Source organism: Nicotiana tabacum, chromosome 1, assembly GCF_000715075.1.
Source record: "Nicotiana tabacum cultivar K326 chromosome 1, ASM71507v2, whole genome shotgun sequence".
NCBI lineage: Eukaryota > Viridiplantae > Streptophyta > Magnoliopsida > Solanales > Solanaceae > Nicotiana > Nicotiana tabacum.
This window is the reverse complement of record NC_134080.1, coordinates 216,535,891-216,680,069: the sequence shown is the minus strand read 5'-3', so window position 1 is coordinate 216,680,069 and position 144,179 is coordinate 216,535,891. Positions and strand designations below refer to the sequence as shown.

Sequence of the window (144,179 nt, the reverse complement as noted above, 5' to 3'; positions counted from 1 at the left end):
ACATATATTTTTCTTAAAAATTATGCAATGCATTATAATTTTTAATACACCACACCAAACAATAGATAAGAAATAATATCTGCATAACTAATGCTTGCATTACTAACCCATGCATTACTAATCATTGCATTACTAATACACCTTATCTCGCACTGTCTTATACACCCTACCAAACGACCCTTTAAGGGCCAAATATACCCTTCTACGAGAAAAGGTTTAAATATAGGGGAAAAGGCAATTATTGTCCCTGTACTATTGGAAATAATGCACGTTTGTCCCCCGTTTTACTTTACATTCAATTCCCACCCTACCGTTAACAAAGTTGATGTAATTGCCCCTAACCCTAACAGATGGTCAATGTGGTAGCTGACCCCCTCTATTTTTTCCAAGTCAACTACAAAGTCAGCTCCCAAGTCAGCTTTCCATTAAGTTAAAATCCCCAAATTGACTCCCAAATTAGATTGACCCAATTTCACTCCCAAAATTTTGACCTGTATCTCGTAACTGTTTGCCCACTAAACAAATAGAAATACCTGAGTAAAAATAGTAGAGACCTTCATTTGGTCGAACCTTCTGGTACTTGAAAGAAAATGAGAGAACCAAACCGGTCAGAATCCTTGCGTCCGACGCCAATTTCAAGCAAAGGTAAGAAATTATTCCCAAAAACTTGATGTGTCTGTTAGTTTTATCTCTTTCTTGAATGTAACTGAAGTGAAGTATTACTGGGGTTTCGAATCCCTTTCAGATTTGTTCTTGGTAGGTTAGGAATTCCAGTTCCCTTTTCTTTATCGATTATTTGAAGATGATAGGTATGTGTAACCGAAGTGTAGTTGTCATAGGGTTTCTACTTTGTTGTTTATTGGAGTTAGGGTCTACAGAGTAGTTCTTGGTTGGTTGGGATTTTCACTTCTCCCTTTCTTTGTCAATAATTTCAAGCTGGTAAGTGTGTGTTTTGCTTTTGTATTCACTTGCATGTCGTTTTACATTATTAAACCCTAATTTTGTTCTTTTTGTTTGCATGTGACTCATCTGGTATTGAAAAGTCATTTGGTGTTTTAGGGTTTCAATTTTAATATTTTGTGGTACAAATTTCCTTTGTTTTTTTATGGAAAATAAGTGAATCAGATTTTTTCTATTGGCTTTCATTTGTTCTTTTCTGTGTTGTTTATTGGAGGGTGGGGCTTGGGACACTTTATTTTTTACTGTTAATACTTTAATGTATGGTCCCCCATATCCATGGCTGCATCTATTAGTTTATTGAGGTTGACTGACTTCTTCAATGTGCGGCTGATTCTATTTCAGTCTGCCTTTATCTTCCTATATCTCTGTTGTAAGCACGTGATTTTTGCCCTATATGAGAATCACTCCCCAAAAATTCCAAAAATAAAATAATTTTTTGTTTGTTTGCAATTATTGTGAATTTTGTGTTATTTTTCTTGTATTGTTTGCATTTGTCTGTGCATGTTTATTTGCTAAATTAATAAAAAATACAAAAATATGTTGCATTTGCATTTAGGATTTAAGTTTGCAATTATGAGTAATTAAGTTTGTTTTACACTGACGAGGAGGAGAAAAGAGAGAACAGTCAAAGGTATAAGGTAGCTAGAAAGGAGGCGAAGATGGCAGTGACGGAGGCTAAGACGACAACTTTTGCTCATCTGTATGAGGAACTAAGGAACAAAGGTGGGGAGAAGAAGTTATTCCGACTCGCTAAGGCGAAAGAGAGGACAACTCGGGATCTGGACCAAGTGAGGTGCATAAAAGATGAGGACGGCAAAGTTTTGATGGGAGATGACCAGATTAAGAGGAGGTGACAGACTTACTTTCATAAACTTCTAAGTGAAGAAGGGGATCAGGATATTATACTTGGGGAATTGAGGAATGCCGGCAGTCACCATGAATTAAGTAATTGTAGGGACATTGTGATCGACGAAGTCATGGAGGCAATGCGTAAGATGAGAAGGGGCAGAGCTACCAGGCCAGACGAAATTCCGGTTGAACTGTGGAAGTGTGTGAGTAGAGCAGGCTTGGAATGGCTTACTGCATTGTTTAGTGTTATATTCAAGACTAATAGGATGCCTGAAGAGTGGAGGTGGAGTACAATGGTCCCGTTGTATAAGAACAAAGGTGATGTCCAGAGCTGTAACAACTATAGGGGCATCAAATTACTAAGTCATACCATGAAAGTTTGGGAGAGAGTGGTAGAAATGAGAGTGCGAAGGACGGTGTCTATTTCAGACAACCAGTTCGGGTTCATGCCGGGGCGATCTACCACAGAAGCTATCTACCTTATTAGGAGGATGGTGGAACAGTACAGGGATAGGAAGAAGGATCTCCACATGGTGTTTATTGATCTGGAGAAAGCGTACGATAGGGTTCCTAGGGAGGTCTTATGGAGCTGCTTAGAGGATAAAGGGGTCCCGGTTGACTATATCAGGGTGATTAAAGACATGTATGCTGGAGCTAAGACTCGGGTTAGGACAGTAGGAGGCGACTCTGAACACTTTTCAGTTATTACGGGGTTGCACCAAGGGTCTGCGCTCAGCCCATTCCTATTTGCCCTGGTGATGGATGCACTGACTCATCATATTCAAGAGGAGGTGCCATGGTGCATGCTATTTGTTGATGACATTATTCTAATTGATGAGACACGAGGCGGCGTCAACGAGAGGCTAGAGATTTGGAGACATGCTCTTGAGTCTAAAGGTTTCAAGTTGAGCAGGACGAAGACGGAATACCTCGAATGCAAATTTGGAGTTGAGCCGTCGGAAGCGGGAGTTGAAGTGAGGCTTGACTCTCAAGTCATTCCCAATAGGGGTAGATTCAAGTACCTTGGATCGATTATTCAGGGGATCGGGGAGATTAACGAGGATGTCACACACCGTATAGGGGTGGGGTGGATGAAGTGGAGGTTAGCGTCGGGAGTCTTGTGTGACAAGAAAGTGCCACCGTTACTAAAAGGTAAGTTTTATAGAGCAGTGGTTAGGCCTGCCATGTTATATGGAACTGAATGTTGGCCGGTAAAGAACTCACACATCCAGAAGATGAAAGTAGCAGAGATGAGGATGTTGAGGTGGATGTGCGGGCATACAAGGATGGATAAGATTAGGAATGAAGATATTCGAGAGAAGGTGGGCGTGGCCCCCATGGAGGACAAGATGCGGGAAGTAAGACTCAGATGGTTCGGGCACATTCAGAGGAGGAGCACTGATGCACCGGTGAGGAGGTGTGAGCGACTGGCTGTAGTGGGCACGCGGAGAGGTAGAGGGCGACCTAAGAAGTATTGGGGAGAGGTGATCAGACAGGACATGGCGCGACTTAGGATTACTGAGGACATGGCCCTTGACAGGGAATTTTGGAGGTCGAGCATTAAGGTTGTAGGTTAGGGGAAAGTGTGAATATTTCTACAGCACAATAGAGTGAGACTAGCCAGTTAGGAGTTAGACTAGGAATGTCATTGGTAGTCTATTGATGCAGGGCTTTACCTGCTAGTTTTACTATACCAGCCATCTATTTCGTATTTCATATTCTGTATTTCATATCTCTTATATTGTTGTTATTTTATTATGCATTTTTATGGTACTAATATATCGGCTCTTGTTGCCTTTTTTTTAGCCGAGGGTCTCCTGGAAACAGCCTCTCTACCCTTCGGGGTAGGGGTAAGGTCTGCGTACATATTACCCTCCCCAGACCCCACTTGTGGGATTATACTGGGTTGTTGTTGTTGTTGTTGTAAGTTTGTTTTACAAAAATGAAAATTACAAAAATAGGCATCTTTTGCATTTTTAGCCTTTAATGTCCAAATTGTGTGATTGTATTTTAATTGTCATTTTTCATTTTATATGATAATTGTTGCTAGGAATTAATTAGTATTTTTAATAAGTTAATTTAGTTTGTAACTTAATTTAAAAAAATTTAGTTTTAGAAAGTAAAAGAAAAGAAGCAATAAAAGAGGAAGAAAATCGGATTGGGCCACCTTCTAATTTAAATCAACCATGGCCCAAACCAAATAAACTTCTACCGGGTCGACCCGACCCAGTCTGCCCCATAATCCAAACTAATCCCAACCCACCCCTATTTTCATTTTTTCATTTTTCCAACCCTAAAAAGCCCTAAACTGTCCCCCTCCCTCTTCTTCTCTTTCTCCAAACCAAGCTCCCTCCCATGGCTACCCTTTCCCCTTCACGTCCCAACAGCCCTCTCACCCCCATGGCAGCTGCTGCCCAAGCTCCTTCGTCTTCTTCCCCTCCCCCCTCGTCGACCTCCAGCCATGCAACCACCACCAGTTTCGTCCAAACGACCACCTCCCTTCACACAGCCCAGCCTCACCGTCGACCCATCTCCAGCAGCCATTGTTGTTGCTTCATCTTCTCTTCGCCCTCTCCAGTTGCGAAGCTCCATGTCCAGCAGCCACTGCTGCTGCTTCACCTCAACACACACACACACAGCCTCACGTCCAAACAACCATAAAACCGAACGCAGCTACTTCTTCTTCAGCCCATCGCACGAGCAAATAACCAGTTCGCCTCCCGTCTCCATGACAGTTTTGATTTATGTCTCATCATGGAGTTCGTGTGTGCTTTCATTGGTTCGAGCCTGACTAAGAGCTGCCATCCGCTCAAGGGCTCGTTTGGTTTTGTTTGAGTCCATCGTTGTTCGTCGTTCACTGAGGTCCAGTCGAGTTCGTCGTTGATCCGATCCGGTTAGTTGGTTTAAGTTTCAGTTTTGTCCGTATCTTGTTTGATATTTTCGGATTTGAAATCAGTATATGTTTGATTCATTTCTTGATTATTTCTTCAGTTTGTTTTTATTCATTTGTTCTTGTTTAGTTTAATATAAAAGTGTGTTGGTTATAATGTTGTTAGATTTAATTTGAAGTTCAATTGATTTTTTGAGTTTAATGATTTGAATCTATTTGTTTGTTATTGTTGTTGAATCTGAAAGTAGTTTTGTTGTTAAAAGAAAAAATAAAATAAAAATATTGTTCAGTCAAAATAATTCCAGTTGTTTCTTTGTTGTTCATCATTTAGTTTGAATTTGTTGTTTGAATTTGTTTAGGAATTGGTTATAGCTGTTGTATTTTGGTTAGAATTGATTAGGCGAATTGGTTATAGCTGATGGGGTAGAATGGTAAATTGTAGTATTTTTAGGGGTAAAATGGTAATTTCAGTAAGTTCGGAGGGGTATTTTTGGAATTGAAAATTTGAACAATTATTTAATCTGAGTGCTCCGTCCACTAGGCATTAATAATATTACAATAGTACATGGTGATGGACAAGACATAATGGAGTGGGAATAATGCATTTGTTTAATATAGTGGGGGACAAAACATAATGGAGTGAGAATAATGTATTTGTTTAATATAGTGGGGGACAAAACATGTAGGCATGGGGAACAAGGGAATTAAATAAGAAAAACATTAAGTAGTGGGGGCAAGGCATGCAATTATGGGAATATTTCGGGTTAGTGGTTCAAGACAAGAGTCTTGGTTATAAATAGAGTCATTTTTACACAGCGTAAGAGGAGGATAGAGGAGAAAGTTGAGAGAATTGACTGAATTTTGAGAAATCAGAATTTGAGAGCAAAAAGAGAAAAACAAGCTGAACTTTTACTTGAATAATTTCAGGCTGCTTTTCCTTGAGTGTTATTCAAAAAATCAGTAAACTAGTGCGTCTTGTATCCGTCTCTCTTCTGCTTTAACTGCGATTGCATTCTGGTATTGCTGGTTTTCAATTTGTTACTCGGTTATTCTACTGGTCGTTACTGGTTTTGCTATTGCTGAACCTGTTGTTGCTGTGTATTTACGCTATTGCTGCTTCTACTGATCTTCCTCTTCTTTTACTTCCAATACCAGGTACATGGCCGTAACCTTATCGATATTGTAAGCTGAAATGTGAAAGCATGAATACATATGAAGAATGGAACTTTGAAGTTTTAATTTAGCTTTTTTTTTCTTTGTCTCTTTTACTGATTGTGTTTAGGTTATCTCATGTATTATTATTCTGTAAATTTCGGTTGCTTTGCATAACTAGGCATCTTGTAGTGATGTATTAAATAATACTCTGTTTTAGTTTGGTTATTAGGTAGTATATGTTTAAGCATGCTCATTACTGTCAAACTGTTTAACAATTGGAGTAAGAGGAAAATAACATAAGTTGGTCTTTAGTGAATCGGCTTGGTAAAACTGGTTAGTTCACTAGCTTGAAGGTTTTAATATTGTCAACAGTAGGTTAATCGTGAACATGTAGCTAAATTTAGTTAAAGCATGAATTTAAATTAATTTCGTGAATTAGGCATTATGGCATGATTTGAGTTCAAACAAGACGAGTTAACGTTTGAATTTAATAAACTTTCGAATATGCATTAGTAATTAAGATTGATTCTAGTTTCAAATAGTCGTAAATAATTAATTCCAACGGTTCAAGTCATCTAACAATGCGAGTTTAATCTAGTTATAGGATAATTAGTTTCTTTTGAACATATTATTTGTCGATTCCGTAGTTTATTTATAATTTCAATTTTAGTAATATTCCTTTCCGTTAACATTTGTCTTAATCTAGCATTTAATATGTTACGCCCCTTTTTTAAGCATGTAACTAATTAGGATTTTTTCTCTTTTATTTTAGAAATGAATTTAATAGAAATGTAGTCACTTTAAGATATCTTTAAAATAAATGAGGCGAGCCTCGCCAAACAAAGACGCACAAACTGCGGGGCCCTCAATAGATGTTAATAATTACTTAGATTTCGGGAGTGGCCATTTAGCGAACTTCACGGCTTAACGTGTTAGACTCTTTAGACGCGATTTTGATTAAATTACATGCCTAAATTCGGGTGCGCATTTATGTGACCCAAATCCAAATCTCAATAGAGTCGGAACGTATTAACAACCACGGGTGCATTGATTGTGACGTGGTTCGAGATGCATTTTCACAACGTTGCAATTCTATTAAAAATAATAATAAAAGCGGTTTAAACTTAATAAAAGCACACAAGTCATAACATGTATCAGATATTTAGCCATTACAACAATTTAAGCGACCGTGCTAGAACCGCGGGATTCGGGGGTGCCTAAACCTTCCCTCGGGTCAACAGAATTCCTTACTTAGAATTTCTGGTTCGCAGACTTCATTTGGAAAGTCGAATATTTTCCTCGAATTGGGATTCAAGATAAACCGGTGACTTGGGACACCAAAAGCCAAACCTTTCCCAAGTGGCGACTCTGAATTAAATAAATAATCTCATTTCGAATATTGTCACTTAAATTGGAAAACTCCCTCACGCATTTATCCTTCGGGGTAGGCGCGCAAAAAGGAGGTGTGACATTTGTACCTTCTATTACTCCATTTTAATCAGCCTTCCATTAGTCTTTGTTTGTTTATGTTGAATGGTTTTAGTGTGCATGTTATAACGTTTCTATATTTTTTACATTATGTGATTTTAGTTTGTCTTAAATAGGTATATTCTTTATTCTGCAGTTTACTAATAGTGGTCCTGCTGGATTTTGGTCTTTCATCACTGTGGAGAGTGGGTCAAGAAACCACTCGTGGCATACTCAAGAAAAATTTTGCACACCAAAAAAGGTTTTGACTCTGACTTGCTTTCCTATAATGATTTAGTGGATGAATATGTTTTTAACCTGGGGTATATAGGAGTACAAAAATTGATAGTTAATGGTCTTTCTAGTACATACTATGAAATAGAAGGTGATTATGGAATTAGAACTTTATTGGACTTCATGAACAACCAGTTTAATGTTATTAGCATATTTGTTGTAGAGGAATGTGAGCCAAGTATTAATTTACCTAATATAATCCATCACAATGAGCATGATGAACCGGATGAACTTGAAGCTGCCACTGATTGTGATGAAAGTGATAATTGTGATGACAATGAATATGTTGTTTCTTCAGATGATGATTCTAATAGACTAGAGAAACATTTTACACAAAAGAAGAGGGACATTAATGATAAATTGACTGGCTATAAAGAGTTGGATAGGTCCATAATATTTAAAGATATTGCTGAAGCTAGGAAAGTGATAAATATGTATGCACTTGCAAATGGTTATGGGTTAGAGCAACTTAAAAGTGACCCAACTAGGCTTAGGTACATTTGTGAAGTTGGCTGCCCTTTTGTATGTCACATATCTAGGAATTCTTCAGGGTGGTGGGGTTGAATTCAGGACCTTAAATTCTGAGTACACTTGTGAACCTACATATGAGAATCATAGAGTTAATGCCAAGACCATTGCTGCATACTTCAAGAGAGGGTTTCAAGATGATCCAAAAATTAAGGTTAGAGAGATGAGGGCAAGCTTGAAGGCTACATATAATGTAAATTTTAGTGAGGCAAAGTGTAAGAGAGAAAGAAATTGATTTTGGAGAGTCTGGAAGGGAGTTTTACTGATGAATATAAAAAGTTGGTGGCATATGTTAATGAATTGAAGTTTAGTAATCTTGGAAGTGATGTGGTAGCTAACTTATCATAGGATGCTCTTGCTCTGAAGGCAAGAGAAGGTTCCGAAGGATGTACATATGTTTTCATGCAATGAAGATGGGGTTTATGAGTGGGGTGAGGCCCTTTATAGGGTTGGATGGAACTTCTTTGAAAGGAAAAGTTAAGGGTCAGCTTTTGGTGGCAGTTGGTCAAGACTCTGCAAATCATTTTTATCCATTAGCTTGGGCTATTGTGGTAAAAGAAACAAAAGTCACATGGAACTAGTTTTTAAGTCATCTAAAAATGTCACTGAACCTTAAGATGGGTGAAGGAATCACTTTTATCTCAGATATGCAAAAGGTATGTACACTTTACTTCATTATTTTATTATTTTACCAATCTGTATATATAGATAATAATTTTTCTTCTTTCTTTTATATGTAAGGGCTGATTGATTCAATCTCAAGAGTTTCTCCTGAGGCATACCATAGATTTTGTATAAGATACATAGAAGCAAACTGGTGCAAGAGATGGGGGTCTGGGGAATACAAGAAATATCTTTGGTGGGCAGCTTAGAGTACCTATGAAGAGGACTTCCAAGATCAAGTAAAAGAGTATGAGTCAAGTGGATCATGATGGTAAAGTTGTTGTTGAAGTTCTGTTAAAGTATCCACCTACCAACTGGAGTAGGACATTCTTTGATACTACCTGCAAGAACCAGTCAGTGGATAATAACCTGACTGAGTCCTTCAATGCATGGATATTGCAAGCCAGACACAAGCCAATTATAAAGATGTTAGAGGAGATCAGAATCAAGGTTATGAATATGTTGACTGATAATGAAGCTGAAGTGATGGGGTGGGGAAGTGAATACAATTCCAAGACTCTAAATTTGTATAACCAATTCATGAGGATTGCATAAAAGTGTCATGTGAATGGCAATGCTGGCCAAGGTTATGAAGTGACAGAAGGTAGTGATAGGCACATTGTCAATCTGGGGTAAAAAATAATGCACTTGCATGATATGGGACCTTTGTGGAATCCCATGTCCTCATGCAATATGTGCCCTACTATAAAAGAAGGTTGACCATTTAAGTGAGATTCACTGGTACCTTTCCAAAGAGGCATGTCTCCAAACTTATTCTCATAAGTTACAACCTGTGAGAAGAGAAAAGTTCTGGAAGATAGAACCCACAAAAAATATAGAACCACCTAAATTTGTAATGCAGGCTGGTAGGCCAAAAGTATAAAGAACAAGAGAGACAAATGAGTCCCTTAATAGGCAAGGGCAATGGTGTCAATCCAGAAAAAGGAGAGTAATGACATGTAATTACTGTGGAGAACCTGGACATAATGCTTGGGGATGTGCCAAGGTAATCTATCTCTTGAACAACAAATGTATGCTTCTATTTTATTCTGTCTTGTTCTAACATATAATATTGTATGCTGATAATAACACTCTAAAGGAAAATAGCCAATGGGTGGCAAAACAAGGGGAAAACAGGAAAAAAAACAAAGAACTTTGGTTGATGAACCTGATGATGAATAACCTATATCCCCAGCTACTGCAGATATCCCAACTGAAGATGACTTCCATTTATCAGCACCCCAACCAAGTCAAAATAGTCAATCCAGCAACTTTGTGTTTATGCCAACCCCTGTAGTTCAAAGGCAGCTTCCAACTAGCAATGAATGTCCAGATTTTGAGATCTCTAGCTTTGAACCTGAGCCTGACATAGTTATAAGACCAAAGAGTATCTCAGAAGGAAGGACAAGACTCCAGTTGTGGTAGCAAAGTGTACCAACTGCAACCAGGCAAATTGGATTTATTGGTGATTCAAGCGGTGCAAGTCAGACATCAAAGCTTACTTTCTCAGCAAAAGGTCTAACATGACTGGGAAATTCTGCCATCACTGGAAATCAGTTGAACAAACAAAGGTTAACCAAGTTGCAATCAAGAAAGAGTAGTGGTAAGGAGCAAAAGTGATGGAATTTGCTTCTAGTGAACTTTTATGTTGTAAATTTTTGGAAGTGTTGTAATTACTTTCATGACAGTAAACTTTATATTATGGTTGTGGTTCTTTAGTTGTAATAGTTGGATGCCATGTTATAACTAGGTGTTTACATATTTTTGGGGTTATAATATGGTATCCAGTTATTTTATTAAACGCACTTTATGAATATTGATAGTTGGTGAATGTTCAGTTAATTCTTGTCCATTTTGTTCCCTTTTCAATTTTTGTTTTCTAGTTATCTAGTTATCTATTTTATGACTAGAATGTAAATTTTTCAGCTTTACACTTGTTGTTGTCTTTTATGTCAAATGAATTGGATTGAAAGCAATTAAATGACTTAGTTATTCAACATGATATTTGGAACAATCAAATATGCATAACATATACTAGTAAGGGAAAGCAACAAATACTACTACACCAACATCATCATTCGCTAAGGGAAAAAACTGACCAAGAAATACTACTACAATATCGTCATCAAATCTGCAGAACATGGCTGGAAAGCAACAAATTCCACTATAGCATCAAATACTACTACAACATGGCTTAATTGACCTAAAAGTCATCTACACATATATAACTCAAAATCAGCAACCTTAATATTCTAAAAAAGTCACTTAATCATCGCGGCGGCAAAAAAACCAAGAAACAGTTCCCAAGAAATCATAAGTAGCATCCTTGTCTTTGCAAGTTATCTTCCAACTTGTTGACTTTATTCACTTCATATTGGTGTATAGCCTTCATGGAAATTACTTCTTCCTTCAATTTGTCCCTTTGCATCTTAATCTCATCCATCGACGATGTTACATCTTTGATACTAGTCCAATCACTTTGCGGGAAGATCTCATCTTCCCATTCCCAAAACCCAGTTTTATTGTCCTAAGACGCCAAAAAATGAATAACCGTCAAGGCGAGCCGGTGAGTATGGTTCTTTAGGTCATTTTTGATGAGCCGGAAAATTTTTAAGCGATCCAGGTCTTGTGCCTGGACCCATGTTGGAGGCCTGGGCTTATATATGAGAATCAAACAGGATTCTAGTTTTATAGCCCTAAAACGCCACTAAATAAGTAACGATCATGGTGAGACGGTGACTATTGTTCCTTAGGTAATTTTTGATGGGCCGATAAATTTTTGGTGATCCGGGTTCAGGCGCATGGGCTTATATTGGAGGCATGGTCTATAGCATACGAAAATCTGGTAATCGAGCAAAATTCTATTTTTATGGCCCAAAAATGCTAAAATACAAGTAATTGTAGTGACGAGGCTTTGACTATTTTCTTTAGGTCATTTTTTATGGGTCAACAAAATTTTAGGTGACGCGGGTCTTGGTGCCCGGGCCTATGAAGGAGGCATGGGCTATAACACACAAAAATCTAGGAATCGGACAAAATTAATATTTTATGGCCCTAAAACACGAAAAATGAGTAACGATCATAGCAAAATGGTGACTATTATTCCTTAGGTCGTTTTTGATGGGCCGTCAGAATTTTAGACGATTTAGGTTCGGTCGCCCGGGTCCATGCAGGAGGCGTGTAGCACACAAAAATCTGAAAATCGGGCAGAATTCTAGTTTTATTGCCCTAAAACACCAAAAAATGAGTAACGATCGTGGCGAGGTGGTGACTATTGTTCCTTGTGTCATTTTTATGGGCCAAAAACATTTAAGGCGATCCCGATCTGAGTCCTAGCGCCCAAACCCGTGTAGGAGGCGTGGCACATGAAAATCTGTGAATCGGGTAGAATTTCAGTTTTATGCCCCTAAAATGTTAAATAATAAATAACATCATGGCGAGGTGGTGGCAATTGTTCCTTTGGTCATTTTTTATGGGCCGACAAAATATTAGGCGATCCGATTTGGTCGCCCAGGCCCATGTAGGAGGCTTGGGCGATAACACATGAAAATCTGATAATCGGGCAAAATTTCAGTTTTATGGCCCTAAAATAAGAGTAATGGTCATGGAGAGGCGGTGACTATTATTCCTTAGGTCATTTTTGATGAGCCGACAAACTTTTAGACAATTCATGTCCGGTCTCCCGGGCCCATGTAGGAGGTCGCCCGGGCCTATGTAAGAGGCGTAGGCTATAACACGCGAAAATCTCGAAATTGAACGGAATTCCAGTTATATGGCTTTAAAGTGCCAAAAAATGAGTAACGGTCATAGAGAGGCAGTAACTATTGTTCCTTAGATCGTTTTTAATGGGCCGACAATATTTTAAGCGATCCGGGTATCGTCCCCCAGGCCCATGCAGGAGGCATAGGCTATAGTATACAAAAATTATAGAATCGTACGGAATTCTAATTTTATGGCCCTAAAAGGTCAAAAACGGGTAACAGTCATGGCGAGGCAGTGACTATTGTTTCTTAGGTCGTTTTTGAGAATTAGCGGAATTACAGTTTTATGGCCCTAAAACGCCGAAAATAAGTAACGATCATCGTGAGGCGGTGACTATTGTTTCGTAGGTTATTTTTGATGGACCGTCAAAATTTTAAGAGATTCGGGCCCGGTCTCCCACGCCCATGCAAGAGGCGTAGGCTACAGCATACGAAAATATAGGCATCAGGCAGAATTTCAGTTTTATGGCACTAAAATAACAAAAATGAGTAACGGTCATGGCGAGGTGGTGATTATTATTTTGTATGTCATTCATGATGGGCCATACAAATGTCAATCGATCCAAGTCCGGTCGCCCAAGCCTATGTAGGAGGCGTGGGCTATAGCACACGAAAATCTAGGAATTGGGCGGATCTCTAGTTTTATGCCCCTAAAAAGTCAAAAATGAGTAACGGTCATGGTAAGGCGGTGACTATTATTTCTTAGGTCATTTTGATAGATCGACAAAATTTAGGCGATCCGTGTCCGTTCACCCGTTCCCATGTACGAGGCGTGGGCTATTACATACGAAAATCTGAGAATTGACCGAAATTTCAATTTTATGACCCTAAAATGCTAAAAAGGAGTAAAGGTCATGGCGATGCTGTAAATATTATTTTGTAGGTTATTTTTGATAGGCCGTCAAAATTTTGAGGGATCCGAGTCCAGTCGAACAGACTCATGCAGGAGGCGAGGGCTATAACATACGAAAATCTAGGAATCGGGTGGAGTTTTAGTTTTACGGCCCTATAAAGCTAAAAATGAATAACAGTCATAAAGAGGCGGTGACTATTGTTCTTTACATCATTTTTGATGGGCAAATATATTTTTAGGCGATCTGGGTTCGGTCACTCGGTCCCATGTAGGAGGTGTGGGCTATAACACACGAAAATTTGGGAATCGTGCAAAATTTAATTTTATAGCCCTAAAATGCCAAAAAACGAATAATGGTCATAGCAAGGCGGTGACTATTGTTCTATACGTCATTTTTTATGGGCTGACAAAATTTTAGGCGATCTAGGTCCGTTCGCCCGAGCCCATGCACGAAGCATGGGCTATTGCACCCGAAAATTTGGGAACTAGGTGGAATTTCAATTTTATGGCCCTAAAATGCCAAAAATGAGTAACAGTCATGACGAGGCGATGACTATTATTCAATAGATCATTTTTATGGGCCTTCAAAATTTTAAGCGAATCTGGTCCTGTCGCGCAGGGCCATGCAAGAGGGGTGGGCTATAGCACACGAAAAAAATGAGTAACAGTCATGGCTAGGCGGTGATTATTATTCTTTAGGTTATTTTTGATGGGCCGGCAAAAATTTAAGTGATTCGGGTCCGGTCACCCGAGGCCATGCAGGAGGCGTGGGTTATAGCACGTGATAATTTGGAAATCGGGCAAAATTCCAGTTTTATGGCCCTAAAATGCCAAAAAAGAGTAACGATCATGGCAAGGTGGTGACTATTGTTCTGTAGGTCATTTTTTATAGGCAGACAAAAATTTAGGCGATCAAGGTTTGTTCGCCCAAGCCCATGCACGAGGCGTGGGCTACTGCACACAATTTTTGGGGAATCGGGCAATATTCTAGTTTTATGGCCCTAAAATATCAAAAAACAAGTAATAGTCATGGAGAGGCGGTGACTATTGTTCTGTAGGTCATTTTTGTGAGCTGTCAAAATTTGAAGTGATTCGGGTTTGGTCGCCCATGCCCATGCATGAGGCGTGGGTTATAGCACATGAAAATTTGGGAATCGAGCAAAATTCCAGTTTTATGGCCCTAAAATGCCAAAAATTGAGTAACCGTAATGGAAAAGCAGTGACTATTGTTTCTTAGGTGGATTTTGATGGGCCGGCAAAATTTTAGGGGATCCGAGTCCAGTTGCTTGGGCCCATGCATGCGACATGTGTTATAGCACATAAAAATCTAGAAATCGAGCTGAATTTTAGTTTGGTAGTCCGAAAATGCCAAAAAGGAGTAATAGAAATGGAGAGCGGTGACTATTGTTCCTTAGGTCATTTTTTATGGGTCGGTAAAATTTTAAGTGATTTAGGTCCGGTCGTTCGGGCCCATGCAGGAGGCATGGGCTATAGCACACGAAAATTTAGGAATCGAACGAAATTTCAGTTTCATGGCCCTAAAATGCCAAAAAAACAAGTAACGCTCATGACAAGGCAGTGGCTATTGTTCCTTAGTCATTATTGATAGGACGGTAAAATTTTAGGCAATCCAGGTCCAGTCTCCCGGGATCATGAAGGAGGCGTGGGCTATAACACACGAAAATTGGGGAATTGGGCGTAATTCCAATTTTATGGTCCTAAAATGCCAAAATATGAGTAACGGTTATGGCGGGGCAGTTACTATTGTTCCTTAGGTCATTTTTTATGGGACGACAAAATTTTAGGCGACCCGGGTCCGTTCGCCTATGTCCATGCACGAGGCGTGGGCTATTACATACGAAAATCTAGGAATTAAGCATCATGGCGATACGATGAATATTGTTTTGTAGGTCATTTTGGATGGCCGTCAAAATTCTAAGCGATCTGAGTCCGGTCAGCCAGGCCCATGCAGGGTGTGTGGGCTATAGCACACGAAATTCTGGGAATCGGGTGGAATTTTAGTATTACGGTCCTATAATGCTAAATTCGAATAACAGTCATAGAGAGGTAGTGACTATTGATCTTTAGATCATTTTTGATGGGCCGACAAAAGTTTAGGCGATTCGGGTCTATTTGTCCATGCCCATGCAGGAGGCGTGTGCTATAGCACATAAAAATTTACAAATCGGGCAGAATTTCAGTTTGATGGCTCTAAAATACCAAAAAATGAGTAATGGTCATGGCAAGGCGGTGATTATTGTTCCTTAGGTCATTTTTGATGGGTCGGTAAAATTTTAGGCAATCCAAGTCCGGTCGCTCGGGCCTATGCAGTAGTCGTGGGCTATAGAACATGAAATCTAGGAATCAGCGAAATTCTAGTTTTATAACCCTAAAATATCAAAAAATGAGTAACGGTCATGGCGATGCGGTTATTATATTGGCCAGTAAACTTTTAGACGGTGACTATTTTTTCTTAGGTCATTTTTGATGAGTCGGTAAACGTTTAGGCGATCCAGGTCCGGTCCCTCGGGTTCATGCAAGAGGCATGGGATATAGCACACGAAATCTAGGAATCAAGCGGAATTCTAGTTTTATGACCCTAAAATACCAAAAAATGAGTAACGGTCATGACGAGGCGGCTATTTTATTGGCCAGTAAAATTTAGGTGGTCCGTGTCCGATTTCTCAGGCCCATGAAGGAAGAGAGGGATATGGCACACAAAAATTATGGAATTGGGCAGAATTCCAACTTTATGGCCCTAAAATGTCAAAATACGAGTAACGGTCATGGCGAAGCGGTGACTATTGTTCATTATGTCATTTTTATGACCCTAAAATGCCAAAAACGAGTAATGATCATCGCGAGGCGGTGACTATTGTTCCTTAGGTCATTTTTTATGGGTCAACAACATTTTAGGCGATTCGTGTGTGGTCGCCTGAGCAATGTAGGAGGCGTGGGCTATAGCACACGAAAATCTAGGAATTTGGAGGAATTTCAATTTTATGGCCGTAAAATTCTAAAAAATGAGTAATGGTCATGGCGGAGCGGTAACTATTGTTCCTTCAATCGTTTTTTATGGATCGGTAAAAGTTTAGGCAATCCGGGTCCGATTGCCCTGGCCCATAAAGGAGGTGTGGGCTATAGCACACGAAAATATGGTAATGGGGCGAAATTCTAGTTTTATGGCCCTAAAATGCCAAAAAATGAGTAACGGTCATGGTGAGGCGGATCTATTGTTCCTTAGGTCATTTTTTATGGGCTGGTAAAATTTTAGAAGATCTAGGTCTGAGCGCCCAGGCCCATGCAGGAGGCGAGGGCTATAACATATGAAAAATTGGGAATCGGACAGAATTATAGTTTTATGATCCTAAAATGCCAAAGTACGAGTAACAGCATGGAGAGGCGGTGAATATTATTCCTAGGACTTTTTGGTTGGGCCAGAAAAATCTTAGGCCTACATAGGTCCAGGCGCCCGAACCTATGTAGGAGGCCTGGCCAAAGCCACACATGAATCTAGTAATCGAGCGAAATTTCAGCTTTATGGCCCTAAAATGCCAAAATACGAGTAACGGTCAAGGCGATGCAGTGACTATTATTCCTTAGGTCATTTTTGATACGCCAGCAAAATTTGAGACGATCCGGGTCCGATCACCCGGTCACATGCACGAGGCGTGGGCTATAACAAAGAAAAATCTAAATATCATGCGGAATTCCAGTTTGATGGCCCTTAAGCGCCAAAGAACGAGCAACGATCATGGCGAGGTGGTAAATATTATTCTTTAGGCCATTTTTGATGGACCGATAAAATTTTAGGCGATCCGGTTCTTGGCTTCCGGGCCCATGCAGGAAGCATGGGCTATAACACACGAATATTTGGGAATTGGATGGAAATCCAGTTTTATGGCCCTAAAATGCCAAAAAATAAGTAACAAGCATGGCGAGGCAGTACTATTGTTCCTTAAGTCATTTTTGATGGGCCAGCAAAATTTTAGGTGATCGGAGTCCGGTCGCGTAGGCCCATACGGAAGGCGTATGTTATAGAACACGAAAATCAAGGAATTAGGCGGAATTCCAGCTTTATGGTCTTAAAACGGCAAAATACGAGTAACGGTCATAGTGAAACGATGACTATTATTACTTAGGTCATTATTTATAACCTAACAAAATTTTAGGTGATCCAGGTCCGGTTGCCCGGACCCATGCATGAGTCGTGGGCCATAGCACACGAAAATTTAGAAATCAGGTGGAATTTCAGTTTTATGGCCCAAAACGTAGAAAATGAGCAACAGTCATGGAGAAGAGGTGACTATTGTTCCTAAGATCATTTTTTATGGTTGGAAAATTTTAAGTGATTCGAGTCCGGTCGCTCGGGCCTATGCAAGTAGTGTGGGCTATAGCACACGAAAATCTGGAATAAGGCGGAATTCCAGTTTTATGACCCTAAAACGTCAAAAACGAGTAAAGGTCTTGGCGAGGCGGTGACTATTGGTCCTTAGGTTGTTTTGGATGGGCCGGAAAAACTTTAGGTGATTTGGGTCCGCACGTCCGAGCCCATGTCAGAGGCATGGGCTATATAGCACACAAAAATCTGGGAGTCGGGTAGAATTCCTGTTTATGGCCCTAAAATGGCAAAAATGGGTAGCGATCATGGCGAGGCAGTGACTATTGTTTCTTAGATCATTTTTGATGGGCCAACTAAATTTTAAGTGATCCTGGTTGGGGCGTTCAGGCCCATGTAGGAGGAATGGGCTATAGTACACAAAAATCTGGGAATCAGGCGGAATTCCAATTTTATAGCCATAGAACACCAAAAATGAGTAATTGTCATGGCAAGACGGTGACTATTGTTCCTTAGGTCATTTTTGATGTGCCAGCAAAATTTTAGGCGATCCGGGTCTGGTCGCCCGGTCCCATGCAGGAGGCGTGGTCTATAGCACACGAAAATTTGGATATCATGCGGAATTCCAATTTTATGGCCCTAAAACGCCAAAAAATGAGTAACGTTCATGGAGAGGCAGTAACTATTGTTCCTTAGGTCATTCTTGATGGGCCAATAAATATTTAGTCACTTCGGGTCTAGGCTCCCAGGCCCATGCAAGAGGCGTGGGCCATAGCACACGAAAATCAGGGAATCTGACGAAATTCCAGTTTTATTTCCTTAAAATGCCAAACAACAAGTGACGATCATAGAGAGGCGGTGACTATGGTTCCTTAAGTAATTTTTGATGGGCTAGAAAAGTTTTAGGCGTTCCGAGCCTAGTCGCCTAGGCACATAGAAGGCGTGTAGCACCCGAAAATCAAGGAATCAAGCGGAATTCTAGCTTTATAGTCCTAAAACGGCAAAATACGAGTAACGGTCATGGTGAGACGATGAATATTGTTACTTAGGTCATTTTTGATAATTCGGATAAATTTAAGGTGATCCAGGTCCAATTGCCCGGGCTATGCAGGAGGCATGGGCTATAGCACACGAAAATTCTGGGAATCGGGTAGAATTCCAGTTTTATGGCCCAAAACGCAAAAATAAATGAGTAAAACTCATGGCGAGGCAGTGACTATTGTTCCTAAGATCGTTTTTTATGGGCCAACAAAATTTTAAGCAATTCGAGTCTGGTCGCCTGGGCCTATGCAAGTGGCGTGGATTATAGCATACGAAAATCTGAGAATCGGGAGGAATTTCCGATTTTATGACCCTAAAACACCATAAAATGAGTAAAGGTCATGGAGTGACATTGACTATTGTTCCTTAGGTTATTTTGGATGGGCCGACAAAATTTTAGGTGATCCGGATCCGGGCGCCCGGGCCCATGCCAAAGGCATGGACTATGTAGCACACGAAAATCTAGAAGTCGGGCGAAATTCTAATTTTATGGCTATAAAATACCAAAAAACGAATAATTGTCATGGAGAAATGGTGACTATTGTTCCTTAGGTCATATTTGATGGGTCGACAAAATTTTAGGCGATCCGAGTCCTATCGCTCGGGCCAATGCAACAGACGTGGGCTATAGTATACGAAAATCTGGGATCCGGCGGAATTCCAGTTTTATTACCCTAAAACATCAAAAAATGAGTAAAGATTGTGGTGCGGTGGTGACTATTGTTCCTTAGGTTATTTTTGAAGGGCCGGCAAAATTTTAGGTGATTCGGATCCGGGCGCCCACCCAGGCCCATGCCAAAGGCATGGGCTATATAGCACACGAAAATCTAGGAGTCGGGCAGAATTCCGGTTTTATGGCCCTAAAATGCAAAAAACAGGTACGGCCATAGTGAAGCGGTGAATATTGTTCCTTAGATTGTTTTTGATGGGCTAACTAAATTTTAGGTGATCCGAGTCGAGGCGTTTGGGCCCATACAGGAGGCATGGGATATAGGACACGAAAATCTGAGAATCAGGCGGAATTCCAGTTTTATGGCCATAAAACTCCAAAAAAACAAGTAATTGTCGTGACAAGACGATGACTATTATTCGTTAGGTCATTTTTGATGGGTCGGCAAAATTAGAGGCGTGAGCTATAGTACACGAAAATTTGGGAATGCGGCGGGATTCCGGTTTTATGGCCCTAAAACCTCAAAAAATGAGTAATGATCATGGTGAGGCGGTCACTATTATTCCTTAGGTTGTTTCTTATGTGCCGACAAAATTTTAGGCGATCCGTGTCCAGTTGTCCGGGCCCATACAAGAGGCGTGGGCTATAGCACATGTAAATCTAGTAATTGAGCAAAATTCCGATTTTTTGACCCTAAAATGCCAAAAATCGAGTAATGATCATGGAGAGATGGTTACTATTGTTCCTTAGGTCGTTTTTGATGGGTCGGCAAAATTTTAGGCGATCAGGGTCCGGTGGCTCGGGCCCAGGCAGGAGGTGTGGGCTATGCACACGAAAATCTAGGAATTTGGCGGAATTCTAGTTTTATGGCTCTAATACTTTAAACAATGAGTAACGGTCATGGCGAGGAGGTGAATATTGTTCTGTAGGTTGTTTTTGACACGCGAGCAAAAATTTTGGCGATCCTGGTCTGGTCTTTCGGGCCCATGCAAGAGGTGTGGGATATAGCACACGAAAATTTAAAAATTGGGCGAAATTCCAATTTTATGGCCCTAAAACGCGTAATGATCATGACGAGACGGTGGCTATTGTTTCTTAGGTTGTTTTTTATTGGGCGGCAAAATTTTAGGCGATCTGGGTCCGGGCGCCCGGGTCCATGCAAGAGGTCTGGGTTCTAGCACACGAAAATCTGGTAATCAAACGGAATTCTAGTTTTATGACCTTAAGACACCAAAAAACGAGTTATGTTCATGAAGAGGCCGTGACTTTTATTCTTTAGGTTGTATTTGATGGGCCAGCAAAATTTTAGATGATCCCGTTCCGGGCGCCCATGCCCATGTATGAGACGTGGGCTATAATAGTATACGAAAATATGGGAGTCGGGCGAAATTTCAGTTTTATGGTCTTAAAATACCAAAAAACAAGTAACCGGTCGTGGAGAGGCGGTGATTATTGTTACTTAGGTCATTTTTGAAGGGCCGGCAAAATTTTATGCGATCTAGGTCCAGGCGTCCAGGCCCATGCAGGCGTCATTGGCGTTTCAGGGTCATGCAATACAAATTTATGATTATATTCATTTTCCATGTGTATTAGTAATTTTGTAAAAAAAAAATTGACACTCTGATTGTCCTTATACATTATAGGTCTAGAGGAAATCCCTATCTTTCTTGATTCCAAAAATAAAAATTAAGGGAAAATAATATTTAAACCAATTTTTAATTAGTGTTTTGATAGTATCCAATCAATTTAAAAACAAAGATGTATTGAACACTAGAAACTCAACATGTATTCTGCGTGGGGGTAGTAGCTTTCAATGGAGTTAGGTTTGAAGATATTTCCTTTCTTGGCAATGATATGACGGAGCTGAATAATCACTATCTGAAATTGGGAATTTTGGTTATTAAATTTTTTCTTATTTGAACTAATTAATAAGTTCTAAAATTGAAGACTTTAAATTCAAATAAAATTTGTCTTACATAAGTTATTTCTTTATTTGAACTATACAACGTAATTATATTTCTTCTCATATTACTTTTGCTAATATTTAAAGTTTTGAAAAATTGCACGATGAGTTTGCTTGACCATTTAACCATGAATTTTATATGCCATATTTAACAAATATTAGTTTGAATTCACTAGCAGCCACGTGTTTGCAGATATTGGAGTTCAAGTTTCCTTATTAAAAATAAAAAGTCAAGTTTGGAGGAAATAATATATTCTCTTTTCTTTGCGTAATGTAGAGCTTTAAATAATTTGAACTTACATATAATTTAGTACAGAAAATCTCCAAAAAGATCTTACATAAGTGCACAAACACACCATGTAAATAAATGAACCATATCGTACAAAGAATAATTAAATTATATTTTTATTTCATAAATATTTTTAAAATATTTGTTAGAATTGTAATTATTATACTATGAACGTTGGTATTATTAAAGTGTCCACAAAATATATGCCTAAGCATATAAATAATATGATATATAGGACCACGATTTTCATAGCAAATTTGTAAATATTGAACTTATGAAAAATGCATATATTTGGACGCAAATTTCATCTAGTTAGTCAATCTATAAATATTTAATTGATTTATGTTATTTTTAGAAAATTGATTCTCATTAATACGGAATACACACGCGATGTGTGTACACTAAAACTTGCTATAATAAAATATTTCTTAGAATTGATATATCTGTCAGTGGATCGTGCATCTCCTGTCTCTTTATATGGGTCCTTTTTTTATAGTAGTTTGTTGATTGATAGTAATACCCATTCGTTCTTAGATCTAATTCGATCAATCATAGAGTTCCCGCGATATTTTCGTATGAAGCTTTGTTATACAATTGAATTAATGGTTAATCAAGCAATCACCGTGATAAAAAATGATTCAATGCACTTTTTCATCAAATAATAGTAAAAATACTTTAAAATTATTGTATCTCCTAAATATTGTGTTTGAAAATTTTCTCCGTGTCACTGACATCGTTCGAGTATTTATGACCATGGAAACCCACATGCGCTTCTTTTTGTGTGTATGCGCATGTGTGTCTTCAAGCTACCGATAAAGGTAGTGAACATATCGAGCCTTACGCTATCACTCTATCATCTTAATACTCGTCCGGCGAAATCATTGTCCTGATATGAGTTGTTGGCCTAAGCCAACAAAAGATACTTTTAATATGATTGATATTATCTGTTTTAGACCGAAGATCGCATGATTTTATCCAGAAAAACTCACACCAATAAATTAAAAATATCGCTACATGACCTTACATGTATTTATCAATGTCACAACAACCGTGGTCAATAATGTCCCCTCTAAATGATTATTCACTACTCACAAGCTAGCTACGTGCATCAATTTTTCTCCATTTATATCTCATGCAAGCTATATTAATTTACACCCAATATTATATCCATTTCACCGAACAGATATATAATACATTTATGTATATCCATCTAACACCATACTGTAATATAATAAATAAATATCTTATCCAATCCAAATTTCAGTAGATTTGATTTTGATAGGATACTCTAAACCAAAAATATCATTTTTTTATTTTTATTTTCTTATAATACATACGTCATCGACGGATACCCCGTTACGATATCGAATTCATATGAGCTCAGTATTTTGGGTGTGAAGCATAATAATAAGTTCAATGCTAAAAACCTTAAACGTTGAACTTATGATAGAGTCTAAATCTTAGATCCGCCTCTGTTTCGGAGGAGCATTTGTTTTAAAAAATACTCTAATTTTTATACAGGCAATCAAGGGAAAAAGATGATTTCTCGAGTTTTATTGGGGTTGGAGGAAAATGCTATACTAGTGTGTGTTTTTAATTATCATGGGAGTTAGATTTAAAAGTAATTAAAACTCAGGTGCCAATAAATATATAGGAATTAAGAAATGTTGCCCTAGACTTGAAATATTTTTATTTGATTCGCTTAATGGTGGTATTTTTCAAAGTTGGATCCAGAATTTAAATTTTATGAGTTTAATCTTTAAGATTTTTAGTATTGAATCCATTGTTGTAAACAAATTTTTATGTATAAATTTATGCTCTGCGCCAAAAATACCAGCTTCAGATGAACCCGATGCAAAAGCACTGCATTCTTAAAGGGTTAAGCCCATAAATTTAAATTCTGGATTTGATGTTGAACAATACCACCATTTGCGATTCTTAGTATCAGGGGCGGACCTAGCGTATTACCGACGGGTTCAAGTGAATCCATAACTTTTGACGCGGAATAAAAATTTACATGTAAAAATTTATTAAAATTGCAAAAATTATATATATGAAACGCATAACTTTAAAAACATAATGGGTTCAAAACTAAAAACTTTAAAAGTTGAATCTATAGGGTTTAAATCCTGGATCCGTCTCTGCTTAGTATTGAATCCACTGTTGTAATCTTAGTGCAATTTTATGCATATATTTATGTTCCGCACCGAAAATACCAGCTTCAGATGGACCCGATGCGGAAACACTGGATTCGCCCATGATTGTCTTAATGGCTATTTCAACAAGAAATTCAATGTAAAATATGTATATAATTGCTATAAATAGTAGGCATTTGCATGAATTAGAACTCGCAACTTGGACAGAAGCAACAAAACAATATAATGGCTATGAGAAAAACTCTCATTAGATTCTTCTTCTTTCTTTTTATTAATTTGTTTGCTTTAACGAGCTCTGCTGCAATTCCAGCAAAACGATTTTATGGTCCATTTAATAAAACAGCATTTCCTTCTGACTTTGTTTTTGGTGCTTCATCTGCTGCTTACCAGGTATATATATTAGCTTTAATTCACTCTAGGCACACACATGGAACATGGTCTATATCTAAGTTGCTCGAACTCTTGAAAATGGCCATACGATACGTGCCGGATCCTTCAAAAGTAGTGTATTTTTGGAGTATTCGGTTGCGGCAATAGTTTTGGAGAGTCCGAGCAATATAGGTCTATATATAACACATACTCTCTCTGTCCCAACTTATGTGAATGACTTCTCCGGTCGGGAAACACATTAAATATTTACCTAAACCAATAGGTCCTTAAGCGGATCCCATGTTAGCCCCAAGACGTTCGTCTCTAACTAGAAAATCTAACTAGAAAAGTAAATGCTTGAGCTTGAGTTTCATATATCTTTTAAATATTCAAATTGTTAATTATTGTAACTTATAGTACTCTTTATATAGTTTCTAAATATGTAAATTTTATTTCAAAAAAATTGAAATTTTTATGTCCCAATCCATACTGAAAACTAGTCAGTATCAAACTCCGAAAAGGTTCATATAAATTAAAATGGATGAAGTATTTGCTGCAATTTTAATTAAGTTTTACATAAAAATTTATGTTCAGCACTGAAAGTTACTATATTCAGATGAACCCGATATCACAACCCGGCATCTGCCTCTAGACACACACACAATACCTAAAATGCATGGTCTAAACATAACACATATGACTTTTCAAGAAGTAAAAGATTTGACTTTATTTTTTTGTTTAATGAAATTTCAGATAGAAGGAGAAGCTCTTAAAGGAGGCAGAGGACCAAGTATATGGGATACTTTTACTCGCCAACACCCAGGTCTCCAATCTCCTGCATTAAGATAAATTATTTAAATTAAACGGGGCGATAAAGTCATTTAAAATTTTAATTAAAATGGTAAGGTGAATGGCTATTTAAATTAATACTTCAAAATTAAATCACAAACATATAAACGTCCTGATTCCAAACAAAAAGAAAAACATTGCTCCACATGGGCGTTCAAATCCAAGCTCAAACATAATACGACGGAGAGTTGCGTGGTTGTTTAATATCAATCTCTCAGCCTCAATTTATGTTATGGTGTTTTTCTGGACAAAGAATTTAAGAAATAAAGAAAGACTTTTGAAACTTGTGATCTGAAACAAGTCATAAACGTTTTTGTAATTATAAATCATCTTATTAAAGTTAAAATTTAAAAAAAAATAAGTTGTCTTCACTGTTTCGAGGATGGGGAAAAAACTAGTTAGGGCAGCTACATTTTAGAATCCATCAAAAGTTACAGTGGAATGATAAGTATTTCTTTATCCTTAAACAAAGGTTTCAGATTTAAGCTTTGGTTATGCAACCACCTTTGTACTGAGCATTTTAGCGGGCGTATAGATATATGTGAAATTTCAAAAAAAAAAAAGGTAAAAAAAAAGTCAAGTGAAAATAATATTAAAAAATTAGAGTTGTGTTTGGAAATGAGTACAATTTGGAGCTGTTTTTCAATTTTTGTGAGTGATTTGAAGTGCAAATTTTGAAAAACGACCTTTTGGAGTTTTTCAAATTTCCGAAAAGTTTTTGAAATTCAACTTCAAGTGAAATTTGAATTTTTCATGGCCGAACATTAATTTCGGAAAAAAGTAAAATAAATTCAAAAAAAAATTATGGCCAAACGGCCCCTTATCCTCAAAATGAGATTTTCTAGCATGAATTCGAATTAGTTTTTCGAGCTCCAAAATAAATACCGACCACTAAATGAGGGGGGAAAAGCTCCATATTTTAGTATCAGCCATTACTTTATTTAACAAGAAAGTGATTTTCAACGTTTAATTAATGATGATAACTAATGCAAGTAGCTTCATTGATAGAAATATTATAGTTAGTCAATTTTTGACAGGTATTAATTTTGTCTACATTAACTTCCACTTGTCACATTTAATATGGCAGGATACTTTACAATACTATTATCTTTTTTTAAAATATTTTATAATTATTTATGTTTTTTTTTTGTGCAAAATTATTTATGTTGTTTATATTATGATTTATATTATATTTATGTTGTTTTTATGATGAGCAATTTTCTCCCAAAATACAGAAAAGATCTTTGACCGTTCAACTGGAGATGTAGCCGTTGATTTCTATCATCGGTATAAGGTATGAACAACATTTTAGTTTTCCCTTTTTTTTCTTTTCCTTTTTTTACTGTATATATTTTCCTAAATATTGAAATATATTGAGCATTATAATAGGAAGACATTCAATTGCTTAAGGAACTGGGATTTAAAGCTTTCAGGTTATCTATCTCTTGGTCTCGGATTTTACCATGTAAGAAAAAAATACGAGTTTAAATTATATATACTGTCAGTATAAAAAATAATATTTAATGTGCCATCGTGTGGCCTGCTGAAATTTTTTTTATTTTTTATTTTATTTAAGATGGGAAGGTAAGCAAAGGAGTGAATCCAGAAGGCATTAAATTTTACAATAATGTATTCAACGAGCTTATCTCTAATGGTAATTACAGCTATCTCTCATTTTTTTTTTCTTCTGATTTATCCATTTTAAATCATTTAATTTAATTTAATTTTGTTTCTAGTTTTAATTTAATTGCTTTTCCTTATAGGTATTACTCCATTTGTGACTCTATTCCATTGGGACACACCACAAGCCCTTGAAGATGAATATGGAGGGTTTATGAGCTCACAAATTGCGTAAGTCACAATGCAAACAAAATTAATTACTAAGATAAAGAAACTGAGTCAGTATTTAAAGTTTATGAGTTCGGAATTCTTGTTTGTTTTTCTAAATTAATAATTTGTACATATTCAATAAATTTTTAAGACAAATACAGGATTCAGACCAAAGCTACTGATTCAGCCGAACCCGTAACTCGTATTCTAGCTTTGCCCATCAATCCCAATTATTAAAAGATTTTCAGCAGAATATACAGAGGCGGAGCTAGAGTTTGACGTTTATTATGGATTCTGAACTTGCTATCAGACTCATAACTCGTTTTAGTTACTGAGTTCGAATTAAATATTTTTACATATTTTATGAATTTTCTACTACAAATACTTGCTACTACTTCTTTCTTTCCATCTTTCCTTGAGCTGAGGGTCTATCGGAAACAGTCTTTCTGCCTTCTCAAGGTAGGGGTAAGTTTCGCGTATATACTACCCTCCCAAACCCCACTTGTGAGATTACTTTGTTGTTACGTTGTTGTTGTTGTTGTTCTACTATAAATAGAGGATCTAAGTGATTACAGTTATTGAATTCATCCGAACCTGTACCTAATACTCTAACTCTACCCCTGAAAATATATCAGAAAGTTAAGTCGAGATATGTACTCATATTATTGGTGCATGAATTCAGGAAAGACTATGGTGATTTTGTGGACATTTGCTTCAAAGAATTTGGGGATAGAGTGAAGTATTGGATCACTTTGAATGAGCCACTCTCTTATAGTATGAATGGATATGCAAAAGGAACCTTTGCACCAGGAAGATGTTCTAATTTTGTAGGGAATTGTACAAAGGGTAACTCAGGAACTGAGCCATATATTGTGGCTCATAACTTGCTTCTTGCCCATGCAACTGGTGTTAAGGTGTACAAAGATAAATATCAGGTTAGCTTTTTTGATCAATTCTTCTTTTATTTTGATTTTTACTCGGTGTCTAGAATCAGCCGACTTATTCAGATTCATACCAGAAAGTTCCTTTTTGGCCGGATTCATGCCGGGAATAAGTCTCATTTTGGAGGGTAAAGAGCTCTCTATTAAAGGCGACTTCATACCCTAAGATTCTAACTCGAGATCTCTGGTTCAGAAATTACTTTAAAATATTAATATTATTTTCCATACCCAATCTTATATTTTCGTCTTATTTTTTGAAATAATTGCAGAAAATTCAGAAAGGACAGATAGGAGTTACTTTGGTCACTCACTGGTTTGTGCCTAAAACCAACACACCTCAAGGACTCAAGGCTCCAATAAGAGCTCTTGACTTTATGCTTGGGTGGTACGTACATTTTTATTGTGAATCAATTTCTATACACCATATATGTCACGTTTTAAGATAGCGACATATAACTTATGTTGCTCGAATTCTCCGAAAATACTGTCGGGTGCATGTCAGATCCTCCAAAAGTAGTATATTTTTGGAGGATCTGACACGGGCGTGACAGTTTTTTGGAGAGTCCGCGCAACATAGTTACAATAGCATGTAACTGTATTCTAAATTTAGTTTTTTAAATATATTTTAGTGTATTTCTGAATGTAAATACATAGTTTATACTAAAATTATTGAGTTCGACCGAGCTCGTACTAACCGTCTAACTATACCCATAATTTGTAGGTTTTTGGATCCAATAACATATGGTGACTATCCAAGAAGCATGAAAGCTATTGTAGGGCATAGGCTCCCAAAATTCACGCCAGAGCAATCAAAGTTAGTGAAAGGATCAATGGATTTCTTAGGAATAAATTACTATACTACATATTATGCTTCTCCTATGCTTTCCATCAATAGACTTAACCTCAGCTACACCACAGACAATCTTGCTGATCTTTCACGTAAGTCAACACATTCATCTATCATCCTCGCAAGCAAAGGCGGATCAGGATTTGAAATTTATTTGATCTGAATAAAAACTATTGGATTCGTGTGAATATAACCGACTTTATAAATTCACCTTTGCTTGCAAGTTTCCAAAATATTCAAGTTCAGTTTTAATAATTATTTATCTATTTTCTTTCAGCACAAAAGGATGGAAAACCTATTGGCACACCGGTATTTTTTTTTTTCTCTCTTTCTTTCCTGGTATTTGAGTATTTTCTTTTAAACGGTTAATATGGGCTTGGCTCGGCCCACATTCCTCTTAGGACTTGATTGGGCTGGTCATTTAAGGTCCACCAAAATTGGCGGGCTAGACCATTCTAGTCCATCAAATATCAAAGCCCATACGAGCTGAGTTGGGTTGGCCCGGCCCGACCCATAGTGATAGTTCTAATTTTCTTCTAGAGGTACACAAACTTAACTGACATGCTTTTGTTAATACTTGTAGACTGCTCTGGATTGGCTTTTCATTTATCCAAGAGGAATCTATGGTCTCATGCTTCACATCAAGAATAAATACAACAATCCTCCCATCTACATCACTGAAAATGGTAAAATCTTAAAGATTTTTATTATATTTGCCCGCTCGATCAAAAATATTTACAACCTCAGTTAAAAAAGTTAGGAGTCAAAGTTACGATATGAGACATTAAAAACTTTGAAATTAATTAACTTGCAGGAATGGCAGAAGCCAATAATGAAGCACTGTCACTTAAAGAATCTCTTAATGACGATATGAGGATAAAGTATTACGAGGGCCATCTATGGTTTCTATCAAAAGCTATAAAGTAAGTTTTCTTTTTCTCTTCTATATTCTTTTCTATAGAATTTTTTTTAAAGAAAATTCCTGATTTATTTTTTTGGAATTATAAAAGTTAATCCAATTGAAGGGGAACCTTAGAGCAACGGTAAAGTTGTCTCACTGTGACCTATAATTGAAAGGGAACAGTGGAAGCATCCCTAAATACTTGTATTAGGACAGGGTTTTTGCATCATACCCAGTGCAGATTTAGGAGAGCGGGGAAGGGGATTCACCCGAACCCCCTTCACCGGAATATTACATTATACATATAAGGCAAAATCTAGTTTGTACCTCTATATATTATATTTTGAATCCACTTGACACAACCCAAAAGCATAGTTCAATGGTCAAGGGGGTTCAAAATATTTGTTAGGTTGCTGGTTCAATTTCCACTAGCCACAATTTCTTTTAATTTTTTAAATTTTTTCTTTTTTGAAACCTCTTAGCGAAAATCCTGCCTCCGCACTAATCATACCCTTTGGGATATTGCCCTTTCTCGAACTCTTACGTGAATGCGAAATGCTTAGTGTACTGAGTTGTTCTTATAAAAATTAATCTAAGTAAGTTGTATAATTTACAGGGATGGAGCAAATGTAAAAGGACATTTTGTTTGGTCATTCTTAGATGACTATGAATGGGATGCTGGTTTTACTGTCCGATTTGGCCTCACTTTTGTTGATTACAAAACACTCGAGCGATACCATAAGAAATCTGCTTATTGGTACAAGGACTTTCTCTTATATACCGGCAAATAAATAATCTCACTCTTCTAGTGGCTCGAGCTGATGGCGAGGTCGATTTATTGTTCGAAGTTCAAGAAAAAAGAGAGAAACCACTGTCCAATAATAGTGGTTTTACGAATATATGATCACCGGTGGTTAATACCTTCTCGAGACTATCGAACTTTTCAAACTTTCAAATCAACCACTTTACTTTGTGAATGTCATTGTACTTCTAGCAGAGTTTATGTTATTGTTGCATTTTCTGTAGGCCGAAAAATAATGTACGTTACTTTTGTGTGTTCAGAAATAAGATTGGAGCTCCTCCCTATTAGTTATACACTTGTTTGCGTATGGAAAAAAGATTGTGTACTATTTCCTTTTACTCCCTCTGGTCTACTTTAAATGGGTGCACTTGAAATTAACTTTTTTTTTCAAAGTTGTCTTTGGAGTAAAGAGCTTAGGAGTATTTGTTATATTTTAAACGAACACAATGATCAATTTCATTATTAATTAATGCTAAAAGATGAATCTCTTAATATGTTTGAAAACAATCAAAAAAAATAAAACAACTAAAGTGGACCGGAGGGAATAATAAACATGTGTTAATGTGTGGTGGATAGTTTAATCGGTAAGTAGTGAAATAAATAATGGGTAAGTGGATGAAAGAAATAAATGCCAGCATATTTGTAATGATTTGTGGAGGTTAAGTCTATGAGAATTTAGCTTACTTAACAAAAATAAAGTATCACTATTTATAATTAATAATTAAGATGTTGACATGTGCTTTATTAGCCAGCATATTTACGACCTTGTGTTATCTAGATTATCACGAATATTTTCGAGAATAAGCTAAAGGAAATTCTCATAGACTTAACCTCCACAAATCATTACAGGATAAATGTGCACTCATAAGGACCGTCCCATTATTAAGAGATCGTGCGACGGATAGTCCCTTCTCCCAAGTCCCTGAATTGGCCCCTTAAGGCCCTTTTGAGGGACTAGATAAGAATTAGAATCAGGCCCCTTCCAAGCCGCTAAACGACCCCTTAAACATTAATATTGAGAAATTAAATATGATATTTAAGTGAAGAAAATAAAATAATAGATCATTATCTATGAAGTCTTGAAGATGAAAATTTGATTCCTCAATTATATTAAGAACAGTGTAATATATTAGAATAGGAAATTATAGAGGCAGCAAATATGTGTATTATTGATATGAAGAATCCAAATTACACTCAATTGTACAGAAGAATGTAATATGGTAGCTAAACTAAGATCTCTAATCAGCTGCTGCGATGGCGATTTACCTGAAATTAGAGAAGGAAGAAGACGAGTGAGGAAGGCAAGGGAGAGAGAGAGAATTGAGAAGTGAGAAGAGAGAATGAGAGAGGTAGTTAGGAATTTACCATAATCATAACTGCCTTTGGGATTCCTTCAACGATTTATTTAATATGTTGAAATCTAATCTCAGCCCTTGGATTGTAACTATGGCTTTAAATCTCGACCGTTCCTTTTATTGAATGCAACGACACTGTTTCTACTAGTAGTCATGTGTAGCTCATGTGACTTACTCCAGTTAACCCTAATATACACGCCTCTTTTCCATTTCTTCTAGATATTTTCACTCTCCTTTCCTAATTCAGTTGCGTTCATGACAAACAGACGATTTTTGGAAATTTTAACAAGAGTAATATATAGAAAGCCAAAAGAATATCATTCCAATGGAGGTATTTCAATGACCAAAAACCCATAATTTTATAGTCATCCTGAATTTTAGTGGTTTATTGGAAATTTATTTCGATTGGATGTTAAATGCTACTAACTTTTTTTTTTAAAATTTCAAAAGAGAGAAATATTTGGGGGGGGGGGTGAATTAGAAATATCCATACAACTGATAATTGAAAAATAATTACAGTTTCAAAAGTAATCGAATTTTAGCCACTTTTCATATAAAGATAAAATTTGAACAAAAACACTCTTAAAAATCTGAAAATATTTTAGTATAATACGATGTACTTCGAATTTTTTACATATAAGCTTCCAGCATAATATGCTGAAATTTTATAATATGTTGGAGTTCCATCATAATATGCTGGAAGTTTATATGCAGGAGTTCCATAATCTCTAATATTATCTGAAACTTTCCGTGTACTGGAGTTCCAATATAATATGCTAGAAGTTTATACGCAGGAGCTTCATAATCCAACATATTATGCTAGAATTTTTCGTGTTTTAGCAAAATAATGACTATTTTTTAATGACTTTGCAAATGCTGGTTATTTTTTTGGCTAGACCGTGCTATTTTTACAAATATAAGAAGGGAAACTTACACAAATGTCTCAAATAGATCTCAACTTACCAACCTCTAGTCATTAATCATAGACTTACCAAAACTTGCCAACAGAAATTGAAAAACCAAATAATAAGGTTCTTTCTCTCAAAGAATCACATGCTAAAATCACCTTCCATATTTTTAAGTGTGATTAGCAACACTAGATACAAGACGGAAAGGAAATTTTATGGATGAGGTAGCAAATAAGGTGATGAAATACAAAAAACATATACAATATTCCAAAAATCTAAACAAAAAAGGAACTTTTTCAATGGATATAGTTGAAATTCATTGAAGATATATAGATAAGTCAATATACAAAATTTGAGGAAGATTGGAGAACTTTGATACAAAATTTGAGGAAGATTGGAGGTGATTTGGACTGGTTTTGTATCAAAATTCGTAATTAAATCGAGTTCAAAAAAGTCTTTTGCGACATATATCACGCATGTATCTCACACACAAGTATACATGGATATACATGTGATACATAATAGATACAAATATGATACATATGTGATACACAAATGATACACAGTGTGATACACATATCATTTTTTTCATGTTCAGTTTTTACCGAATTTTCAATTCAAACCATCTCAAAACTTCACCAAATCAGTTTTGGAGATTCAAGCTCCTTAAGTTGTGCCCAATCTATTCTAATAATACCCACTCAAAACAAAGCAAAAATTTGATATTTTTTTGTTACAAATAGCTAATTGGCTAATATTAGTAATATTTTATCAATTGGCCAATTTTTGTAATGAACTACCTATAAATGGACATAACTGGTAATTTCCATATGAGAAAGGTGGCGAGTCTCTAGTTCATTGCATTCTTTGGGCTGATGCGGGTTCGGCTAAATCGGGTCAGCCCATCATTATGCAACGACCCGTTGGGTCACTGTCCACCCAGAGACTGACCGGTGATCACTTTACTTTTTACTCTTTTACAATTTTTCTCTCTCTACCCTCCGTTTCGATTTAATCTCTCTCCTTTCCACCTCCGCTCCAACAACCACCGTCGTCCGCCGGCGTCCTCCGCTGCATCAGAAAATTGACTGAGATCGGCGAACATCTGAGTTTGTAGCTGTATTTGACCTAACAGTAACGGAGCAAGAAGAAAATGAGCACAGTTCCGAAAGAGACAATAGAAGTGATAGCACAAAGTATAGGTGTAAGCAATTTATCACCAGATGTCTTGCCTGCTCTCGCCGCCGATGTCGAATACCGTATTCGAGAGATTATGCAGGTGCTTACCTCAATTTACACACAAACACACAGCGTGTATATAAACACACAAAACACACACTCCTATTGGGAAAAAGCTAAAATTTGGATAATTTGCTCTTCGAAATTACTTCTGGAGCATAAGCATGGTGCAATTTTGACTTTTGAGGTTATCGCACATGTAAAAGTTTCCACACACCCAAGCACACAGTGTGTGTGTATATACACACTATACACACACACTTGGAAAAAGCTAAATTATGGATAGTTAGCTCTTTGAGATCACGTTTGAGGTCACGGAGCATGTAATTTGCATAAAATTTTGTTTGATAATTTAGGAAGCTATTAAATGTATGCGTCATTCGAGGAGAACGACCTTATCGACTGATGATGTGGATGCTGCACTCAGCTTGAGAGGCGTAGAGGTACCTCTTCTGTTTTTATACCAGCCAATTTGTGTATTAGTATATGTATTAATAGAGGCGTATCTACACTCTAACCTATGGGTTCATGGGAACTCAGTAACTTTGACTCGGACTGTATGTATTAAGAAATCCACTAAGTATCCACAAAAATTTGATTGTGAACACATAAACATCAAATTTTGGCTCTGTTTAATATATAGGTTATAGCTGATCGATCTTGTTTGACATTGTGGTTTAATTGATTGTTCTTTAATGTATCTGTTGCATTGAGCAGCCAATATATGGTTTAGCTTCAGGAGATCCGTTAAGGTTCAGAAGAGCAGCTGGACACAAGGATTTGTTCTACATTGAAGAGAAGGATGTAGAGTTAAAAGATGTAAAGAACTTTGATACTGGAGGTTTCAGTACCAAACTTAGTTTGTGAATTTATTGAAGTGATGCTCATAGTATAAGTTGATGTGTTTTCTGGTTTAGGTGATCGAAACTCCTTTGCCTAAAGCACCGGTAGACACTGCTGTTGTTGCCCATTGGTTAGCTATAGATGGAGTACAGCCTGCTATTCCTGAAAACCCTCCGCCTGAAGGTCCGGATTTTGTAACAATCTTAGCTGCAGTTAGTTTGTCTGGATGTTTTAACATTTGTTTCACTTTAGTCATATGAAAACAAGTTTGTCATGCGTATTGTTCTTTTCCTACTGATTCTTATGTCTATTCTGCCTCCCGGTTTGAAAGATTTTTCTCTCCCCCGTGACTTCTAAGAAATGAGGTATAAGTACTAGTTAAAATTTGTATCTAATGCTATTTCAATATGCCAGACTAACTTATTAATTTGTCGCAGCCTTTGCTATGCCCTCTGATAATAGAAAGACCGAGTATAAGGAGGATGGAGTTCCTGTTGATATTAAAGTACCTGTTAAGCATGTTCTATCCCGTGAGCTCCAGGTATAACTGTACCAAAATGTTTGTATCCTTTTTGACCATCCAAAAAGATTCAATTCTTATGCCTTGGTGATTTTGTTTGCAGCTCTATTATGACAAAATTACAGAGCTTACTTTGAATAGATCGAATCCTCTTCTCTTTAAAGAAGCTCTAGCAAGCTTAGCAACGGACTCAGGGATTCATCCTTTAGTTCCTTATTTTACATATTTTGTTGCTGATGAGGTAATTGTTAGCCAATTTAAGCCCAGTTCATAACATTAGTGGGTAATGGACAATGATCTAATGATAGTTTGTTACATGTCAGGTTGCTCGGAAATTGAACAATTTTCCTCTCCTTTTCTCTTTGATGCGGCTAGTCTGGAGCCTTCTCCAAAATACACAAATACATATGGAACCATATGTGAGTCTATTGCTGATATCTTGGTTGCCACAACTTACTTGGAAAGCAGGTTTAGGATAATGTTTGAAATTTTGTGTTGATGATTGGACTCGTTAAATTTTAACGTTTATGAAAATGGCTTTAAAATGACAGCAGAAAAGGTAAGTACATGCCCGTTGAGGAAAGAGATAGGGTTTAATTGCACTAATTAATCATTCTAAAAAGAGCGCATTATTATTTCTTTAGTTTGAATAAGCTTTGTTAATTTACTTTGTTCATCAGGGTAGTGTTGTATACATAATGGAAAACTAGGTTGTAGTGTTGTATGCATAATGGAAAACTAGGCTTTGGCCTTAACGATGCAGCTTTGATTCGTTGGGTGTCTAGTTATGTCGTGGTTGATCCGATGATTTTCTCTTTTGTGTCAAATTTTATTCGTTATTTTTTATTTTGGCGAATTCATCTCCAGCTGCACCAGTTGATGCCTTCTATATTGACATGCCTTGTTGCAAAAAGGTTGGGAAACAGAATTTCTGACAATCATTGGGAACTTAGGGACTTCTCAGCAAAGTTGGTTGCTTTAATATGCAAGAGGTAAGGATCACTAAGTTCTCACATTTAGAAGCTACAGAAAGTATACATCTGCGTCCTTGGCTGTTGCTTCGATGTTGATTCTCCCATTTGACTTTTCAAAATCAAGCTGTTATCTCTAACTGAATTCGCCCATTATGTGTTGGGCTTGGAGTTTGTTTTCCCTTTTACTTTTTGCCGCTCCCATGAGAAGGGAGTTGTTAATGGCTGCTAGTGCATGTATCTGTATAGTTGCTGGCAATTGCAACACTATATTTCTGTTTCGTGCTTTATAGACAGTAGCTAATCTTTCAGTTCCGTGGTATTGGTAATCTTTCCATATTTATCAACTGGTGCTATATTGTTCACAAGTGAAAGCTGTGCAGACATGGTCATATGTACCACAATCTCCAGCCACGTGTCACCAGGACTTTGCTGCATGCTTTTCTGGATCCAACTAAGGCGCTGCCTCAACATTATGGAGCAATTCAAGGGCTAGCAGCTCTTGGACCTGGTGTGGTATCTCCTTGTTCTCTCTGTACTTTCTTTCCTTCTAAAATTTTGACGTGTAAGCAATTGGTAATATATTCTAATTTTGTAGGTTCGCCTACTTGTGTTGCCAAATCTTGAGGCTTATTTACAATTGCTGGAGCCAGAAATGCAGCTTGAGAAGCAAAAAAATGAAATGAAGAGGCTTGAAGCTTGGCGAGTATATGGAGCCTTGATGGTTAGTTGTCTTGAATGGTTAATGAGTCTTACCTCATTGTTTTTTCCAATTATTTCTATGTGAAAATGAACATAGCTAAATATGTCTTTTCTAACTTTTATTTTTAGATAGTTTGGCATTACTGCAATTAACTCTTCTAATTATGTGCACAGTGTGCTGCTGGTTTATGCATGTATGAGCGCTTCAAGTTGCTTCCTGCATCAGTATCTCCATCTACTCGCACACTCCTGAAGAGTAAATGGAAAGTCTCAACTACATTGTCGAGTATGTTTAGCTCTTTGTTTTACTTATTCCATTAATTCCCAAAGAGGAATCTATAACTACGAATCTATTGACTACAAATTTTAGTTCTTTTGCCTTCTGTCTGTTAAATATGTCCTACCTCTTGGAGTGTCAATATTGAAATAGTTCCAAGATTGATATGATCGGTATGACAGGTTTGTTCAATTATTCTCATTTTCTTTCTGGGTTATAACTGAGCCATCCCCTTGCAGAATAATGTGGATGCTGATCTATTAGGAATTCAAGAATCCGTCGTATATGTTGAAGTAATTAAGACTCCTGAAGTGATTTAACTCGTTATCTCTGAAGTCCCTACGACCTGGCCTGCTAGTTCTGTCTGGTCGGTCATTTGAAATCAAAGTTGGAAATCCTCTTTTGTGGATGTCTTCTTTGTCCAAGTGCTTTAACTTTAATGTCTCCTGCAATGTTTTCTCTCTTCATCTTTGAATATTTATGCACTTCTATCATTGTCTCTTCTTGATTTTGTCTCGGCAAACACTAACCAAAAAAAAAAAACAATTGTCTAGACAAACGCAAAGCAAGCCTGGATAACATGATGGCGCAGCCTCCACCCAAGAAATTAATGACAGATGGTTCAACAGGTTCAATGACAACAAATTCTTTGCCAGTAAGCACGCAAGGACCAGCTGGTCGATACGCTGCAGCCTTGGGGGTCACGGAAACTGGTCTATCATCAGCACCACAAGGTTTGCACAACGAGAATATGCCGAGAAGCAGCAGCAGAAGGGAGATGACTGGTGTGCAAGGTCAAAGAACGCCGGCTACGCTTGATCAGGCCTGGAAGGAAGATTTGGATGCCGCGCGTTTGTTGCCATCTCTGTTTGAATGTTTTGGTGAAAGGATGTTTCCCTTTACCCCTTCACCGGAGTTGTCTTTCTTTCTCTGATCGATAAGAATGGGAAGGTGGCATGCAAGAGTGAATGCCAACTGCGACTGTTCACTTTTACGGGTAGTACATTTTGCGTTAATGTAATATGTGCCAAATGCACTTTATTGCTATGAAGTATTTTTTTTGTATAATAGACAGTAGATAAGTGGTCAAATCGCTTATGCCTTGTATATTTCAATTGAGTTCAGCCCACCTCTTTTGCAAAATGTCGCTCCACACTGGTAAAGTTTCATCTTTTGTGTTGGCCGAAGTTACCATTGTTACATTGAAGGGTTGAATATGTCCAATATTACTTGCGATCAGTGACGAAGCTATCCGACAAAGAATGTTCAATATATGTTATTTACCTCTAAACTATAATATTTTAGCTGTATATATAGTGTAATTTTTCGACGAAGAGTGATCAATTGACTAAGGAATATTTATTATCTAGTAATAACAAAAAAATAACCCCTAATGGTTAATAGGTCAAAGCATTAGTTTTTGGTATTCAGATAATTGTGATACCACAAATAAGTGCTTAGTGCAGCTGACTTTCCAGAACCAAGTACACCTTCAATATAAGAAAATAACATAGAGCTACTGTGTTTTGAGATCCGTAAAGTATAACACTGATAAAACACACAAGATTTTTGTATGGTCTGTTTCTCTATTTAAATTGTAACACTGATTTCATTTCCTCTAATCTTTTAGCTGTAAATCTTTTCTTGATTCAATTCTGCCACGACGGGACGAGTATTTCAAAGTCCTCTGAAGCTGTCCAACCTCATGTGAAATGTATTGAAGTCTTGTGATGCCCCAAACTCTGTCCATTTTTTAATTTCCTATAAATCAACATTCCCGCTGAAAGAGATAGCTAGCTTACTATGACACCACTTCACGATTAAAATCGGATTACTTGAGATTAAAAAGCTCTTTAACATCCTGATCTATTATGAGAGCCAAATGCCAAGAATTGTGAAACAATCTCTTTCAGTAATCGGAAATATTCAAATACTTCAAAGCCTTGGCACCTGCGCCATAAATAATAAACAGGAGGAGAAAAACGTCACAGGCTCGTGGTCATCACAAATCCAACTTTCATAAACTGAGCAAGGCAACACCAGTTAGAAGAGAGATGGTGAAGTGGAGGAACAAAAGGATATACAACAAAAGTTTCAATCCCCTAGAGAAGATTCAAGGAGCATAGTTGCCTGTGCATTTCTAGCTTATTCTTTATACAAAATAAGCAAAAAGAAGTTTGATAGGATGGAACAAGAAGACACTAGGAAGAGAACCATGACGAACATAAATAGGAAAATCTTCAACACTCCGCAAAGGCATTCTGCTGAAAAATAATTCCAACCAGCCAATGCCTACTCGTTAAGCCACCCTGACGAGTTTTGCTGTGAAAAGGGGTAGTAAGGCCTTGGAGCAAAACCCGATGAGCTACCTGGAAACCCAGGTCGAGCAACTCCACCGCCGTAGATGCCACTTCTGCCTTCAGATCCCATGCTATTCATCCTACCGGGATACAACTCATCATGTGGAGCATACCGTGGCATCGCAAGCGTATTAATCCTCCCATAGGTTGGTTCAGTTGCTGGACTCAACCGCCCGTAGGGGGGATAACCAGTGCTGGCACCCGCTGTGTAGTTGCTTCTGGGACTCGAAAACTCACTACCCAGCTGCCCATAAAGGTTACCCTGAGGCCGTACATCTGACTCCCTTGCATATACCCCCCCATTCATGTGACTGGGGTATGGTCTATAACCAGGCATATCTGCACGCTCTCTCTGGTAACCCACAAACCGTTCATCTGAGGCCCTAAACGCATACTCAGGACCAGGACTAGCAGACTGAGAATATTGGTGATTTAAAGTCGAATAAGGCTCCTGCATCGGCAAGCTGTTCCTTCTTGCCATGTCACCATCCGGATGTGCCCCGTGCCCCACATACTCGGGACCAGGACTAGCAGACTGAGGATATTGGTGAGTCAAACTTGAATAAGGCTCCTCCTTTAGCAAGCTGTGCCTTCTTTCCATATCACTGTCCTGATGCACCCCATACCCTGTCTCTTGCTCTGTCTGTAATGCAGAAGCACTCTGGCCAGCAAATCGTTCATAGCGTTCCTTCTCTTCTGCCTTACAAGATGAAACCGCGTGCTGATCAGCTGACTTATGATTGGTCACGCTGGGGGAGGAATGTCTAGACAGAGATCTTTTCCCAATATATATCTCCTCTGTTGATTTTTCTACCAAATCTCGTGGACGTTTCGCTTTGGACTTGTCCTGTCTTGACTTCTCATCCAAATCTTTTTGATATTTGCTTTTATCCTGACTCTCTTTCATCGACTTCTCATCAAATTTGTTCTTGCTTTTATCCTGATTCCCTTTCATCGACTTCTCAACAGATCTGATCTTCGCATGGCCCAGGTTATCACCACCTTCTTTGCCAATGTTATTCTGCGATCTCTCCCTGTATTCTTGGTCCTGATGTAGCTTCTTATCCTCGAAATCAATATCATCACCGATCCTCGTCGACTCAACATCATCACCATGTTCCACTGAACGAGGGACAGGTGTGTGGCAGCAACTTTCTTTTAATTTATCTTGCATCTTGGACGGGTGGCCATACTGTTGGGCAATTGCTTTATGTTCGGCTGTCCAATCAGGGCGACTCCAAAGATAAAGTGGTGGAGCACTCACATTCCAGTCCTCCATTTGTTTGTTATTTGCATCAACAGATCCAGGCAAATAGAATGACTGGAAAAGAATAAGGATGAGCCATCAGACAGTTACTAGTTTATATTCACAATACCAATACATATTCATTCTTAATACCAATCACAAGAACGGTGAGAAACAGTCTACCTTCCCACTAAGCAACACATCATCCTCCCAAATTAGATCATATGGATACCCTTTTTTTACATCTAACCTGGTTCCAATACAAAAAATTAATCAAAATCAGAAAGAGAAAGGCAAGAAAAGAAGTTCACACAAATAACAGAGATGCAAAATACCGTTCTGTCTCTTTTGGTACAATAAGGATAAGAAGCTTGGGCTTAAACCGAAGTGCTTTATCAATAAATTTGTTAGCAAGAGCAGCATTGACCCCAAAAGGAGGGTTCAGCCCCATGATCTACACCAAGGGATAAAAAAAAATGTAAGTCCACACAATATATGGTGAAAACCAATGAATTTTGGTGCCTGGCATACATCTGTGAATGTTGTGTTCTAAAAAGAATTATTTCCTACCAACTTCGATCCTGCTGGCAATTCATCAGGCCCTACTTTCATCCAATCCCTCTTTTCAAAATTAAAATCATTCTGCAGGAAGGACAAAGAACGGCAATAAGTAATGTAATGTTCCAAACAACCAAAGCATATAGACAGTCACTTGTCAAAGTATCAACGTCTATCATCATTTCTTAAAGCATTCTCCTCCATGCTAAAAAGATTCCGACCTACGTGTTTGTATAACTTCCACCAGAAATGTGCACATACTAAACAAGGAAAAAACATTCACCTTTGGCTTGAATAAATCATAATTCTTATATGAGCAATCCTTCCCCATCTCATCCAGCTTATTTTTCATGAGGCAGCTGAAATCATTGGAACCGCAACAGAAATCCACAATCTGCTCAACAAACAACAAAAACTTTAAATCCATTGCCTGCTAAAACAAAGAAGGTTCCCTGAGCTTAGAAGCTTTAGAAATATCATAAATAACATTATCCTGATTCCTGGCAGATATATAAGTCAAATGTAATTAGAGTTCAACGAATCATTTTCCGAAGTATAACAGAGGCAGACACAGATGATTGTGTTTCTAAACAAGTGAGGTTTCTCATGGATGATGGAGAAAAAAAGGTTTCTCATGGATCACATTAAATGCATGAATAAGGGTCTACATAAATCCAATCCAGATTTCACACTATGTTACATGTTATCCAAATTGTGCATGGATGTTGCCATAACTTCTGGATAAAGGAGGAACCACACATAAAATCAAACGACAACAACAACAACATAACCTTACCCCTACCTTGTGTGAGGTGGAGGGGTGGTTTCCAGTAGACCCTTGGCTCAAGAAAAGCATTTTCAAAACAGGTGGAAAATACAAGAGTAAAAAAGAAAAGCTAAGATGAAAATACTAAAGGAAAAAAAATAATTACATTAAGATGGTAATGATACCCAAAGTAGAAGAAACAAAAGTAGAATACAATTGAATAATAAGATAATGATAGAATAATAATAATAACAACAACAATAATGATGATGATACAGAGAAGAGGGGGTAGATAAAGTGCTCTAAACTAGAATCATATTCTCTCACAAAATAACAGAGAAATCGCTCGATTACCTACTAATCTTCTACCCTAATCCTCGACCTCCATGCTCTCCTATCTAGAGTCATGTTCTCGGTGAGCTGAAGATGTGTCATGTCCTGTCTAATCACATTTCCCCAATTCTTTCTTGGCCTACCTCTACCTCTCCTTAGACTTGTCACTGCCAACCTCTCGCACCTCCTTACTGGGCATCCATGCTCCTCCTCTTCACATTCTCGAATCATATCAGCCTCGCTTCCTGCATCTTGTCCACTACTTCATTATTAATCTTATCTCTCCTAGTATGCCCGCACATCCATCTAAGCATCATCATTTCCGCTACTTCCACGCCATGCATAAAATCAAACATAATAGCAAAAATTCAATCATGCCATTTCCACCATTACTGAGCAAGCCTAACTCTAGCCATATTATGTTCATGCCAAAATAAAAGATCTCCTCTTGCACACATTCCGAAGTACACTGAGAAGTCCTACTTTCAGTTACATCAAATTTCCCAAACATAATGGTTAACTCGAACTGCACTTTTTGTCACTCAAATAGAAGAATAGGTTCAACAAACTTTTAATCCCCAGGGAGGTCTTTAAATTTGACCGTAATGCATTTAAACACTAAGTTACAAGCAATTGAAAACAAGATTCGCTCTAACTTGATCAAATACATCATGTCAATAGCTTTGCGTTGTATAATCTCCATACTGCCACCATCAATGCCAATATCCATTTCAGATTTTGGGATGACATTGTGTCTTTGCCCCCAAAAATAAAAGGATCCACAGAGACTATTTCACAAGAGCTTCAAGAAGAGTGAATTGAATTAGCCGCGGGTGACTGAACTGCAGGCTATTCCTTACATCTAAGAAAATAGAAGAAAGATATGTAAAAAACAGTTGACTAATTGGTCCATGTACCTCACTTTCCTGTCACTTGCCTATAATATACTTTGGACGAACTTCAAAGGAAATTTTTAACTAATCCACGCTAAAGGCGGGCGAAACCATAAGAAAAGAATGACATAAGCCAACAAAGGGAAACAGGAGCCCCAAACAAGCATCAGAAAGATAATCTTTTTCTCTCTTGTCTTTTGACCCCAGCCAAGTGGGGAAAGCCACTTCACCGCACTAAAAATTGCCCCCAAGAGATCATAATAGTAACACCTATCTAACAGATGAATTGAACGCAGATAATATATTACAGGAACTTGAGACACTTCTAACCATGTGTGATGTCATTCTATACAACAAAAAAAAACAACTACGCCCTCAATCCCAAACAAGTTGGGGTCGGCTATATGAATCCTCACTTCTTTCTTTAAGCTTAATTCATATCATCATCATTCCAAATAAAATATTCCCCTATAAAAATGTTATTATAGCAGAATACCAATGAATAAAGTTGGAGGATTATAACCAATCTACATGACAGAAAAAAAATAGGATCCATCTGCTCTTTATCTCACAATTTTTTTGTGAGAAATATATATATATAATTGATGTACTCAAGTTGGTAACTAGATTTCCACTCATAAAGCGTAAGGCCAGTACAGACTCCTACCATATCACCTTCTCGAACATACCAATGAAGCATATCGGCAATCTGCACAATAGAAGCATACTATTAGTTGAGCAAAATATGGAATGTACAGACACCGTGCGGATTAGACATGAAATAAGATTCAGTGAAAAATTATCATAGAGCGCGGTCAAGGGAAAATCACTGCTCAAATGATCCAGCCAGAAGGTGCAGAAGTGGTACAAACCTAGAAAGGGTAATTTTTACTTTATCCTCTCCTTTTTTTGCCTTTTTTCTTTGTCAGCTTTTGCGAGAGGTGAGAAGTAGATAACATCCATTATATAATCCATTGCTATTCCAAATAAAATAGACGGAAGACGCATTCAAAAATGGCTGCAAATACCAAAGCAGTGATGACATTCTACGATCTAATGATTAGACATGCAATACAATGCACTAAAAGAATATCATAGATCATGGTCAGAGAGATCACTGCTCAAAATGATCCAACCAGAAAGCTCAAAATGATTCATGCTTTTTCACTATTGGAAGAGGTGGAAAGGATATCAAATTCCTTATATAATCCACAGCTCGTTCACATAAAGTAGAAGGGAAAAAATGATGCCCTAAACTTTGGTTGCATATTCCAGGATGGTGATGACTTAAGCTCCCCCAAAGACAGACAGACAGCACTTGCAATGATTCTTCCAGAGATAAAAGACACACAAATCTGCCGTACCTAGGCATGCGCACTTTCGGTATTCTGAACACTGAGATTGATTGTATCTCAGTCTCCAGCAGCCAACAAGAGATCCTAAAATTTAAAAAGATTTCAAGTGACAAGAACAAGCAGTTCCTCTTTCCACAAAGTAGAAAGATAAAAGTGAGAACACCAATGACTAAGAGGGTGTTTGGCTAAGCTTATAAGCTAGTCAAACTAGCTTATAAGCACTTTTTGGCTTATCTACGTGTTTGGTAAAGTTAAAAGTACTTATAAGCCAAGTGCTTATAAGTCAAAAATAAGTCATAAGCTAGCCACCCCCAGCTTATGAATTTTTAGCTTATAAGCACTTTGAGTTTGACCAAGATTTTTACTATTTTATCCTTAAAATATTCCTTTTTAGAATGAAACTCCTACATTGATACTCACTGCCTCAAGTATTCAACCTAAACCCCTCCCCCAACCTCTTCAAGTCTGCAATTCTCATTGACTATTTAAGATAAGCAAATTCTCTATTCCTTTGCATATTTATATCTATGTGATTGTGTATTAATCTTTGAACTGTATTTAATAAATGAGGACATATCAAATTTTTGGTGAATTGCTTTCTAAGTGTTGTGGTGATGAAGACAATGTTTGTTTCTCTTCCAATATTTTGTCCTATTTAGGTTTATTTTTTACTGAGAAACTTTTGTCAATTTATTAATTATTATAACTTATGATTAATATGCTTATCATAAAATAAATTATATTTATCATAAAAATTATCTTATCTAAGCACACAGTTAAAAATAAAATAACAAATAGAATATTTTGTATTTGAATCGATCTGGAATCTAAAATTTTAAAGAAATTATGCCCTTACAAGTGTAAACAGTTCTAAGGTTATTTAAGTCATTTTAACAGAAAAAGAACTTATCACAATTTTTTTATCAAATGCTGCAGCAACTTATTATCAATTTTAGCACTTGTACCCAAACACTTAACTGCTTATTTATTAAATCAGTTTCAGCACTTAAAAGTGCTTTTCAGCACCTAATGCTTATCAGCTACTTCAAATCATCTAATCCAAACCGGCTCTAATGTTGTATAAGGCAATTTAAAAATCCATGTTTAAACCTTATATATTTAAGAGAAGTAATCTACCATCCCCCCCCCCCAAAAAAAAGAAAAAACAGAGCTGAATGAGCAGCAATATCGATATGGTACAAAACTCTCACTGAATAATCATCAACTGATAATGCCCTAACAAGCACGTATGTCAATCAAGTACAATTACTCCAAGGAACAACCACTGCTTCTCTACCTTAAGGTATGAATATTTCAAAACAATAAATAAGAAATCGGAAATGGAGCCACCGAGCAATATTAAATGGAGATAAGCTAGCACATAATCAGATTATTTTAAACTACCTTAACAAGGGAATTAGATGGGGAACACCCCCCCCCCCCATCCCCACCCCCAAAAAAAAAAAAATTCAAAAGCCCGTACTTAATCTTCTTTCTGGCTCAATTTCCGATATCACCAGCCGGAGAGGTGAAATCGAACTCACTAGAACAAACAACAAATATATCTTCTGATGACAAAAAAAGCTTTAAGTTCTAGCTCACCTCTCTCAGCTTCTCCACTTTCGTAAAATGGCGACCAAAGGACGTGTAGCGCATTCCGTGTAAAAAGGGAGCAAGATATACTCTCAGCTTGCTCTACAAAAAAAAAAGATTTCGGTATTTATGAGAAATTTGGGGAAACAATAAACAAAAAACAAAGGGAAGAAATAGAAAGCAAAGTGAGGTACAGCTTTTAGCAATCACTAAAATCTAGGTCTGCTAAAAATGCAATATAGAACACTTGAACCCACTTGAACAGCTAATATAAAATGCTTAGACCTAGTTATGCAGAATAGATTAATGCTTCAGCACTACAAACCACCAAACAGCCATCTCAATGTGCCAAAAGAAGCAAGCAACTAAATTGATAGACCAGCAACCAAACTTAACATTGAAAATTTTAAATCACTTAAATGGCAAAAGCAAAGAAACCTAAGTCAATCAAACAATCAGTTCAACATAGTTATCTTGAGGTTTATTGATAGTTCAATATGATTCAGTTGTTGACGGTGCTTATTTATCAGTGTTATGAAATTTGTTTTTGAGAAAATATCTCACTGAAATTAGTTCGGGGAGTGATTGGTAAACTAAAGATTTTTTTTATACCCATAGTGTCCGGGCCAGCTTGCCCACACATTGACTAATTCAATGGGGCACATGCCACCTCCCATCTGTACAAGTTAGGTAACTTTATCCACCAAGGTTTGGGCATATGGAAAGAAATCACCTAGAGTTTTTGTCTTCGCTAGGATATGAACCTGAGACCTCGTGGTTCTCAACCCACTTTATTGACCACCAGGCCACACCTTTGGGTGTTCGTAAACTAAAGATAATTATATAAATGACTATCAAATCAATTAAAACTAACAACTTCATAGAAGAAATGATTGGCCATTAGTTTGAGAAGTGATCTTCACATGAAACAACCAGATACCGAATTATATGGATAAGGCAACCAAAAACCAATTACAAACTAATTTAAGCAAAGGTTGATTCGATGCCTGAAACGATCTAAATCATATAAGTAACTAAGCTTTTTTAAAGGACAGAAGGGAAATATCCGTATGTGTTTATATTGATAGTAGAGAAAGATACAAGATCTGTAGTGAGACATATGTGTCCTTTTGATCTCTCTCTCTACCTTCGCCCATTCCCCCACCCGGGGCTAGTGAGCATATCTTTCACTTTTGGACAGTGTTTTTCAGAGCGAAGCGCAAAAAAGCGACAGGGGCTCACTTCGCTTAAAGCATGAAGCATGCGCTTCTTTGAAGTGAAGAGCAATTTTTAAAAACAATAACAACAACAAACCCATTATATTACCACAAGTGGGGTCTGGGTAGAGCATTTTTATAAAAAAAAAAAAAAAACTTTGCTCAGATTAGTAAAATAACAATAAAAAAGAACTCAACAAAAACATTATATAAGCATATGTTTGACCTCTTCTAAAAGAGATCCCAACCTGGACTCCTTTTTTTAAGATGGTAACAGTGTATTCATCAGCATTAAGGAAATGTTGGCAACCCTATTTAGAGTTCGAGTAAACAGTCTTGTTCATCTTACAAGAACTACTAATAACTCTTTACAATGATCCTAGAAAATCAAGTAAAGATTCAGCACCCTCTACATAATTTTCTTTGCACCAAGAGTACAAGGACAAAATACAATTTGACTTAATTATATGTACAGGACTGCTGATATCTTCAAAGCACCTTGCCTTTCTCTCTGTCCACAGCTGGGATAGATTTCCACCACTTCTTTTGCCTTACATTACCTTGACTTAATTCTTTATATTTAATTTTTTTATTTTTTAAAAAGAGTCCCAAAGTTCCTTTTTACTACTAAAATCGCTGCTTTTTAAAGAATAACTCGCCTCGCTTCACGCATGACGCGGTCGCTTCATTAAGATCGCCTCGCTTCACACCCTTGAAGCGCCATAGGCTCGCTTCATCCCTTTAAGCGATGAAGCGCTCTGCTTTTTTACAACACTGCTTTTGGAGAATGTGTGCTTGGCTCCACAGGGGGAAGGGGAACCAGGATTCGACAAAGATCAAGGTTTGCAGTTGGACACTGGACCACAGGACCAATCTAGGGGTGTAAGCATATTATTTTTTGAGAACGGTAACATTTTATAAAAGAAAACAGCACAAAGTTTGTGCTGGTAGAAGTGACAAAATACATATCCCAAAAAGAGTAAAGAATCCCCCTACTAATAGAACTTACAAGGATTCTATGATATCAAGTATGGAGTCACTATCATTTACAGGTCATTCTTTACACCAATAAGAAAAAAGTACTAAACAGTTTCATTTTGATTATCTGATATTAGGGGTGTAAGCATATTACTATATGCTACAGCGTTCCAGAAATACGCACCCCTCAAAAATATCACTTTCTTTTTTGTCTGAAGAGGGAAGGGGCATTGTTCATCATATCATATTGATGCTGCTTAAGGTCAAAGACAGCATATATTTAAGTTAGCATGGACAACTAAATGTTCAGACCTCAAGGCAATTAGAATAAGCAAATTAAAAAGAAGAATGACAAGTACCCTCCACTTCATTATCTGATCAAGAAGCCCAGGCTCACAGACAGCTTTTGCATCTTCAATTTTGCCCCCTTCATCCAATATTTGCAAGGCCGCACGAATAGCCTGCAAGACATAAAATAGGTCATTTTTATTGGATGTCGCTCCAGGACATCTGGTAAAATAGGTCATACTAAAGATACTTTCAACAAAAATCAGCATAAAAAATAGTTTCTCAAGTACCTCAATGGAACCCTCCACTTTCCCCAAGGTTATAGATTTGTCAAATTTTGACGAGTATGCATGTGTAGTTGGTGATATTTGCTTCACCAGTTTATCCATAGTTATAGAGGATTTGACGTCTTTCATAATAGACAAAATTCTGAAGGAAATCAGAATAGCATCTTATCAGTCACCGAAAACAGAAAGGAATACATGGATCAGACCTCGAGAAAAGCACAAATACAGCATCCTACCATATGCCAGTAGAATAAAGAAAAAGCAGAACTAAAACAACAAAAAATTATATCATGTTAATTCAGTTCATTCAAGAAACTAGCTTTTTTTGTTATGGGGGTCATTTTTTGGGTTTGGGATTCATTAGCAGCCTACATCTGGAGTAATTTTCAAAACCATTTTAAGATGAAACCACATTTCCACCGTGTCAAAATTTATAGCTATGAGTTAAAACATTCATTCTAAGCAAGGAAAAGGAAAAGCTGTTATATCTGTGGAACCTCAAGCGAAAATAGTTATTGACAGAGCTAGAGTGCTTCACCTGCTCTTTGCTATAGCATCTAAAGTCTGTGAACTGCTTGTTTCCTTTTTGTCAGACTTCATGATCTTGGTTTTCCCCTCTTCACTAGACTCAACGGGTTGTGATTCCCTGCTAATGAGTGCATATAACTTTAGACCTAAAGAGGCTTTACCTTCACTATTGACAGTTTTGTTGAGCTTTGCAGATGATGTCTTGTTCAAACTCTTCCTAGTAGCATCAATTACTTTTTGTCTTTTTGAAGAATCCGGTAGAGACAATCTCCTCTCTCTCTTTCTGGAAAAATCATCCTTCACTGCCTTGGACAATTTTTCATCAGTTTTTGGTTTTTTAGCAATCACTCTGCCATTAGTAACTTCTGCAGATTTTCCTTTTAGTTTGTCCAATTCTTCAGATATTTGCTTTCCCCTCCTATGGTCTCCCGGAAATTTGATGTGATTTCTTGAAGGTGTAGCAAGCTCTTCATCAATCTCATGTTTTCTGAAGAATTTGTCAGTTTAAGCCACTTGGAAAAAATTAGAGTAAAGCTCACTTGAAAAATACCAGCTCAGATGAAGTAAACGCAGAAGTGACATGTAAAGAACTCACAAGCAATAAATCAAAATTCGATCTGGTATAAGACCATCCCATGCCCTTGGCATCTCCTCATCCTCGTCCTCGTCATTTTCTTCTTCATCCTTGCTTTTGTCGAAAACAATTTCCCTGGCCATTTACATAAGACTAGTTACACTTGTACACAAAGTACTGTCCAGTGTCCACGAGAATATCAAGGAGCAATAAAGTAAGTACTTAGGCAAGCATTTCCGATGGTATGATGTTGGACACCGTCTACACATGGCAAACTGTAACTCGGTTTTATCTTTATCTTCTCTCTGTTTACAGACGCAGCACTGATGCAGAGGACAAGCGAAAGGTTCACCAGCAGCGATCTTCTTTCTAAGTTCATCAACCTTCAACTGAGCATCAGGATGAAGCAGTCTGGCAACACAATCTGGGTGGTAAAAATGGCCACAAGTTGCATTAACGCAACGGAAGACCTGAAAAACATACCCAAAAGTTTGACTTAACCATATCCATGAAAAAGCTGCAATTTAAAGTACAAACTCGAAAATAACATCAAGAGCACAGATATGCACTACTAATTGTTTTCTTAACGAAATAGAATCATACATGCAATTAAATGCAATAGGCGCTTATGCTAGCCTTTTGTTGCGAAATTTCTTTTCATTTACTGCCACAGGGAGCAGGAGTTAACAATTCCTACCAGAAAGGAAAAATGAGCACCAAGTATGATTAAAGGTGGTATTAGGTAGAAGAAAAAAGAAAAGAAAACACTAAAAGAAAAAAAGGAAGAAGCAAAGCTACCGTCAAAAAGGAGGAAGTAGGTAGAATAAGAAGCAGCAGCAGCACCCCAACAAACCAAAACATAAAAGAGTTTGGAGAAAGAGCAGTGTAATAGAGCTGATGAGTGCGCATGAGGAGCAAGAATGAATATAATGAAAGGACTCCAGTTTTACACAGAAAGAAGTAGCTCCAATATTAAGTACCCCTCAGTCCAGCTATCACACACCGGGCTTTTCTGAAGAAAACTTCTGGGACAAAGCAGTTAGTGCATGTATTAAAAGAGTGAGAACAGCCGTACCCATGGAGAATATTTTCAGTGGCATTGCAGGCATATCCAGAAATCAATGGGGACTATAACAGTTGGATTAACCAGTTGTAAGTCTTAATTCAATATACTATACGCTACAATCATGTACTACTATACGCACTATTTTCCTATATTGATTTAACAGTCAACATTCAACAGTAGCAGATGGCTGAACATCTTCAAACAATTGTACTATTCCAGCAGGTCACACAGGTTTGTTCGTACCTCTGCATGAGATGATTGATCAGAAGAACCTAACTCCCCACAAGCATAGCACTGGTGCTGCTGATATTCACAATTTTTACAATAGAAATCTTGATATTTCATTGCCTTGAAGGAGAAAAACTTGTATTAGTAGGAAGCAATATGCTAAGCAGAGATGAAAATTAAGTTCATTAGAAGGAACGAAATTCAGGCAAACTTTGACATACCCTAACTTGAGCCTTGGTAAATCCAAGAGACTCACACTGAGATTGAGCACCATCTTCCACTGTAGCATGAAATGACCTCAAGCACTTTCCATCGCAACTGGTTGAGATCACAAGGGGCATATTATTTGGAGAAACAGAAAAAAGCCACTAGTAATTACGCTTTAAGACGACAATAAGCAATTCAGAACCAAAATTAACCACCTCGGAAAAGAGAGAATTAGGATGTAACTACATACTACTATCAGGTAGATATACACTTTGAAATTACAAAAGTTCTCAGCAGAAGTAGGTGCAAACAAAAATGTCAATTTGATATCACTAAAACAAACTAAGAAAAACTCAACAAAGACCTAGGAGCCAGAACATGTCGTTAACTTCAAACACAGTTGAATGCACTATGTATTCAGTAGGACAATGGACTGCAGAGCTTATCTTTCTGTTCTTTATAGTTATGATAAGCTGACCAAACAACCTGAATCAATGATCTACACCTATGTGCAAATCCATATTGTTGGGAATAAATAAAACATTAACAATGGAACATTGAAAAAAGAAAATCAGATAAGATGAAAACATTTGGCAAACTAAACTTAGTTCAACTAAGCGAGCGCATATTCAAGGAAAAAATACAACATAAGCTGGACATCAGAGTTGTCTTTCTGGTAAGATAAGGACTAAGCACACACCAAAGAAGTTCACCACCATCGTCACATATTGCGCAGAGAGATTCGAAGTGATTGTAATCATCATCTTCTTCTTCTTCTTCATTGTCATCTATGATATCATCGACTATAAACTCGGATATTGACCCAACCTGACAAAATAAACAAAGCACAAGCTCAAAAAGAAAACCAGATGTTCTGTTTCTCAACTCCTGCTTTCCTATCTTAGAAAAGCAAGGGAAAGAATATGTACAACCTCATCAAATAGTTTCTTCTTCTTAGGCTTCTCCTCCAAAAAAGTAAGTAAAACCTGCAGAAAATAAGATCAGTTTCACCCTTTGCTATAAACTATAAAGATGCGAAATACTTGAGAAGAGGAAAGGAAAGAAAAACAGATTCCTGAAGGAAAAAGGAGAAACTCAGGCCAAAAAGGAACAACCTGATCTGGAGTACTTTATTCCATCTCAAGTCAGACATCGGGTAATTCAGTCCACGAAAAAAAATTATGTATATTTATGAGATATACGAGAGGTACTTTTTTGGTTTGCGACTTACCAGCCTTGAACTCTTGACCTAGAGTTCTAGAGAAAACTCCCTCAAACACTATGACAGAGAGAAAGTACTTTCAAACACTATGACAAAGAGAAAGTACTTCAAGTAAGGATATGTGAATAGAAAGTTAAATGGGCCGTCATCACATAAAATACTCCCCTTCTCCCAATTTATATGACTCTCTCTCTATTTTGAATGTCACCCGGTGTATGACCATATCTTATTATTCCTATATAAAATTCACAATTTTTTTAGAATTCAAGTTCATTAACCTATATGATGTCTTCTCGGTAAACCTAACTATTCAACCATCACTTAATTATTTTCTTTTATTGTCACTTATGTAGTAATAGATATGTTAAATCAACTCCTAAATTCTGAAGCCCGCTCAAACAGGGTCATGTAAAAATGGAATTGAAGGGTTCCGTTTTAGGATACGTGTGAAGTACTATTAAAGCCATATATGAAAATTCACAAACAAATATGCAATGGCCGATGTAAAATACTTTTGACTTGACTCTCGAGCAGTGAGCATGCCATGTTTTTCTTCTTTCATTCTTTTTCTGTTTTACCACCAAGGCAATAGATATCATTATTCAATTGAGTGAACATCTTTTTGGAAATTTCAAGGTTCACTTGTTGACATAAAAGGTTTAAATATATCTTTTAAATTGTGGCGAATTCCAGAGAGACTGATAGCACGTTTTGCCGTGCTTCTAAAATCAACTTTTTTTTTTTTTGATAAGGTAAAGGTTAAAAAACATCAACTTATTTTGAGAAGCGCTTTTCAAATTAATTAGTCAAACACTAATTGCTTTTCAATGAAAGTAATTTTTTGAAAAGCACTTCAACTTATTTTGAGAAGTGTTTTTCAAAAAATCACTTTCATTGAAAAGCAATTTGTGTTTGGCTAATTAATTTGAAAAGCATTTAAGCAGCAATTATATTTGGCAAGCTTTTAAAAAGTGCTTCTAAGTGTATTTTTCTCAAAAGTGCTTTTGGGGAAAAGTAATTTTTTTTCTACTTCTCAAAAATTGTTTCTGCTGCTACTCAAAACGCTTTTTTCATTCTAAAAGCTTGGTCAAACACCTTAACTTTGGGGGAAAAAAAAGAAGCACTTTTAGCCAAAAAGAACGACGTCCAAACAAGCCGTATGACTCTAATTTAACAAAAACTTCTTGTACCTCATCTCTAACATAGAAAGTACTTGAGACCTCCCCTTTAGTTAACAGAGTCCCCCATAAAGAGCTTTCCTTGGCTGATTTCCTTAAATGGCAAATTTTTCTTCGCCTAACAATTCAAAAACTAAATAAACCATTGTTATGTGATATCTTTCAACTACTCCACTTTTCACATTTTAAATACTTCCTTTTCATTTTAAGTAAGGATTCTAAGTACCTCCCAGCAACCTCACCCCACGATTTATTTGAAGCATAGGTAAAGTGGAACATTTAATAGTGATATCAGCCAATAACTTGCTAACTTATATTCAGTTTTTACCCTTAATGCAATGTATCTCCTAGTGTAGGGTGTTTTCCTTAAAAAAGAGGGAAAACTAACAGATAACAAAGGTGAATTTAAAACTATTTGAACTAGAGATCTTTCCAATCAAAGCAAGGAATCATACAAACCTTGGATTGAGCCAATTTTCCATCACGCTTAACAATTTCATTGATAAATTTCATGTGATCCACTAGATCATTCTCCGAAGGCCTGGGCTCATACACACTACAAAAACATGGGTAAGATTCTAGATTCTCCTCGACAAAAAGAAAATATATGCTAATACACTATATATAATATGGGAACCTGAAAACTTTAGATAAGTGATCCCACAAAGCTCTGCCAGAAGATTCTGGATTTTTTTTCAGGAAGTGCAAGGAATGCACAGTGATCAAGATTGACCTAATGGTATCCTGGAAAGCCTTCCTCGGTTTTTCAAGTCTGATCCAACCGTTCTCTTTAGATAAAACTGAAACCGCTGGCTCTATACGTGAAAAATCAAACTTCCATGATGTGACCTGCTTATAAATCTTCTGAAGGCCATTATCCGCAGTCCCACGCAAGAAAACATGTCTTTTTTTCCCATCCAGACTCTCAGTTTCATTCCACTGAAATTTTAGGTCCGCGAATGAAACAGGCTCATCCTTATCATCTACAAATTCATAGTTAGAGACAGTACTCGGGACTGCTTCAACTTCATCATCAGAAGATGCCATACCCACTTTCCCCAAATGCTCTGGAGGAATACCTGACTACCTGCCGATGAAGTTCACCCAGTATACAAAGATTAAAAAGCATGGAGTTAAGATATGGCTTATACTCTTTAACTGGGAAAACATATCCATATAGTAGAAAAGCTTTTTTCAGATGAAAATGAAGCCTTGTTGCTGTGAAAATCTTATGATCGTTAAGCATTGGATAGTTCTAAAATTGGAATTATGCACCACTTCGAAATCCAATATGTTAGTTAAAAGTAGTCAGTGTTAATGAAGGCTGAGTAAGAGTGACAAGCGAGACTCGTGAAAGGCTGAGATTTTCTTTCATTTTAAGTGGATGGACGGCTCATCTTTACTCCCAAGCATATAAATGCCACGTGCAAAGAGAGAGATACAGAGTTTTGAACTCAAATTTTCTGGTATTGTTCTCGACCTTCTCTCTCTTCTTTCCCTCTCCAAAATTCCGTTACCAATTCATGTCGATTTCCCTTTCTTCTTCAATTCACATTCTTCTACAATTACATTGTCGAGTACAGGATTCTGATGATACGTCGCCGAAAAATGGTGCTTATTATCAGTTCCAGTGTAATAGAAGCATTTCCATTTAAGTTTCTTATTTAATTTCTAGTTGTAATTGAATGGTTCACTGGTGTGGCAATAAAACTAGCCTGACTCAGCATTAATTGTTTGTGTCAAGTGATAGTTATTGGGGTATAACAATAGGTATCAGAGCATCTTTCTGGTCCTTGTGGGTGAACTATTACAGAGGGTACTTGATTAAAACTCTTGATAAAAGGATGAGGAGACAAGAAGAATCGTTGGAGGAGACAAATCAAAGGGGGGATGAATTAGCACTTTGTCATAGTACATTGAACGATTCTCAAGCAGGCATTCATGCCCTCTTTGAAGTTTGAGCACATTTCTGATCGACTGGTAGCCTCTGAAAGGGGGCAGAGCAAAGAGAAATTGAAGCTGTTGCACGACCTGGGGTTGGATTGCTACTTGTTCCTGTCAATGATGGATGAATGATCAAATTTAACGGATTGCATTCTCACTTACCCAAATCAGGTTTCCCATCATTTGAGGGTAGTGATCCTATGGTATGGGTGAGAAAGTGTTATACTTTCAGATTATAGGGTACCTAAGGTGCAAAACTTAGAACGAGCTATCCTTTACTTGAATTAGAGGGCTGAATCGTGGTATCAACCTTTTGTTGAATAGAGGTGTGGTAACCTGGGCTGAATTTAGAGATAACACTTGCAGAAGGTTTGTGGAGTCACTAGTGGCAGATGTGGTAAAAGAATTTAACAAAATGGTGCAAACAGGGACAGTTGAAGAATACCTTTTTAATAAGTAAGAACAGTGAATACTTTAAGAAATTCGACGAGCTAAGGGCTCTTGTATTCCCTTAGGCTTAGGGTAGAAGGTTAGTAGGTTGTTGAGCGTGTTTCTTTTCGATACCTTTAGTATTTCGTATTGCTCTTGTATTCCCTTAGGCTTAGTTTTCTTTTAATATATGTTGTTCTGTTCCTTAATCCCATTCTAGTCTCTTTCGCTTTAGTTTATCTAGTATCGTGTTGTTGGAACTGCTTGTTGCTATTGCTTCTTTCCCATATTTTTTTGTGTCGAGGGTCTATCGGAAACGGCCTCTCTTCCTTCACAAAGGTAGGGCTAAGGTTTGCGTACACTCTATCCTCTCCCGACCCTACTTGTTGGATTTTCATTAGATTTTTTGTTGTTGTTGTTGTTGTAGAAGAGCTCAGGGCTCATTTGCTTATCCGGAAGCCAACTATGAATGATGCGTACTTCCTATCTAATTTTGTGGGAGGATTGAAAGAAGAAGTTAAACTATCTGTCACGTCTTCAGGCTTGTGAGTTGTGACCCATAGAGGCTATGTTAAAGAGGAGCAAGTTGAGGTATATGTCTGATGGTAGCACCAGACTGGAGCGATTGCTAATAAGGGAGTTCAAGCTACTAAAAATGCCACTAATGTGTTCAATGCTAAGAACAATTTCAAATCATAAATCCGCATTTGTTATGTTTATTGCATAGTTTGTGCTACAGATGAGGGGATAGGTACTCCATGGGCCATGAATGCAAGCCTATACAGTTAAACCGTATGTGAAACTGAAAAAAGCTTAGAGGAAAATTCCTTACTTGCAAGGAGGTCTAATTGGTCTGTTGGAGGGCATAAGGTGGAGTACTTCGGGTCACACAGTTACAGCAAAAGGAGTTGCCACCAATCCATCAAAGTACATGCTATGATTGAGTGGCCTAGCCCTAAGAACATAAAAGCATGGAAAAGGAAAATAAAAGCACTGAGGGGATTCTTTGGCCTAGATTGCTGGATATGGGAAGACAAGCAAACCACGAACTAACAGGTTAAGACAAAATGCATTTCGAAAAGATGAAGCTAAAAAAGCTTTTGAAACTCTGAAAGAGGCCATGGTGGCAGCCCCGGTATTGGCTCTTCCTGATTTTAATTAGGAATTTGCCAGTGAGGCAGATGCTTGTTAAGGTGGGATAGGAGCAGTATCCATGCAGAACAACAGGCCAATAACCTTCATAAGCAAGGCACTAGGCTCCCTTGCATTAGGGTAAATCCATCTATGAGGAGGAGTTCCAAGGCATACTACACATAGCGGAAAAATGGAGAGACCTCTGTAGTATAAATACTTTATGATCAAGAGAGATCACTACACCCTTAAGTAGTTACTAGAGCAGAGAGTGACTAAAGCTATTCGAATGGGGTTAACTAAGAAGTTTGGATTTGACAATGAAATTCAATACAAAAAGGGAAGATGAAAATGGGGTAGTTCATGCCCTTTCAAAGAGAGAAACCAGAAGAAGCACTTAATGCCATTACAGCTGCTTTACCTAATTTGACAAAAGAGTTGCAGCAAATTTCTGAAACAAGTGAATAGTGATCAAATTAAGGAGACGATGGCTAAATGAATACTTGATCCAGCAGCTATACCTGTGTTCAAATATTAATCAGGTGTACAAAAGAAGTCAGATCTCATCTATGTGAGAAGCTCAGGCAACTTAAGATGCAGCAGACGGAACAAGGAAGTATTATCGAGTAAATTGGAATGTTGTAACAAGCAGGGAAGACTGGGAGTGAAGGATCTAAGAATCCTTAACAAAACTCTGTTAGGCAAGTGGATATGGAGGTTTAGGATGGAGGAGAATGCACTATGGAAAGGGCAGTAGCAGAGAAGTATGGAACTATGGTAGGAGGGTGGAGGTCAATGAACATCACAGTCCCAATTGGATGCAGCTTATGGAGGAGTATTATGAAGGGATGGTAAGAGTTCAGGCGACATCTTGTCTTCAGGGTTGGGGATGGAAACAGAATCAATTTTTAGAGACACAAGTGGAGTGGAGATAGCGAGCTTAGGAGGCTTTCCCTAATTTATAGAGAGTCTCGTGTCATAAAGAACTCACAGTCCATTAGATTCGCATGCCAGGGAAGTATTTTGGGATTTAAGATTTAGGAGGGACCTATTGGAATTGGGTGAATTTCGCAACCTGATTGAGCTTCTGTATGGGCATACATCACTCACACTTCACATGATGTATGGAAATGGTCAGAGAATCGGGATGGTTTGTTCACAATTAAGTCTTTTCATCAGAGCCTGCTAGAGAGAGAGGAAACTACTTTCTCACACCGCTCTATTTGGGATCCCAGAGCGCCCAAGAAGATGTATTTCTTTGGATCTAACATCCAGGGGAGTGATACTGACAGCCGAGAACCTGAGAAAGAGGAGGATCACTTATGTCAGTTAGTGCTTCATGTGCAAGTCAGGTGGCTACACAATTGCCATCGGTGATCCATAGTCAGTTTGGAGTGCAATGGGTGATGCCGGGCAAAGTGAAGGAGGTGTTGCATAGTTGGGCATGTAGGAAAGGGAGAAGAAGTCAAAGGGCATGGGATGTTGCTCCACAAACCATAATGTGGGTCATATGTTAAGAGAAATAGGAGGGTATTCGATGGGGTAGACCAGAAATTTGTGAAATTGCAAAGTAGTCTCTTGTTCCTAGTTTCTTTTTGGTGTACCCGTAAGGTCCCTATTTTGTATAGAAAAATAGGCTTCTTTTGTGGAGAACCATATTTTGGTGCAGGTTCTCTACTTTTTGGTATATGTCTTGTATAGAGAGTTTATCCACCATCAATAAAATTATTTACCTTCTAAAAAACATATCCTCGAACAATAACACTCACCAATCGCAACTGTTTTTGAAAAGGAATTCGAGGACATTCAAGACATTCACCAACTGAGGACGTTCAGGGTAACTCCAAAATTTGAAAAGGACTAAAAACTATTTTACCAGCTTGGCATGAAAAAGGATGTGGTGAAACTTGTCAATAACTGTGACACTTGTCAGAGAAGCAAGCCTACGATAAAGTCCCGAGGAAGGTCCTATGGAGATGTTTGGAGGTTAGCGGTGTTTCAGTAGCAGACATTAGGGTGATTAAGGATACGCATGAGAGAGCTATGACCGGGTGAGGACTGCGGGTGGTGACTCGAGCATTTCCTTGTGGAGATTGGGTTACATCAGGGATCGGCTCTTAGCCCGTTTTTGTTTGCCTCGGCATTGGATGTGCTGACGCGACGCATACAAAAGGAGGTGCCATGGTGAATGCTATTTGCAGATGACATAGTACTGAATGATGAGACGTGGGGGGTAACGCAAGGTTGGAGGTTTGGAGACAGACACTGGAGCCTAAAGGTTTCAAGTTGAGCAGGTCGAAAACAAAATACTTGGTGTCACACCTCCTTTTTCTCGAGGGGATAGGGAGTTTTTCCAATTAAAGTGACAATAATCGAAATGGGGATTATTTTATTTAATTCAGAGTCGCCACTTGGGATAATTTATGGTGTCCCAAGTCAACGGTTTATTTTAAATCCCAAATCGAGGAAAGTTGACTCCGTTTTAAGTCTGCGAAACCAGAAAACTGGGTAAGGAATTCTGTTAACCCGGGAGAAGGTGTTAGGCATTCCCGGATTCCGTGATTTTAGCACGGTCGAGGTGTTAGGCATTCCCGGATTCCGTGATTTTAGAACGGTCGCTTTAATCATACCTAGATTAATTAAATTGTTTCATTACGCGTTTTAGAACCTATGTGTGTTTACCCTCTTACCGCTTTTAGTTGCTTGATTATTCGTAATTATGAAATCATCTTCAAACGAGTCACGCGTACGTGTACTCTTTTTTTGTTTGGCGCGTCAAAAATCATGTCACGTGTACGCGTACACAATCAATAACACTTTATTATTATTCAGATTGTTTGGCCAAAGTCACGCGAACGTGTATTTCAGTTTTAAGTTTAAAAATTGTAACTATGTCCCGCGAACGTGTACATAATCATCCAAAGCAAGCTTGCATGCTAAAAATAATCCAACGACTCACGCCAATGTTCATATGGGAACGAAAATTGTATCATATCAAAGATGTATTTAGAAAACTTTTCCACGAAGAAACAATTCCGAACATGATGATTAGGAAGAAACAACCAAACAACACAACTAAGAACAAACTCTCAGGAGTCCTACCATGAAGATCATAAACGAGATGCCATGATTTCAACTCAATCTACTACACAACAGCAGATTTGCATCAAGGAATAACAATTTAGCCATACATGTAGATATGGTGATATCCGACTCCACCATTAACGGATTAACTCCTAAGCCACTTCAACATTTCCAACAGTTTTCACGTCAAAGAAAAACTAGTTTGTTGGTTTTAATCATGAATGATGACATGTTATAAGCAACTAAAAAAAAACTCAGTAGGCATGAGAAAGCGACTAAAATTGCACACAATTGCTAGCTAGACCTTTCCTTTTCACTCGCATGAAACAAAGACTGAGCAGACTTAAACCAACAACAATTTGACTAGCGTACTCAAAGGACTCTATCAGCTCACTTCACGCACAATAGGCATCACTATTTTCAAAAGAAACTCCAATTCTTCCCTCTTAAACCAAATAAAGGCAAATAGGAAAAAAAAAACAATTTGCTAGAAAAATGCCACGAACACCCATGCTTCAACTTGATGAATTTTAAAGCATTCTAACATATCAATAGTCCAATTTTCATATGATCACCTAATCCATTAAACTTAGTTGACCGTAAATGAGCAAATGCTCAACTTCAAGAAAACGAACAAAACTCCAGGAAATGCAAGCAAAGAATCAGTCACTTGAGCTTAATTATCAAGCACGAGATCAACCAAACACTGATCCTTTAACTTAAATCCGAACAGATCCAAGCGACAATTATTCATCGGAACATTTAAGACCTAGCAGATTAACCACGGCTCTCATCATATTCAGATCAACACTAACACTAACATGAGATAGTAAAAGAGAAAATGGATGAACCTGATATGAAGCTTTTTGTTCTTTAATGTATTCTGTTAAATGGTGCGGCTACAAACGAATTCAAGAACGAAATTCGAATCAACAACAGAGTAACAGGAACTCAAATAATAATCAAATTTGGACAGAACCACGAACGGCAAGCCTCGGGCAGCGACGACGAACAAAATTTGAATTTCAACTAAATTTCATCTTAAAGTCAAAACTAGAATTGAAAAGTAGAGACAAAAAGATTAAAATATTTTTTTCCCTGATTTTTGGAATACCAAAGAAAACCGAGAAGAGAGCTCTCAAAACCCCAACACTTTCCTATACCAATTTCTATCCAAAATCGTGTGTTTAGGTTGCTGGGTGTTGGAGAGTATGGATAATTTTTGGAGTTGGAGGCGGCAGATTTTAGCTCTTTGAACCTAGGAGTTGTTATTGGAAATTGGGAGGAGTTGAGTCATTTTGGGGGAGGCAACCAATTTCCTTCCCTGTTCGTTCTTCCTTTTCTATGAGTGTGTGTATCCCTTTTTTATTTTTGTTTGTTTTTTGTGTGTGCAGGTGTTTTGGCTGAAGACCTGGAGGTTCATTGGTTTCTGGAAGGGTAGGGGCGGTAGATGTGTAGGTCTAGGGTTTGTGAAATTGGGTTTTTATTTTGGGTGGGGAATTAATGATAGCCCTAGGATTAAATGGGATGAATGGCTAGGATTTAAAGGGGAGATGGGTTATGGGTCTTGAGTTTAGGGTCATCCGAATTTGGGCCTCTTGTGGGCCAAGTCAAGCTCAAAATAATGATCTTATCATATAAAAACAAGACAAAATTAGTCCAAAATTTTTCTTCTTATCCTTTTTTTTGGAAAAATATAATATCAATACTATTTATGTATTTTTTAATTTTATCAAAGGCGGATAAACTAAAAGTAACTAGATAAAATAACAATTAGCTAAATAACAGAAAATATTTTTTGTAACTTTCATTTTTGTGATAAAATAAAGTAAAAGAGTCAAAACTAGTTAAAATAGCGATATTAGACCTAAACTAAATATTTAAACGGTAAAATGTGTAAAATTTTGGGGAGGGTCAAAAATTACATGTTTGCACTTGGAGTGCAAGTTCAGTGATGGGATGCCTGAAGCAGAAGTGGAAGCGAAAATTGATAGACAAGTCATCCCCAAAAGGGATAATTTCAAATATTTTGGGACTGTAATCCAAGGTAACGGAAGATTGACAAAGATGTCACTCATCGAATTGGAGCGGAGTGGATGAAATGGAGGCTCGCTACTAGGCTTCTGTGTGAGAAGAAGCCACCAAGACTTAAGGGCAAGTTCTATAGAGTGGTGGTTAGACCAACTATGCCGTATGGGCAGAGCATTGGCACGTCAAAAAGATGAAGGTAGCTGAAATGAGGATGTTGAGATAGATGTATGGGCATACCAGGAAAGACAGGATTAGGAACGAAATTATTAGGGACAAGGTGGGTGTGGCCTTGATGGAGGACAAACTGCGGGAATCGAGGCTGAGATAGCTCGGGCATGTACAGAGGAGATCCATAGATACCCCAGTCAGGAGGTGTGAGAAGTTTACCATGGTGGGTCTAGGGAAAGGCGAGGTAGGTCAAAGAAGTATTGGGGTGAGGTGATTAGACAATATATGTCATTGCTCCAGCTTACCGAGGACATGACCCTCGATAGGAAATGGTGGAGGTCGAGAATTCGGGTGGAAAGTTGACAGGTAGTAGTTAGTCTCTTAGTCTTATCAGTAGTACCAGTACCATTTTTGCATTTTTCTTATTCCTGGTTCTTTATTATTACATGTTGTGCCATTTGCTCCTATTATATTGTTGCTGCTATTGTTTGTTACTTTATTTTCACTGTTCCTTGAGCAAGGGTTTGTCGGAAACAGCCTTTCTATCATCACAATGTAGGGGTAAGGTATGCTCAAAAAAAAGATTTAAAAGTTAGTTAAACTTAGTTGGTGTTCAGCGTAATAAGCTGAGATACGTGGACAACTAACATCTTTCCTTCATTAAAGTGGATCGCTGACTCGTGTTTATTCCCAAGCCAAGCATACAAATGACACGTGAGAAGAGAATTCAGAGTTTTGAACCCAAGTTTTCTGGTATTGTTCTTGATCTTCTCTCTTTTTTCCGTCTCAAAATTCTGTTACTGATATGTGGATTACCCACCCCACCCCACCCCCCACCCCAAAACTCCAATTCACGTTCTTCTTCAATTACATTATCAAACTTCCAAAAATGGATTTCCAATGATAGTTGGCCACAAATGGTGTTTATTATCAGTTGCAGTGTAATAGTTAGAAGCATTTCTATTTAAGCTTATTTGATTTCGAGTTGTAATTGACCAGTGTTTGCTGGATTGGCAATACAATAAGCTTAATTCGCAAGATAATTGTGTGTCATGTATGAATCAATCTTTGGGGCATAACACAATCTGACTTCTAAAACGGATCAAAATAATCTATGGATGCCTCAATGGCAATTAAAACTTTTATTTTCAAGAATCGTGTATTTCTAAAATTGGAGTAACAAATAGAAGTTAATACACACTTAAATAGACATATGATCATGGTTTCAACTCTTTCCCTTCACTTCTGAATAAAGACAAAAATAGGGAAAAGAAATACTCCCTCCGTTCCAATTTATGTGGCACTTTCCCTTTTAGCATGTCCCAAAAAGAATGCCAATTTTTTTATATTTAGAGATAATTTAACTTTAAATTTTTCCTTTTACACTTATGAACTACAATCATACAAATATAGAAAGGTGCCTAGTCTTACCACAAATTAGACCACAAGTTTCAAAAGTCTTCGTTTCTTTCTCAAAACTCCGTACCTAGTCAAAGGGTGCCACATAAATTGGGACGGGGAGTAATTCATACCACCAAAAAAGTTGTGGAACTACGTGTATCACCCAAACACATTCAATTTCTAATTAGACAGCCAAAGAAGAAACGAGAAAACGAGAAAAACATAAGGCATTCATAAAACGATTCTCGTTCTGAGAATTAAAAACTTAGGGCTGGATATAAATTCGAAGAAACTATAGAGTGTTGCGTATAATTATCGTACCTGTGGAAAGAACGAAAGAGAAGCGAGCGGCGAAGTCGCCGGAGAAGTACGGTGGCGCGCAATGGCGAAACCCTAATTCGAAGTAAAGTTGGCGGTAGAATCTAATCTTTTTTTTTTTTTTTGGTTTAAGTAGAATCTAATCTTGAGCTCAGAAATAGGTGAAATGCTTGCTGGTTTATAGGTACTGGGAGTCGGCCTTAATACAGTTTTTTTTTTCCTTTTCCGTAATATAGGAAAATAAAAAAGGGATAGCGGTCAATTAAATTTCATTTCCTTTTTTTTTGGAAGTCGATTAAATTTAAATTCGCACCGAGTACGTGACTTATATGCACAGGTTAATTTATGATCTTTTTATTGACTAAATTTAAATTCACGCTGAATAGGTGGCTTACATGCACAAATTAACCAATTGTAAAATATTTTCACTCAGAATTAAATTAACTTATATTATAATTGAGAGAAAGTGAACTAGCTTCCTTTAATCTCGTCTCCTCTGAGTGATTAGTTTGTCCTCTTTATTACTTACTTTATTATAATATAAGCGTGTAAATATTATGTCAAATATTAATATAAATATTTATCTTAAAATTGGTATATATAGATATTAGAAGCTGATTGATCCCTCGATCCAAATGGTTGAAATTTGAATCAAGTTAAATGAACATATTTTAAACTTTATTAAGTTAATGGATGTATCATGATCTAATTCGATTATCAACTAAATATTACTTGGGTTTCTTACAATTTTGTTTGGTCACAAGAGCAAACACCAAATCAGAAAAAAAAAAAAAATCTAATACAGAGAAAGTATGCCAAAATTGTGCCAAAAAAATTATAGTACATAACATACCAAACAAAGAAAATAGAATTCTTGGCATACTTTTTTTTTGTAAATCAATTTGCTGAAGCAATTAGATGGATCAATTTGGATATTGTCCAAGACGATTCATCATTTATTTTGTACAAATTTGGCTAGCTAAAATTCTAAAAAAATTCAAAAGCCACATGACTTAAATCTATCATGAGAAAAAATTTCATTTCCTTTATAACACATTTTCCCATATTATCAACAACAACAACAACAAAAAAAAAAAAAAACTATTATAGTCCTTTCTGATAAGCTTGACAACAATGAATATTAGATCTATTGTCAAACTTAAATTGCACGCCAAGAATGATGCAAATTTCAATGGACGCAAAAATACACGTGCTAGTCAAAAGCAGTAGGTACCTCGTAAAATTAATTGAGATACGCGGAAACTGACATTATTTTGCCTAGACATCACGATTATTAAAAAAATGGAATATCCATCACAAAAGAACAACTATGAACTTAATTTATTTTCTAAGAAACATGCACCATATAGAAACCTCCCTGTTGTACATGCTTGTACAAATTGTCACACAACAAACAATTATAAAGACAAGTTAATAAACATCTCCCCTAAGTTAGCTTTTATAAGGAGAGAAAATCCTCCTAAGTCAAACTTAAAATTTCTTCCCATGCAAATTTACCTTCCCTTTCTCCACTTCATGAAAAAGAGTTGAGAAAACAAGAGCTCCAAATTCCCAACTTAGATTAACTTGTCAAAATAAGTGCACACCTTGAGCATAGAACCTCATGTTAGGTGTTAGAATGTCAAATCGTCAATGAGGGTATCGTCCCTTACTGCGCCTCCATCGAACATTTTTAATACCGTCACTTCCTCAGCAAACGACTAGGCCGGCGGCTTAGCTTCTATCCCGACCCCGAGGACTCATTTCTACGCGCCCCACCAAATATTGGCCTCATGTAAGTGTCATCGAACCTCCTCCAATAGGAATGAATCGTATATACAGGTCTCTCAAACAGCATCGACAAACTATCTTTCGCGCGTAGAAGGTTAGTTGAGGCAGATTCTTCAAATGAAAGTAAAGGGAGCCTATCTTTTGAGATAGTAGGTTCTCTATCTATGCTACTCCTTGTATGGTCATGATGTGGAAGTAGATAGTTAATCAGTGGCTTTGTCAAGAAGCCAAAAACCTGCAATGGAAACAATGAATTCTTTCATATACTAAAAGCTAATAAAGGAAATAATAGATTTCAATCGCCACAAGTACCACGAGAGTGGCAAATTGACGAGTTGGGTCACATTGGACGAGTTAAAACTGTCAAATTAATAAATGGTTCCTAACCCGACCAACCCAAAATTTGCTCTGACGCAATATGAGTTGGCCCAAGATGAGTCAAATAACGGGTCATAACCTAACTCACCCAACATCACCCGACCCCTTTCCTTTTTCATTTTTCTTTTTGGGAAATGAGAAAAACTAATATATATTTCTTAAATGATTAGCTAAAGTACCTCCAAATTTACATATTTCGAGATCTCCCAATTCAATTTTGTATACTTGGGTTTGTGTTGCATTTTGACATGCTTCTACCCAATAGTTCAATGATGGTTTGTGTACTGACCCAAACCCATTTAAGCTTGGACGGATTGGGCGGGATATTGCGAGATGAGTTTGCTTTGCCACCTCTAAGGTCAACCAAAAAATTCAAAAAAATAACCGTTCCAATAGATTTTTCCATATCAGAAGTTGATGTTCTTTCTCTTATCCGATTGGCATAAACTTACAAGTGTACTGAAGAGCACAACGATTACTGTAGTGGTAACCATTACGGCATGCACTGGATCAACTGTAACACCAGAATAAGTGAACTGCATCAAAAGTTTATAGGTTCAAAATAAATCAGACATATTCGAAGATACTCGTTCCACTTCATTATCAAAACTAAGACGCGTATGTATGCTAAAGTACCTGCTTGAATGCCAAGGCAATAGAGACAGCGCCTCTCATAAGACCAGCCCACCAAATTACTATCTGATAACAAATAGCACACAACATAAGGGCGTTATCCACAACATGATTATTTCGACAAATAACTAGAATGTGACCTGATGTTTGAACGTTATTGAGGGCGCTCTTGTAGCATTTCGGTTCATGAAATTGGAAAGAGCAGAGAGAGGGAACACAAAAGCAGCACGCCCGACAGCTATCAACATGAGCACGGTGCCATATATTCCCATTGAAGTCCAAACACTGCGGACACGAATAAGTAGTAGTGAAACATTCAGAAACGAACCCAAGTATACTTTAGCATGATTGATGTACCATATATACATACAACTGATACGAAGGAAGACAAAAGGAATGCTAGCCAACGTCTCTGCTCAAGTACCAAGTTGATAATCCACTCACTTTCTAGATACATTTTTATGTCTTTATTGGTTGTCCCAATAAATTGAAGGTAACTAGAAGTTACGCATTAGCGAAATAGCTACTAGATGCAAACATTGTAAACGAGTTGATAAAAAGAGCTTTTCACACTTTCAAAGATGCTGCAACCCAAGTTCAAAGATGAATTGACAACTCCAATACACATGTATATTAGCTGAATGACTTACACATTGAGTGGATATCTCACCTCTGTTTGCTCATTTTCCACTTCTCAATGTCCAGTGCGTCCATCCCCACGTATAAAAATATGAACGTTTCGGCGATGAAAGACATAGCTTCAAATGCATGCCTGGGGTCCAAAGTATCCATCATCTCAGTACATAATCATACTTTTACTTTCACGATAACTCGATACTGTAAAAAATATATATATGACACCTTTTCATGCATACCTCGTAGTGATTCTTGAACTATCAGTCACATTATGCCATGCATAGTGAGACATCAAAATTCCGGAAAAGAAGACGGTCAAAATTCCACTGAGGCTGCAAAGCTTTAAACAACATAATCACTTTGTAACTACTATGAGAAAACTTATAAAATGTGAATTTTGTATGGGAACTGAAAATATGAAAATAAACATGCAAAGGACAGATCAGCGGCTCCTAGAAGTTCTGCTTAGCTCGCAAAGATTGAAAAGATACCATGACTAAGATCATACCTTACTAGCAAACAAGCTTATCGAAATCAATTTATCAGTAGAGTATCTAGATGATCGCAAAAAAAAGGGGGGTTGTGGGGTGGGGTGGGGTGGGGTGGGGTGGGGGGCTGAAAAATGGAGTACAAGAAATTGCTATACCTCAGCCAACATGTAGGACAAATATGCCATCAGAAGCATGAGAGCTATTTCACGAACGGAAGAATGCCTGCAAAGATATAAACAGCTAAGTCCAGATTTTGCATAACCACTAGTGCTCATTTTCATGTAGAATTTATAAGATGACGTAGATTCCAATGTATGCATACCGAAACACCAAACGCAAATTTTACCTCCCAAAGTATAAGCCCTTCAGAATGTACGATGTTAGAAGTCCAGCCTGCAAGAAGAATTGGACATACTCGGTAAGGCTCGTGTTCCAAGGAGCGAGACACATTTTCAGATAAAGAACTATGCATTTGAGTGGATAAACTTACTAAAGGATTCATTACTCAAGAGTAAAAATAACATGTGAAAGACATCAATCATCAACCAAAATAATATAGTATTTGATTTTCATTATCCCCAGAGAAACACAAAAAGTTTGTTAATCTTGAAACTGAGCTCAATCTTATGCGTGATGAAATGGGTATCTTAATAGTGAATTTGTAGTATATTTGCTTAGACGACAATAATTCATCAATTACACCATCCTGTATTTTAAACGCAACGTAAACAGTCTTTTCATTTTTTCCAAGTCTTGCCATGGAAAGGTATGGCTTTCCTCTCATCAATAGACAGAAAGGACAAGAGTATGTTTCGAGTACTAAATCCGTATTCAATAGGCAATAGTTAGTCCCTTTTTCTACCACTTAGTACGGGATTAAAAGAGTTTAAAACTGACAGCAACTCCAAGAGCAGTGCTTGTGGAGAAGAGGTACAGAAAATCTAGAAAGATATGGACAGCCGACCAGCCGTTGAATCTATCAACATCAAGCTTTTGCACTGCATTAAAGAGAACAACTGATGTAGCATCATTTACTACTCCTTCCCCAAAGACAAGGCTGTATAGTAACGGAGTCTCGTCTTGATGAAGAACCTACACATGAATTTTGCAGCAACACAGATATAATTAGCTGACTTCAATGAAACAGGACAAATGGCCTCAAATGCCATTATTACTGACCTGCAACGTACAAACAGTATCCGTCGACGAAAATATTGCTCCAATACCTTTACCATACCAGTTATACATGTTAATATCTCAGTTAAATAGCTGATATCAATAATGAAAAGGAAACGTGGAAATTCAACTAGAAAAAGGACCAAACCAAGGTAGTCGCGAACACTCAATCCGTCGAAATTTAACTTGGGAAACAGCCACCAGCTACCTATACCAATAGAAGATGAAAGTAAATTAAAGAACTAGATAAATGACAAACAAGAAATTGTGATATTATTTTTAGCATCTAAGGGTATAGCCTAGTGGTCAATGAATTGATGGAGAACTATGACGTCTCAGACTCAAATCCCAATGGACAAAAACACAGGAAACAAAAACACTAGATTATTTCTTTCCAGTTGTCTAAGTCTTGGGGGGCAGAATTACCCAGTACCTGTGCTGGTGAGAAGTTACAGGCACCCGGTGGAAGTTGAGGTGTGGACAAGCTCAAAAGCGGAGTCAGAATTTGAATTTTATGGATTCAGAATTCTATTCCGTTTAAGTTATTGGATTATAAATTAATAATTTGTACATTTATAATGGAATTTTTAGAACAACTACAAGGGTTGGACCAAAGCTACTGAGTTCGGCCGAGCTCATATTTCGAGTGCTAGCTCCGCCCCAGGACAGGACAAGCTAGCCCATACACCGCCTTTATAAGAAAAAATTAGATAAATGACAAAATCAGTAGCCTAGGAATGACAGATTACCAGCTGTGATAATACTTGATGATATGAAAACCCCAATGACTCCGAACGACATAATAGTTAAGAAGTTGTGGAAAAACTGCTTCTTCTTCACCTGGAATCTGGATAAGATATGAACAGACAACATATTTTAAAACGTAAAATGCTTGAGATTTATGGAAATATAATTTAACAAAAGCTTCTTACCCTGCATTAAATATTATTGGTGGAAGTAGATAAATGAAGAACACCTCTTCATTAAATCTAAGTATGTGAGAATTTTTTCCTTTGCTTATGAAAAGTATTATTGTCCCTGATATGCAACCCTATGCACCAGAGGAGAAGATTGTTATATCAAATATAAAATAACTCTGAGATACTACAAAAAGAAGTGTTGCAGTTTTTTACTATGTATGATTCTGTTTGCCTCAAAATTTTCATGCTATTTTTGTTGGCTTAGCTGCTATAAGAGGAGAATGAGTACCACCTCTACTCTACCAAAATGATGTAAATGAACCACCATTTGGTATTGACACCTAGTTGAATATGACTAAGGAGTATTCTCTCCATGCCAATAACACTAGTTCACTAACATTATTGCTAAACTCAAATATTCTTTTTAAAGATGCAAATACCACCGGGTCGAGATGACACATAACCCAACCCGCTAGGCGAACCAACCTAACATAAAATACAACCAAAACTGAAGATCATCAAATAAATAATGAAATAAAAATGCAAAATTTAATGCAAACTGCACAGAACCTCAACTATTCCACGGGCTACATCCTATACTATCTCCCACCAGCAAAGGAATCGCGTAATATTGTCAATCAAAAATTAGGCAAAGGGGAAGAAATCACCTAAGACTCACTCCCATAGTCTCCATGGAGTGCCATTCACTAGAGTATCATTCACTCCATTGAACTGCTAAACTAAACATAGAGTTTAAGAAAGAAAGACAAACTTTTGAAACTTGCTATCTTAAACATGAGTACATGACCATAATATTAAGCGTGTCATTAAAAATGAGAACTTTAAGTTACATTATATCCAAATTTAGAAACTTGTTCGAACTGACTAAAAAGGAAATAGATCACACAAATTGAAACGGAAAGAGTAATGAGGCAGGACAGCCCGATGCACAAAACATCGGGCATTCACGTAGCGGCTGGGAAGGCCGCACCCAAAGGGGTGTGATGTAGATAATTATAAGATGCAGTGGTTGTTTCCACAGCTCGAACTCGTGACTTATAGGTCAGAGATAATTTTACCATTGCTTGACGGCTCACCTTGAGCCAAAGTTATTTGACTATTCAAATCTTAAATGTGAGATGTTCTCCGTTCAAAGTAAAATTTCAAACTACCACTCGAATATAATCTTAAACTTTGTATCCGAATTTAGAAACTTTTTGGAACTGACTAAAAAAGAAATAGATACATAAATTAGAACAGAAAGGGTAATAGGACGTGACAACCCGCAGATAAAGCATCCACGTTCACACAGGGTCTGAAAAAGAGTCGCCGCACCAGGAGTGTGATATTCACTCAGGGTCGGAAAAAGAGCCGCACCAGGAGTGTGATGCAGACAACCTACTGTGTTGGTGGTTGATTCCACGGCGTGATTTGTAGGTCACACGAAGATAATTTTACTGTTGCTCCACGACACCACTCCCTTCAGCCAAATTTATTTAACTATTCAAATCTTAAATGTGAGATGTTCTCCGTTCAAAGTACAATTTCAAACTACCACTCGAATATAAATCAAATTAACATCTTAAACACTGTATCCAAATTATATGTCCAACAATATAATATAATATAAAATGAAGGAAGAGGAAGAAGAATGTACAATGATAATGGCGGTGATGGACTCATTAACCCAACGATTTTCTTCAAGTAAATGACCAATCACTAAACATAGACACAAAATCGCCACAAAAACTGTCATTGGAACAACTTGCTCATGGCTGCTATTCCCAATATCCATCACATAATCAAACAGTGCCATTTTCCCCAACTTTAATTTGGTTTTTCTCTTTCCCTTTAATTACACAATATTATTGCATGTTAAAAGAAGATATATATAATTGCTTCTGCTGCTGAAGAAACTAAAGAGTGAGAACAAATTTGCGGTGCTCACCGGAAAAGTTGACACGTAGCAATAGGACGAAATATCATGCACAACTACACAAGTGTCAAACTTTTATTTTCCTTTGTTGTACTTTTATTAATAATGCAAAAATACAATTTGTTCTTTTCTTTTAAAAATTGTTATTGATAAGCTCCCAAAGGTAAAATTTTATCCGTATTTGGTATTTATACTAAATTATACTTCATAACATACCGCATGTGCTTCAAATATATTAGTATTTTTATATATTTGGTAATTAAAATTTATTTTAATAGAATTTGAATTTATGACGTATGCCTACCACTTAATTTATGTCTTACCAAATCATAACATAACGCATATCCTTCATATATATTAGCACTTTCAATATATTTGGTAACTACATCTTATTTTAATAGAGTCAAACCCTTAGAAATAGTCTGGTTGGAATCGAAATTAATTATTCCGAAATTAATTATTTTAAAGTTAATTATTTTATATTTTTACGAAGATAAAAAATATTATAATTTTAGTATAATTAATACGAAATTAATTATACCATAATTTTCTCGCAACAAAATATGGTAAATTTTTTAAAATTTAGTCCCGAATTAATTATCTTTATCCTTAATACCAAATGAGCCCTCAGACCGCCTACTTAAACCCTACTCCATTTTCACCCTGGAGCAGCTTCTTCCGTTGCCTTGCGTCACGCGCGCCACCTCTCAACCGCCGCAGCGGCCGCCGCTGCTTGGTCAACTTCCACCATCTCTATCTCCGAAGCAAAATCAAAGCTCACAGCCGAGCACGATCCTGACAAAGCCCTAGAGATTTACTCCTCCGTTTCCGACTGTTACATTTCCCCTTTGCCCTCCCGGCTCCCGTTATGCTCAGGAATACACAGTCAAGCGCCTCGCTAAATCCCACCGTTTCTCCGACATTGAAAGTTTCCTCGAATCTCACAAGAATAGCTCACAAATTACTCAAGAGCCTTATCTTTCATCCATAATTCGTTCGTATGGAGTCGCCGGAATGTTCGATCACGCGCTTAATATTTATCATGAGATGGATGATTTAGGAACCCCAGATCAAGATCAGCAATTTCCATCAATGTGCTTTTATTAGCTTGTTTGCACTCGAAACAGTATGATCGTGTCCCCCAGCTGTTTGATGAAATTCCTGTAAACTATGGATTTTTACCTGATAAAGTCTCATATGGTATATTAATTAGGTCGTATTGTGAAAATGGATCGCCAGAAATGGCACTGGAAAGAGTTAAGGAGATGGAAAAGAAAGACGTTGAGATTATTGCTGTTACTTTCACTACTATATTGCACTCGTTAAAAATATATATTTCAACTCCAGTGTTTTATAAAGCATGAATTAATAATAACAAAACTAGTAAATATATTATTTTTCCTAATACATTATACCAAACGAACCGTAGTTAGCCTTTTATTAGGATTACAATAATCATATAGGTCAAATAGCCTGTGTGGCTAAGCTTTTCCGAGTTGAAAAACACTTTTTTTCAAAAAGATTGCTTTTTTTTCAAAGTTGAAGCGTTTGGTCAAGCTTTTAAAAGAAAAAAAGTATTTTCGAGGAGAAGCGGAAGCAGTTTTAAAGAAATAGAAAAAAATAGAAGTATTTTTTTGATAATCATTTTTTAGAAAAATACGCTTAGAAACACTTTTTGAAAGCTTGGTCAAATACAAATTTCTACTTAAAAGTGTTTTTCAAATTTATTAGCTAAACACAAACTGTTTTTCGCCAAAAGTACTTTAGAAAAAAACACTTCTAAAAATAAATTAATTTTTCCAGCTTGGCTAAACAAGCTATAAGTGTATTTCTTCCTTATCATGCTAAGGGTTGAGGTAAAGAGTATATTTTTCCTCCATTAAGCAATTATAACTACATATTTTATTTTATCTACGGATGCAATTACTTTTTCTGTTGATACAATATAATCGTATTGAAGTGATAAAGGGCAACCCGGTGTACTAAGTTTTCTCTATGTACGGAGTTTGGGGAAGGGTCGGACCACAAGGATCTATTATACGCAGTCTTACCCTGCATTTCTACAAGAGTATTTAAAAGAAATGATCAAAAATTTAATTTGAGGAGAAAACACCACATTAACGTTTAAATTAATTTTCAAAGGTCGATGAAAAAGAGGCAATCGTTGATAACAAAGGCCATCAACAATCATTTACAACAACAAATTCAATCTAATCATATAGATGAAGTAAAGTGGGTAGTGTGTATGCATACATTACCGCTACCTTGAAAAGGTAGAGAAGCTGTTTTCGGTAAACCTTCAACTCAAGAAAAGAAAGAAAAAAAAAACAATAACAATAACAAGATAGTAAAAAAATCAAAGTGAAAGAAACAATATGTACTAATAAAAATCTAAGAATACTAATTCAACTAGTAGAGGGGAAAGAGAAATGCTCAACTACCTATTAATTTTTTACTCTAATTCTTGATCTCAACAATCTTTTCTTTTTTCTTTTTATTTTCCTAAATGTTGGAGATTCAGCTATTTGCCAGTGGAAGACTTTATTAATGTTTTCATTCTTTTTTAGTTTCAAACTCTTTATTATTCCGGGAACAAAGTTTATTTCCTTTTTCCTTTTTTTATATTTTTTATTTTTTGGGTATAAGATCTTTTTTCTTCTCAAAATGCTAATGCATAACAGTGGGTCATCCAAAAAAAAAAAAAAATCACTTTACAGTAATGTGACTGTAAAGTGACATTACTGGAGAACAGTTCACAAGCAAAGAGCCAATATGACTTTCTCTAGGTGAGAGGGACAGGAGAACAGTTCACAAAATGCATGGTCGTTAAACTCAAAGTATAAAGTGTAAGTGAAGAAAATAAAAGAGATTGAATTATAGCCTGTTTGGCTAAGTTTTTTTTTGGCCAAAAGTGCTTCTTTTTTTTTGCCAAAAGCATTTTTGACCAAAAATTGAGGTGTTTGGTCAAGCTTTTGGAAGAAAAAAAGTGTTTTTGAGGAGAAGCAGAAATAGTTTTGGAGAAGCAGAAAGAAATAGCTTCTCTCCAAAAGCACTTTTGAAAAAAATACATTTAGAAGCAATTTTTTTAAAGCTCGGTCAAACACTAATTGCTGCTCAAAAGTGCTTTTCAAACTAATTAGTCAAACACAATCTGTTTCTCACCAAAAGTACTTATGAAAAAAATACTTCTCAAAATAAGCTGATTTTTGCAGCTTGGCCAAACGGGCTATATTAGTCTAGTCTATATCCACGGCTGGTGCAACTCTCGTACGGACACCTCACTACTACTTTCATTGAAAAGACACAGTAGGCAGCTCCACTAGCCCCAATTTTAGGTCTAAAAACTCAAACATAGTGAAAATTTTCATCCTTCATCACTCTTCATTATGAAGCACTACTGATGCAAAGAACAACAAAGTTAGAGATCAATTTGTTGAGAACATGTTCTTCTGCAATAATACAATTATACTTTTTCTACCTCTGGATCAGATATGCATTCTATGATGTTTTTTCTATGTTGATGCACTACTTTTGGTGGATCCTATACGCACCAAACAACATTTGCGAAGCATCAGAGTACCATAGTTTTTTCGTGACAAATTAAAGGGTAGTTCGGTGCACTAAGCTCCCGCTATGCGCGGGGTCCATTAACCCCTAGGCCCTAGCCCCAAATTGAATGACTAATTTCAAAGCATTCCTCAATCTGTATCACCACTGCTTCTTCATATACATGTTGGTACACATACGAAAGGAAGAAACTATTTAAAGAGAATATTCATTGTTCATGTCCACATAACAGCAAACAAGTTACTGTTCTTAAATATTAAATGCCAAAACACCACACATTCTCTAGTAACAATATTAAGAACAAACTTGTGAAGCTCATAAACTTCACCACATCTGCCTGTAAAACAAAACCACCAAAAGAGTAGGAACTTTGTTAGAACATTGGTAAATTGTTCAAGAGCTTGAACCAAATTTTAAGAACTAATACAATGACTGAAACAAAAACAGATAATCCCACCTCAATAACATATTTGTGGTCCTAATTCAACCAAGCAAAAGAGCACATACAGAAAAAGCAGAAATGAGATCATGTTTCATGTATTAGACAAGAAATCCAAGAGAGAACACGCATCAAATTTTGAATAAGACATACAAAATTAAGATCGTAATTCAGGTTAATCTAAAAACATACATATCCTAACCAGATCATATAAATCAGCTCGGTATGACATTCAAGTATTTTATGTGAGCTGATATATAATCAAATTAAGCTTCAGCTCGATAAACAATAAGAGATCCAGGTAGAACAAGCTGACGGAGATGACTTCGTCGTGATGTGGATATACCTTTGTTGACAAAACCAGTGGTCATGGTCACTCTCTACGTGCCCACATTCACTACATGCCCACATTCAGAGATCGCTCATTAGACTAACAACAAAATAGACGCTTGAGTTATTTGTCTTCTACATCCACCAGTTTGTAGGCTCACTGTAGTACCCTTTCCTTACCTTTAAATCTCATTTTTTCTCTTCAATTCTTTCCTTAATCGATCCAATTCACAATCAAATGGTTCTGAGAGGTAACCAGAACTTCATACGCACAAAATATGTAAATAAATGAATGATTGAATATATACAACGGATGGCTCAAAAAAGGTTTAGGAGAAAGGGAAAATTAAGTGAAGGTTGAGCTCTGTGTATGCAAATTCAAGTAGTATATCATTCTGAAGACTTGACAACTAAAAATGATGGTATGAAAAATATCAACGGCCAGTTTATCTTGTATAAACAATTGAAGAATTCTGACAACGGCACCAATAAAATTATCAACGTTCTTACTGTTGAAGTTTGGCAAAATGCCAAAGTCCCACATTGGTTGGGAGTTAAGTTTGGGGGGGATTTTTCCCCTATAAAAGAAGGCCTAATGTTTAGAATTGAAATACACCTCTCATTTGCCTTCTCATCTGTTTAAGGCATTTGTATCTTCTCTCTTTAGTATTATTTCACTTGTATTTTTAGAGTGGAATAAAATATTTGGTTGTGTCCGAGGAGTAGGCAAAATTAGCCGAACCTCGTAAATTCTGGTGTTCCCTTTATTATTGCTTTATTGTCTTATTTATTATTTGGTGGTTGTCATAATTTTTGGTATAGTAGTTGTGACTTATTCACACTCTATACATTTGGCTTCCGCAACAATTGGTATCAGAGCCAAGGTACTGTCTAAGTATGCTCTGTGGTTGCAGCATAGTCTGATCTTCCACATCAGAAAAGATTTATCTTGGTAACTGAGTCAAGGTTCTGTCTGAGTATGCTCTGTGGTTGCAGCTTAGTCTGATCTTCCACACCAGAAAGGAAATAATCTTGATTTGTGTCGTCAGCTATTAAATAATATTTGTATCAAAGATGGGAGACAATAAACAAGAAGAATCTACATCAAGTGTCAACAATACGTCATCATTGGCATCTTCGCTTATGACAAGAATTGTGTCAAATGCGAAATTTGCGGTCGAAATATTTGACGGGTCCGGACATTTTGGGATGTGGCAAGGCGAGGTTCTAGATGTCCTTTTTCAACAAGGGCTAGATCTGGCCATTGAAGAAAAGAAACCAGATGTTATTGGAGAAGAAGATTGGAGAATTATCAACCGTGTTGCTTGCGGTACCATTCGATCCTACCTTGCTAGAGAGCAGAAATATCCATACACAAAGGAAACTTCTGCAAGTAAATTATGGAAAGCACTGGAGGATAAATTTTTGAAGAAAAACAGTCAAAATAAATTGTACATGAAGAAGAGACTGTTTCACTTCACCTATGTTCCTGGTACCACGATGAATGAACATATCACCAGTTTCAATAAGTTGGTTACAGATTTGCAAAATATGGATACAACTTATGATGATGGTGACTTGGCCTTGATGTTGTTGGCGTCACTTCCTGATGAGTACGAGCACCTTGAAACTACTCTACTCCATGGAAATGACAAAGTTTCTCTCAGAGAAGTTTGTTCGGCTTTGTACAGCTATGAACAAAGAAAGCGAGAAAAACAGAAGGGCGGAGAAGGAGAAGCACTATTTGTGAGGGGTCGTCCTCAAAATCAAACGAGGACAAAGAAGGGAAGATCCAAGTCAAGATCCAGACCCAGCAAAGATGAATGTGCCTTTTGTCGAGAAAAAGGGCACTGGAAGAAAGACTGTCCGAAGTTGAAGAATAAGGCCAAACATAACAATGGAAAGGCCATTATGGATTCAAATGTAGCTGATTGTGATGATTCAGACTTCTCATTAGTTACAACAGAGTCATCAACATCATCAGACATATGGTTGATGGACTCGGCTTGTAGCTATCATATGTGTCCCAACAGGGACTGGTTCATGGAATTTCAAGAAGGAGAATATGGAGTCATCCACACAGCGGATAACAGCCCTCTTACCTCATATGGCATTGGTTCAATACGATTAAGGAACCATGATGGAATGATCAGAACATTGATAGATGTTCGATATGTACCGGATTTGAAGAAGAATCTCATCTCTGTGGGAGCCCTAGAATCAAAAGGGTTCAAAATCATTGCAGAAAATGGAGTGATGAGAGTATGCTCCGGTGCACTAGTGGTAATGAAGGCTAATCGGAAGAATAATAATATGTACCGCTATCGTGGCAGTACAGTTATTGGGACAGCGACAGTAACATCCAGTGACGACAAAGAGGCAGAAGCAACCAAGCTATGACACATGCGCTTGGGACATGCTGGAGGAAAATCCTTGAAAACTCTATCAGATCAAGGATTGTTAAAAGGAGTAAAGGCTTGCAACTTGGAGTTTTGTGAGCATTGTGTCAAAGGGAAACAGACAAGGGTTAAATTTGGTACAGCGATCCATAATACTAAAGGCATTTTGGATTATGTACACTCTGATGTTTGGGGTCCTTCCAAAACACCTTCATTGGGTGGGAAGCACTATTTTGTAACCTTTGTTGATGATTTTTCTCGAAGAGTGTGGGTGTATACAATGAAAAACAAAGATGAAGTGCTGGGAATTTTTCTCAAATGGAAGACGATGGTGGAGAATCAAACAGGCAGGAGGATCAAGTGTATTCGCACAGACAATGGAGGTGAATACAAAAATGATCATTTCAATAAGGTCTGTGAAAATGATGGCATCGTCCGACACTTCACTATTAGACATACACCACAACAGAATGGAGTGGCAGAACGTATGAACCGGACCTTGCTGGAGAAGGTACGGTGTATGTTGTCCAATGCTGGCTTGGGCAAAGAATTTTGGGCTGAGGCAATTACATATGCATGTCACCTCATTAATCGTCTACCATCTGTTGCTATTGATGGCAAAACACCATTTGAAAAATGGTACGGAAAACCTGCTGTAGATTATAACTCTTTGCACGTGTTTGGCTCAACTGCATATTATCATGTGACGGAGTCAAAATTGGATCCAAGGGCAAAGAAGGCTATTTTTATGGGAATTACTTCTGGAGTCAAAGGATATCGCTTATGGTGCCCTATGACAAAGAAAGTAATATTCAGCAGAGATGTTACCTTTGATGAATTTGCTATGGTAAATAAGGTAACAGAAGATACCAAACAAAATGAAGGTGCTTCTAAGCAGGTGGAGTTTGAGGGAAAATTTATTTTTCCTACACAAGAAGCAGATGAGGAAACAAATGAAGATTACCCTCTGGAAGGAGAGCCAGTAGAAGAGATTCCAACTCAGGAATCTCAACAACAACTTGAATCAATAGCAACCAGCAGGCCAAAAAGAACAATAACGAAACCTGTTCGTCTCATAGAGACGGTTGCTTGTGCAACCTCAATTGTAGCTGATGATGTTCCTACTACTTATAAAGACACTGTCCAAAGTTCAGAAGAAGATAAGTGGAGGATTGCCATGAATGATGAAATACAGTCCCTTCATCAGAATCATACATGGAGATTGGCCAATCTCCCGAAGGGAAAGAAAGCAATTGGGTGCAAATGGGTATTTGCAAAGAAGGAAGGATTTCCTAACCAAGTAGATGTTCGCTACAAAGCAAGATTGGTGGCCAAAGGATATGCTCAAAAGGAGGGAATTGATTACAATGAAGTGTTTTCTCCAGTTGTAAAACATTCCTCCATTAGAATTATGTTGGCTTTGGTAGCACAATTGGATTTGGAACTAGTTCAGATGGATGTAAAAACTGCGTTTTTACATGGAAACTTGGAGGAGGAAATCTACATGACTCAGCCAGAAGGATTCAAAGTTGCTGGAAAAGAAAATATGGTGTGCAAACTTGAAAAATCGTTGTACGGATTGAAACAATCTTCTAGACAATGGTACAAGCGATTTGACGAGTTTATGTTGCGGCAAGGGTACAAGAGAAGCAAATACGATCATTGTGTGTATTTGCACAAGCTTAAAGATGGTTCCTTTGTATATCTTCTCCTATATGTTGATGATATGTTGATAGCTTCCAAGAATTCGGAAGAAATTGATAAGTTGAAGATTCAACTGAAGAAGGAGTTCGAGATGAAGGATTTGGGTGAGGCAAAGAAAATTCTTGGCATGGAGATAATTAGAGATAGACGTTCAAAGAAACTCTGTTTATCTCAAAAGGAATATTTGAAGAGAGTACTTCAACGTTTTGGCATAGATGACAAGACTAAGCCAGTTAGTACTCCACTTGCTTCCCATTTTAAGCTAAGTACTACTATGTCACCAATGGATGAAGCTGAACGAGAGTATATGTCAAAGGTACCATACGCAAATGCTGTTGGTAGCTTGATGTATGCAATGGTTTGCACAAGGCCTGACATTTCACAAGCTGTTGGAGTTATTAGTAGATATATGCACAATCCAGGGAAGGAGCATTGGCAAGCTGTGAAGTGGATTCTACGGTATATTCATAATACTGTAGATGTCGGGTTAGTTTTTGAGCAGGAAGACAATCAGTTTGTAGTTGGATATTGTGACTCAGATTTTGCGGGTGATATGGACAAACGAAGATCAACTACTGGTTATGTGTTTACTTTTGCAAAGGCACCAGTTAGTTGGAAGTCTACTTTGCAGTCAACAATTGCTTTGTCTACAACAGAGGCAGAGTACATGGCTATTACAGATGCTGTGAAAGAGGCAATTTGGCTTCAAGGATTGCTAAAGGAGCTTGGTGTTGAACAAAAAGGTATCACAATTTTTTGTGATAGTCAAAGTGCTATTCAATTAGCGAAGAACCAAGTTTATCATGCAAGGACGAAGCACATTGATGTTCGGTATCATTTCGTACGAGAAATCATAGAAGAAGGTGAAGTCACGGTGAAGAAAATTCATACTACAGAGAATCCTGCTGATATGCTGACAAAGGTGGTGACTGCGGTCAAGTTTCAACATTGTTTGGATTTGATCAACATTGTTGAACACTGAAGATTGAAGATGAAGACACAACCAAAATTTGTTATTGAGAGAGAATTGAAAATGTGGAATTTTGCCAAGGTGGAGATTTGTTGAAGTTTGGCAAAATGCCAAAGTCCCACATTGGTTGGGAGTTAAGTTTGGGGGGATTTTTCCCCTATAAAAGAAGGCCTAATGTTTAGGATTGAAATACACCTCTCATTTGCCTTCTCATCTGTTTAAGGCATTTGTATCTTCTCTCTTTAGTATTATTTCACTTGTATTTTTGGAGTGGAATAAAATATTTGGTTGTGTCCGAGGAGTAGGCAAAATTAGCCGAACCTCGTAAATTCTGGTGTTCCCTTTATTATTGCTTTATTGTCTTATTTATTATTTGGTGGTTGTCATAATTTTTGGTATAATAGTTGTGACTTATTCACACTCTATACATTTGGCTTCCGCAACACTTACAACTAAAATTCTTCAACCACATATATTGAAATATAACTGCATATGATTTTGTTACACCTTGAAACAACCATTTTTCAGACCGAATATATAGGTACTGGATTTGCATCGAATTTGTGACACTTAAAATAATGGAAATAGCTGAAATGCAGAGCGTAAGAACAGTATGATCAAGGAGAAAAAAATATTAAATAAGAAAGCTTACCCAAAAAAAAAGTTTTTAAAAAAAATATTAAACGAAAAGTTTTTTATATGTTTGAACCTAGCACATTCACCCAGTGTTGACAGTCTAAAATGTTTAATAATCATTTGAATGTTATATGGAATTAAAATAAATTAAACTATCTAAAAGATAACTTTTGACTTCATCAAATTAAACTTTATTAATTACTACTATTTTAATATCTTCTTTCATTGTTATATAAAATGAGATAAAAATTAAATGTTTTTGCTGCACTCTGAACCTAACGCCTTGTCCAATAATAAGTAAAAAGTGAAAATAGAATGGGCTAGCCAGTTTTCTGACTGACAATCGAAAAATAGCTAGCGTTTGCAAAGTCATTAAAAAATAGCAATACTGAAAGTTCCAGCATAATATGCTGAATTATGGAGTTCATATATATTGTCACATCTCCTTTTTATGGGGAAAGGAGTTTTTCCAATCAAGTGACATCGAAAAGGGATTATTTATTTATTTAATAGAGTCGCCACTTAGAATAATTATTTACGGCGTCTCAAGTTGTCATTTATTTTAAATCCCAAATCAAGAAAAGTTTGACTCTATCAGTCTGCAAAACACAGAAGACCTGAATAGGGAATTCTGTTAACCCGGGAGAAGGTGTGAGGCACTCTCGGATTCCGTGATTTTAGCACGGTCGCTTTACAATTACACGTGGCTTAATTATCTGAATATTACCTGTTTTATACCTATTGAGCACTTTAACTTTGACTGTTTTTAATTATGTAATTAAACTGCTTTTAGTATTTATGGAAGTATTTAAGACAAGTTACGATGTTGTACATTTGTTTTATACACTTCGCAAATTACGTCGCGTGAAACACACCCGCAATTTACGACATGTTCAATTTTATTAAGAAAGAGAAAACTACCATATATAGCCCCTCAAAATTATAATAGCCCATATTTTTTCCAACTTACATGAAATGGCCCTTTGGCCCAAACATATTACATTTAGTAGCCCGAAATATCTATTTGTATATTTTTTGTATAGTGACAGCCTACTTTGTATATTTTTTGAATAGTGACAGTCTATTTTGTATAATGACAGTCTATTTAGTATATAATTTGTATAGTGACAGTCTATTTTGTATATATTTTGTATAATGACAGTCTAGTATATATAAATTGTATAATGGCAGTCTATTTAGTATATTTTGTTTAGTGACAATATATTTTGTATATAAATTGTATAGTGACAGTCTATTTTGTATATTTTATTGTATAGTGACAGTCTATTTTGTATAATAACAGTCTATTTAGTATATATTTTGTATAGTGACAGTCTATTTAGGTATATATTTTGTATAGTGACAGTCTATTTAGTATATATTTTGTATAGTGACAGTCTATTGTATATAAATTATATAGTGGCAATCTATTTAGTATATTTTTATATAGTGACAATCCATTTTGTATATATTTTGTAATAAACATTTTATAGCCCAAAAGTAAAAATACTGTAAAAATCCCCGTTCTTACACGTCAAAATCGACTCCCTATCCTTCAAAGGCTTCTCTACAGCTCTAATCAGCTCAATTGGGTTACGATTTTCCAAAACCCTAACGTCCGTTAAGAAATTCTCATCGTTACCAACACCAGCAGCAGAAATAGAAATAGGAACCGTAGTTTCATTGGACTGAGGGAATTTGAGGAATTCAATGGAGTCGGACGACGCAGTTTTCCCAGTGAGATAATTGAGGAGTGGTTTATGATCAGGGAGAGTGACGGCGGGAATACAAAGGGAGCGTGATTGCTGGATGTAATCGGTGTGTTTGAGGTGGTGATTGGTGATGAAGTTGATTAGGGTTTCAAGAGTGTAGCGATTGGCTTCGCGTGCTTAGAGCAGTAAGCTGGTTTCAATGGTGCAGCGGAAAAAGTAGTCGTTGCCGAAACGGTAATCATCGCCGATGCGCACGATTTTGTGGACCTCGTTTCAGATGGTGTACTCCCGGAGGAGGGCTAGCCACTAGAATTACTTTTGGGCTATAAAATGTATGTTGCAATTTTTGGGCTACCGGGTGATATATGTTTGGGTCGATGGGCTATAAATGAAGATTCATGCTCTGCCTTAGTTACACTTATTACACCAAAAAAGATATTCAAAATTACAATTTTTAATAGCCAACAATGGTGCAAACCCCGTCTCCCTCATCACCATTGTAGACCAGCAAACATCCAGCTAAGAACAAAAATTATTATAATCTAGATCTAGAGTTTATTACATGGAATCCAATTCCCCGTACTAAAATATAGATTCTAACACAAGCACAACCAATACCCCTTTTCCTTCACATGATTCCTCCATCATGCCAATTTCAAACCAACTGTTGACAAAAATTATAAGCTTACATATCCAGTTATCATCACCAAGGAAATGTTTGAATCATCACATACTAAAAACAGGTTTTATCAAACTTATGATTAATGACAGGTTGAATAGCAGATTTTAGACGTATGGGTCACACGGGATCATCATCCTCAACAGATTTTAGAAGCTAGAACAAACAAACAGGTTTAGAGTAAATGATAAAGGAGCATTAAACAAACAATTTCATTTGTCCATTCAAATCTTAAAAAAAAAACTTCAGAGTACAAAACATACCTACAGCTGCGAGATCCAAAGAAATTAGCCAAATAAAAGCTTTGAGAATTCAGTGGTGAAGCTTAATAAAGCAGATCCAGCAAGAGTCGGCAGTGAACATCACTTCTAATTATTCTGGGAATTTAGAGGATCGTTTTGAATTTAGATGCAGGAATGTTGGCCTTTCCTGTTTCTTCCTCCAGACAAAATACTATTGATCTGTTTCCCCATGCATTCCCAGGTAGCTTGCTGCTCTTTCACAACATCACCAAAAAGAACTTCAAGTTTCTTGTCAGGATGCTCTTTGAGCTTCCAATCATTCAGGTCAGGCCTCTCAACAGCTAATGATTTTAATGTTGGTTTTGCAGCTTTAAGGAAATCCAACCTCCTGGCAAAAACTTTCTGCTTAATAATGGTACTCTTGCTAAACTCAAAGAGAATAAAATTCCTTGCTAAAACTTCAAGTCCATCATTCTTTCCATAGATTAATGAACTTTTTGGAACCCATAATCCTTGAACTAATTGTGCGTATCTTTGGAGGACTCTCAAAATTTCATCAACAGGATCATCCAGCGCCAGGTGCTTTAGAGCATCAAAACGATGAATTGGAGGCCCCTGTTACCAAAAGAACCAAGATTTAGAAATACGCTGCCTTTATGAATTATCAGGATCATGAGACCTTGTAAACAAACTTTGTTGCAGGCATAAAAATATATAAGTAGCGCATAATTCAAATAGCGGGTATAAACCTCAAGAAGCCAAGTTCTAATGCGTTCTTCAAGAGGTAATTGAGACAACCTGAAAATCAAACATTTGACAATTCAGAAGTTAGGAGGCATAAAATGACTGGGAAAAATGTTTAATTTAAGATAGTTGAAAAATATGGCATTTCAAGAACAGCTATCTACTAATCAAATGGCTGGGATATTGATAAAAAGAAATAGCAAATTTCTGGCTAGAGAAAGATAATAGTAGAATCACAAATGGAAGCAATTCAAGTCATGAGCTGCATATTTATGTCAAACTACATTGTCAAGCCCCCAACGAGGTGATTAACTTGCAATTTCAACCTCAGGTATTTGCTAAAGAATGGAGTGGCAATACTAGAGAAGACAATAACACCTCACAGCAAAGAAGCTCTATGATCACAAATGCAAATAAAAATTTCGTTGTTGTCCTTAGCAGCACCTCCAAAACCTTTCGATGTCAGAATAATCGATGAGGAGAAGGATCAATTAGAGAGGCTGCAGTACCTTGTTCGAAGGATTTTTAATCTGTCAGTGTCAGTTGGTCTGCTAGGACATACAGCGTTCAGATAATCAACCCTGTGTATCAAATTAACAGAATAGAAAACTGGTATTAGAATAAGAAAGACAGTGGATGAATGTATGCTTTGAGAAAAAATGCTTCTTATTATTTGTCCTGAAGAGAAGCAGTTTCTCAAGCGGGAAAAAATCAACCATATTAGGAGAGACACATACGGGCTCATTGAAAATGGTACTGGAGAGCCTTCCTCCATGGCCATTTCCTGTAGATATCTGGTTGAAATGTCACTCCTAGCTCCATGGTATTTTAGATGAACCCAATGCTAAAACAGCAAATGAAGAAGATACCAATTAACGAAACTGTTTGAAATGATATTTGCGACTGCATGAAAAAAGCTAACTGCCCTTGAACAGATATATAAATAGAAACACTAAAAACGGAAACATCAATCCAAATCATAATAGATGCAAAATCAGCAGCCACTCAAGCTAAAGAACTATTGAGAGTTATTAGCTAAAATCGAAAACCGGAAATTTCGTCAGTACATGGTCACAGGTGTTTATCATACCTCTTCAATATCCTCATCATTCCCAGGTGGTTTGTTCTGCATAAAAGGTACATGTTATAAGAATAAATCGAAGAATGGTAAAGCTTTAAGCAGCATTAAGGGAGGGATAACCCAGTGGCAAAGATCCTCCACCTCCAATAATAAAGTTGGGGTTGACACTCTTGAGTCACCTAGTGAGCAAAATGGAAAAGCAGGTATTGGGCTCCTAGGTAAGGGGTTTGGGTGTGGAGCTCACAATACTAGGAAAAAGATTAGTCTTGAACGTAGCAGAATGGTTAACAAAAGAAGATCAATCTTTAGGCATTGCCTTATCATATTTACCCGAAAATGTGGCAAACCTAGTCCGGAACCAAATAGTCCTCCACATGAAATATCTTAAGTGCTAGCCACTAATTTGTACAATAATATCACATGAAGATTAGTCATAAACAAGGTCCATTCAAATTGATTAGAAGCTGGGCATCAAAGAGCAAATCATGAAATGAACCTGCTTCTTTGATGGACCCGCGGGCTTTTTTTCCTCGACTTCTTATTTAACAACAGTTTTTCCATCACTGCTGGTGGCAATGTTCTTCTTCTTCAACTCACTTTCCTTAAGATGCTGCTGTGATGGTCGAAGCTGTACAACGGCATGAATAGGATGGAGGTGTAACTGCATAACAAACAGGAAGCAAGAGCGTAACTATGGAGAACATTAAAAAGTGTTAAATTTTTTCCTTTCAACACAGAAATGAGCTTCAAATTGCTATCAGCAAACTAAGAAATTTTAGTAGAAGTTTCTCATGCTGACATGTATAAGAAACCGAAGAATATAACTAAAAGGACTTGACAATTTTCTACTACTAAGTAGCAGAGCTTGGGTAAATATGAGAGCCAGAAGCATTACAGCAGTTCCCCACTGCATACATAAGGTAGAGTCAGATTTGACAGTGGATAATTTGCTTCAACTTGAAGCTGACACAGAATTAACTTGATTAAACTTGAAGCTGAAAGAGTAACATTGTTATTGTCCAAATTAGTTTTTGAAAAAGAAAAGGGCAAAAGCTGGAGATGTATAAGCACATACACAACCTGCGGAAAACTAATTTTCCGTCAATACAACAACAACAACAATATACCCAGTATTATCCACACCTTGGGGTCTGGGGAGGGTAGTGTGTACGCAGACCTTACCCCTACCTTGTGAGGATAGAGAGGTTGTTTCCAATAGACCCTCGGCTCAGGATACAACAACAACCTAATAAAATCCCACAAGTGGGGTATGGGGAGGGTAGTGTGTACGCAGACCTTACCCCTACCCCAAGGAAGAATTTTCTGTCAATCAGAACTCTAAAAAACTAGAAGTTGGAGATGCACATCAACAGCAAATGGTTTACCTTATCACCAATGCGGACCCCAACAGCATATCCAGAGGTGCAAGTTGATAATGGTATCCATGATGTGGAAAGAGTCTGAAAAATGAGAAACAATCAGATTATTGGTAAAACGACTAAAACTGTAATTCCTACCAAGGGAACAAATATCAAGTGCAGAGTTTCCAGAATCTAAATGTCAACCTCCTTATCCTACACCTAACAGCAGGGATACAACCATAAAGCTGGAAGATATATAATACATGTCCATGAATAGCAAGGAGTATGTCCAAAACAAATGGTATTATAAACAGAATATAAGGTGGAGCAATGGATAGACACATAAAAAGGAAGATCAGATATTAGTGTAAACCGAGCAGTTTCGTCAACATGAAAAGCAAAAAATATATAGAGACCAATATTGAAGGTTAATAGATGCAACAACAGCAACAACATACCCTTTATAATCCCACAAGTAGGGTCTGGGGAAGGTAGTGTGTATGAAGACTTTACCCCCACCTTGAGAAGGTAGAAAGGTTATTTTCGATAGGCGCTCGGCTCAAGGTTAACAGATGTATGGAAGCAAATAACGCAGGAAATTAGCTCAAAGATTTACTCTTTTAAGTTAGAGGATAAATCGAACGAACCTTCTTTTCCATCTTTACTGCATGAACAGAGTCTCGGTCAAAAATTTTAGAATCAAAATCTATTGCCAAATCAACCTCCATTTGTGCAATTGAAGGTCTCAATCTCACCTATAAATATATAAAATCTGCGTCAGATGTCCAAGCTGATCATTTAAAACCGAGTCCGGAACCGACATATTGTCTTTTTGGACTCAAAACACTTTTTTAAGTGTAAAAAAAATTACCAAAATATATAAAACGCGGTATTACTTTAACGACCGTTTGGGACGTTACGGTAAAACGCGGTTTAATACTGCGTTTTATATAAAACGCGGTTTAAAACCACGTTTTATATAAAACGTGGTTTAAAACCGCGTTTTCTACGCTTTTCGTAAAAACCTACTACTATAGTAAGTACCCCACTCTGACACACTTGCCTCCCCGCCATATCCCAAATCCCCATAATCCTCTTCATCTTATTTGAAACAATAATTTCTACTAACAAAAAGACAAACTAATTCTTAACATTGTTTGGATATATTCTTTTACGTGTGCAGAAAAATAAATTAGGAATTGTTGCACTGAAGATTTTAAGTATTATTTTTAATGGACGTACAAGTATATTAATAGGAATATACCAGATATGTTGTTATTCTGGTTATTAATAGACGAACAAGTATATTGCTATAAGAATAAGATGAATTAAGACTTTAAATTTGAAGGATTTAGACTTTAAATTATAGGATCCACTACACTTTTAAAATTATAGATTCAAAATTTAATATTTTTCCAGTTATATAAGAAATGGTAAATTCTAAACCATTACTTATAGCCCGTTTGGCCAAGCTTAAAAATCAGCTTATTTTGAGAAGTGTTTTTCTCAAAAGTACTTTTGGTGATAAGCAGTTTGTGTTTGGCTAATTAGTTTGAAAAGCACTTCTGAGCAGCAATTAGTGTTAGGCCAAACTTTAAAAAACTGCTTCTAAGTGTATTTTTCTCAAAAGTTCTTCTCAAAAAAGTACTTTTGGAGAGAAGCTATTTTTTTCTGCTTCTCCAAAACTGCTTCTGCTTCTCATCAAAAACACTTTTTTTCCTTCCAAAAGCTTGGCCAAACACCTCAATTTTTGGCCAAAAGTGATTTTGGCCAAAAAAAGCACTTTTTGCCAACAAGAAGCTTGGCCAAACAGGCTATTAATAATATAATATAAGTTACATTCGTTGATGTCAAAGAAAAGGACAAATGAAAGGAAGAGGGACATGTTCATGTACTCTTATTGCGGTGGACGTTTAACACAACTTTGGGTTAGTTTAAGAACAATTTATCCTTTTTTTAAGAAATCAAAGAGAGTATTTTTTATTTTGAAAACCAAAGAAAACATAAATGAAGACATTAGTTCTGACATGAAATTAAAAATTTGAGGTTATTACCCTACTATTTTGAGATTATTAAACTTTATTTCACATTAATGACTAAAAAAAATATGAACTAACAAAGATTAATTTGTTTTGTTTTTCACTCTTGGAATAATATACTAAAAGCTTTGTCACTTCATGAAAGTAGTACTTAACAAACGAAACTACAAAAAAGTTAGGGAAACAAATATAACATTGATGAGACCGAAACCTAAATAATGTGTGTTTGGACTCAAAACACACAAATAAGTGTATTAAAAAAAAGACATTTCTATATATAGCGTGCAACAACAACACGCTATATATTAACGGTAATGCCTGCCGTTAAGTATAGCGTGGTGTTGTTACACCCTATATGTATAGCACACAAACAGAAAACGATATCCTTTGATTTTGGCCCCACCAATAAGTGAACTGACAATCACAATTATTTCAATGTATAGCGTGTGTTTAGAAAACGCTATATATCCAAAATTTTCTACCTCCCGGACTAGCCATTTCCTATATAAAGTGGTCAGAGTATTTGGAAAAATCGTTCACATACAATTCTAATTCTCTTCAATATTTTCTTATTGTTAAACTCTGAAGCATTTTTTTCGCAATGTCTGAAGAGCGTAGAATAAGAGTTTCATTATATTGGGGGGGTGAGGTTGTGGTGGCGAATAACTCTGTGAGGTATTGTTTATCTCCACCGGGTCATGCTAAATTACCACTTACACTAGAGTACGATAAATTGATATCGTTGTTATGCAAAAAAATGGGAAAGAGGAAACGTTCATTGATACTTAAAGTAACTGGAAGATATCCGTATTACGTCACTCCGCAAGGGGCTGCTTTTTACTCGGAGTTAAACATCTACGATGATGAAACTTTGAGGGATTTTCTGAGGACTCCGGATGAATACCGGGAATATCTTGTAATAAATATGTTGGATATGTACGTCAAGGTCGAAGATGTTCCAAACAATGGGTGGCCGGACATGTGTCGGATAACCCCCAGTCATCGGCTGGCTATTCTGGAGGAGTTTTTGCCGGACATATTCCTGATGAAAGAGTTTTCCTTGATTTAAACTTATCCCCGCCTGCTTTACATAATTCACAAGACGAGTGGTAAGCTTCAATTTTCCTTTGTGGTACGATGTACAATTTTGTTGTATTCAATTTGTATTAACGCTCATATATTTAACAGGGGGTACGGGCCGGATATGAGTTTTATAAATAATGAACCCGAGCATAGTTTTGGTGTGTTGGATCAAAGTGGTCCATCCGGGAGCTATCACCTACATGAAAATGCCTATCATGGAATTTCATCACATTACGACTTGTAAGTGAAGTGATACGGCTATATGAAAAGTATTTTGTAAATTTAGCATCTTATTAATTTGTTGATTGTGCAGTGAAAACGAGCAAGTTGAAGCAAATGTACTCACTCAATTGCCCGAAGGCGACGTATTAAATCGGGATCTGGCAGATGCACAGAGTGAGGAAGAGAACAGTGATTACGACAACAATGTTGATGAATCTGGAGACGATACACCCTTTCATCGTGAGGATGGTGACGAGGAGGATGAGAAGGAAGAACCTGATTTGACGAGAGAGTATGCTCCACCCCCCACCCCCCGACGAAGAGTGCATGAGTCCCAAGTGTCGTTTCATTCAAGGGAGGTTCCTTACCTTGATAACTTGCCAAACATGCTGGATGTGGAAGCTCTAACAAGGGATTTTGATGAAATTCGGACAACAATGTGGGATGAGTCTAGACCAACAGTGCTGGCAAAGGGCATGCTTTTTCCTGATAAAGCGCGCCTAAGCAAGGCTTGTAAAATGCACAACGTAAAAGAGTGTCGTGAGATGACGGTATGGGAGTCAAGTCCGGTCGAATACAAGGTTGTTTGTCGCAGGTGGTTTTGGCTATGTCATTGGATGTTGCGTGCGATGAAGAAGAAGACAGGTCTGTGGAAAGTGGGTAAATACATTCCCACCCGCACATGCGAAATGGACACATTCAACGGGAATCATTTCAACTTGGATATTGATTTGATTTCTCTTGTTCTTATTCCACACATCGAAGCAACCATAAGGTATAAAATCAAAGAGTGCATTACAGCAGTCCACCAGGAACATGGTCATACAATTACTAAAAGAAAGGCATATCTCGGGCGGAAAAGAGCGTTTGAAATAGTCTATGGTAACTGGGATAAGTCATTTGCAGATCTCCCTAGGTACAGTTTAACCCCGGGACGGTTGTTGAATGGAAGCTTGAGCGTATTCCAGGTAAACCAGAATATATGTTCAATTACGTTTTCTGGGCGTTTAAACCAGCAGTTGATGGTTTTTCGCATTGTCGGCCCTTAATATCCATAGATGGCACTCATGTCTATGGAAAGTACGATATCAAATTGTTGATAGCCGTGGCAATAGATGCTAATGAACAGATATTTCCTCTAGCTTTTGCTATTTGTGCTAATGGAAGCTAAGAGACATGGACGCTGTTTTTGAACCACTTGAAAGAGCACGTTGTGAAACAGCGTTCCGGTATTTGTCTAATATCCGATCGGCACGGTGGTATCTTAAGTTCTGTGGAGAACTTGCCTGCATGGCAAGAACCTTATGCCTATCATCGTTACAGTGTTAGGCACTTTAAAGCTAATTTTCAAAAGACATATCCCAACAAGGATCTCCATGATTTGACGTGGATGGCAGCAACAGACCACCAACAGCATAAATTCCGGATGCACATGGAATATATCAGGCAAGAAGACGAGGCAATCTATCGTTGGTTAATGCGACGTGACCCTAAAAAGTGGACGTTGCATGCGGATGGTGGCAGACGATGGGGAACTCTGACTACAAATGTGTCAGAGTTTTTCAACGAGTTATTGAAGTCTGCAAGAGGATTGCGTGTCACAGCCATGGTGCGGTTGTCGTTCAAGCAGATGGCGGAGAGGTTTGTTGAAAGGTCTACAGCTGCAACATCATTGATGGAAAAGGGTGTTAAATTTATGCTAGTGCCTATGAAAAGATTTGAGAAATATAGACGGCGAGCGCACTGGCATTCATTTTTGCAGTATGATAACGAAAGAAATGTTTTTGAAGTTCGCACCGCTATCCATCAAAATTGAGGTAATAATGTATATACTGTAAATGAATCTAGAAGGTTATGCTCTTGTGGAAAATGGTCCATCTACCACATGCCTTGCTCACATGCCATCAAGTGCTTTCAACAAGTTGGTTTGGGTGTAACCAACTATGTTGATCAACAATATAGTGTTGCGAAGTACCTAAACACATATAGTTGGCAGTTGCAGCCAGTAGGTGCTGAGCATTATTGGCCGCCTGAACAATTTAAAATGGTGTGTAACAAGTCCTATTTGCGTCGAATACAGGTGAAGAAGAGAATGGGTATACGGAACCAAATGGATGTTGGTGAAACCGTGTATGCGCGCAGATGTGGTATATGCTCGCAAACAGGACACGAAAATGTCCTTTGGGTGGCAACAGTAATCAAGCTCGGGGTGGGTGTTCTTCTAGTGTACCTAACTATCCATGAGTTGATGTTGTAATAATTAATTGTTATGCCTATGTTGCAAGATTTATGAAATAAAATTATGATTTGTATTTTTCCATTTTACCTATTTAAATAATAATTTAAAATTGTCTTGTCAACATCATGACATAAAGTTGACAAGACATAAAGTGGTCTGAAATAAAGTTGACGAGACATAAAGTTGTCTAAAATAATGTTGACAAGACATAAAGTTGTCTTGTCAATATCATGATATTTAACACGCAAAATATAGCGCTATTACATAGTACGTTATGTATTTAGCGCGGTATTACATAGTACGTTATGTATTTAGCGCGGTTGCACACTACGTTATGTGTGTGTTGTCTCGCCTATAAATAGCGGGCTCATTGTAGTTATTTTGTGTGCTCAAAATTTACTAAAAACAAAAACTTCATTAAAAGTAAGGTTTTTTTACTAAAAGCAAATATTTCCCAAATGGCTCAACCTCTTCGTCCACCAAAGTGCAATTGTGGAAAAGCATGCTTGATGCAAAACTGTTGGGACGGTGGTGAGGTTGGACGCCGCTACTGGCACTGTATGAATCAGTTTCACAAGGTCCCCGGCGAACCTATTTGTGATTTTGAGGAATGGGTTGATGAACCATGTTATCAGGATTGTTACAGAGAACAACTGCAGTTTCTTCATAATATGTGTTTAAGACAACGGGAAGTATAAAAAGAAAGCGATAGAATTATTGCAGACTTGAGGGCGAAACTGAAGGAGGTGGGAGAAGAAAAATGGAAAACACAATGGAATTGTGATGCACAAAAGGAGCGTAAAGAAAGATATAAACGGGAACTTGCGGAGGGGAAGGCGAAACTAAAAGAGGTAGAAGAAGAAAAAGAACAACTGGAAGAACGATTTAAGTGGTTGGAGCGGAGAATAAATGGCAATCAGGGCTAAACATTGGCATGTATGTGTTTAGTGTAATTTTCATATTTCATGTATTTTTATTATGTTGGCCTGCTATGTTTGTGTTTGTGCTAATATTTGTGCTATGTGTTTAGTAATGAACTTTTCTTTCCGTAATTGTAATGGAATTTTACTTCTTTACGACTTGTGTTTTTATTGCAGTACGAAACTAGCTACTTAAAGGAGAAATCAAAAAGTAATTCGCATATTATATAAAAGTTGTTTTAAATGTACATATAATGCCAAATAAAAATGAATAAAATTAGTGCGTCCCCCATCCAGTGTGCCTCAACGCAGCCGCTGGCCTGAGACGCATCGCATCCCGCCTGGGGACGCTATCAGGATCGTCATCATCAAATCACCCCTTATAGCCGGATGTGCCGCTGCATGATCATCAGTGGTGCTGACAGGATCAGTAGAAGAGGTCGTCAGTCCTATTTAAATAGACACGTTATTTAGGTTCCATTTAAATAGACTAAATGGACTCAAAACACACAAATAAGTGTATTAAAAAAAACGACATTTCTATATATAGCGTGCAACAACAACACGCTATATATTAACGGTAACGTCTGCCGTTAAGTATAGCGTGTTGTTGTTACACGCTATATGTGTCAGACGATTGACTTCTCATATAGCGTGTTCAAATTAAACGTTATATATAGCGTTTTCAAATCATACGCTATATATAGTGTTTAATTTGAACTCGTCTTCTTCCTCAACAGAACCCTCCCCCTTTCTTTTACAAACCCTCCCTGCTCCTTCTGGTCCCCCCACCCCCAACTACTCGACAATCTAAAAAAAAATTGTGGGCCCCTCCCGTCACACAAAAGGTCGGGAACGTAGGTCCTCCATCGTAGTAGAGCATTCTGGACTCGTGGTTTATCTCCTTCGTCTTCAAATTTTCACGCAATACACACACAACATCGAGGCATTTCGATTTATTTTATGTCCAAACTTGTATAATAATGTATATCACTGCCTATGAATGTGTTTCCATGTCCTTTTGTGTTGTATTTGCAAAACTAGTATGTTATATTTATCCGGACTTAGATATTAGTGTAAAATTTAGATTTAATTTTTTATGTTAATATAAGTATTTAGATATTAGTATTTCTATGTCATTATGTGTTTTTTATTTGCGAAACTAGTATTGTTGTAGCTATTTTTTTTAATGTTATGTGATTAAAATATATATGTTGTTTATATTTAGTTTATTTATTAGTGTAGTAAAATGTAGAAACTTTTAGCGTAGTAAACTGTATAGTATTTTAGCGTAGAATCCTTGTAGTTTAAGTAATTTTAGAATGGTAGATGAAAATATATACTTTGTACAAATTTAGAATTTAAATTATAAAACAAACACACACAAAATAATCGAAAAATTAAATTTGACATACATAAATATTCACGATAGTTTGGTGCTACTGGGCCTTAAATATCGAGCCTGGAACCCAATTGTTACATATACTTTGTACAATTAAATCTCTAAAAAAATTTAGAATTTAAATTATAAAATAAACACACAAAAAATTATTAAAAAATTGAAATTGACACACATAAATATTCATGAAAATTTGGTGCTACTGGGCCTAAAATATCGAACCTAGACCCAAATTGTTACATATACTTTCTACAATTTAATAATTAGTGCTTCAGGGCGATCATAGGTCCGCCCATATATGGGATGGAGAGTTACTTTCCCAGACTCTCCGCGCTAGGAGAGTGGACGACCTGTGGGATTTTCTTCATGACAGAGTTCTCCACGAGCGTGTAGTCCATCGCCTCCAGGCCACGGGATTCTATAGGATTATAGAGATCGGCCGGATACAGGTTGACTGGGCGTTGATCACGGCGTTGATTGAGCGGTGCCAACCGGAGACGCATACTTTTCATTTGCCCATTGGCGAGGCTACCGTCACGCTACAGGACGTTGAGGTTTTATATGGCTTGCCCGCTGATGGCATGGCCGTTTCACTGCCTATTGCTATGAGATATATGTCGTGTGATCATTATTTGGACATGCTGCATCAGCTCACTGGTTTCAGGCCTCAGGACGAGGCTGTATCGTCTGGTGCTAGTCGGTTGGCTTTGACCCCTATTAGACAGCACCTGGAGCTACTCCACCCCGATATCACTGACGATACAGAGGAGGAGCATATCACCCATTATACGAGGTTGTTGTTGTTTCTTCTATTTGGAGGGGTCTTGTCCCTAATACTTCGGGAAACCTCGTCAGCCTTAGATTTTTGCATCATCTTCAGTTGTTGGATGAGTTACCCTATTACAGCTGGGGTGTTGCTGTTCTCGGCTACATGTATAGGCAGATGTGTCGGGCGAGCATGGCCACTCAGAGAGATGTTTGTGGTTTTATGTCGCTTCTACAAGTGACAACATATTCCAATAAAGTGTTCATCATTTCCAACTCAACCTAGTTAGACTTTATCTTAACCATTATGTCAACTTTGTATGTTAGGTTTGGGCCTGGGAGCGGTTCTTGCAGTTTCAGTCACCGCGACCACAATTACCTCCTACTGTAGCACCTTCGTTTCTCCCTCTAGCCAGGAGGTGGGTTCTCCGCCGTAGACTATTACGAGAGTATGATGCTCATCATAATCTCCCCTTCTGCAGGGATGTGTTGGATCTGCTAGAGGGTGCATATGTAAATATGTACCTAAACTTACCTTGTGTGGATTAACTTAGTGTTGCGCATACTCACGTTTCATGTTCTTATTTGATAGTTCATCTGGACGCCATACAACGAGGATTTGATAGCTTCCCTGCCACCTTATTGCTCGGCTGGTCGACATATTTCGAGCACTTCTGCCCCACTCATATGCCTTGATATTAGGGAGCATCATGCCTCGGAGCGGGTACTTCGGCAGTTTGGCCGCCCACAGTATATACCGAGGGGGCCTATATGGGAGCCTACGCATTATCAGAGGGATGATCGTAGCCGAGCGGACGACGCATTTATGGCGTGGTTAGCCGGGCAGATCCAGAGTTGGGACCATCGAGAGGAGATGATTCTGTCCCCACATACTTGGGACCAGGAGGTGGATATTCAGAGGTATATGTCCTGGTACCGGCACGTCACCCGACTTTTTATCAGGAACCCTATTCATCAGGCTGACGGTCGGTACGTTCCATACGCCGAGCGACACGAGGCCCTGGTATGTTTTCTATTATTATTCATCATATAACAGTATTTTAGTGCAATATACGTAGTTTATATTTTATAAGTTGTGCAGGCTATTGGACTACACACAGTCTACCAGATGGGACTGCAGATGCAGGATTATATCGGAGATCCTGCGGATGCCTTGCAGGATTATAGCCGTCGATTTGTAGAGTTGGCTGCCCGGACACTGCAGCGAGCCCGGGAGGATCAACATTTGGCTCAAATGCCTGATTATGTGAAGCCAGATCAGTACGAACGAGGTCCTGGTGTGGCACGAGGTGGTGGTGCCCGACGAGGTGGTGGTGCCCGACGAGGCGGGGGTGCCGGACGACGTGGTGGTGGGCGGAGAGGAGGTGGTCCCCAGCAAGGGGAGTTGAGGCCCCTGCTGATTATGTTCCTGCCGATATGCCGGGTGGCCTTGGGACGGATCTCACTCTAGGGACTTCGCATGTGACCCCGTCAGGTCAATTATTGATCACGGGCACGCAGCTTTCTGGAGTGGATTGGGATACATACTTTCCAGGCCCGTCTACCATTGCTGAGGACCGCCGACCCGAGATTTAAGTGGTGGACGCCGGCTGAGTTAGGGTTCATCATCACGTTCGCAGGTATGGTTTTCATAGCGTATTGAATTATAATTTGTCTTTTTTTTCATAACTTTGTTAATTTCCTTTTTAAGGCTGAACGCGATGTTGACATGATTGCCACTGATGATTACATTCAGGAGCCCGAGGAAATAGTGGTACGACAATTCAAATTGTTCTGACGAATTATATACTTTGCTATTCTGAGCTTTTGACTCTTATGTAGCACAAATACTAGCATAAACACAAACATAGCAGGCCAACATAATAAAAATACATGAAATATGAAAATTACACTAAACACATACATGCCAATGTTTAGCCTTGGTTGCCAATTATTCTCCGTTCCAACCACTTAAATCGTTCTTCCAGTTGTTCTTTTTCGCCTTCACCTCTGCAAGTTCTCGTTTATATTTTTCTTTACGCTCCTTTTGTGCATCACAATTCCATTGTGTTTTCCATTTTTCTTCTCCCACCTCCTTCAGTTTTGCCCTCAAGTCTGCAATAATTCTATCGCTTTCTTTTTGTACTTCTCGTTGTCTTAAACACATATTATGAAGAAACTGCAGTTGTTCTCTGTAACAATCCCGATAACATGGTTCATCAACCCATTCCTCAAAATCACAAATAGGTTCGTCGGGACCTTGTAAAACTGATTCATACAGAGCCAGTAGCGGCGTCCAACCTCACCACCGTCCTAACAGTTTTGCATCAACCATGCTTTTCCACAATTGCACTTTGGCAGACGAAGAGGTTGAGCCATTTGGGAAATATTTGCTTTTAGTAAAAAAAAAACTTACTTTTAATGAAGTTTTTGCTTTTAGTAAATTTTGAGCACACAAAATAACTACAATGAGCCCGTTATTTATAGGCGAGACAACACACACATAACGTAGTGTTCAACCGCGCTAAATACATAACGTACTATGTAATAGCGCTATATTTTGCGTGTTAAATATCATGATATTGACAAGACAACTTTATGTCTTGTCAACTTTATGTCTCGTCAACTTTATTTCAGACAACTTTATGTCTCGTCAACTTTATGTCTTGTCAACTTTATGTCATGATGTTGACAAGACAATTTTAAATTATTATTTAAATAGGTAAAATGGAAAAATACAAATCATAATTTTATTTCATAAATCTTGCAACATAGGCATAACAATTAATTATTACAACATCAACTCATGGATAGTTAGGTACACTAGAAGAACACCCACCCCGAGCGTGATTATTGTTGCCACCCAAAGGACATTTTCTACGGTCGTGTCCTGTTTGCGACCATATACCACATCTGCGCGCATACACGGTTTCACTAACATCCATTTGGTTCCGTATACGCGTTATCTTCTTCACCTGTATTCGACGCAAATAGGACTTGTTACACACATATTTTAAATTGTTCAGGCGGCCAATAATGCTCAACACCCACTGGCTGCAACTGCCCACTATATGTGTTTAGGTACTTCGCAATACTATATTGTTGATCAACATAGTTGGTTACACCCAAACCAACTTGTTGAAAGCACTTGATGGCATGTGAGCAAGGCATGTGGTAGATAGACCATTTTCCACAAGAGCATAACCTTCTAGATTCATTTACAGTATGTACATTATTACCTCGATTTTGATGAATAGCGGTGCAAACTTCAAAAACATTTCTTTCGTTATCATACTGCAAAAATGAATGCCAATGCGCTCGCCGTCTATATTTCTCAAATCTTTTCATAGGCACTGGCATAAATTCAACACCCTTTTCCATCAATGATATTGCATCTGCAGACCTTTCAACAAACCTCTCCGCCATCTGCTTGAACGACAACCGCACCATGGTTGTGACACGCAATCCTCTTGCAGACTTCAATAACTCGTTGAAAGACTCTAACACATTTGTAGTCAGAGTTCTCCATCGTCTGCAACCATCCGCATGCAACGTCCACTTTTCAGGGTCATGTCGCATTAACCAACGATAGGCTGCCCCGTCTTCTTGCCTGATATATTCCAAGTGCATCCGGAATTTATGCTGTTGGTGGTCTGTTGCTGCCATCCACATCAAATCATGTAGATCCTTGTTGGGATATGCCTTCTGAAAATTGGCCTTAAAGGTGCCTAACACAATAACGATGATAGGCATAAAGTTCTTGCCATGTAGGCAAGTTCTCCACAGAACTTAAGATACCACCGTGCCGATCGGATATTAGACAAACACCGGAACGTTGTTTCACAACATGCTCTTTCAAGTGGTTCAAAAACAGCGTCCACGTCTCTTGGCTTTCATTGGCACAAATAGCAAAAGCTAGAGGAAATATCTGTCCATTAGCATCTACTGCCACGGCTATCAACAGTTTGATATCGTACTTTCCATAGACAAAAGTGTCGTCTATGGATATTAAGGGCCGACAATGCGAAAAACCATCAACTGCTGGTTTAAACGCCCAGAAAACGTAATTGAACATATATTCTGGTTTACCTGGAATACGCTCAAGCTTCCATTCAACAACCGTCCCGGGGTTAAACTGTACCTAGGGAGATCTGCAAATGACTTATCCCAGTTACCATAGACTATTTCAAACGCTCTTTTCCGCCCGAGATATGCCTTTCTTTTAGTAATTGTATGACCATGTTCCTGGTGGACTGCTGTAATGCACTCTTTGATTTTATACCTTATGGTTGCTTCGATGTGTGGAATAAGAACAAGAAAAATCAAATCAATATCCAAGTTGAAATGATTCCCGTTGAATGTGTCCATTTCGCATGTGCGGGTGGGAATGTATTTACCCACTTTCCACAGGCCTGTCTTCTTCTTCATCGCACGCAACATCCAATGACATGGCCAAAACCACTTGTGACAAACAACCTTGTATACAACCGGACTTGACTCCCATACCGTCATCTCACGACACTCTTTTACGTTGTGCATTTTACAAGCCCTGCTTAGGCGCGCTTTATCAGGAAAAAGCATGCCCTTTGCCAGCACCGTTGGTCTAGACTCATCTCACATTGCTGTCCGAATTTCATCAAAATCCCTTGTTAGAGCTTCCACATCCGGCATGTTTGGCAAGTTATCAAGGTAAGGAACCTCCCTTGAATGAAAGGGCACTTGGGACTCATGCACTCTTCGTCTGGGGGGTGAAGCATACTCTCTCGTCAAATCAGGTCCTTCCTTCTCATCCTCCTCGTCACCATCCTCACGATGAAAGGGTGTATCGTCTCCAAATTCATCAGCATTGTTGTCGTAATCACTGTTCTCTTCCTCACTCTGTGCATTTGCCAGATCCCGATTTAATACGTCGTCTTCGGGCAATTGAGTGAGTACATTTGCTTCAACTTGCTCGTTTTCACTGCACAATCAACAAATTAATAAGATGCTAAATTTACAAAATACTTTTCATATAGCCGTATCACTTCAATGTGATAAAATTCCATGATGGACATTTTCATGTAGGTGATAGCTCCCGGATGGATCACTTTGATCCAACACACCAAAACTATGCCCGGGTTCATTATTTATAAAACTCATATCCGGCTTGTACCCCCTGTTAAATATATGAGCGTTAATACAAATTGAATACAACAAAATTGTACATCGTACCACAAAGGAAAATTGAAGCTTACCACTCGTCTTGTGAATTATGTAAAGCAGGCGGGGATAAGTTTAAATCAAGGAAAACTCTTTCATCAGGAATATGTCCGGCAAAAACTCCTCCAGAATAGCCAGCCGATGACTGGGGGTTATCCGGAATATGTCCGGCCACCTCATTGTTTGGAACATCTTCGACCTTGACGTACATATCCAACATATTTATTACAAGATATTCCCGGTATTCATCCGGAGTCCTCAGAAAATCCCTCAAAGTTTCATCATCGTAGATGTTTAACTCCGAGTAAAAAGCAGCCCCTTGCGGAGTGACGGAATACGGATATCTTCCAATTACTTTAAGTATCATTGAACGTTTCCTCTTTCCCATTTTTTTGCATAACAACGATATCAATTTATCGTACTCTAGTGTAAGTGGTAATTTAGCATGACCCGGTGGAGATAAACAATACCTCACAGAGTTATTCTCCGTCACAACCTCACCCCCCTAATATAATGAAACTCTTATTCTACGCTCTTCAGACATTGCGAAAAAAATGCTTCAGAGTTTAACAACAAGAAAATATTGAAGAGAATTAGAATTGTATGTGAACGATTTTTCCAAATACTCTGACCACTTTATATAGGAAATGGCTAGTCCGGGAGGTAGAAAATTTTGGATATATAGCGTTTTCTAAACACACGATATACATTGAAATAATTGTGATTGTTAGTTCACTTATTGGTGGGGCCAAAATCAGAGGATATCGTTTTCTGTTTGTGCGTTATACATATAGCGTGTAACAACAACACGCTATACTTAACAGCAGACGTTACCGTTAATATATAGCGTGTTGTTGTTGCACGCTATATATAGAAATGTCATTTTTTTAATACACTTATTTGTGTGTTTTGAGTCCAAACACACATTATTTAGGTTCCGGTCTCGGGTACTTACTATAGTACTAGTAGGTTTTTGCAAAAAATGTAGAAAACGCGGTATTTTTGTAACTTTTTTTTTTTAAACTTAAAAAAGTGTTTTGAGTCCAAAAAAACAATATTTCGGTTCCGAATGATTGATACTACTGATTTATTTTGCATAAGAAACACCAAAAGCAATTTTTGTGACTCACCTCTTGACTATCATTCCTCCAATTCATAGGGACGCCATACGGGCCTCAACGGATATTGGAACACATATAGCTGACGAAAAAAGAGAAATTAATACTTAGCAAATAGAATATTTTCCAAATTCAACAAATAAACCAGCTAATTAAATAACAAATAAATATACCTGAGAGTTAGGATCAGAGGAAGGGGTAAAAAACACATCAATTTCATGAACAACTTCATCTTCAACTCTATCAGTATCCATGGCGACTTGTTCTTCTTCTGCCACGTCGTCTCCCGTAGTATTTTCATACAATGGAACGTCATCTTTACCCATTGCTGCTCCATTTTCGTCTGGATGATCTTTTACTGAGGGTTTTGACACTAATTCTTCCTTTTTAGTCGGAATAGGAGGATCAGAAGATGATAACGGTGTCTCAGGTTGGGGTTTGGTTACTGGTTGGGGTTGGGGCTTCAGTTTAGAGCTTTTGGGAGCAAAACGTGATGGCCTAGTCGGAGCTTTACTTGCGCCGTCGAAATCCAAGTCCTTCTCCGCCATGTTCTCCGCCGGAAGAGTGAACTTCAACGCAAGTACGGGAAGGGTTTAGGGTTTATTTAATTGGAGCTGACTAATTTGTAAATTAAATTTGGAATGTCAAATATTTATTTTATGGATTTATATTATATATTTTTACATTATCAAACTACTTAAACAATAACTACCTGTAACATTTATAAATCGATGAATTTGTTAAATTAAAATATGAGGCACAGAGCATATTATAACCGGTTAAGAATAACATATATTGATGGTATAAAAGTTCTTACAATTATTGATAAATTAGTGGATTAGTAAAATAAAATATAAGGCAAATTACGTAGTTGACTTATGAACATACACTACTAATGTAAAAGTTCTTACAACCATTAGTGTATATATAGGTTAATTATTTTTTAATATATTTATTTATTGTAATACTAATATAAGGTATCTGAATTTATTATAGAATTATTGCCTTGTATTCTTGAGGAGGGGATCAGGCCTTCGGTAATTTTTTTATAAATATAATAATTGTCTTCACGAATATATTAATTCATTCGGGTTACATCTTTATATATTGTTACTAGTATTAGTACCTTCGCGGATGCGCGGACACTAATCATGTCAAATATTTAAGTTATTTGGATTGTATGTAAATAATCTTAAAATTTACACTGTCTCGGTAAATATAGATAATCATTGGATATTAACTATATGAAAAAAAATTAACTATTTCTTCTATTTTTCTTTTTTGATACCATTCTTATCGGTGTCATTGGATCATAAAAATAGTCAGGAAGCAAAATAATAACTCATATTTATGGCAAAACAATCAAATGTTGAGACAATGAATGACTCTTTGGATAAGACTTAACTCTTTTACTACTACTTGAACTCTTATTTGGTATGTTGATATCTCTTAAAAAATATTTCTTTCTTAAAATTTCAGTTTCTAAAATATTATTTTTCAATAATAATTATTTTTATAATAATGTAATTGAAAATATTATTCTTAATCCAGAATTCATTTTAGTTGGCTATCTAAAAATATAAAAAATTCTTTAGCTAGTGAATTTTTTTACTCCATTTTGATATTTGACATTAATCATGTTAAATATCTGAGTTATTTGAATTATATGTAAATAACCTTAACATTTAAACCTTCTAAATAATTATAGATAATCGTCAGATATTAATTAAGAAACACTACATGAAAAAAGACTAACATTTTCTCAATTCTCATACTGATAATTTTATTTTTGTACTATTCGCATAGGTGTCGTTGGAACCTAAAAATAACCACAAAGTGAAATAATAACTCATATTTATGGCAAAGCACAAAGGTTGATACGATATAAACGATCCTTTGATTACGATGTGACTCTTATACTACGACTTGAACTCTTATTTGGTATGATTTTATCTTTCAAAAAATATTTCTATTTTGAAATTTCAATTTCTAAAACTTTATATATATTATATAATAATGATTATCTTTATAATTATGCAAGTGAAGATATTATCCTTACTTTAAAATTCACTTTAATCGGCTATTTAAAAATTTAAATGATTCTTTGGCCGGATTTATTTCAGTATGGCTCCACTTTAAGTTTATCAATATCTCTAGCCCCAAAATTTGGATTTTTAATACCCTATATATACAAAAGTTTTGTTCTTTGAATCATTAAATGTTAAATTAGTTGATTATTATTATAAAACATTGCATATATTGTCTTAAAATTGTCAAATAGTTTATTTTTCGACACCATATTTGGCTTAACCTCAATGCAAACTACTCAAATTTCATCCCAATTCAAATTTAAATATCATATCAGTTTATTAGTAATAATAATTTTTTTAAAACGACACATAATGTAAATTAAAAAAAATATTCGAAGATATCCTTATCTTATAATCTATGTATTTGAGTCGAAAAAAAAATAATTTAAAATCGAAGAGATTAACTTTCAATTTTTTTATACTCAACAAAGATGAAACATAAGAAGAATTTGTTGTCCTCTTTTATTTCTCGTTTTTAGATATTTCTAACCTTTTTTCAATATTTATTTTCTTTTATCTTATTTTTTTTATGTCATTACTTCTTTTGTTACAAAAAATTAATTTATTTCACTATAAAAAGGATGAGTTTTAATAAAAATTATCTACATATGAACTTTAATTATATTTTTAGTCTTTGGTTGAAATTATTTGATATTTTTTCTTTTGGCTTTATCTAATCAGCCTAAATAGGTGTTCAACCGACCACTTAAATTAAAAAATCGAATGATGTGTGATTTATATATAATCCATATATACTATGTATATAATCGTGTGTTATCGGTATATCATCTATTTATATTAGCTATAAAACGTAAACAATAAATATGGCCGAATATTATGTAAATATTCCATAAGATTTCGATATTTTTGAGTTTATCCATTACATAACTTCTATTATAATAATTTTAAAACTCTCTACTAATGTTCAAAAATATCTTATCTTTTTATTATCTTTGAATTAAAAAAAAAGTAAAGAGTTTTTTCGAAATAATTTATTTACATTTAAAAAAAATATTTCATGTCATACCAATTTTTTCTTTATATATACTCTTTATTACACTTAAAAGTCGCTATAGAAACTATCAATTAGAAACTAATTTATCTTTTGTTGAGTTTGAAAAAAAAAACCTTTCACATAATCTAATGATTCAAAACTAATATTCTTCAACGAAAAAAATATTATACCCTTGCAATATTGGCTTGACTACAGCTAAATGAAGGGGTTTCAGCTTATACCCTTCAATTTCTTGAATGTGCTAAATTGAAATTAATGATAGCAATTGTATGGCCAAAGTTTTGTTATTTGTTTGATGTCCATTTATGCAAATTGATCTTCAAACAAATATTCTTCAAGAAGAAAAAAGAAACAACTTTTTTTTAATATTGACTGATTTTGTGATGTTTCTTTCTCCAGCATGTATGTTTACTTTATTATATATGTAAGTAAACTTTTATTTGGTTTTTGTAAACTCTTTTTTATTATTTAGATAAGCATAGACGTGTACCATACATATTACATTTATTTTAAAAGAATTTCATTTTATTCAAATCTAGCTACAGTGTTTCAAAGAACTATACTTATAGGATTTTAAATATGAAAGAGTTTTATAGTTATATGGAGTAGTTTTTTTTTGTTAGAGGCGAAGTAGTATTTAAATAATTATAAAAAAGTTCCTAACATGATTGCATATGATCATTAACCGAATTAAGTATGATAACATGATAAAAAAGATAAATTTTATTTTTAATTTAAATTCGAATTTTAGAACTTTATCTATATTTGTATTTAACTAAAATAGTCAAATATAGAATAAAGTTACCATATACTATTGACATTTATTAGCTTGCCACTTGGCTTAATGATAAGTTAGGATTTTAACATGTTTTATGCCCCTACTTGCCTATGCTTTGATCATATATTGTTACAAAATAGTCCTAAAAGGTTCACAAGTTGTGCATGATTGCAGGTTTGATCGACAACGTGACGAAATGTCAAAGATCGGCTCAAAGGAGTGAAACATGCTCAAGTATCAAAGACCAAGAAATTTAAGAAAAAAAGGCCTAGTGCGGACCGCGCAAAGTGGAATGCGGCCGCCCTAGGTAGTTCAGAGAGTTGGTGAATCAGGCTAGAAGAAACGCGACCGCGGTACACGTCTCGCGGTCTGCGGTGAATGCTCTGCGGCCGCACTACTCTTTTGTGCGGTCCGCGGTCATGAGATTCAGAGAGATGAAAGTCTGCAAAGCTAGTGCCATGCGGTCCGCGGTCGTGATTGCTCGGACAGCGCTAGCTCCCTCCGTGGTCGTGGTCCATTCTACGCGGTCCGCGGAGTCCAAGTTCAGAGAAGTAGATGTGAGCCCAGTGCGGCCCCGGTCCATTTAATGCGGCCCGCACTGACCCCACAGGGGTATTTTTGTCCAGTTTTTCCAGCCTAGTATAAATAGAACATTTTACCATTTTTTAGGGAGGAGAGAGATCAGACAAGGGATGCGCTCGTGAGAACGAATTTTGTAGCCATTTTTGGCACTTTTGCTTTATATTTACAATAGATTCTTGTATTTTAATTTTAGCAATTAATTAATATGCTTAGTTCTTCATCTATTTCTGCATTTTATTCTTCAAGCATGAGTAGCTAAACCCATTAGCTAGGGTTGTGGCTCAACCCTAGTGTGGGTAATTAATGGGTGTTGCCATCTAATGTTAGATTGACTATGGGTGTTTGCTATTTGGGTTGATTTTATGTTTTAATCTAGAATTGGTGGCTGCAAACACTGATTCAAACTTTGTGGGTTTAATTCTTCTTGAGAAAGAGAGTCTATGACCCCAAAATTGACACAACAAGGAATTGGGATGGACTCATGAGAAATGATAGTTCCAATTAACGGGTTAAACCTCGAGAGAGTAATTACCCTACTTGAACCCTAATTGTTTGGTCTAATTTGCCTACCCATTTGGTCTCGAGAGAGTCAATTGGGCAAAGTCACTTTCTCTACCGAGAGGTATGAGAGTGGGTAAAATTGTGCAACGGTTATAGCATAAGCACCAATTATGTCAATCGAACCTTAGTAACATCTACCCGTCAATTAGCCACCTAGATAATGTCATGACCCTAGTGCCCTTCTTCCTATTAGATACAACTTAGCAATATTCTCGTAGCATAATTTAGTGTTAATCAATAGTTTTATAAAAATAGTTACAATTCAAAAACCCAAAAATATTTGAAGTGACATTAGGAGTACAAACACATCTCTATGCTAGACGGACAATCCAACTCCACTACTAGCTCCCTGAGAAAATCGATCCCGACCCTCATATCGGGTAAAAGCTATTGCGACACGCTCTTCCTACCTTAGTGTAGCATCGAGTTGGCAGCGATCACTTTTTGGCGCCGTTGCCGGGGAGTTTACGGTGTTGACTATCTGTTTAGTTAGTTTTGTGTTTTGCTTCTCTTTCCTTCTTGTTTACTAATTCTGTTTGTGTTGATCAATCAGGTACAAATGACTCTTAAAGCAAATGACCCTCTCGGCAATGTGATAGCGGGGGAGGAGGTAGAGGATCTAGAACAAGATGAGGTCTTACCTCAAGTTCCACGGAGGGGCCGAAATGCCAATATAAATGCAAATGAGAACAACAATATTCCAGACCCTCCTCCGCAACCGCCGAGAGTAGCTCACAGAGTTTTACCAAATCAAGGATACGCCAGTGCTATTGTGCCTCCTCGAATCCGGGCGGGGAACTTTCAAATCACAAATGTTATGTTGACCTTGCTCGAGCAAAGAGGGTATTTCACGGGCGCCTCCGATCAAAATGCCTACAAGCACTTGAAGGGGTTCGTGGATACATGCTGGGGTAGCAAGCAGACAAACGTGTCCGAGGATGCGTTAAGATTGAGGCTTTTCCCGTTCTCTCTTCGGGGTAAAGCATTGGATTGGTTAGAAAAGCTCCCCAATCATTCTATTACAACACGTGATGAATTGGCAGACAAATTTATTGCCAAGTTCTTTTCTCCAAGTCATATGGCGGCTCTTCGAGATGAAATTCTAGCCTTCAAGCAAGAGCCAACAGAACCTTTGCATGAGATATGGGAAAGATATAGAACAATGGTGAAAGAGTGCCCTAATAACGGCATGACCAAGGCTATGATTCAACAAACCTTTTATCGGGGCATCAACACCACAAATCAATGCATTGTGAACCAATTGGCTGGAGGGAACTTTATGAAAATTTCTTACCAAGAGGCATGTGATGTATTTGATGAAATGGACGACACCTCTTCGGCATGGCAAAGCCAAGCAAATATGCCCCAAGGTGACCCTACGGTCATCCATTTGCACAAGGAATTACACGATCATGGCCAAGCTATTGCCGAGCTTACAACAACTATGAATCAATTGGCAAAGGCGCAATTGCAATAAGTCCAAAACCCGCACCAAGTCAATGCAATGGAAGGCGTTTCTATGTTGAAAAGGAGGCAAAAAGGGCAACATCCTCAAGGTAATTGTGAACAATATAACAACAACAATGCTGGTGGTGGTTATTCAAATGAGTGTTATGATGACCAAAGCGAAGATGTCCAATATGTCAATAACTACCAAGGGAATAGAGGAAACTCTTCGAATCAACAATGGCATCCTCAAGGAAATTGGGGCAATCAACAACAAGACGGAGGTAATTGGAATAACAACAATCAACAACAAGGTGGTGGCAATTGGAATAATAACAACCAAAACAACAATTGGGGTAATCAAAGCAACCAAGGGAATTGGAATGGTAATAATAATAATTGGGGCAACAACAACAATCAAGGAGGGTGGAACAATAGCGGGAACCAAGGCAACCGGGGGCAAGGCTTTCTAAGGCCCCCTATGTACCAACAACCGAACAATCCACCCCCTTTCCTTCTCAAGGTTTGAGTTCTTCCGGGAGTGATATAGGGAGAACTGAAAGCATGTTCGAGCAAATGATGAAAAAGAACCAAGATTCTGATGCCCAATTAGCTTCTCATAATACATCTATCCGGAACTTGGAGCTGCAATTAGGCTAAATCTCTCAAGCGTTGAATACTCGTCCCAAGGGTGCGCTACCGAGTGATACGGTAGTGAATCCGAAGGGTTGGAATAATAATAATCATGTGATGGCGGTTACAACAAGAAGTGGGAGAGGCGGTGATGTAAATGCCTCAAAGCAAAAGCAAATTATGGAAGAAGATGTTGAATTGTGGGATGATGATGTACCTTTGATTGTTGATGATGTGGTTAATCAAAATATGAACAATGATGTGCGGATTGATATTGATGATGAAGCTGAGGTAGAGACTCAAGATGCCGTGAACCCGTCTAGGGAACACGTGATTGACATGCCCGAGCCAGTTGTACAAAAGGCCAAGGCACCTTTGCCTAGGCCACCTCCACCTTATCCTCAACGGTTAGCAAAGCAAAAGAGTGACAATTAATTTAAAAAGTTCATTGACATGATGAAGAGCCTCACAATCAATGTGCCTTTGGTGGAGGCGCTTGAGCAAATGCCGGGGTACGCTAAGTTCATGAAAGATTTGGTAACAAAGAAGAGGTCGATGGAGTGTGAAACAATTAAAATGACTCATCAAGTGAGTGTCATAGTGCATTCAATGGCACCCAAGCTTGAGGACCCCAGAGCTTTTACTATCCCTTGTACTGTCGGAAGTGCGAATTTTGCCAAGGCCCTTTGTGACTTGTGGGCTAGCATAAATTTGATGCCGTACTCGGTCTTCAAGACTTTGGGAATTGGACAACCTTGACCCACCTCAATGAGACTTCAAATGGCGGATCGATCGATGAAGCGACCTTTGGGCACAATCGATGATGTACTTATCCGGGTGGATAAGTTTATACTGCCGGCCGACTTGATCATATTGGATTGTGAGGTGGACTTTGAAGTGCTGATTATTCTTGGTAGGCCTTTCCTAGCTACGGGGAAGGCATTGGTTGATGTTGAAGCTGGTGAGTTGACTTTCCGAGTGGGGAATGAGAAGGTGGTATTCCATGTTTGCAAATCAATGAGACAACCCAATAGCACGGAGGTGTGTTCATTTGTGGACATAGTCACAACTGTGATAGTGGATAACACAAGTTCCATGATCCATGTTGAAGATCCCCTTAAGGCTGTGCTTCTTAATATAGATGTCAATGATGATGCTAGTAGAGTGGAATGTGTGAATGCATTGCATGGTATGGGTTCATATTCATATGAGCCTAGGAGGCTATCCTTGGATCTTGAAAACCGCAAAACTCCACCAACAAAGTCATCAATTGAGGAGCCACCGGTGTTGGAGTTGAAGCCACTTCCTTGGCCATGAATGAGGCTCAAAGAAACTATACAGTCACCGAGAAAGAATTGTTGGCTATTATGTTTGCTATGGAAAAGTTTCGACCTTACCTTATGGGGGCCAAAGTTATAGTGCGCACCGATCACGCTGCCCTTAGGTATTTGATGACCAAGAAGGACTCCAAGGCAAGATTGATGAGATGGGTGCTACTTCTTCAAGAGTTTGATCTAGAAATTGTTGACCGGAAGGGTAGTTAGAATCAAGTGGCGGATCACTTGTCCCGTTTGGAAGAGGAGGGGAGGCCTTGTGACGGCCTTGAGATCAATGATTCATTTCCCGATAAACAACTCCTTGCGGTGTCAATGAAGGATATGCCATGGTTTGCCGATGTCGCCAATTACCTTATGACCGGAATAATCCCGTGTGAGCTCTCTTCTAACCAGAGGAAGAAGCTCAAGTGGGATAGTTTGGATTTCTATTGGGAAGAGCCATACTTGTTCAAGATTTGCATGGATGGTGTGATTCGTAGATGTGTCCCGGAGAAAGAACAATGAGTATCCTAGAGGCTTGCCATTCTTCACCCTATGGTGGCCATCATGGCGAGGCGAGAACGGCTTCTAAAGTGCTTAGTTGCGGATATTATTGGCCCACCTTGTTCAAAGATGCGAGCGATTTGGTGAAGAGATGTGATGAGTGCTAAAGAGCCGGCGAAATTTCTAAAAGGGATGATATGCCCCTCAATACAATTCTCGAAGTGGATATTTTGATGTTGGGGCATCGATTTCATGGGTCCTTTTGTGAGCTCTTGTGGGAACACTTACATTCTCGTGGCGGTGGAATATGTCTCAAAATGGGTTGAATCCGTGGCTTTTCCCAACAATGAATCCCGGAGTGTTGTGGCATTTTTGAAAAATAGTATCTTCACAAGGTTTGGCACTCCTCGTGCTATCATTAGTGATGGGGGGTCTCATTTTTGCAACAAGGCTTTCGACACATTGCTTTCTAAGTACGGTGTCAATCATTAGGTCTCGACCCCCTATCATTCTCAAGCTAGTGGCCAAGTGGAAGTCTCCAACAGAGAAATTAAGAGTATCTTGTCTAAAACTGTCAATGCTAATAGGACCGATTGGTCGAAAAAGTTAAATGACGCTCTTTGGGCTTATCAGATGGCTTACAAAACTTCGATTGGTATGTCACCGTATCGGTTGGTGTTTGGGAAAGCTTGTCATCTTTCGGTGAAATTAGAGCACAAGGCCATGTGGGCTTTGAGGAAGTTGAACTTAGAATAGGATGTTGCGGCAAATCTGCGGGTTGAACAACTTAATGAGCTTGATGAGTTTAGATTCCATGCCTACTCCAGCTCGTCCTTGTACAAGGACAAAATGAAGTACCTTCACGACTAATATGCTCAGGGAAAGGAGTTCAAGGTTGGAGATATGGTTCTCTTGTTCAATTCCCGGTTACGTCTGTTTCTAGGTAAGCTCAAGTCAAAGTGGAGTGGGCCGTTTGAAGTTGTGTTCGTGACCCCATTTGGTGCTCTTGATCTAAGGAACAAGAATGGTGAAGTATTCAGAGTCAATAGACATCGGGTCAAGTATTATCTTGGGAAATTTGATGATAGCCACGTGGTGGCACATCTCCATCTAAAGTGATGTGCTGGTAACATGCGTCGTGCCACGACGTTAAATCAGGCGCGCTTGGGAGGCAACCCATGTATTTTTTCCTTTTTGTTGTTTTCTATGTTTTCTTGGTAGTGTAGGTTTGATTTTTGAGCTAACTAATTGTGAGATGTTGCAGGGATTGAGTTGTTGCAGTGCAAAATAGTTTGAAAAAAAGAGTTGAACAGTCTCTGAAGATTGCTAGTGCGACCGCAGTTGGTTTTGCGCGGTCCGCACTGGTGATGGTCAAAAGTGGTGCTCTCTGAAGTTTGCCACCGCAGCCGCATTCCATTTAGTGCGATCTGCGGTGGACCTCCGCGGCCGCGGTCTATTTCTCGTGGTCCGCGGAGGTTGCCTACTCAAGATTCATTTGAACAAACCCAGCGCGGTCCGCGGTCGGTTTTGTGCGGCCGCACTGGTAGGTAAGGCTGGGTCCCATGATTTTTCTATAAATAGATCCCACAGGTTACTATTTACCCTTTTCAAATTTTTTACACTCAAGGACATAATAGTACTGTTCATAACCTCTTATGACCGTGATTCTTTCTTGAGATTAACTAATTACATTTCATCTTCTCATCTGGTAATGTTTTACTCAGTCCTTGTGCATTCACTTGATTAATTTTGTTTTATTTTTTAGCTCATAACTTCTTTTTCTTCTCGTTAGTTTCGTCTTCTTTATTTAGTTGTTAGCTTAGGGTAGTTTTAAAATCTGAGTTTGTGTGCTGGATATGCATAATGGTTGGGCAAATGAGTAGGGACAAAGTAGGTGAACAAATTTGAACAATTGTGCAAAAACATGAAACCCTAACTTAGTACCTATGCAAAATACTCTCTGTGGCCTGCGGTCGCCTTTGTGCGGCCCGCGTGCCCTGATGCGGTCCGCATTACCATTTTGCGTGGACCGCGATGCCCAATTGATTGAAATTGAACCTATGCCCAGCGCGGCCGCATTGCACTTTATGCGGTCCACGCGGGCCCACCGCGGTGCTACTTTGGTCGAGCCGCGGTGGTTGGATTCAAAGAGGTGGTGTTACAGTCCTTACCTCAGTGCGGACCGCGGTCGCTTTTATGCGGTCCGCGGTGCCCCAATGCGGTCGCACTACTTTTTGTTCGGGCCGCGGTGGGGAGAATAAGAGAGATGTTGTCCAGGGCCTTATCCCAATGTGGATCGCGGTCGCCTTTGCGCGGTCCGCAGTGCCTCCAGTGCGGCCGCACTCCTGTATGTGCGGGCCGCGGTGCCATGTTCTGCAACTGTTTCTGCAACATTTTATCTGTTGTCTGCAATTCAATTTCAAGACTTGTTTCACTGCCTATGCTGATACTAACCATGTTAGATGTGTATGCTTGCAGATAATGGTCAAATAACGAGGTAAAGGTGCCAAACAACCCGACCGAGGTAATTCCTCCCGGAGAGGGAAGCAACGGATGGTAAAACTCACTCCCCAGGCTAGACAAAACATAAAAGACATGAGGAAAGCAATCAAAGCGGCTGATAGAGCCCTTGACACCTCGGGGAGTGAGTACGAGCCCTCCCGGGAGATCTATTCATATTCAGTCCCTCTATACATCCCATATTCGGAGAATGCCATACATAGAGACACTCCCCCATCTTCCCCCGATGCTCGAGCCTCAATCAACATTTCTTGTGCGTCATCTGAGGGCTCAGCAGCAGGTAGTAGGGATGAATACTCTACCTCTCCCATAGCATCAATATTTGGAGAGGGTGCTAGAGGTGATGAGGGAGATGGGGAGTTACCGGGGGGTGGTGTACCGCAGGTTTGGGGTGTTGACCGGACTAGGAATCCCGTTGTTTGGGAGGATAGATTCGTCAGCCAGGTGGCATTCCACAAGTTTAGGGAATGGTGGTCGTCACGAAAATTGATTCTTGAAAGGAGCTTCATTGACAAAGATCTCTTACCCCTACACCCCAATATACATAGACAGTTTCAGGCTCGAGTGGGTTGGGAGTTCTTTAAAGATAATTGTGTGAAGGCAAATGAGCATATGGTCAAGGAGTTCTATAGCAATGTGGCCCACATTTTGAAGGGCACTAAGGTGACCAAAGTGAGAAACAAAAATGTGGTATTTACCGGAAAGGCAATAAATAAATACCTAGGGTTCAAAGATGAAGATGAGTCCCTTTACAATAAAAAATTGGCAATGGGTGAGTAGGTTCGTCCGTGGTTAGCTTCATACCTGGCAATCCCGGGTACGGTTCCAGAGTGGTTACAAGCAGGGACCAAAATAATTCGGAGAACCTTTAACTTTGAGGCTAGAGGGTGGTTGACTTTTGTGTGCAGTCGACTCGACCCCACTACCCATGATCAGGCTATTCCACTCGCCCGGGCTGTTCTTATCGCTTTTATTATGGCGGGATATCCTATCAACATGGGCAATGTGATGTCTCACGTCATTTCTGCAGTGAGGGTTGAGCATGACCGGAGCTACCCTTTTCCCAGCACCCTCACTATGTATTTTCGGGACCTGGAGGTGGAGAAAAGACCTTTTGACGTCAAGGTCAAACCTGTGGCTCCATTTTCATGGTACAGTTTGAAGGGGTCAGACAACCCCAAGGACAAAAATTACAAGTCGCTTGCTTCTGCCCCAACTGGTCAGTCTGAAGAGCCGGTTGCGGTAGGGCCCTCCACTGAGTCTACTTCCACAGTTGCTGACATGCCTCCCGGACCTTCCACTACTGTTGGTCCCTCTACTTTAGTTGGCCCGGGGATTCCATCTTCCCGGGCCCATCCAATCACCGCCCACCAGCTGAGCCAGACACTTCATAGCTTGAACAACTGGATGGAGACTGCTTCATCCAAGTTGTCCACCTTGACTTCTACCGTTGCGGCTTAGTCGGCACCACAACCAGTGTAGGTGCCCCAGTCTATCGAGGATTCACTTAAGGAGATTCTTGCCAACTAGCAAAAGATCCTCGATTCTCAGGTTGCATTGGTTAAGGCGGTGGATTCACATGGCAAGGCCCTGAAGGAGCTTGCTAGGGAGCACAAGAAGCTGCGCAAAACACAGGTTTCCAAGGAGTCAGTGAAGCCGCTAAGGGAGGATGTTGACAAACTGAAGGCAGACCAGCTGCCTTTAGACTTGCTATTCGAGGATCCAACACCAGCAGCAACACCAGTAGCAGAGCCACAATAGGAGCAGACATAGCAGCTTCCAAAGAAGAAGAGGAAGCTCCCTAGTGCAGATGAGGCGTTCATCCAGTTGACGGACCCACCGAAGGCTTCCTCTAGTCAGCCACAGGATATTCCTGATATTCAGCCCGTACAGGTCCAGGTCCCAGTCCCAGCAGTTGAGCAGCAGGAGATCGGGAACCAGTCTGAGGTTCCCGTACATACAGAGGACCCGGGGACCACTCATGTTCTCATGCATACAGAGGAGGCTTAGGGAGCTCTTATATCCTTTCATCTTGATTTTTTGATGCTTATTTGTTTAGTTGGCATTGGGGACAATGCCAACTTTTATTTGTGGGGGTGCACCCTACTTTTTTTTATCCGGATGATTGTATATATTAGTTGACTTAGTTTATGTTTCTGTTGATTTTTTTATTTGGTCTGTATATAACTTTACATTTAGTCACTTTTATCGCACTTTTTATCTTCTCTTTGGTCTGTGTATAAAGTTACATTTTTGTGTATATATTCCTCCCCCGTTGTATATTCTAATCCTCTATTGTAAATATTCATTCTATTTTCTATTTTCTATTTTCGTACAAAGTTTTCATTTTTAGCTTAGTAGATAGGCTAGCAGCCTTTTTGTTTCGGTTTTGGTGCTTTCAATAAGACCTTGATTTTCTTAATGTCACGGTTCTTTCCAAGGGTGGAGTATTGTGCGAACCGGGTGGCTCTTCCTGATGATGGATGGCGTGAGAACCTTCTTAAGGTTTTGAGTCTGTTTTTAATTTTTCTTTTGTTTTTAGTAGTTTATAGTTAAATGTATCTCAAGCAAAGCTTCACTTGGGCCTAACACATTTGCCTTTGATCCCATGGTCAAAGACAAGTGGTTGTGTTTAGGACGGTGAAAGTAGTGACCTTGAGACTCTTGTTTTGAACAAACAAACATCATGTGGTCTTTCGGGACTATTGTGTGCTCAATCGTGTCTAAGGTTGTTGTGGGCCCCCGACTCTATGTCTTTAGCAATCCTTGAGTGTGTGTAGTGAGAAATCGAATTGTGAGTCCAAATCCCGAGCCAATGGTCTAGAACTTTCCCTGAATGTTTGTTGAGGCAAAATTTTGAGTGAAATTCGACTTGAGAAGTGATTATAAGCTCTCCTTGATCCAAACAATAGTCGAACAATTCCATAGCCTACCAATGATATAATCCCTAACAAACCCTTTTGAGCCTTAAACCTTTTTTTCTTTTAAGAACAAATACTACAAACCTATGCCCGTTCTAAATTATACCCTCTCTTGGCACCCAAATCGCCCCTTAAGTAATGGCGAAAGTCTAAGTTTGGGAGGGAGAGACAAGAAAGGAAACAAAGTGATAAAAGGTACAAAAGCAAAAGGAAAGGAAGGCGATGAAAAAGAAAGAAAAGGAAAAGACAAAAAGAAAGTCCAATGTGCAAAGAATAAAACGGTATTCAAGAAAAACAAAAATGAAAAAGGTGTGAAAAAAGTAGAAAAAGAAGAAATGCTTTGAATTTCATAAGAAAGAGTGACAATGTGTCTCTCTAACCCCTTGAAAAGAAGTGAAATACTCAAAGAGTCAAAGAGAATTATGCCAGAATGAATCAAAAGAAGTGCTTAAGGGAAGATGGAACCCATATAGACTAACAACTTTTCCTACCCTGAGCCAAAAGCCTTCACATTAACTCCACGAAAGCCCTATATGATCTTGAGTTGGATGACGCTCGCATTAGTGGATACTTACATGAGGGTCAAGCATATGGTACTTAGAGCCGGACTTATGACCTTTCCTTGAGAGAGATGAGTGAATCCCCATTAACCTTGGTTTGCGTGCTTATACTCTAAAAATGTAAGGTTTGCTTAGGGAGAGTTGAGGATGTGTGAGTTTGGGTTCCACAGCGACCAAAGTAATTGAGAGAGTTCTTTGATGTAATGAGTCAATTCGTGATGCTCTTGTGTCACACTTGATCCATAGTTTTTCAAAGTTCAAATTTTGTTAATGATCCATTCGTATTGAGGGCAATTGTTAGTCCCAATTGATGCATGTTGAGGTTACTTTAAGACAACTAGAATTACTTGGATTTTCCCTTAAGGGGTGAGTCTTATTTTGTTTTCTTGAGGACAAGCAAAGGTTTAAGTTTGGGGGAGTTGATAAGTTAGGATTTTAACATATTTTATGCCCATACTTGCCTATGCTTTGATCATATATTGTTACAAAATAGTCCTAAAAAGCTCACAAGTTGTGCTTGATTGCAGGTTTGATCGACAACGTGACGAAATATCAAAGATCGGCTCAAAAAAGGAGTGAAACCTGCTCAAGTATCAAAGACCAAGAAATTTAAGAAAAGAAGGCCTAGTGTGGACCGCACAAAGTGGAATACGGCCGCACTAGGTGATTCAGAGAATCGGTGAATCAGGCTAGAAGAAGCGCGGCCGCGGTACACGTCTCGCGGTCCGCGGTGAATGCTCTGCGGACGCGCTACTCTTTCGTACGGTTCGCGGTCATGAGATCCAGAGAGATGAAAGTCTGCAAAGCCAGTTCCATGCGGTCCGTGGTCGTGATTGCGCGGACCGCGCCAGCTCCCTCCGTGGCCGTGGTCCATTCTACGCGGTCCGCGGAGTCCAAGTTCAGAGAAGCAGAAGTGAGCCCAGTGCGGCCACAGTCCATTTAATGCGGCCCGCACTGACCCTACAGGGTTATTTTTGTCCAGTTTTTCCAGCCTAGTATAAATAGAACATTTCACCATTTTTTAGGGAAGAGAGAGATCAGACAAGGGCTGCGCTCGTGAGAACGAATTTTGTAGCCATTTTTGGCACTTTTGCTTTATATTTACAATAGATTCTTATATTTTAATTTTAGCAATTAATTAATATGCTTAGTTCTTCATCTATTTCTGTATTTTATTCTTCAAGCATGAGTAGTTAAACCCATTAGCTAGGGTTGTGGCTCAACCCTAGTGTGGGTAATTGATGGGTGTTGCCATCTAATGTTAGATTGACTATGGGTGTTTGCTATTTGGGTTGATTTTAAGTTTTAATCTAGAATTGGTGGTTGTAAACACTGATTCAAGCTTTGTAGGTTTAACTCTTCTTGAGAAAGAGAGTCTATGACCCCAAAATTGACCCAACAAGGAATTGGGATGGACTCATGAGAAATGATAGTTCCAATTAATGGGTTAAACCTCGAGAGAGTAATTACCCTACTTCAACCCTAGTTGCTTGGTCTAATTTGTCTACCCATTTGGTCTCGAGAGAGTCAATTAGGCAAAGTCACTTTCTCTACCGAGAGGTGTGAGAGTGGGTAAAATTGTGCAACGGTTATAGCATAAGCCCCAATTATGTCAATCGAACCTTAGTAACATCTACCCGTCAATTAGCCACCTAGGTAGTGTCACGACCCTAGTGCCCTTCTTCCCATTAGATACAACTTAGCAATATTCTCGTAGCATAATTTAGTGTTAATCAATAGTTTTATAAAAATAGTTATAATTCGAAAACCCAAAAATGTTTGAAGTGACATTAGGAGTACACATCCCTAGGCTAGACGGACAATCCAACTCCACTACTAGTTCCCTGAGGAAATCGATCCCGACCCTCATATCGGGTAAAAGCTATTGACCCGCTCTTCCTACCTTAGTGTAGCATCGAGTTGACAATGATCACTTAACCATAATGTCAATCATATATGGTAACTTTCTTGCTTTAATATAATACTAGTATTAGTACACGCGCGATGCGCGGACACAAATATCAAATTATAATTTGAGTTATTAACATTACCTTAAAATTTAAAACTTCTAGATAACATGTTTCTTTTTATTTATATTTTTATTTTATATCTGTAACAATCCAACTCCTTGATTTAGTACTTGTATTTTATTTTGGGGTCAGTATTAAATAATACTAAACATATCACATTTGTGATATGTCTTGTTTGAGCATATTATTTAACAAAATTCTTACTACCACTTTATGTTTCACAGCAAATTCGAATAAGTCTTATCCTTCCACATTTTCACCCAAAACAACTCTTTCTTTAATCTTTGCTTCTAGTTATTGCATTATTTATTACTTAATAATGTTATATTCATGTAATCTTTTATTAGCTTACCAATTGACTTGATATCTTGCTTATTGCCCTTTTGATAAACATATATAAATATAAATTTTTTTATTCCTAAAAGCTAATTTATTTTTGTACTTTTATCCTCTTAATATAAAATATTTTTAAATTTTTGATTATTGCTATTAAGTTACCTAATATGTAGTATTTTTTTTCTTATGTGGCTTTCATTAACATGCCTCTTTATTTAATATCATAATCTATTTATATCCTTTAATATTATTATATAAATTGATGTATGATTTTTAATATTGAAAAAATATTTATTTTATTTAAAATTAATACTCAAAATTATTAAATAGTTTAAATTCATTAATAATATTTTTAAGCATTATATATTTACTTTATTTTTTTAAACTAATTCTTAGTATAAGTAATCTCACATTATCTCTAATTTATTAATATTTTGATATTTTTTAATTTTTTTAATCTATTAAACTTCAGTTATGTGGCCTTGTCCACATCATGACCTTTTTTATCATACTTAAAAATACTTTTTTATATCAAATTTAAATAAGTTTTATCTTTTTTGTTTTTTATGATAGAAATTTTAATTTTTTCTCTGTTTGTTTCTTATTTTGCTATTGTATATTCAATACTTAATATTATTAACGTTGTCATGTGCTTTTTATTAGTTTACTTGAATTTAATATCCACTTTTATCACATTCATTTTTGTTACGACCCAAAATCCACCAAGGGTCGTGATGGAGCCGTACACTACTGTCGAGCAAGCCAACCAAATTACTTGATTAAGTTGTCATTTTAACAATTTTTGAAAACTAAGATTTTTCCTTCAATGTTACTAGTAAAAGGCAATCTTTACAATGTAAATAAAAGAATACTTGGAAGTAAATATAAGATACCCAATAATTATCCCAGAACCCGGTGTCACAAGTGCATGAGCATCTACTAAGAAGGAAATAAAATACAACAACCGTCCGGAATACAATATTGGACAGGAAATAAAAACATATAACTGAAAGAGACTCTGCTGGCTGCGGGTCGCCTCGAAAAGTGCAGCTCACCTAAGTCTCTGTATCAACCATGCTGCTACGCCCAGTAGGGCCACTAGAGATACATATGCATGTGCAACAAAAATGCACAGAAGTGTAGTATGAGTACGAAAACAACGTGTACTCAATGAGTATCCCGTCTAATCTCGAAGAAGTAGAGACGAGAGGTCAACTTCGACACTTACTAATGGTGCAATAATGTTATATCGATAATATAGTAAATCTGGGATTTTTATAAACATTATTATAATTCAATGGAATGAAGCAAGTAAGCAATTCTTTCTTTTATAGAAAATTTCCAATTTTCTCTTCATCATTGAAACATAATTTCATAAGCCGGGGAGAAGGCAACAACGACTTCAATGAGTTTCAAGGCAAGCAATACAAGCATGCGCAAATCATGCTGAAGTCGTACGGATCGATCCAACAATATTTAAACTGTGCACTGCCGAGGGTCAAATGGCGCGAACCATGGATGCATCTATTTAATCTGCCGAGACGTTCGGACCGCTCCAAAAATAAACACATATAGACTGACAACCAAGAAGTCCACACGGAGAAATTTTCCAAACAAAGCCAATCCTCTTTTAACCATTTAAGAAAAATGAAGTTTAATCAGTTTAGAAATTCATTTACTAATTCAATGTGATTTAAGCAATTCAAGCTGTCAATAAGTTCACAAATAATCCAAGTATAACATGCTCTTGGGTCCTAAACTACCCGGACAATAGCATAATAGTAGCTACGCACGGACTCTCGTCACCTCGTGCGTACGTAGCCCCCACAAATAGGAGCACATAACCAATTAACTCACCTATGGGGACAATTCCCTCTTATAAGGTTAGAAAGGAGACTCACCTTGCTCCGAAGATCCATAACCGACATTTCACGCTCTTCCGAAGACTCAAATTGATTCACAACGCTCCATTAATATACGCTCAATTAATCATTACAATCCAATTTATAACAATTCTTAACCCCGATCGAAAAGTTGACAAAATTGTCCTCGGGCCCACGTGCCCGGATTCCGAAAATTTTCGAAGATTAAGCTTACCCATAATTCCACGAAATCAAATATATAATTTACTCTCAACTCCATACCCAAAATCGTGGTCAAATTCCAAGAATATAAATTTCTAGGTCTTTCTACCAAAACCCGAAATTTCTACCAATTTACATACTAAAATTCATACATAATCGATGTATTTAACTCAAGATAGGTGGGGTTAGTTTACCTTATTATTGAGGAAGAAATTCCCCTCTTGAAGCTCTCCAAAATCGCCCCAACAAGAGTAAAAATGGAGGAAAATAGCCAAAACCCCCGATTTTAAAGACACTCACTACCTCAGCAGTTTTCGCACCTGTGGTCTCCTGACTGCTTCTGCGGTTCCGCAGGTGCGAGACCAGATTCCGCTTCTGCGGTCCGGGGCTCCCCAGCCCATTCCGCTTTTGCGCCCTCTCTACCGCAGATGCGGTCCCGTATCTGCGGCCAAACGACAGCATCTGCAGTCCCAGCTCTCTTCCGCCCATACCGCATCTACGACCCTAGGGCCGCTTCTGCGGTTCCGCACCTGCGATCCTAGACTCGCAGGTGCGGTTACACCAACAACCAGCAACCTCAGCTCTTCTTCAAACTCCGAATTCGATTCGGTAACCACCTAGAATTCACCCGAGGCCCTCGAGACCCCAACCAATCATGCAAACCAGTCCCAAAACACATTACGGACTTGTTCGAGGCCTCAAATCATATCAAACAACGCTAAAATCATGAATCGATCTACAATCCAAGCTTTATGAACTTTAGAATTTCAAACTTCAACTTTTGATGTTTAAACCTATCAAATCACGTCCGAGTGACCCCGAATTTTGCACACAAGTCATATTTGATACTACGGACCTACTCCAACTTTCAGAATCGAAATCCGACCCCGATATCAAAAAGTCCACTTCCGGTCAAACTTCTCAAAAACCTTCAAATTTCTATCTTTAGCCAAATGACTTCAAAATGACCTACGGATATCCGAATTCACTTCTGATCGCGCTCCCAACTCCAGAATCACCATACGGAGCTATTCCTAGACTCGGAATCCCAAACGGACATCGATAACACTGAAATGCGCTTCGAATCTTGATTCCGAGGTCGTTTACTCACAAATCTGATATTAGCTAATTCTTTCAATTTAAAGCTTCTGAAATGAGAATTTTCTATCCAAATCAACTCCAAACTTCCCGAAGTTCAATTCCGACGATGCGTACAAGTCACAATACCTGAAGTAAAGTTGTTCATGGTCTTAAACTGCCGAAGAACGGGCCAAAGCTCCAAATGATCGGTCGGGTCGTTACAATTTTAATATAATATAAATAATAAATAAAAATTATTTTCAATAGTAACTTTGACTCTATTGCTCATATTCTTAAATATGATTTTTCTTATCATATAAAAAAAAAGTCCAATCTCAAATTCAAATATATCTTATTCTTCTATTTTCTCCATTGAACCACATTTCAAAAATCATCTTATACTTTCAAACTTAACCTAGCAATACTCAATTCAAATATTACTCATAAAAACTCTAATTGTTGCAGCAATATTTTCACTATTATTTTAAGAAATATTTATTTATGTATAAAATATTTATTTGTCCGAATTGTAAACATTAATATAACCTCATTATATAGTAATGTATATTGTTCGTATATAAGGCCAGATACAGAGCTTGTACTAAATAAATATGTATGTATGTATGTATGTATGTATGTATATATGTATATATCTAAACTATTTAATTATTTTTCCTACCATAACTGCATTATACACAAAATTTAATTAACGATACCTATAGTAATGTATATTATTCACAAATAAGGTCAGATACAAAGCTTGTACTAAATAAAAAATTATTATTCCAACTTAAAATTAATGTGTAAGATACAAAAAAAAAATTAATTAATTCTTTCTCAAAAAGGGATACCGGCCATAATTGAATTATACACAAAATTTTAATAAAAGATACCTACAGTAATGTATATTGCACCAAATAAGGTCAGATACAAAGCTTGTACTTAATAAAAAATTATTATTTCAACTTAAAATTAATGTGTAAGATACAAAATAGAAATTTAATTGATTCTTTCTCAGAAAAGGATACCTACCATAACTGAATTATACATAAAATTTTAATTAAAGATACCTACAATAATGTATCTTGTACCAAAATAAGGTCAGTTACAAAGCTTGTACTAAATAAATAATTATTGTTGCAAATAAAAAAGAATATATAAAATACAAAACGTATATTTCAATTGATTCCTGGTAAAAAAAAGAGAGACCTGTCATAATTGAATTATACACAAAATGCTAACTAAATTATACTATTTTATGTTATTTATTTTTCAAATAAAAGGAGTATTTAATAAATCAGAGTAGTAGACATAATTTATTATTCTTAAAATTATAATTTGGTTATAATTCCATATTGAAAAATAGTTGAGCTATGCAACAAAACAACTTCAGCAGTCTTATTGCGTAGCTTTATTGAAACTTAAAATATCCACATTGCAAATTTAAACAAATCAGTTTATTTTTATTCACATACTTTTAGATGCATATACATATCAATTTTGATTAGTCAACAGGCGAAAAACATATTGTCGCACCTCCTTTTTCCCGCGCCCGCGGGGCGCGTGGGGAGTTTTCTCCAATTAAAGGACAGTCGAAACGGGATTTGTTTATTTGTTTCAGAGTCGCCACCTGGGAATTTTGAGGCGTCCCAAGTCACCAATTATAATCCCTGAATCGAGGAGAATATGACTCTGTTTATTTTTCTGCGAACCAGAAATCCTGAGTAAGGAATTCTGTTAATCCGGAAGAAGGTGTTAGGCATTTCCGAATTCCGTGGTTCTAGCACGGTCACTTAACTGTTTTTATTATTGGCTTAATCATCTTGATTTTATTAAATATATTGATGTTATCTAATTTTACTACCGCTTATACTTATTGTGATTGAGAAACCTTCTTTGAATCGAATTACGCGTACGTATATTCGTGTTATAAATTAAAAAGATGCGGAATTGTGTCACGCGCACGTATACACAATTACTTTTGACAATATATTTATTAAGCACATTTTTTCGAGATTTGCGTTGAATCAAGAATAATTATTTTTCTTGAATAATGAACCGTACATATCGGATTTTTATGAAATTGATTTAACGCCTTTAGAAAAATCCTTTTATTAAATATTCGCTCGAAATTGCGCGTACGCATAATCCGAAATTTTGCGTTTAAAAGTATAATCAGGGTACGCGAACGTATCCCTAATTGCGCAACATATTTGTAATGATATTATGGAATTTCCAAAAAAAAAATATTGTTATATCACGAGAAATCTTGTTTTAAGATATTCATTAATTTTTTGGAAAGTAAACCACAATTTATTAAATATTGACCATTGATTATAATTTCCGAATATAAATCATATTCATTCCAATTATTCAAAGTCAAAGGACAGAATAAAAATATGATTAATACTAACTTTAAAACAAATGGGACATATATATATATGCCAAAGAATAAATTGCATTTGAAACCGAAAATAAATGATTCATAAAGGAAGGAAATATTTTCCGGGAATTTTCATGATTACTTAATGCAAATTCTATTTTTAATTACCATTGATTTAAAATGTTGCCATTTGTGTATATACAACTCAACTTATTCTCACATACTCGTTTTAATCTTAACAGATGAAATTAACTTACTTAGTTATGCCTATGATTGAGTTAGGATAGATATAGATATAATCAAACCAATTTGATTCTCAATCTATGTGAATTATTACTAACTATTAATTTTCGCATTGTATAAGTTCCTAAGCCTTTTATTACTAAGAAAGAGAATAAGTCTTGTTGACTTAATAAAATGATATTGCATACAATATTATTTACTATATTTGACACTTTTGAACATACGGATTATACTAATACATCTTTCAACTATAAATTATGAACACCACCAATATTATGCCAAAAGATGGCAAATTGCAGCTAATCATCATATAGCTTTAAACAACAACTAATTAACTAACAAGATAAACTTATAGCATATTTTCTTTGATAATGCTATATTATGCTATACCTATCTAACAACACCATGAAGTGTAAATAAAACCAACTTTCTACCATGCTTCTTATTTACATAACTCATAGATAACTTAAACTAATGAAGTTTGACATGGATAACATTATTACAAAGTTTTATATGAACTTCAAAATAAGACAATTTAACCTATGGCTATCAAATTGAGTTCACTACTAATTAATCAACATAAAAAATGAAAATAATGAACTTGGATAATTGGAAATAGCATTTCAATTCAAACTTCATTGATGGGTCATGCTGAAATCTCTTTCCAACTTAAAATTTAAAAGACATATACCTGAAAATGGAGGTAGAAGAAGTAAGTTTCAGCAGTTACAGCAGTAACAAATTCAGTAGAATATACTGATAACACAGTAAATCTGAACAGGAATAGGATTCGAAGAGCCCAGATGCACAGTAAAGTACTTTTAAGAAACACTTCGGATTTTAACTGAACAGTGGAATCACATAAAGTTGAACAGATTCAACAAAAGAACAACATTCCAGATTTCAGTTTTTTCTTCAGTTTCAAATTCAGTTTGTTTCTGATTTTCTTTTTCTGCTGCTGTATCTGTATGTGAGTGTGTATGTGAGTGTTCTATTTTCTGTTTCCTTCCTTTAAAATCTCAGCCCTCAAAATCTCTTAAAAATTCTCTCTTAAAAATTCTCTCTCTGTTAAAAAGCTCTCTGAAAATTCTGTTTCTCTCTTTTCTCTCCAAATTCTGTTTTTCTCACTCAAAATTCTCTCTTTTAACTGGCTGTCCAGCTCCTGTATTTATACAGGGCTGGTCCTAGGCAATTTAAGTGCTTCTTGGACCCCCTTCTTCTTTTTTAAAAACAGAAAACCCCATTATGTAAAACCTTTTCCCTGATTTTCAGCAGCCCATCATCCCTTGTTCCCCATTAGTATCATTAACTAATAGCCACTAACATTACATTATAATATACTAGCACTAACACCCTGTTTTTTACTGTTTCATTCCCAGAAGTGCCCCTGAAATCTTGATGTTATTACTGAAAAAATCAGAACCTATAGCAAAACAGATTCTAAAATCTGTACAAACTTAGTTATCTCCCTGATTTACAGCTAAAATCAATCCTATTAACCTCCTAACACAATTGCATTTGACCAACTTTTGCAAACTTGAATTCAAACTGGACATTACAGCAATATTATACTGAATTCAGAACTAACATCATAACAACATTACTGAAGTTATCATAACAATTCAGACTGGATTTAACATTGAACCAAAATCAGACACATACAGGATCATTGCCAATACTGACAATGCCCTTGACACTTTAATGTTCAGACAACATATATACAACACTTATTGACAGATTCATATAAACCAGGATGATTTAACTGATGATTATCTACAATATCTGTCAACAAACAGCACATAATGATAGAAAACAGGTTGTTTCAATCAGTATTATTATGAATGAAAATTCATAATATAACTAATCGACGAACTAAATCGAGTCGATTACACACATTGTAACTAAGCACAATCAATCAGAAACAATTCACATTTAAAATTAGGTAGACGAGTAGGAGACAGTATGATAATAACAGATTGAAAAATTATACAGACTAAAACAAACACAAAAATACATATATAATACACAAAATAAATAGAAAAAATACCTTCGAATCTTCAATTTTATTCCGACTCGAACTCAACTTGGATTTCGGATTTTTGTTTGAAATCAAACTGACCTTAGTCGAAGTATTTTCCACTGAAAATACTTCGACTAAGGTCGATTAAACCTCAATCTTCATTTAATATGCACAGAATCCGGAAGTTTGGTATTTTTAGGGTTTTTAAAAACTCGATTTGGGATTTAACCATTTCTGGTCAGATTCGAGAAGAACCAAACATGACACAATGGTGAGGGTAGCCTAGGGGTTATTTGGTGTTAATTTGAAACGGATATGAGTTCGTCCTTGTTTGGTCCGAATCTTCAAAAGAAGATTCGAGAAGCTCGGGACTGATTCGAGCCAAACAACCAACAGATCCATACTCAGGATGACTAGGGGAAGCTATGGTGTTAACTAGGTGTTATTTGGTTTAGGTCTGAACTTGGCTCGAATCTTCAAATGAAGATTCGAGAACCTTCAGGAGGATTCGAGCCCAACGACTAACATATTTGGATAGAGGAGGCTCAGGGGATTCTATGGTGTTATTTTGGTGACCGGCGGCGTTGATGCCGCCGGGTTTCAGGCGGTGGAATCCTAGGGCGACTAGGGTTAGGAGTGGGGCTTGGGGGACGATGATGAACAGTGTAGGAGAGGGGGGGGGGTGTTTAGTTAGGGGCCGGGTAAGGCTTGGGGACTTATATAGGGGTGGGGTGGACTGATGTTATCCGTCCGATCAAGTAAGATTAAGGGCCAGGATTAATCCACTAATCCGAACGACGTCGTTTGGTCTAAGTTCAGGGTCGGCCTGTATTGGGTCAAAGGGTCGGGTTACGGGTTTCGGGTAAGGGTAGAAGATCTCGTCCGTTGATTGGATTTGATCGAACGGTCCATGCTGAGCCATGACTAAACGTTGTCGTATTGACTCCTTTCGGACTGGACCGGACCTGGGCTAAAGGGGATTGGGCTGTGAAGGGAATTAATGTTTTGGGCCTGGATTTTAATCCAGGTCCGATTTTGTATAACTTGTGTTATTATTTTTTATTTATTTATTATTTTCTAATTTCATTATTAATTAACAAAAATCTTAATTAAAATTATAAAAACAAAATTACCATTACAAAGATATTAATTACCCTTTTAACAACTATTAACACATAGACAACATTAATCACACAGTGGAACATTAAAAATAGAACAAAAATGCATATTTTTTATGATTTTATTTAAATTAACTTAATTAAATGCATACTTAAATCCTAGATATGCATGAAACATGTATTTTTATTTTTATTTTGTTTAATTATAACAAAACAAACATTTTACGGATATAAACCAATATTTAACACCACGCAAATTCGGAAATTACACAGTAAAAGAAATTTATTTTGATTTATTTTGGAGCAGTTTTTCGTAAGGCAAAAATCACGTGCTCACAGCTGCCCCTCTTTGTGCGGAAACTCGAAGAGTTTTTGTGCAAAGATAAAGTGAGCGGATACGAGCGATTTTTGCCCGTTCTAATACTCCGTGGGAAGCATTTTTTGAAAGATTTGACCGAACCTCTGCTTCGAAGGTTTCCTACATATCCTTGGATATAAAGGAATCAGGTCAATGTAGTTCGGGAATTTTTTGGTAGCTGGGACTACCATGGGACTGTGATGTTACTGCTGCTTTGTGCTATTTTTACTGCTTGCTGACCTCCTTATTACACCTTACTTTAAAGGAAATACAAAAAGCTAAATTAGACTATGGTACATGAATTATAAAAATCTTATCTAGATCATGCCCTTGCGTTTCTTGTTGTCTTGATATCTTGGTGACTCTTGGGCATTTGGCTTATTCCGTATTCCTTTTGGAACTCTTGTTGTTTCTTGCTGGGGATTCTGTTGGACTCCTCTGCTTTATTGATTCTAAGTGTGCTCCTTTCTCACATGAGTGGACTTTTGGTTTCAACACTTCAATTGCATTCCCTCGTTCTTCAAGTGGGTGCCTCGACTGCTTCTTTTCTTCCTTCATCCTCATTCTCCAGGTGGACGCCTGACTTCTTCTTTTTCTCATCCTCATTCTCCAGGTGGACGCCTGACTTCTTTAATTCTTCATCCTCATTCTCCGGGTGGACGCCTGATTTCTTTAATTCTTTGTCCTCATTCTCCAGGTGGACGCCTGACTTCTTCTTTCTCTTTATCCTCATTCTCCAGGTGGACGCCTGATTTCTTCAATTCTTTGTCCTCATTCTCCAGGTGGACGCCTGACTTCTTCTTTTTCTTTATCCTCATTCTCCAGGTGGACGCCTGATTTCTTCAATTCTTTGTCCTCATTCTCCAGGTGGACGCCTGACTTCTTCTTTTCTTTGTCCTCATTCTCCAGGTGGACGCCTGACTTCTTCTTTTCTCATCCTCATTCTCCAGGTGGACGCCTGACTTCTTTTAATTTTCATCCTCATTCTCCAGGTGGACGCCTGACTTCTTCTTTTTCTTTATCCTCATTCTCCAGGTGGACGCCTGATTTCTTCAATTCTTTGTCCTCATTCTCCAGGTGGACGCCTGACTTCTTCTTTTCTTTGTCCTCATTCTCCAGGTGGACGCCTGACTTCTTCAATTCTTTGTCCTCATTCTCCAGGTGGACGCCTGACTTCTTCAATTCTTTGTCCTCATTCTCCAGGTGGACGCCTGACTTCTTCTTTTCTCATCCTCATTCTCCAGGTGGACGCCTGATTTCTTTAATTCTCATCCTCATTCTCCAGGTGGACGCCTGACTTCTTCTTTTCTTTGTCCTCATTCTCCAGGTGGACGCCTGACTTTTTCAATTCTTTGTCCTCATTCTCCAGGTGGACGCCTGATTTCTTCAATTCTCATCCTCATTCTCCAGGTGGACGCCTGATTTCTTCAATTCTCATCCTCATTCTCCAGGTGGACGCCTGATTTCTTTAATTCTCATCCTCATTCTCCAGGTGGACGCCTGATTTCTTTAATTCTCATCCTCATTCTCCAGGTGGACGCCTGACTTCTTTAATTCTCATCCTCATTCTCCAGGTGGACGCCTGATTTCTTTAATTCTCATCCTCATTCTCCAGGTGGACGCCTGACTTCTTTAATTCTCATCCTCATTCTCCAGGTGGACGCCTGATTTCTTCTTTTCTCATCCTCATTCTCCAGGTGGACGCCTGATTTCTTTAATTCTCATCCTCATTCTCCAGGTGGACGCCTGACTTCTTTTTTTCATCCTGGTATTTCCTGACACAAATATTGTTTCTGCCCCTGTTTTAAATCAAAGAAAACTTCGTTAGTTTAAAGCAGGGTGGTTGACTGTGGTATTCTTGCAGATGGTGATGTTTCTCTTCGTCTCTCTTTATTGCCTTGGAATGATCGAAAAGATTGTTTTGTCTTTGTAATTGATCCTTGACTATAAGATTCCTCTCTGTGTGTTTTCCTTCAAAACCTTTCAACTGTAATCATGTGCCTCTTTTGACTTTGATGATCCACTTTTGATTTCATCTTTCTTACACCCGTATTTTATCTCCCATCTTTCGTGGTTGTATTTTATAATCTTGAATCTTGGTAGTATACCTTGACATTCCTTCTTATTTGTTTGGAATAAAACTTATCCCAAAGCTTGGAGAAAGTAAGAATATTAGTAACAAAATACGCTGATTTCGACAATTATAGAATGAAAAGAAAAATCCAATTTTTTGGATGACTGTTGGAAAAGGAATAAAGGACTTATCTGATTGGAATTACTGACACCAATGATCAGGGTATGCATTTCGGACTAATCAACCCAGTCTTTTAATCAATCTCCTTTCAATTGTCTCAAGGAGTTTTCACCGATAAATTTTCCTTGTTTTTCACTTCTTCACTTCCTTTTCGCCTTATGGTGCCCGTGTGGGTTTTCACCTATAAGACTCTCTCATTTTACTTTTCTCTCAACTTCCGTCGCCTTATGGTGCCCGTGTGGGTTTTCACCTATAAGACTCTCTCATTTTACTTCCTTTCCTTGTTTGTACCAGAGTGTTATGAACCACTTTATTTGCTTGCCTCAGCATTTTTTCTAAGATTGATCGAAAAGTCTTTTTGGTATAAGGTTAGGAATGGAAAAGGTATTAAAAGCTAAATAGCTTTGGTATGGGTTTAAAATTACAACTCTTGGAATCTTTTCTTATTTCCAATACAATTCCTGCCCCAGTTTCTTGATTGGGGTCTCTTAATGTTTCTTTTCCGTGCACATTGTGCATGTGGTGCACCCTATGACCGAGCCATGAGGCGCCTACGTATCCTTCTTTGAGGAATCAGGTCAAACGTAGTTCACTCCATAATAGTGAAGATTTTGATCTCTTTTTTTTTTTTTATTGATTCCAAGAGAGGGTAGGAAAAAAATAAGTATGGCTCAAAGGGGAAGCAAATGGTATAGTGTTTGGATAGCAGAATAAATTGCCTTTGTCATTTCAATCTTCGAAAGTGCTAAATACAAACATTCAAAAAGTTATGCATAATATCTCTTTACTGCGTCAGAATTGATCGCCATATCTATGCATTTGCCTTCAATATCTGTTAGACATAGTGCACCATTCGATAATACTCTGGTCACAATGAATGGTCCTTGCCAATTCGGGGCAAATTTGCCTTTTGCTTCAACCTGATGTGGAAGAATACGTTTCAGCACATGCTGACCTACTTCAAACTTCCGGGGACGCACCTTTTTGTTATATGCTCTTTCTATTCTTCTTTGATATAATTGACCATGGCATACTGCGGTCAATCGTTTTTCGTCAATCAAGTTTAACTGTTCTAGACGGGTTCTGACCCATTCATCATCATCAATCTTTGCTTCGGCGATGATCCGAAGGGAAGGAATCTCAACTTCTGCAGGAATTACTGCTTCAGTGCCGTATACCAACAAATAAGGAGTTGCTCCTACTGAAGTGCGAACGGTAGTGCGGTATCCCAATAATGCAAATGGTAATTTTTCATGCCATTGTTTTGAACCTTCTACCATTTTCCGCAGTATCTTCTTTATGTTTTTGTTGGCTGCTTCTACTGCTCCATTCGCCTTGGGCCGATATGGGGTAGAGTTACGATGTGTAATCTTAAACTGTTGACATACTTCTTTCATTAAGTTGCTGTTAAGATTAGCACCGTTATCTGTGATGATCACCTTCGGGATTCCGAATCGACATATGATATTTGAGTGGACAAAATCGACCACAGCTTTCTTGGTCACTGATTTGAATGTCTTGGCCTCAACCCATTTGGTAAAATAATCAATAGCTACCAGAATGAATCTGTGTCCATTGGATGCTGCCGGTTCAATTGGTCCAATCACATCCATGCCCCAAGCAACGAAAGGCCATGGTGCCGACATTGTGTGCAACTCGGATGGTGAAGAATGAATCAAATCTCCGTGTATTTGGCATTGATGACACTTGCGCACAAAATTGATACAATCTCTCTCCATGGTAAGCCAATAGTAACCAGCTCGGAGGATTTTCTTTGCCAACACATATCCACTCATGTGGGGTCCGCAAACTCCTGAATGTACTTCAGACATGACAATTGTAGCTTGTCTGGCATCTATGCATCTTAATAATCCGAGATCTGGTGTTCTTTTATACAAAACTCCTCCGCTTAAGAAGAATCCATTTGCTAATCGCCTAATGGTCCTCTTTTGATCTCCTGTGGCTTGTGCGGGATATATACCCATCCTGATATATTCCTTGATGTCGTGGAACCATGGCTCTCCATCAAATTCTTCTTCAACCATATTGCAATAAGCGTGCTGATTGTGGACTTGAATATGTATTGGATCCACATAAGCTTTGTCTGGATGGTGCAACATTGATGCTAGGGTAGCCAATGCATCGGCAACTTTATTATGGATTCTTGGAATATGTTGGAATTCCACTGATTGAAACCGCTGACAAAGATCATGTAGACATTGCCGGTATGGGATGAGCTTCAAGTCTCGGGTTTCCCATTCTCCTTGAATTTGGTGTACCAAAAGATCCGAATCTCCCATGACTAAGATTTCTCGGATACCCATATCGGCGGCTAGCCTTAACCCCAAAATGCAAGCTTCATATTCAGCCATATTATTGGTGCAATAAAATCATAGTTGAGCCGTAACAGGATAGTGATGCCCTGTTTCAGAAATGATTACAGCTCCTATTCCGACTCCTTTCATGTTGGCGGCTCCATCAAAGAAAAGTTTCCAGCCAGGTTTTTCAATTTGTTCCACCTCGTCGATATGCATTGTTTCCTCATCAGGAAAATAAGTCTTCAGCGGCTCATATTCCTCATCGACCGGGTTTTCGGCTAAATGATCGGCCAGTGCTTGAGCCTTCATTGCAGTTCGAGTCACATAGATGATGTCGAATTCTGTGAGCAATATCTGCCACTTTGCAAGTCTTCCTGTTGGCATAGGCTTTTGAAAAATGTATTTCAATGGATCCAACCGAGAAATGAGGTAAGTAGTGTAGGATGACAAATAGTGTTTCAATTTTTGAGCTACCCATGTTAGGGCGCAACATGTCTTTTCCAGATGAGTATACTTAACCTCATAAGCTGTGAACTTCTTGCTAAGGTAGTAGATGGCCTGTTCTTTTCTGCCAGTGAGGTCATGTTGCCCCAATACACAACCAAATGAATTTTCCAAAACCGTTAAGTAAAGAATCAAAGGTCTTCCTGGCTCTGGCGGGACTAACACGGGTGGTTTCGACAAGTACTCTTTTATCTTATCGAACGCTTCTTGACACTCATTGGTCCATTTGACTGCAACATCCTTTTTTAACAATTTGAAAATTGGCTCACAGGTTGTTGTGAGCTGAGCAATAAACCTGCTGATGTAATTTAGCCTCCCTAACAAACTCATTACTTCAGTTTTGTTTCTTGGAGGTGGCAGTTCTTGAATGGCTTTAATCTTTGATGGGTCTAACTCGATGCCTCGTCGACTGACTATGAATCCCAGCAACTTTCCGGACGGAACTCCGAATGCGCACTTGGCAGGGTTAAGCTTGAGGTTGTACCTGCGAAGTCTTAAGAAGAACTTCCTCAAATCCCCAACGTGGTTGGTCTGATGCTTTGATTTTATGATTACATCATCCACGTATACCTCAATTTCCTTGTGTATCATATCATGAAACACTGTGGTCATTGCTCTCATATAGGTTGCTCCGGCGTTCTTCAAACCGAATGGCATTACCCTGTAGCAATAAGTTCCCCATGGTGTGATGAATGCCGTCTTTTCTGCATCTTCTTCATCCATTAGAATTTGATGATATCCGGCATAACAATCCACGAAAGATCCTATATCATGCTTGGCACAATTGTCGATCAAAATATGGATATTGGGTAATGGGAAATTATCCTTTGGACTTGCTTTGTTGAGATTGCGATAGTCGACGCATACTCTAATTTTGCCGTCTTTCTTTGGCACAAGAACGATATTAGCTAACCAAATAGGATATTGAGTGACTCGAATGACCTTTGCTTCCAATTGTTTGGTGATTTCTTCTTTAATTCTCACACTCATATCAGGCTTGAATTTTCTCAGCCTCTGCTTGACAGGAGGCACCATTGGATCGGTGGGCAATTTGTGGACCACTAAATCAGTGCTCAAGCCCGGCATATCGTCATATGACCATGCAAAAACATCTTTGAATTCTATGAGTGCTTTAATTAAATCCTTTCGGATTTTTGGCTCGAGATGGACACTTATTTTAGTTTCCCGGACTCGGTATCATTCAAGTTAGGTTTGATTTTTTCCTCAAAGTGAATTAACTCTTTACTAATCTATTCAAAAACCTCATCTTCATCATATTCTGATTCATAATCACAATATGTTTCTTGAATTAATATTTCGGAACCAGATTGATTTTTAAGACTGGGCTGAAGATTCCTCATGCATGCCATATCACTAGAGCCAGCGTAAAAAGAACTGTACAGAAAAGAAGAAAAAGAAAAGAAAGCTATTAGGAATGATAATAAAAAGGAAACTGCTTTTTATTGGATAATGAAAGATAACAAGGTTTTGCACGCTTCAAACCAACTGTAAGATAAATTTTGGGATTACAACCTTGAAATATCCCAAACAAACTGAAAGAAAATCAAAATAAACTACCAAGACTCCTTTCGAATTGGGAGAGGAGTGGCTTTCCAATTATTGAGCTTTGTTTCTGGTCCAACGAATTGAACTTCTGCGTTGCTACACCCTTCTCCGTCTTCCAGCATATTTACATCACTAAACAATTTCTCGAACCTTTCAATTAATTCCTCCTCAGGATTGACCTGGGATTTAGGAATTGTTGTTATCGGGCGATTTTTAACACCGGTCTTGACAAAAGACTTCGACAGCTGTGGTACTGGTTTTGGAAGAACCCATGCTTGGTGTTTCAACTTCCTGGCTCTTATCACGTCATTGGCGGTAGGTGTGAACCCTAAACCGAATGTTCCCCAGTTCTCAAGGAGAGATACTGGTTGTACAATTCCTTGCAAAGATAAGCCCAGACCTTTGCCGGGTATAAAGCCATTCTTCAGCATTTCATAAGCTACCATGACTGATGTAGAGGATACCTTTGGATTCGCAAGGTATTTTCCTTCTGGAATTTTCTCTACCGACACTGTGTCTCACACTTGGTATACCCATGGTCCTTGGTCAATTTCTGCTCCCTCGACTGGTACAATGGTGCTGTCGTGAGCATTTAAATTTTCTTCTCCATGCACGACTATTTCTTGATGGTCCCATTCAAACTTGACAGCCTGATGTAATGTTGACGGGACTGCTTTAGCAGCATGGATCCATGGTCGACCCAACAACAAGTTGTAAGAAACAGTCATGTCCAACACTTGGAATTCCATTGTGAATTCAACTGGCCCTATAGTTAGTTCCAACACTATGTCGCCAAATGAATCTCTGCTTCCACCGTCAAATCCTCGTACGCAGATACTATTCTTTTGGATCCTCTCCTCTTTAATTTTTAATTTGTTTAAAGTGGAAAGAGGGCATATGTTTGCACTGGACCCATTGTCGACCAATACCCGGGTTACTACGGAGTTTTCACATTTCACGGTGAGGTAAAGAGCTCTGTTGTGCTCGGTACCTTCCACAGGTAATTCATCATCAGCAAATGTAATCCTGTTTGTCTCAAAGATTCTGTTGGCTATTTTGCCCAAATGATTTACAGAGATCTTTTCAGGAACATGAGCTTCATTCAGGATTTTCATCAACGCCAGACGGTGTTCCTCTGAATGGATCAGTAATGACAACAATGAAATTTGAGCGGGGGTCTTCTTTAATTGATCCACCACAGAATAATCATGGAGCTTCATTTTTCTTAAAAACTCCTCCGCCTCTTCTTCCGTCACAGCTTTCTTTGTTGGTATTGGATTGTTTTTAGTTTTTCTCAGCTCTTCGGGAGTAAAACATCTTCCCGAACGAGTCAAGCCTTGTACCTCACACACTTCTTCCTTGATTTCTTTGCCCTTGTACATTACGGTCACCCGTTCATAGTTCCATGGGATGGCTTTGTTGTTGATGATTGGCAGCTGGATTATAGGTGCAATAATAACCCGATCTGTACGTGCTCCTTCCACGAATACAACGGGTTTGTTAGCAACCCCTGGTACTATCACCTTCGGCCTCTCTTGTTTTGTGGCAACTTTGTTCGATGATCCCTCATCGACTATCATAGACGGTTCACCACCATTCTTGTTATGCTTAGACACCGGCTTTTCCTCCATTAACTGCTTATCTGGCCTGGTTTCATGAGACTTGATCATCATGACAGTTTGTGACGGCTTCTTTGTCTCCCCATCAGCTTGTATGATTTCTATCATATTAGCCTCTTGATGGGCTGGCATCGGATTTCTATTGATATTTGGAGCTTCGGGGATTTGAACCTCGATTTTATTAGTATCAATCAGCTCTTGTATTGTATTTTTCAAATGCCAACATTTCTCCGTATCATGGCCTGGTGTACCGGAGCAATATTCACAGCTAATTGTGTAATCCAGATTCTTTGGTGGAGGATTGGGTAGCTTGGATTGTATTGGTCTCAACATGTCTAACTGTCTCAGCCTGTGGAACAGACTAGTGTAAGACTCTCCCAATGGAGTGTAAGTTTTCTTTTTCTGTTCCCTTTCTCCCCTGAATGCTGGCCTAGGCCTGAAACCTGGTCCGGGATAAGCTCGGGGGTAGGTATTTGGTGTGACAGGAGCACGCCAATTGGTGTGAATAGGTGGCTGATTGTATGCTTGAGCGTGGTTAATGGCGAAATGAGGCTCTGAAGGGTGATAGTAATGTTGGGATGAATCATGGTGGTAAGCTGATTGGCGAGGTCGTTGCTGATTATAGTAAAGCGGTGAACCCCTGGGTCCCGGCCAAATTCCTGAATCAACTACGGTTGCTTCCTCCCTCTTCTTTCTTCCGATTCCTCCTACCCCGCCTTGAATAGCTTGAGTAGTTGCCTTAATTGCTGAATAGCTCATGATTTTGTTTGTCTTGAGGCCTTCTTCCACCATACCTCCCATCTTCACTACCTCGTTGAATGATTTTCCAACCGCTGAAACCAAGTGGGCGTAGTAAGTTGGTTCCAAGGCTTGGAGGAAGTAGTCTACCATTTCGCTCTCCTTCATAGGAGGATCCACTCTTGCTGCCTGTTCTCTCCACCGAAAACCATACTCTCTGAAACTTTCATTGTGTTTCTTCTCAAATTTGGTCAAAGATAATCGATCTGGGATGATTTCCAGATTGTATTGGAAATGGTATGCGAATGCCTGTGCCAGGTCATCCCAGGTGTACCATCTTCCATGGTCTTGGCGTGTATACCACTCCAAAGCTGATCCGCTTAGACTTTGACTGAAGTAAGCCATCAATAATTCATCCTTTCCCCCAGCTCCTCGCATCTTGCTACAGAAACCCCTTAAGTGGGCTACTGGGTCGCCGTGCCCGCTGTATAGGTCAAATTTGGGCATCTTGAAGCCAAATGGCAATTGTACATTAGGGAATAAGCATAAATCTTTGTATGCTACACTGACTTGCCCACCTAATCCCCGCATGTCTCGGAACGACTGTTCTAGACTTTTGACCTTCCTGAACATCTCTTCTTGTTCAGCATTTTTGGCTGGCTTGTCAATTTCGGTTGGGAGATCAAACCGAGGAGCAGGTGAATTGATTTCGGAGGCTTTGAAGGTGGGCTCCGGGGGGTAATATTGGTTGTCTTGGGCCTGAAATGTAGGCTCACTAGGAGATTTGTGAAATGTAGCAGGGGGAGGTGCTACAAAAACAGGAGTCATAGGTGGAGGAAGGTACGGAACTGGTTTTGGAGGTGGAGACTGTGGTGTCTGAGAGGTGGTGCCTCGGTAGTGCTGATAAATGGGGAAACTTGGGGATAATTCAGTGGTGATATTATCCTGAGTTTGGATCATTGATGGAGCAGGGTTATTTGGGTAAGATGGGGGTAACTGTCCTGTAGACCAAGCTTGGTACATTTCAGCCATTTGCTGCTTGAGCTTAAGCATTTCTTCTTTCATTTTCCCTACATCCATCTCTTCTATCTCCATACTTGTGTCAACATCTGGGATAGACATACTTTCGGGTATTGGTCCTTTTGATCTTGTATGATAGTGATAATATGCCAGTATACTCTTTTAGAGAAACTAACTGGTTGAATTCTGAAAATGGACAAACTTGTTAGTTTTGAGAGTTTGACACATATATAATCACACGTTGAGATGCAATGCTCCTAGACAAATAATCCCTTTCTATTATGCATTCGCTCGGTTGCTTGTGTCGTCCCAGCTTTCTTGAAATTGAAAAACTGTCATTTGCTTTTATTAACTGTATATATCTTTATCGTGGTGGTCGAATCTTAGAGATTGCCTACGTATGAATCAGACCTTGCGTAGTTCGGACCAAAGTCAATCATGTTTATTTATTACACAAAGATGGAATTACATTTGAAAACTTTAAGAAAATAGCTTGAAACACACACACTTAAATCAAAATAAAAGATACAATTCATAACATCTCACAAAATGCCCCACTTTCCACTTTTGTTCTCTAATATTGGATTATCTGCTTAATGTGGGGCTTGACCTGGATGACCTCCCAGCGTACGATACATCCTTTCCAACTCTATTGCTAGATGACGAGCAAAAGTGGGCGCATGCTCTGTAAACCTTTCATAATCCATTCCTCGGCAGTTTACATAACTTTGAGATGTGAAGACTGCCAAGTCGTGGATTTGTGCCCTAAAACCTTGGAGACGTTGGTCTTGGTCTTGCAATTGCTGCTGACGAGTGGTGGCTATGTCTCTGACACGGTTTTCACGATCTAAAGCTGATTCTAATAGAGCTCAGAGTCTGGCTTGCTCTAATCTTGCTTGCGATCTTTCCCTGTCGAGGTCTGCTTGCTGGTATTCTCTGTTGCATCTTCTTGCCTCTTCTAGTTGTGCACGAAGTTGGTCTTCTGATCGCATCCAATAGTCTTTTTCCTTCTTGAATTGAGCCTTGTCTTTTTCGGATTGCCTATCTTGGCGTTCCTTGTTAGATCTGGCTTCTTCGTTTAATTGTTAGATCCTTTCTTTTGCTTTGCTCAATGCCCTTTCGTTTTCTGCAAGAATGGAATCATAATCTTGCATTTTTTCGAAGAGATTGGCGATGGTTTTTTGATCTTTCCAGCTTCTCTTTCGTTTTTGATCTTTCCAGCTTCTCTTGCATCCAATAATCTTGCATTCTTGCAAATCTTTCTCCAAACTGAGGCTTCTTAGATTTTCTTTTAGGGCATGGATAGTGTCTTTGTACCCTTTTTCTTTTTCTCCCCAGATTAACCGCTCTTGGATTTTATCATTGAAATTTTGAACATGGGGTCTTTTTGTTGGCCTTTTTAGCTCAGGTTCCGGTACATCATCCACGCGAGACCGCTTTTCGAACCACCTTGCATATCCAGGATTTATCTCACCCTTGGTAGCGTCTAGGACTTGAGTATCACTTTTCAAGTATCGGCACCCATTCCACATCTGCTGAAGTAGAGCTTCGGGAATAGTGGCTTCTGGGTGTAATTCGATTACTTGCATACTCAAATCTTCCTCATCAGGAACTATTTGATATCTCCCTAGTTGCCTTAGGACTCTTAGTGGTGCATATGACTGAATGCTTCTCAATCCCAATAGTAGTAGATAACTATTTGAGGTTGACATATGTATTACTTCTCTCATCGGGAGCCATCCCAGAGTCCATTCAATTTGATTCGCCGTTAAAGCCTTTAGACGAGATACCCATGCTTCTATCCCTTCTGGAGCTTGATAATTTTTTGTTCTTTCCTCAAAGCTCTCGATGGAATTAGCTTGGTTTGACCCATACTGTATGATCTTGGGCTGTTGTTGGAGATGTTCGATCACCCACATTTGCAACAAAATTTTGCATCCTTCGAAGACTTTCGCTCCTGATTTGCATAAAGTCAAAGCCCGATAAATATCTGATAAAACGATGGGGACAAGGGTGTGATTTTCTTTAGTGGTGAGGATTTGCACAACTTTTGCGGCGCGAATATCAATTGTTCGCTCTTTATTTGGGAAGATCATGACTCCTAGAAAAGCTACCATGAAAGCAAATCGACGGTGCATCTGCCAAGTGTCTTTGTTTTGCTTATTAGTAAGGACTTTCTCATGAATTTCGAACTCATCTGACTTTCCAAACCTGGAATACAAAAAATTGAAGGAACAACATCCATTGATGACATTGCTTTTCCTGATTTGACTGCTGATGTTCAGAAGACCGAAGAATCGATGTATTGAAGGAGCCTTTGTGAATATCAAGCTTTGATTTCTTAAACTTCCGTCAAAACCAACATAGCCAGCTATCTCCTCTAATGTAGGAGTAAGCTCAAAGTCAGAGAAACGAAAAACATTGTGAACAGGATCCCAGAAAGTTACTAATGCCGTAATCAGATCATCCCAAGGCTCAACTTTCATAATGTCCGGGAGATTTCCCAAATGCTTGACGACCCATTTTTGACCGTCTTCGCCTAAATCATACCACCACATTTGAAGCTGACATAGAAATTCCTCCGTACTTGTGGATGAGGGGCTTTGTGTAGTGCTCATTTTGTATCTGAAATTTAATTTTAATAAAGTCAAAATTTATTTTGGAAAAATTTATACTAAAAATCATTTTCGAAATTTCTTTTATTTATTAAATATCCTATTTTAAAATCTAAAACTATATTTTTTTTTCGAAATTTTTAAAGCAACCCATTTTCTTCCTTTCTTCTTACCAAGATTTTATTTAAGCTGGTCAACAAGCATGTTCGAGGCGAATGAATGCACAAATAACAAGTAGTATGCATCATGATGGTCTTTTAATTTTGGGTTCACCTGTCCTAGACAGACCCAACCCCTGTGTTGAGTCTCCAAGGCCAAATGCATATGATGCAAATATTCGTTCCTACTAGGGATCCAGTACATGGCTGAGTTATTCTAAGTGTAAAACCTTAGTTTGATTGTTCTAAACCTGGCTTACCCAAACGGACAGTTTGAGCCGAAGCGGGGGCAACGTACCGGGAGCATGAAAGTCTGCCCGGCCTAGTTACTTGTCCCAACTCCGTCTTATTTGGTATGACTTTAACAGAAAGGTGGGTCACGCGCACGTGTACACCATAAATTCAGAAGACTCAGAAAGAAGGGGGTTTCATAGCAGTTGTATATATTCACAATTCAAATAACATTAAAGCGGTAAAATTTTTTTTAGCATATTAGCATATAAACAGTTGAAAATCATATATAAATAAAGCCAATTAACACAGATATTCAAGCTCGAATTCTTTAAACCCTGAACCAATGGTTCTGGGTTACAATAACATTATCCCCCCCAGCAGAGTCGCCAGAGCTGTCGCACCTCCTTTTTCCCGCGCCCGCGGGGCGCGTGGGGAGTTTTCTCCAATTAAAGGACAGTCGAAACGGGATTTGTTTATTTGTTTCAGAGTCGCCACCTGGGAATTTTGAGGCATCCCAAGTAACCAATTATAATCCCTGAATCGAGGAGAATATGACTCTGTTTATTTTTCTGCGAACCAGAAATCCTGAGTAAGGAATTCTGTTAATCCGGAAGAAGGTGTTAGGCATTTCCGAATTCCGTGGTTCTAGCACGGTCGCTTAACTGTTTTTATTATTGGCTTAATCATCTTGATTTTATTAAATATTGATGTTATCTGATTTTACTACCGCTTATACTTATTGTGATTGAGAAACCTTCTTTGAATCGAATTACGCGTACGTATATTCGTGTTATAAATTAAAAAGATGCGGAATTGTGTCACGCGCCCGTATACACAATTACTTTTGACAATATATTTATTAAGCACATTTTTTCGAGATTTGCGTTGAATCAAGAATAATTATTTTTCTTGAATAATGAACCGTACATATCGGATTTTTATGAAATTGATTTAACGCCTTTAGAAAAATCCTTTTATTAAATATTCGCTCGAAATTGCGCGTACGCATAATCCGAAATTTTGCTTTTAAAAGTATAATCAGGGTACGCGAACGTATCCCTAATTGCGCAACATATTTGTAATGATATTATGGAATTTCCAAAAAAAAAATATTGTTATATCACGAGAAATCTTGTTTTAAGATATTCATT

The 144,179-nt window shown here is 37.7% G+C and overlaps 5 protein-coding genes and 1 pseudogene across 10 annotated transcripts; 3 read left to right on the top strand and 3 right to left on the bottom strand.

The window, feature by feature from the left end:
• The first annotated feature begins 24,082 nt into the window (after window positions 1-24,082).
• On the top strand, window positions 24,083-30,710 carry LOC107786749 (vicianin hydrolase-like). Its single transcript, XM_016608263.2, has 13 exons — window positions 24,083-24,268; window positions 25,001-25,070; window positions 26,332-26,390; window positions 26,486-26,561; window positions 26,673-26,750; window positions 26,860-26,947; window positions 27,609-27,861; window positions 28,137-28,252; window positions 28,589-28,806; window positions 28,992-29,023; window positions 29,298-29,400; window positions 29,529-29,637; window positions 30,232-30,710. Exons 1-13 carry the CDS (start codon window positions 24,104-24,106, stop codon window positions 30,404-30,406), a joined length of 1,542 nt encoding a protein of 513 aa, XP_016463749.1. The 5' UTR covers window positions 24,083-24,103; the 3' UTR covers window positions 30,407-30,710.
• Window positions 30,711-33,621: 2,911 nt separating this feature from the next.
• On the top strand, window positions 33,622-38,375 carry LOC107786750 (transcription initiation factor TFIID subunit 6). Its single transcript, XM_016608264.2, has 12 exons — window positions 33,622-33,959; window positions 34,276-34,362; window positions 34,637-34,738; window positions 34,837-34,945; window positions 35,200-35,303; window positions 35,386-35,523; window positions 35,606-35,701; window positions 36,150-36,274; window positions 36,637-36,769; window positions 36,852-36,977; window positions 37,130-37,241; window positions 37,787-38,375. The coding sequence occupies exons 1-12, from the start codon at window positions 33,834-33,836 to the stop codon at window positions 38,164-38,166; spliced, it is 1,638 nt and encodes a 545-aa protein (XP_016463750.2). The 5' UTR covers window positions 33,622-33,833; the 3' UTR covers window positions 38,167-38,375.
• Window positions 38,376-39,231: 856 nt separating this feature from the next.
• Window positions 39,232-64,817, bottom strand: LOC107786752 (protein ENHANCED DOWNY MILDEW 2). The gene is made up of 19 exons (XM_016608265.2): window positions 64,619-64,817; window positions 54,747-55,196; window positions 54,569-54,665; window positions 52,642-52,695; window positions 52,410-52,537; window positions 51,724-51,820; window positions 51,518-51,622; window positions 50,431-50,678; window positions 50,230-50,343; window positions 49,645-50,121; window positions 49,110-49,248; window positions 48,891-48,992; window positions 46,346-46,438; window positions 44,056-44,097; window positions 41,680-41,790; window positions 41,409-41,480; window positions 41,174-41,292; window positions 41,022-41,088; window positions 39,232-40,913 (listed from the first exon to the last, which is right to left on the bottom strand). Exons 2-19 carry the CDS (start codon window positions 55,154-55,156, stop codon window positions 39,525-39,527), a joined length of 3,864 nt encoding a protein of 1,287 aa, XP_016463751.2. The 5' UTR covers window positions 55,157-55,196; window positions 64,619-64,817; the 3' UTR covers window positions 39,232-39,524.
• A 1,112-nt stretch (window positions 64,818-65,929) lies between these two features.
• LOC107786753 (sodium/hydrogen exchanger 4-like) lies at window positions 65,930-73,026 on the bottom strand. 3 transcript variants are annotated; one of them, XR_012711436.1, is made up of 15 exons: window positions 72,298-73,026; window positions 70,653-70,771; window positions 70,470-70,567; window positions 69,869-69,928; window positions 69,724-69,770; window positions 69,442-69,636; window positions 68,891-68,937; window positions 68,700-68,766; window positions 68,293-68,393; window positions 68,088-68,189; window positions 67,558-67,702; window positions 67,421-67,483; window positions 67,237-67,320; window positions 66,964-67,137; window positions 66,504-66,641 (listed from the first exon to the last, which is right to left on the bottom strand). XR_012711436.1 is itself a non-coding variant. In XM_075256817.1 (14 exons), exons 1-14 carry the CDS (start codon window positions 72,454-72,456, stop codon window positions 66,357-66,359), a joined length of 1,572 nt encoding a protein of 523 aa, XP_075112918.1. In that variant the 5' UTR covers window positions 72,457-72,768; the 3' UTR covers window positions 65,930-66,356. The 3 variants fall into 3 exon arrangements, 2 of the variants coding, with proteins under 2 accessions (XP_075112918.1, XP_075112921.1); XM_075256817.1 differs by lacking the exon at window positions 66,964-67,137 and having other exon boundaries at window positions 65,930-66,641; window positions 72,298-72,768; XM_075256820.1 differs by lacking the exons at window positions 66,964-67,137; window positions 69,442-69,636 and having other exon boundaries at window positions 65,930-66,641; window positions 72,298-72,760.
• Window positions 73,027-73,226: 200 nt separating this feature from the next.
• Window positions 73,227-73,940, top strand: LOC142164791 (small ribosomal subunit protein mL103 (rPPR7)-like; annotated as a pseudogene).
• A 2,398-nt stretch (window positions 73,941-76,338) lies between these two features.
• Window positions 76,339-104,065, bottom strand: LOC107790452 (uncharacterized). Of its 4 annotated transcripts, none has more exons than XR_012711423.1 (11): window positions 103,598-104,065; window positions 103,437-103,506; window positions 89,088-89,195; window positions 88,465-88,539; window positions 87,576-87,740; window positions 87,089-87,124; window positions 86,736-86,842; window positions 86,508-86,579; window positions 86,004-86,052; window positions 85,276-85,869; window positions 76,339-76,480 (listed from the first exon to the last, which is right to left on the bottom strand). XR_012711423.1 is itself a non-coding variant. In XM_075256811.1 (10 exons), exons 7-10 carry the CDS (start codon window positions 86,777-86,779, stop codon window positions 85,417-85,419), a joined length of 618 nt encoding a protein of 205 aa, XP_075112912.1. In that variant the 5' UTR covers window positions 86,780-86,842; window positions 87,089-87,124; window positions 87,576-87,740; window positions 88,465-88,539; window positions 89,088-89,195; window positions 103,437-103,506; window positions 103,598-104,065; the 3' UTR covers window positions 85,211-85,416. The 4 variants fall into 4 exon arrangements, 2 of the variants coding, with proteins under 2 accessions (XP_075112912.1, XP_016463752.1); XR_012711435.1 differs by lacking the exon at window positions 76,339-76,480 and adding an exon at window positions 84,145-84,997; XM_075256811.1 differs by lacking the exon at window positions 76,339-76,480 and having other exon boundaries at window positions 85,211-85,869.
• Window positions 104,066-144,179: the final 40,114 nt, after the last annotated feature.

Excerpts from the sequence above, each read along its gene's own strand:
- LOC107786749 (XM_016608263.2), top strand. The coding sequence starts at position 24,104 with ATGGCTATGAGAAAAACTCTCATTAGATTCTTCTTCTTTCTTTTTATT. Across the intron at positions 26,751-26,859 it reads CAACGAGCTTATCTCTAATG|GTATTACTCCATTTGTGACT; the intron begins GTAATTACAGCT and ends TTTTCCTTATAG. Across the intron at positions 29,638-30,231 it reads TTTCTATCAAAAGCTATAAA|GGATGGAGCAAATGTAAAAG; the intron begins GTAAGTTTTCTT and ends TATAATTTACAG.
- LOC107786750 (XM_016608264.2), top strand. The coding sequence starts at position 33,834 with ATGAGCACAGTTCCGAAAGAGACAATAGAAGTGATAGCACAAAGTATA. Across the intron at positions 33,960-34,275 it reads GTATTCGAGAGATTATGCAG|GAAGCTATTAAATGTATGCG; the intron begins GTGCTTACCTCA and ends TTGATAATTTAG. Across the intron at positions 35,524-35,605 it reads CATATTTTGTTGCTGATGAG|GTTGCTCGGAAATTGAACAA; the intron begins GTAATTGTTAGC and ends GTTACATGTCAG.
- LOC107786752 (XM_016608265.2), bottom strand. The coding sequence starts at position 55,156 with ATGGCATCTTCTGATGATGAAGTTGAAGCAGTCCCGAGTACTGTCTCT. Across the intron at positions 52,696-54,568 it reads GAAAATTGGCTCAATCCAAG|GTTTTACTTACTTTTTTGGA; the intron begins GTTTGTATGATT and ends TATTTTCTGCAG. Across the intron at positions 51,821-52,409 it reads GATGGTGGTGAACTTCTTTG|TTGCGATGGAAAGTGCTTGA; the intron begins GTGTGTGCTTAG and ends GATCTCAACCAG.
- LOC107786753 (XM_075256817.1), bottom strand. The coding sequence starts at position 72,456 with ATGGCACTGTTTGATTATGTGATGGATATTGGGAATAGCAGCCATGAG. Across the intron at positions 70,568-70,652 it reads CCAATAATATTTAATGCAGG|ATTCCAGGTGAAGAAGAAGC; the intron begins GTAAGAAGCTTT and ends TATCTTATCCAG. Across the intron at positions 68,394-68,699 it reads TGTCCTACATGTTGGCTGAG|CTTTGCAGCCTCAGTGGAAT; the intron begins GTATAGCAATTT and ends TGTTGTTTAAAG.
- LOC107790452 (XM_075256811.1), bottom strand. The coding sequence starts at position 86,779 with ATGGCCATGGAGGAAGGCTCTCCAGTACCATTTTCAATGAGCCC. Across the intron at positions 86,053-86,507 it reads TTAAAAATCCTTCGAACAAG|GTTGTCTCAATTACCTCTTG; the intron begins GTACTGCAGCCT and ends TTTGATTTTCAG. Across the intron at positions 85,870-86,003 it reads TTAGAACTTGGCTTCTTGAG|GGGCCTCCAATTCATCGTTT; the intron begins GTTTATACCCGC and ends TTTTGGTAACAG.